Source organism: Oncorhynchus mykiss, chromosome 2 (assembly GCF_057628025.1).
Source record: "Oncorhynchus mykiss isolate SJ-2025 chromosome 2, ASM5762802v1, whole genome shotgun sequence".
NCBI classification, from domain to species: domain Eukaryota; kingdom Metazoa; phylum Chordata; class Actinopteri; order Salmoniformes; family Salmonidae; genus Oncorhynchus; species Oncorhynchus mykiss.
Genome location: NC_143023.1, coordinates 55,189,122 through 55,311,017, shown reverse-complemented (window position 1 = coordinate 55,311,017; position 121,896 = coordinate 55,189,122). Strand labels below are relative to the sequence as shown.

Genomic DNA, 121,896 nt, shown 5'->3' with positions numbered 1-121,896 from the left:
TCGAGCCAGCAGTCTCTGTGAATGAGCAACTTCCCTCCTCCTTGAAGTCATGCAATACTGTAGTTGAGATGAACTTATCTTGCCCTTCGGACACTTCTGCAGCACTGCGGCCGTTTCAGCAATGCGCAGAGTGTACTCTGCTTCCAATGATACATCTTCCTCTTTGTGGGGGACTGTCACCCCTTACAATGACACTAAGGGTGTCAGTCCCACAACTGACCCGATGACTCCCACTGGTGAAACACTTTGCGATATCACAGACAGATATCCTCGTCTCAGTTCGCAGGTACTGAAGAGGTTGCCACACGCAGAGCGGACACTGTGGTGACTGACAGGCCTCGACAGCCACTGAGCATTTTGAAGCACCAACACCAGGAGATTTGGTTAAAAGGTTGCAGCCATTCTCATAATGCGGTGGCTAACAACTCGTACATAGGGTCCGACCTTTTTGTTTGTGCCTCGGATACCAACATCAACCGCTGGTGGGGGGGTCCCGAGCCACAAAAGGGGGGAATAGTAGCCCAGACCCATGATGAGCCTCATCGAGGCCGGTGGGGGGGTCGAGACTACATGCAACACCGTACGAGGCCGCCAGAACAGAAAACAAATCTAGTAGCAAACTCCCCTATGAGAACAGAGTGAGGAGCAGACAGGCCCCTAGACGGGGATAATCTTAGAACACATCGAAGACATTACTGAGGTGTACCACACTGGTCGTAAAGGAAGTCCAGTGGACTTGTCCACCTCCAAAACAAATGGCAAAAATAGTCATGCCTTGCCATGTGTAGTTTTAACTACAATACAACTAGTAAAGTGCTCTAGTCATGTGTTCCGGTGTGTATGTATATATATATATAATATTTCAGAATAAATAGGTAGGACAACTGGTCCCCTTGAGTACCAGTACCAATGCCAGCACAGTCAGTCCAGCAACAGTCAGTAGGCGGATTCGAGACCTCACAAGTCAAATCGCTATTGATAATAGAGACAGAGGAGTTAGTAGTCACTCAGATTTCAACACGTGTAGGGGAATCTCCAGAACACTCTTCTGATGGTCAACACACATGCCACTAATAAATAGAACCCTCCATTCAGGGGGAAAGTTATTAGAAGTCATGAACCATAATCCCCCGCATACGACTGGTTCAGTGCTTAGAGAGTACTTCCGTCGTGAGGTTAGCTCCTCTGTGGATAACATAGCTATGAAATATACTCCTTCATACCTATAAACGCTACAATGGTGTAAGACACAGTGACGTGTAGTCAAACTACTGCAGGTCCCCTTAATACGTCTTGAGGTCGACATCAAGTCTTACTGACCTCCAGTCATCGACCTCAGACTCATTCTAAACAAGTTGTAACCTACCAGGATACTTGGTTCTTTCCCTTGGCCGGTGCGCTTATGTAAGCATAAGCACACACGTACAATGGAACATTTATGAGGATTTATGCTGGGATCACTTAGGGGTCCGAACAAAATACCAGCCTTAGTAAAGTGGAACATTTACTCTTAGGCCTTTTTGACTCTACAGGTACAGTACTCACCAGTTTCTCCACAGAGGTCCATAGGTCATCCCTGTAGACTTCCCGAAGCTGGTGCCTTGCAGCTGTAGACTTATCATGTAGTTATCAACTTAGCCCGAAGCAACACACTGCAAAATTCAACTGCCTGCTACTCATCCCCAGAAGATAATATTAGCATATTATTCGTATATTTGGATAGAAAACACTCTGAAGTTTCTAAAACTGTTTGAAACATATCTGTGAGTATAACATAACTTATTTAGCAGGCGAAACCCCGTAGGACAAACCATTCAGATTTTTTTTTTGAGGTCACTCTCTTTTCAATGGGATTTCATTGAGAATCCAGATTTCTAAGGGACCTTCTTGCAGTTCCTACCGCTTCCACTGGATGTCACCAGTCTTTAGAAATTGGTTGAGGTTTTTCCTTTGTGTGATGAAGTACGGCCATCTTGAACGAGGGTCACTTGGAGTGTACTGTTAGATAGAGGCGCGTAACCAGAAAGCTAGCTAGTTTCTTTTCCTCCAGAATTGAACACAGATCATCCCGTCTTCAATTTTATCGATTATTTACGTTAAAATACCTAAAGTTGTATTACAAAAGTAGTTTGAAGTGTTTTGGCAAAGTTTACAGGTAATTTTTGAGATATTTTGTAGTCACGTTGCGCAAGTTGGAACCGGTGTTATTTCTGGATCAAACGCGCCAAATAAATGGGCATTTTGGATATATAGCGACGGAATTAATCGAACAAAAGGACCATTTGTGATGTTTATGGGACATATTGGAGTGCCAACAAAATAAGCTTGTCAAAGGTAAGGCATTAATTATATTTTTATTTCTGCGTTTTGTGTCGCGCCTGCAAGGTTGAAATATGCTTTCTCTCTTTGTTTATGGAGGTGCTACCCTCAGATAATAGCATCGTTTGATTTAGCCGAAAATCCTTTTTGAAATCTGTTGGCTGGATTCACAACAATAGCTTTAATTTGGTGTCTTACATGTGTGATTTCATGAAAGTTGGATTTTTTTTGTAATTTATTTGAATTTGGCGCTCTGTATTTTCACTGGCTTTTGGCCAGGTGCGTCCCACATATCCCAGAGAGGTTTAAGAGTGGATTCGGGAGATAGCCGCTCTATATAAACTAATGCTTCTGTGATGCCCCAGGTTATTAATGGTTTAATTGTTGCATGGTTTAATTAAATCATGTAATCAATTAAACATTAGGTAATCAATTTGAAAATAGAATGTCATCTCATTTAACCATAGCAGAGACAAAACATCCTTCACAAAGGGTCAAATTCCTGCAGGATAACTGTAGGATTTTTTTTGTAAGGGTATAGAAAACACTATATAAAGCTACTACATGTAAATGAATAAGGGAGTTCCAGATCGTTTTTTTATAAGCCCTAATAAAATGTATAAAATTAACAAAGAAATATCTGCTACGTGTTGGAGGCAGTGTGGACAAATAGGTATACCCCCTTTTTCTCCCCAATTTTCGATCTTGTCTCATCACTGCAACTCCCCATCGGGCTCATGAGAGGCAAAGGTGGAATCATGCATCCTCCGAAACATGACCGCCTAACCGCCCTCCAGCATAACCCAAAAGCCAGTTTCACCAATGTGTCGGAGGAAACACCGTTCAACTGGAGAACGGGGTCAGCCCGCAGGCACCCAGCCCGCCACAAGGAGTGGCTAGAGCACGATGAGCCAAGTAAAGCCCCACCGGCCAAACTCTCCCCTAACCCGGATGACACTGGGCCAATTGTGCACCGTCCTATGGGACTCCCAGCCACGGCTGGTTGTGGCACAGCCCGGGAATGAACCCGGGTCTGTAGTAATGCCTCTAACACTGCAATGCAGTGCCTTAGACTGCTGTGACACTTTTTGGTCTGAAATTCTACATGTTATACATGACATCATAGGTATTATTATTCAACCAGAACCATGTCATCTCCTTATAAGTATTGTTCTTGTGGATACACTCCAATCCTCGCCACTGAAATGAATAGGTTATCTTTCAGCAGCAGCAAGGAAATGTGTAACAAATTGCCTGAAAAATGAACATACACCCTCAAAAGATATATGGTTAGGTCTATGCGGGGAGTTTGTTGACGTGGAGAGAATTACATCAATCTTGCAACATAGACGGCATAGGTATGAATATGTCTGGTCAGAGTTCCTGACATATCATACTATAGTCTTATTCTGTAACTTCTGGGTTTTGGTTTTCTGTTATTTTTTTTATGTGGCCTTATCCATAGTATGTTTGCTCTATACCGTCAAAATATGCCCTTATCATGAGAATTGGGCAGGTGCAGATTATTATTTTTGACCCGTGCTACAGCTATATTGGTCCACAAATACAGGACTAGTAAAGGCCTAGTGCATTACTCTAGTGAAGAAAACTCTTATGTTTTACCCTCAGCATCCCTACTTCAGCTATGTCTGCAACAGGGTCCTGGACTTCCTGACGGGACGCCTCCAGGTGGTGAGGGTAGGCAACAACACATTCACCACGCTGACCCTCAACATGGGGCCCCCTCAAGGGTGTGTGCTTAATCCCCTCCTGTACTCCCTATTCACCGACGACTGCGTGGCCGTGCATGACTCCAACATCATCATTAAGTTTGCCGACGACATGGTGGGAGGCCTGATTACCGACGACGATTAGACAGCCTATAGGGAGGAAGTCAGTTACCTGGCAGTGTGGTGCCAGGACAACAATCTCCCCTTCAATGTCAGCAAGACAAAGGAGCTGATCGTGGACTACAGGAAATGGAGGGCCGAGCACACCCCCAATCACATAGCCAGCGGTGTAGTGAAGTATCCACATCAGTTAGGATCTATCATGGTCCAAATATACCAACACAGTTGTTAAGAGAGCAAGACAACGCCGCTTTCCCTTCAGGGGGCTGAAATGATTTGGCATGGGCCCTCAATCAGTTGCTCAAATATGGCAACTGCTTGGCATCCGACCGCAAGCCACTACAGAGGGAAGTGCAGACATCCCAGTACATCACTGTCAAAGACTCCAGCCACCCAAGTCATAGACTGTTCTTTCTGCTGCTGCACGGCAAGCGGTACCGATGCACCAAATCTGGAACCAACAGGACCCTGAACAGCTTCTACCCCCAAGCCATTAGAGTGCTAAATGGCTAGTTAAATAGTTCACCAAATTGCTACCCGAACTATCTGCATTGACCCTTTTTGACTCATTACATACGTTGCTGCTACTGTTTACTACCTGTCACATTAATCCTTGTTATATATGTACATATACCTAATATATATATATATACTATATATAATATATAATATATATACCTAAATTCCCTCGTACCCCTGCACATTGGCTCGGTACTGGTACCCCTTGTATGTAGCCAACTTATTGTTACTAATTGTGTATCTATTATCACTTACTACGTGTTTAACTTTTCTAATATTTCTCTATTTTCTTTCTCTTTGCATTGTTGGGAAGGGCCCATAAGAAAGCAGACCACACCTGTTGTTTACGAAGCATGTGACTAACACAGTTTGAAACAAACACAGTGGTTACGGTGTTGGTCATTAGTGCTGGTGGCCTGGGTTCAACACAGGCTAAGGGAGTTACCCTACTCTCACACAGTGGATCAGTGGTTATCCAATCAGGGCCTTGGTTGGGTCGGCAAGAGTTGTAATGAATTTTTCTTTTGACACAAATGTTCTTGCAGCGTTCCCATGAAAACGTGTCTAGAAAATGTATACCTTATATTTTGAGAACATGGCTACCATGTTCTGTGTATGTTTGGTGGGACGTTGATGGAATATTCTCCTAAACCCACAGAAAACTGGACACATGGATGTTCTTGCAACGTTCTTATTTATAGTGCCTAGAACATTAATATCTTATATTCTGAGAACATGGTAACCACATTCTGGGTAAATACTATTTGACATTAAGGGAATGGTCTCTTGGAAACATTACTTGCACATCATAGGAACATTCTTTTAGAAACGCTAGTTAATGACCTAATGAGACTCTTAAGTCTCTTAAGATTTGTCCCCTTTCAATTTTTGCCTAAAATGACATACCCAAATCTAACTTCCTGTAGCTCAGGCCCTGAAGCAAGGATATGCATATTCTTGGTACAATTTGAAAGGAAACACTTTGAAGTTTGTGGAAATGTTAAATGAATGTAGGAGAATATAACACATTAGATATGGTGAAAAATAATACGAAGAAAAAAAATAAATATATTTTTATATTGTTTTTGTACCATAATCTTTGAAAGGCCACAATGTATTATGCCAGCCCAGGTGCAATTTAGATTCTGGCCAATAGATGGCAGCAGTATGTGTGCAAAGTGTTTGACTGTTCCAATGAACCATTGCATTTCTGTTCAAAATGTTGTGTCAAGACTGCCCAAATGTGCCTAATTTGTTTATTAATAACTTTCCATGTTCAAAATTGTGCACTCTCCTCAAACAATAGCATGGCCTTCTTTCACTGTAATAGCTACTGTAAATTGGACAGTGCAGTTAGATTAACAATAATTAAATCTTTCTGACAATATCAGATATGTCTATGTCCTGGGAAATTTTCTTGTTACTTACAACCTCATAATAACCGCATTAGCCTACATTAGCTCAACCGTCCCACAGGGAACCCACCAATCCTGAAGAAGTTTTAAGGGAACATTCTCTAAACGTTTGTAGTTAGCTGGGAAATCTCTCCTGATATGAAATTAAGCCATGTCTCATGTTCCCGCTCATCCCCTGGCACATTGAATGTTTCCTCTTCAAGCACTGTGAGTAGGCCTGTTAAATTTCTTTCATTACTGTATGTAGAGTCCATAGAATTATGAATTAGAATACTAGATGGGACATTAACCTTTTATAATAGAATAAAGGTCAGCCATTTTGGTCAGGGAGTTGGTCGACCATGGTTTGCCAGTGCTGTGATAAGATCAAATCAAATAATGAATTTGAAGAATTTATCTGCACTAATTTAATAGGATCTCTATGGCAGAGTCAATTTGGACTAACTCATTCTCAGCTCTTTTGTGTAACTGTGTACTTGTTTTTGTCTTCCCAGTCAAATCCTGTCCTGCCATCAGTGGAAGAGTTGAGCTCTTCTCCAACACATCCACCATGATGATTCTGTCCTGCACTGAAGCCTCTGAACACCTCAACCTCTTTACTGCACTGAAGTCAAGCCTCTGAACACCTCAACTCATGCCTCATACCCTCATTCAATCGCTGCTGTGATCCCTTCTCAACACCATCAGCCTTCCCCATAATATTTTACTATAAATGTCTTTATTAAATGTTTTAGGTTAAAATGATTTGTCTCTGATGATTTCTGAAAGGCTTTGTCATCTCTGTGCGGTCCGCACCTATAACGTAGGGTCGCCCAGTCACCAGCCTCCACGTGTCTGTGTTTGTGTGTGTGTGTGTGTGTGTGTGTGTGTGTGTGTGTGTGTGTGTGTGTGCAGCCGCGGATTGGCTATCTGGCAATTTTGGCAAATGCCAGATGGGCTGGACCATTTTTTTAGTTGGGTGGGTTGGTCGAAATTGACACACACATAATAATCCTCTAACCTTCATTTTTACAGTTGACATAGCCGCTGAAGTGAGGGCAGATCTTGCCAGTTTTAATGCCAGCAGAAAAGCCTTATTAATGAGCAGGCTGTCCAAGGTCTACCCATGCCTCAGCGATAGTGTTAGTGCTCACTCAGTGTGTGTTAGAGGCTAATGGCGGGGGCAGCACACTGTTATTAGAGAGACACCAACCAACAGCGGCAGGAAAGGGAGAACCAGTGCATATTACAGCAAACGTGTCATGCTATTTGTCACACAGCAGCGCAGAGATAACCTCTCATGTTTACTCTCCTTCTGTAAGGTGGGAGGAAAAGCAGGAAGGAGGAGGGATGATACTCGCTCTTCCCACTCCACAGAGGCATTCTGAGCTGGTTATCCGGGCAACAAGGATATGATCATGTTGCCTTTAACATGACAGAGGGAATCATCTTGTCGGCTCTGCGAGGCAGTCAGCACAGGGAGGCCAGGGGTAACTGAATTAATGGGATCATTTTCACATAGTGAGGCCTGCAGTCAGGGTCGACACTCCATTTTCTCATGGCCTCTTCCGCTCTGTGCACACTGCACTCACACTGGGTTACGATTCGTCCACACACAGGAACAGCTTCCATTTTGAAGCAGGCAGGACTCATTTTTTTTCTTTCTCTCTCGTTCTGCCTTTCTGTCTGCTCTCTTCAAATGCTAAGCTATATCTGTTTGCTCTCTCTCTCTCTCTCTCTCTCTCGCTCTCTCTCTCTCCTCTCTCTCGCTCTCTCTCTCTCCTCTCTCTCGCTCTCTCTCGCTCTCTCTCTCTCGCGCTCTCTTGAGCGAGAGCTCTCTCGGTCTCTCCCCATGTCTCCTCTCCCTGGTTTGAGTGGTAAACAGCAGACGGCCCAGCGAGGGAACAGAGCACTGTTGATTTGCTCTCAGAGCCACGCTGTCTGTCATGCAAACATGGCTGCAGTCCTAAATTAACAGGCTGTATCAGGAACACACATTTCCCTTGCTTACAGTTGTAAATCAGTCATTAGGATGACAAATCTATGAGCTTGATTCAAGACCACAACGGCTCAGATGCTTGAATGTATGTCACGACTTCCGCCGAAGTCGGCTCCTCTCCTTGTTCTGGCGGCGTTCGGCGGTCGACGTCACCGGCCTTCTAGCCATCGCCGCTCCGCTTTTCATTGTTCCATGTGTTTTGTCTTGTTTCCCCGCACACCTGGTTTACATTCCCTAATCACACTACATACATATTCCCTCTGTTCCCCCCAAGTCTTTGTGTGGAATTGTTTGTGTTACGTATTTTGTGTGACGAGCCAGGCTGTTTTTTTCTCCGGGTACCATGTTCAACCAGTAGTATGTTTAATTGTTAAACATTTTGCATCTTTGTGACTTTGTTGCGCTTTTCACTTTTGCCTTTGGCTGGAGGTTTGTTGGACACTGTTGCGTCCGTCTGTTGTTTGCTTCTGCCAAATAAAGTGTGCGCCTGATCACAACTCTCTGCTCTCCTGCACCTGACTTCTACACCAGTGGCGCACAACCTGACAATGTGACACATAATGCCTAGTGGGGAGAACGGGATCAGATAAATCAACATGCTTAAAGAAGAAGCCTCTCGGATCACCTGTGTGGGAGAATGTGTGTGTGTGTGTGTGTGTGTGTGTGTGTGTGTGTGTGTGTGTGTGTGTGTGTGTGTGTGCGTGCTGTGTGCGTTTATGCATGTGTGTACAGTGGGATCCGATATTGTTGGCACCCTTGATGAAGATTAGCAAAAATGACTGTATAAAATAAATTATTAAAATGCTAAGCTATATTGTATGCTCCAAAAAATTGGGAAATTATATTATTTAATATTAATACAATTGCTCAAATAAACATTTTGTTTAACAAGTAATATATATATATTTGTTAAGGTAGGTTTACAAAATGATTGACACCCCTGTTTTCAATACCTTTCAATAACTCACCTTTTGAGGAGAACGGCACTGAGGCTTTTTTTCTAAAACATTTTATGAGTTGTAGAAAACAACTCATAAAATTGACAGAATCCTTCCAGATCCTTGAAATCCTTATTGTGCGCTTTTGGAATGCCATCTTCAATTCAAACCACAGATTTTCAATGGGTTTCAAGTCTGGAGACTGAGATGGCCATTGCAAATAGTTTCTTTGTGGACTTTGATGGGTGATTGGGGTAATTGTCTTGCTGGAAGATCCACTTTTGGCCAAGTTTCAACCTCCTGGCAGAGGCAAACAGGTTTTTGGCTATAATGTCCTGGTACTGAGTAAAGTTCATGATGTCATTGACATGTCACTGGTGTGACAAATCCCCCTTGATTACTATGCATGCTTCAGCCCATGAGCTTTAATTTAGCGCTTGTTTATTGCTTGAATTATTGAGTAACGTGATTGGCTTCTTGTTTTCCCTGTCCCTGTAACCTGTTTCCTTTGTTTGAGGTGTGGCACGCCCAGCGAAAGTGACGTTTGTTGGGAGACTGTGGCAGAGCTCCGTTGAAGCCTTTGTTTTAACATAGAGGAAAAGGTGAAGCGAGAGGGATAACGGAGGCCAAAATCTGTGTTCTCTAGCAGGTGTTTTTTTTATTTTCTTCGCTCACCAACATGGGAGTGTTTGTATGGAGGTCAATGAGAGAGTGTCGAATTTGGTTAAGAGCAAAGAGAATTTAAAGCTCTCAACCTGCTCCACTGCAGCCCGTCGATGAGAATGGGGGTGTGCTCAGTCCTCTTTTTCCTGTAGTCCACAATCATCTCCTTTGTCTTGATCACACCGAGGGAGAGGTTGTTGTCCTGGCACCACAAGGCCAGGTCTCTGACCTCTTTCCTATAGGCTGTTTCTTCATTGTAGGTGATCAGGCCTACCACTGTTGTGTCATCAGTCAGGAAGTCCAGGATCCAGTTGCAGAGGGAGAAGTTTAGTCCCAGGGTCCTTAGCTTATTGATGAGCTTTTAGAGCACTATAGTGTTGAACACTGAGTTGTAGTCAATGAATAGCATTCTCACATAGGTGTTCCTTTTGGGAAAATGCAGTGTGGAGCGTAATAGAGATTGCATCATCTGTGGATCTGTTGGGGGGGTATGCAAATTGGAGGGGGCCTAGGGTTTCTGGGATAATGGTGTTGATGTGAATCTATGTTATTCAATTATTGCACCCACACTGCATGCGCGTGCCAACGAGCGTCTGCGTTGCCAAGGGCTAAAATAGAAGTCATTCCTATTTCTGACGCAGATTGCGCTGCAAGTCCTGCCTCTCCGATCTCCTCATTGGTTTATAGAAGCAAGTACCCACGTGCCATCTCCTCATTGGTTATACCCACTTGGGTGATTGAAAGACTAAATGTTTTGCCGGTTGTCGTGGTAATAATATGAAAGTGTAGATGCCAATCACCATATAAGTTCAAAGATGAAAAAGCCTGGAAGGAGGAGAGATGACTAGAAACGATTCGGTTGACCGTTTTATGTGTGGATTAATTGTAGAGGACCTTGTGCATTTCAGGTAAAATAACAACTCAATGTTTATATCCCAGGACAAATTAGTTAGCAAGTGCAAGCTAACTAGCTATATTGCAATACATGTTTAATGCTTTTCGACCTGTCCCCAAGTTAATGTCATTGTTTCAGAGTTTGTTTTGATATTTTAACCTGCGTGGCGTGATCGCGTTTGGTGTAGGGGGACAAAATAAATTTATGCACGATAGCGCACAATGGCACACGTGCGCAGCCGGTTTGGGTTCTGTCTTAGAGTCCCGCTACTTGAAAGCGGCAGCTCTAGGTTTTTAAAACCTATCCAAACCGAAAACCGTGGATTAATGGCAGCATTCGCACAAAACTGAAAGCGCGAACCACCTCATTTAACTACGGCAAGGTGACTGGGAGTATGGTTTAATACAAATAGTGCAGTTATACCCTCCATAAGGCAATCAAACAGACAAAACATCAGCACAGAGACAAAGTCACAATTCAATGGCTCAGACACGAGACGTATGTGACAGGGACTGCAAGCAATCACAGATTACAAAGGGAAAACCAGCCACGTCTCAGACACCGATATTTTGCTCCCGGACAAGCTAAACACCTTCTTCGACTGCTTTGAGGTTAACACAGATGCAACCTGCTCCTGAGGACAGTGGGCTCTAGTTCTCAGGAGGCTGAAGAAATTACGCTTGGCCCTTCAGACCCTCACAAACTTCTGCGTCGTCTGCCCAATGCATCACCGGGGGCGCTCTGCCTGCCCTCCAGGACACCTACAGCACCCGATGTCACAGGAAGGCCAAAAAGATCATCAAGGACATCAACCACCCGAGCCACGGCCTGTTCACCCCGTTATCATCCAGAAGGCAAGGTCAGTACAGGTGATTCACAGCTGGGACCGAGAGACTGAAAAACAGCTTCTATCTCAAGGCCATCAGACTGTTAAATAGCCATCACTCGCCGGCCTCCACCCAGTACCCTGCCCTGAACTTAGTCACTGTCGCTAGCCGGCTACAACCCGGTTACTCAACCCTGGACCTTAGAGGCCGCGGCCCTATGTACACAGACATGGAAACACTGGTCACTTTAATAATGGAACACTGGTCACTTTAATAATGTTCACATACTGTTTTATTCATACAATATGTATATACTGTATTCTACTGTATTTTAATCATTGCCACAGAGACATTGCTCTTCCTAATATTTATATATTTCTTAATTCCATTCTTTTACTTTGAGATGTGTCTATTGTTGTGAATTGTTAGATATTACTGCACTGTTGGAGCTAGGAACACAAGCATTTCGCTACACAATAACATCTGCCAAATATGTGTATTTGACAAATAACATTTGATTTGAACAATGTAATGACTTATTTGCTACATGTGGCTTATTTGATTGAGTAGACGTTTCGTAATGTTTAGGTTGTTACGAGTGTACTGAAATAAGTAGACGTTTTGTTATGTTTAGGTTGTTACGAGTATACTGAAATATGTTGGACACGTGACATCCCGACAACTTTCCTGTCTAACGTTAGCTTGCTAGCATACAAATGGTGCTCAAATTCAAGTCAACTTTGCCTACCTTATTAAATTGAATAATAACATGTTTATTGGTAGGGTATTTGCAACCACGTACTCTTGCGTCTTCATGCTGGAATGGCAGTTGGTGCCTGGTGGACCTTTAGAATTTGAGAATTTGAATTGACCAAAAAGGCTTCTATCTAGCATTTATACTGAACAAAATATAAACGCAACAAGCAATCATTTCAAAGATATTAATGAGTTACAGTTCATATGAGAAAATCAGTCAATTCAAATAAATAAATTAGGCCCTAATCTATGGATTTCACATGACTGGGAATACAGATATGCATCTGTTGGTCACAGATACCTTACTAAAATAAATGGACCTCACAATGGGCCTCAGGAACTCGCCACAGTATTTTTGTACATTCGAATTGCCATCAATAAATTTAAATTGTGTTTGTTGTCCGCAGCATATGCCTGCCCATACCGTAACCCCACCGGCACCATGGGGCCAGGACTCTGTTCACAACATTGACATCAGCAAACCGCTCGCCCACACAATGCCATACACGTGGTCTGCGGTTGTGAGGCCAGTTGGACGTACTGACAAATTCTCTAAAACAACATTGGATGCGGCTTATGGTAGAGAAATTAACATAACATTCTCTGGCAACAACTCTGGAGGACATTCTTGCAGTCAGCATGCCAATTGCACTCTCCCTCAAAAGTTGAGACATCTATGGCATTGTGTTGTGTTACAAAACTGCACATTTTAGAGTGGCCTTTTATTGTCCCCAAGCACAAGGTGCACCTGTGTAATGATCATGCTGAATATTCAGCTTCTTGATATGCCACACCTGTCAGGTGGATGGATTATTTTGCTAACTCATTTTTGCACAGAATCTGGGAGATATAAGCTTTTTGTACATATGGAACATTTCTGTGATATTTTATTTCAACATGGGACTAACACACATTCTTGTTCAGTATAGTTTGCAACAACAGAGGTTTATATGAACATTGCTGTTTGTCCCTCCGACTTGGGCAACAATGTTGCAAAATACAAATTCAAAGAGACAGGTAGGCATTTTTTTGACCAGGCTAAATCATGCAGCAGCATAATTTATATGGATATAACTGTCAATGCAAAACAGCTAAAACAAATTAAAAGGCAGCTAATTGTCACGGCATTCAAGAGAAGAAGGTGAGGACCAAGGTGCAGTGTGGTACGTGTTCATAATTATACGAAAATGACAAAAAGAATAACCGAAACAGTTCTGTCTGGTACAGATACGATACGGAAAACAACTACCCACAAACACAGGTGGAAACAGGCTACCTAAGTATGGTTCTCAATCAGAGACAACAATTGACAGCTGCCTCTGTTTGGGAACCATACCAGGCCAAACACATAGAAGTACAAAACCTAGAAGAAAACATAGAATGCCCATCCCAACTCACTCCCTGACCAAAAAAATAGACATAAAAAGGAACTTAGGTCAGGACGTGAGAGTACCCCCCCCCCCAAAGGTGCGGACTCCGGCCGCAAAACCTGAACCTATATGGGAGGGTCTGGGTGGGCATTTCACCGCGGTGGTGGCTCTGGTGCGGGACGTAGACCCCACTCCACCTTAGTCTTGGCCCACTTATGTGGCGCCTCTGGAGTGGCGACCCTCACCGCCGACCCCGGACTGGGGACCCTTACAGCGGGCCCCGAATAGGAGGGAGACTCTGGTGGCGCCGGACAGGCGCAGGACTCTAGCGGCTCCGGACAGACGGGCTGCTCTGGCGCCTCCGGACAGACGGGCGGCTCTGGCGGCTCCAGACAGGAGGGCGGCTCTGGCGGCTCCGGACAGGAGGGCAGCTCTGGCGTCTCCGGACAGGAGGGAGACTTGGTTCTCGGAGCAGGCACAGGACTCACCAGGCTGGGGAGACATACAGGCGGCCTCTTCCTTGGCCGAGGCACAGGATGCACTGGGCCGTGGAGGCGCACTGGAGGTCTCGAGCAACGAGCCTGCACAAGCCGTCCTGGCTGGTAGCCCGGCAAGTGCGGAGAGTTGGAACAGGCCACACTGGGCTGTGCTGGCGAACAGGGGACACCGTGCGTAGGGCTGGTGCCATATAACCCGGGCCGAGGAGACGCCCTGGAGACCAGATGCGCTGAGCTGGCTTCATCCCTCCTGGCTCGATGTCCACTAGCCCGGCCGGTTCGAGGAGCTGCGATGTAGCGCACCGGACTATGCGTGCGCACTGGGGACACTGTGCGCTTCACCGCATAACACGGTGCCTGCCCGGTCACTCTCTCGCCACGGTAAGCACGGGGAGTTGGCTCAGGTCTCCTACCTGACTTCGCCAATCTCCCCGTGTACCCCCCCAAAACAATTCTGGGGCTGCCTCTTGTGCACAGTTCCTCGAGCAAACTCCTCGTAGCGTCGCCGCTCCACTTTGGCTGCATCCAGCTCCTCTTTAGGACGATGATACTCTCCCGGCTGTGCCCATGGTCCCTTGCCGTCCAAGATTTCCTCCCATGTCCAGGAGTCCATTCCTCCACGCTGCTTGGTCCTTTGGTGGTGGGTAGTTCTGTCACGGCATTCAAGAGAAGAAGGTGAGGACCAAGGTGCAGCGTTGTACGTGTTCATAATTAATTTATTAGCAACTGAACACTAAATTCGAAAATGACAAAAAGAATAACCGAAACAGTTCTGTCTGGTACAGATACAAAACGGAAAACAACTACCCACAAACACAGGTGGAAACAGGCTACCTAAGTATGGTTCTCAATCAGAGACAAGGATTGACAGCTGCTTCTGATTGGGAACCATACCAGGCCAAACACATAGAAGTACAAAACCTAGAACAAAACATGGAATGCCCACCCCAACTCACACCCTGACCAAACAAAATAGAGACATAAAAAAGGAACTTAGGTCAGGACGTGACACTAGTTAAGTTTCATTTAAGAGTTTGATGTGACTGTCAGCTTTATTTAGCTGTTGTTGGCTAAAATCCATTATACATTATACTCTGTGGTAGTGATAGAACCCACAAGGTTATTTGCCTTCATTAGATTAACATAGGGAACCCATCCAAAGTACAGAAAGGTTAAATATAGAACCCCAAATAACCCTTTTTTTAAGAGAGTAGGGTTGTGTAGTCAGATCTACAGTACTGAATTGTGTGTAGTCACAGCGACTATCGGCCAGAGTGTGACATTAGTATTAAATATGATTTCCCATTTTTTTGGCGCATACAATATAGCTCAGTATTTTGATTTTTTTTATATATATACAGTCATTTTTGCTAATCTTCATCAATGGTGTAAATAATTTCAGACCCCACCGTATGTGTGTACGTGTGTGTGCGAATACATGCATCCAAGGCCTTGTGTGTGTGTCTTACCCCTGATTACATGTTTAATCAATGCCCGTCTCATCGCGAGCTAGGGAAGTGAGGAGCGGAATTTACATTTTCATTTGATTCCCCTCTCTGGTCCGTCTGGCGCTCGCTATGCTAATTAATCAGTCATTCTAATGAGCTGTTAAAGGGAGATGGGGAAGAGTAATGAGGGGGGATAAAGGGAAAGCCATCCTCTTGGTTTTCTCCCTGCCTTTGTGTCATCTGTGCCGCATTGTCATGGTAAACCGACATTGCAGTGTACGGAGCTAGCGCTTCCTTAGCTTGCTTCACATTGCAGATGTTCCTTTTCTCTTATCTCTGTGGACAGCCTAATTTCACAGAGAAGGGCAACAAAGAACAGGATGCGAGAAATGGCGTGTGATTTGCAATGGGGAAAGACAAGAAGGGCTGCGTTCCAAATGGCACTCCATTCTCTTTATAGTGCACTACATTTGACCAGAGCCCTAAGGCATGAAGACAAGCATGAAGCCGTGCATCAAATGGGGGTCTCCGGCAGTGAGGGCTCTAGGCTTTGGTGTTGTTGTCATGCCTTTTGTCACGTATAAAAGAGCAACTGATGTCACAAACGAAAGAGGAGCTTCTCATACAACCTGTCTGCTGGAATAGATTGGCGCTACATACGCACCGTCATGCATAGTTTACACACCCACGTACTCTTCAGACATACGTAAGTACACACACACACACACACACACACACACTAGTATGACAAAAACATAAACACCTCCTGGCACACACTGCCATTTTCCGCCCTCTCATGCATGTTAAACACAGTATACCCCCCCCCCCCCCCTCCTCTCCTCTCCTCCACCCCACCCCCCTGTCACCATGATGATGCACTACCCCTAGCAGGTTACATTCAGGTCAGAGAGTGATGAGCGTAATGCGCCTGCAGCCGTTGTGGCAGAGGAGTGCTTACCATCCTGTTCCCTCGTTCATCATACTTGGAGTAAATCCCCTGTAATAAATGTCCACGGAAACGTGCAGGGAGCCCACTTAAGCGATTAGAAAGGTGGGTCTCCTACTTTATCTCTGCATGATACACCAGGGTAGTGTCCCAAATGGCACCCTATAACCTCTTTGGTGCACTACTTTTGAGCAAGGCCAATAGGGCTCAAGTGCACTATATAGGGCTCTGGTCAAAAGTGGGGAATAGGGTGCCATTTTGCGACGCAGCCCTGGTGTATCATGCTGAGCTAAAGTTGGAGACCCTCCTTGTGGACTTATCTGTGCCACCATGTAAAAAAATGAAGTTAAAATAAGTAACATACAGTATATATTTTTTAAACACACAATCACGCACACACACCCAGTGAACACACACAACTGATCTGTTCACTATTGAAAATTCAATTACTGGGATAATTCTAGAAAAAAATACTGAAATGAAATAATTCATTTGCACTTCATCACTGGGTTTGCTACATTATTTGTTATCATTTAAGGTTTTTGATGGCAGAGAATGGCAGTTACAGCTGTTCAAAAACACACAAATCTCTGAGTCCGAAGGGATGCACAGCCACACTCTTGGCCTTCCCCTCGACTGACTCATCAGCACCACCTTGCAAAACAATGTTTGTAGTGGGACCATGTGGTCTGTTTTAACACTGGAGAGGGAGAGGAAGAGGAGGATAGGGGGGAGATGAGGTGTATGAACACAGGCAGTGTTATTTTATTCCATTGATTTAATCACTTGACCTTTCTTATTCACTGTAAAGAGTGAGAGTCGTTTGGTCAAGGTAGTACGCCCGCAGCATGTAAACGTAGAGCGTTTGTTTTCCTTCTCCGGCTGTGGCAAGCAAGTCTAGCGTGAAGGGAAATGATTTTTGCCTGGTGCCTGCAGCCCCACAGTGTGGTGTCTCCTCCTTCCGGTGCAGTGTTTACAGTACCCTGGCCCACATGACCAATAGCAGCGCAGCGTTCTGCCCTGGAGTGATGACAGGCGGGCTCTCTGGTTTGACAAATAGCAGCTGCCCTTGACAGGCAGACCCGTCTACTCAACAGCTGGCGGCACTCAAAGCTAGCTCCACCGCCGAGGCCCTGAGTACAGGCTCACACTCACATACACACTATACACATGCGTGCGTGCGCACACACACACACACACACACACACACACACACACACACACACACACATTCAATAGTAAAACTTAGCAGAATGTCCCATACCCTGTCCCTGCTCTGAGAGAGCTGTCAACAGAGGTGTCCAAGTATGTCAACAGCACAGGTGTCTAATGGTCCTCTCTCTCCCACAACACACTCAGGCCATGGTCGGGAGTCCTAACAAGCATTAACATGTGAACTGACACACAAAGGAGTTTGTTGAATGTCTCTTCACCATAACATATGGATGGGGTGGCAGAGAGCGAAAGAGAGAGAGCGAGAGAGAGAGAGACTGTGTGATATCCACACTAAAGCCACCAGCCTGGAGGAACGGGACATTCAAAAGTTCATGCACTTTCAGCTTCCCATCAGAGAGCCGCCAACCTACCAACAGTCATCCACTAGCACAATAACAGCAAGACCAACCCAGGCGGTGAGGGTGGACACTCCCCTGTGGCAAGGGTCAGGCACGGTTGATAAACCCATGCTGTTGATTTGGTTGTTCCATACATTGGGAAGATAGGCTTGGGAAGTGGGAACAGCAGTTTGTGAAAAGTGAATGTTGTGTCATTCAATAAAAGCAAGGTCACAGGGATATGTTTCTGCCGCAAAGTCTTTGTTTCAATTAGATTACGCTATTATGTTATTACACTACTGCATCTGAACACATTATCAGTGTTTGTCTGTTGAGAGTATGACATTGGCATACCATATTTATTCTGAATACAAATGAGGAATTTGTGGAATTGTGGAATGAGGAACAGCACGTGAAAACATTTTAATCTGCGTCCCAAATGAAACCCTATTCCCTTTATAGAGCACTACTTTTGACCCAAATATAGGGAATAGGGTGCCATTTGGGATGTAGAATATATATCAACGTGACAGTCATACAGGAGACTGAGAAGAAAAAGGAATCCTGAAAATGTGCCACATACAGTACTCAAACAGTGGGGAATCGAAAACAGATCAGCCAGTGTCTGTGTTTCCACGAGCCTCCCTGGACCTCCTCAGAGGCGGAAAATATTGGACATATGAGGAAGAGAGGAGAGCAACTTCATATCCTTTGAAGGATCCGATATTAACACATCAAACAGCTTCTCTCTTCTTCAAGCTCTCTTTTAGTAGCCTGGCAGCAAATGTTACGCAAGCCGTAAAACTATTTCCAATAGCAAATTCTGCTCACTCTTTTCTTCCCCCACCAAGCTAACTCAATTTCCACATGTTTAATGCTCGCAGTAGGAGCTGAAAATACCTTTTTGGATTTCTTCTCTCCCACTTCTTCCAAACCTAATCCCAGTGTATTGGAGACATTTCCTGTTGTACAACTCGGGTTGACATTTTGACCGCATACTTCAGGCCTCACTCTTTCTCTCTCCCTCTGTCCCTCCCTCTTTCTTTCACAATCTGGCTATAGCAGCACGGGGGGTAGGGGATGGGCAGGAGAGCGGGGAGTGGAGCGGAGGGGGGTTGTCAGAGGCAGACTCGGTATGACTGAAGTAGAGTAGGGTTTCTTTTACCCCATCACTCGACAGAAGGTTATTTGAAAGTTGCAGGAGTGAGAGTAGACTGTGGCAGTGGAGCGGTGGTTGTTACCACAGATTGTCTGTTTCACTCGCTTGATGGATGGTCCCTGTTTGATCAATAATGTTCACCGGCCTCCAACATTTCTCCTCCTCACACACACACACTGTGGTGAGAGAGAGGGGGGTTCTCGTTCAAATGCTTATTTCGATGTATCACATGTGGGGTTTGCTAAGACCGCCTACTCTCTCGGAAGTACCTATCAAAAGCACATGTTGGAGAAAGACAGGTAGAGTGGAGAATGTGGTGAGACCCTCACTTCCATAAAAGGAGCCACTCTCCCGCCCTCTGGTTATTCTCGTTTCTCTTCCTCACAAAGAGTGTCACTCCTCTAGCTCTATATCGACTGGAAAGCTGTTTGCCTGCTTAATCTGCTCACAAGCAAACTTTGAAGGATATCGCTGCCGAGCGTAGGTCTTCAGACCCTGTTGAGAGGTTGAGTACTAATCGGAAGATTCGAGTAAAAATGTATTTTTACTTCTCAGGCTCCGTGTGTAGGTAGTTTCACTGCTAGCTATTGGAACTCAGTTAGCCCACGCTGCAAGGCTTAGGCTAACTTAGCTAGCTTGCTGAGAGGCTATCCTCACTAGCATACCCTACCTGCAACACGGTAGCATTGCTAGCTCCCTTCTCTAGTCTAGTAAACCAACATTTACCCATTGGGTTAACTAGACCGACCCTCTCAGTGTTCACGGCACCGTCTGTCACGGCAGCACTCTTTCTGAAGGCTAACTCAGCCACTCGGGTTTCCTTCAGCCAGCACTGAGCTAGCCATGGCACACATTAACCACAAGTTAGCTTCTTGTTAGCTAAAGCCCAAGGCAATGTAATCAAACCAGCATTAGGACCTGCAACACAGTAATATTGCTATTTCCTCTCTAGTCTCGTTTAACCTACGATACCAGTCAAAAGTTGACACACCTACTCATTCAAGGGTTTTTCTTAATGTTTTACTATTTTATACATTGTAGAATAGTAGTGAAGACATCAACATCAGAACTATGAAATAACACATATGGAAGTAGTAACCAAAAAAGTGTAAAACATAACATATATTTTAGAGTTTAGATTCTTCAAAGTAGCCACTTTGCCTTGATGACAGCTTTGCACACTCTTGGCATTCTCTCAACTAGCTTCATAAGGAATGCTTTTCCAACAGTGTTGAAGGAGTTCCCACATATGCTGAGCACTTGTTGGCTGCTTTTCCTTCACTCTGCGGTTCAACTCATCCCCAACCATCTCAATTGGGTTGAGGTCGGGAGAATGTGGAGGCCAGGTCATCTACAAGCATTTCGCTACACTCGCATTAACATCTGCTAACCATGTGTATGTGACAAATAAAAATTTGATTTGATCTGTTGCAACACTCCACCACTCTCCTTCTTGGTCATATAGCCCTTACACAGCCTGGAAGTGTGTTTTGGGTCTTTGTCCTCTTAAAAAAATGTTTAGTCCCACTGAGCGCAAACCAGATGGGATGGCGTATCGCTGCAGAATGCTGTGGTAGCCATCCTGGTTAAGAGTGTTGTGAATTCTAAATAAATCCCTGACACTGTCACCAGCAAAGCACACCCACACCATCACACCTCGTTCTCCATTCCTCACGGTGGGAACAACACATGCGGAGATCATCCATTCACCTACTCTGCGTCTTACAAAGACACGGCGGGTTGGAACCAAGAATCTCAAATTTGGACTCAAAGGACAGATTCCAACAGTCTAATGTCCATTGCTCATCTTCTTTTTCCTTTTAGTAGTGGTTTCTTTGCAACAATTTGACCACGAAGGCCTGATTCACGCAGTCTCCTCTGAACAGTTGATGTTGAGATGTGTCTGTTACTTGAACTCTGTGAAGCATTTATTTTGGCAGGTGCAGTTATCTCTAATGAACTTGTCCTCTGCAGCAAAGGTAACTCTGGGTCTTCCTTTCCTGTGGCGGTCCTCATGAGAGCCAGTTTCATCATAGCACTTGATGGTTTTTGCGACTGCACTTGGAAAAATGTTCAAAGTCCTTGAAATGTTCCTAATTGACTGACCTTCATGTCTTAAAGTTTGGATGGACTGTCGTTTCTCTTTGCTTATTTGAGCTGTTCCATAATATGGACTTGGTCTTTTACCAAATAGGGCTATCTTCTGTGTACCACCCCTAACTTGCCACAACACAACTGACTGACTCAATCGCATTAAGAAGGAAAGAAATTCCACAAATTAACTTTTTACAAGGCACACCTGTTAATTGAAATGCATGAAACACATAGTAAAAACAAAGAAAAACCCTGGAATGAGTATGTGTGTCCAAACCTTTGACTGGTACTGTACGTTTATTCATTTCACGGCTCTGCAGTCCTGGGAGAATACCTACCCGAAGTCGAAATACCCCCACGCGATTCCCTTCAGCTAGCACTATGCTAGCTACAGCATTCCTTAGCTATGAGCTAGTTGTTAGTGTAACCAACTCCATATAGCAACCCAGAAGAACGGCACACGGACACCAACATTTAAGGTTGACTTTGTTTTTATCTGCACTAAAAGGTATCAAACAGTGATGAGAGGCATTGACAGGACGGCCACAGCCACACCTTTCACTGCTCTCAGAATGTCTCTCTCAAACTCAGTGCACAAACTGATAATATCTTAGAAATGCGTTGCGTGAAGAAAAGAACAAAAATACAGTAAAACACACCTGCAGTAAAAGACATCAGACAGTGATGACAGGCATTGACAGGAACGTCACAGCCACACGTTCACTGGTTAGACACAAGACACAGGACACAAGATATATTTTATGCAGGCGCTATGGTAATAATACATGCCCTCAATATGAAGCGACATCAATCCATAAATGCAGAGCACAAGTAGAAACCTTTTTATATTAACCTTTTAAGGTAGTGATACAATAACCATTCACTTATTAATATTTAATTAAAGAACCCTTGGATTAGCAATTACCTGCTAACAATATCTAGAGTGATATTGCAGGGTACTGACTGATGGTGCTAGTTAGCTCGTTATTGACATGGCTAGCTAAGTCATGAAACACTCGGTTAACTCGCTAATGACTTTGGGATACAGTATATGAACAGGTTTTCAAAAGACGCCATTGTGCTAAACATTTTTAAACAGTTTTTATGTACAGAGGAAGGAGACACGGACCTGCTTTCAGTATGTCTCTCTCAGACTGAAAAGCAGGCAGACCAACTTTCCAAATAGGGGAGACACTCAAAACCCACTAGTTGTTCTTTCAAGGAAAATAATATAAAAAAGGCAAGTCAGAAGACACATCTAGTAAATGGTTTCACCCACTATTCTACCTACTACTCTGCCTGCAAACAGAGGTGTTCTTTGATTTTACATTGTTCCTGGCGCAAGTGAGGAGGGTGGAAACTCAACATTTTCACAAGCAAGGAAAGAGACAGGCTCGCGACTCTTGGGAAAGAGTGCCAGCCCCTTATCCACGCTCTCTGTTTTCACAGTCTTATGCACGCTCTCTGTTTTCACAGTCTTATGCACGCTCTCTGTTTTCACAGTCTTATGCACGCTCTCTGTTTTCAGTCTTATGCACGCTCTCTGTTTTCACATTTGTGATTAAAATTATTTCACAGATGCTATCTTCCTCCTTCTTTTGCTTCACTACTGCCCTTGGCGTCCCTAAGCATATAGATGGGCAGTGCTCTACCAGCTACTGTTCGCAGCTACTGTTGCACCCACAGTCTGCCCAGCGTTTTTTAATGTACCTGGCCCGGGTCGACTTTTTCCCCTTACAGGCTGACTACACTGCTCAATGCTCGTGCGCACCAACGAGCGTCTTCGTTGCCAAGGGTTAAAATAGAAGTCAGTTCTATTTGTGACGCAGAGCGCGCTGCAAGTCCTGCCTCTCACTATCTCCTCATTGGTTTATAGAAGCAGGTACCCACATGCCGTCTCCTCATTGGGTTATACCCCAGTGGGTGACTGAAAGCGGAAATAGGTTGATGGTTGGTAATGCACCTAATTTATGAATGTTGCCAATCGCAATATAAAGTTGAGAGAAGAAAAGCCTGGAAGGAGGAAAGATGACTATAAACAATTCAGTTGACCATTTTATGTGTGTATTAATTTTCGGAGTAGAGGACCTTGTGCATTTCAGGCAAAATAACAACTCAATGTTTATATCCCAGGACAAATTAGCTAGCAACAGCAAGCTAGCTACAGTGCCTTGCGAAAGTATTCGGCCCCCTTGAACTTTGCGACCTTTTGCCACATTTCAGGCTTCAAACATAAAGATATAAAACTGTATTTTTTTGTGAAGAATCAACAACAAGTGGGACACAATCATGAAGTGGAACAACATTTATTGGATATTTCAAACTTTTTTAACAAATCAAAAACTGAAAAATTGGGCGTGCAAAATTATTCAGCCCCTTTACTTTCAGTGCAGCAAACTCTCTCCAGAAGTTCAGTGAGGATCTCTGAATGATCCAATGTTGACCTAAATGACTAATGATGATAAATACAATCCACCTATGTGTAATCAAGTCTCCATATAAATGCACCTGCACTGTGATAGTCTCAGAGGTCCGTTAAAAGAGCAGAGAACATCATGATGAACAAGGAACACACCAGGCAGGTCCGAGATACTGTTGTGAAGAAGTTTAAAGTTTAAAGATTTGGATACAAAAAGATTTCCCAAGCTTTAAACATCCCAAGGAGCACTGTGCAAGCGATAATATTGAAATGGAAGGAGTATCAGACCACTGCAAATTTACCAAGACCTGGCCGTCCCTCTAAACTTTCAGCTCATACAAGGAGAAGACTGATCAGAGATGCAGCCAAGAGGCCCATGATCACTCTGGATGAACTGCAAAGATCTACAGCTGAGGCGGGAGACTCTGTCCATAGGACAACAATCAGTCGTATATTGCACAAATCTGGCCTTTATGGAAGAGTGGCAAGAAGAAAGCCATTTCTTGAAGATATCCATAAAAAGTGTTGTTTAAAGTTTGCCACAAGCCACCTGGGAGACACACCAAACATGTGGAAGAAGGTGCTCTGGTCAGATGAAACCAAAATTGAACTTTTTGGCAACAATGCAAAACATTATGTTTGGCGTAAAAGCAACACAGCTGAACACACCATCCCCACTGTCAAACATGGTGGTGGCAGCATCATGGTTTGGGCCTGCTTTTCTTCAGCAGGGACAGGGAAGATGGTTAAAATTGATGGGAAGATGGATGGAGCCAAATACAGGACCATTCTGGAAGAAAACCTGATGGAGTCTGCAAAAGTCCTGAGACTGGGACGGAGATTTGTCTTCCAACAAGACAATGATCCAAAACATAAAGCAAAATCTACAATGGAATGGTTCAAAAATAAACATATCCAGGTGTTAGCATGGCCAAGTCAAAGTCCAGACCTGAATCCAATCGAGAATCTGTGGAAAGAACTGAAAACTGCTGTTCACAAATGCTCTCCATCCAACCTCACTGAGCTTGAGCTGTTTTGCAAGGAGGAATGGGAAAAAATGTCAGTCTCTCGATGTGCAAAACTGATAGAGACATACCCCAAGCGACTTACAGCTGTAATCGCAGCAAAAGGTGGCGCTACAAAGTATTAACTTAAGGGGGCTGAATAATTTTGCACGCCCAATTTTTCAGTTTTTGATTTGTTAAAAAAGTTTGAAATATCCAATAAATGTTGTTCCACTTCATGATTGTGTCCCACTTGTTGATTCTTCACAAAAAAATACAGTTTTATATCTTTATGTTTGAAGCCTGAAATGTGGCAAAAGGTCGCAAAGTTCAAGGGGGCCGAATACTTTCGCAAGGCACTGTAAATAGGACAAATTAGCTAGCAAGTGCAAGCCAGCTAGCTATCTTGCCATAAATGTTTAATGCTTTTCGACCTGTGCGCCATGCATTGTGCTTCCCTTCACTTTGTTATGTTTTTACCAATGGGTTGTCTCCGCACTTCCTCTCTGCATACTCCCTTAGTTTTGGAACCTCTGAGGGTTGCTGATGTTCAAACTACCTTGGCTTCAGAGAGCGTGTTCTTCAATTCGGGAGTTAGACAAATCCTTAGTGATACATCGAAACAAGTATTTGAAAGAGAACTGAAGGTTGCTTGCGTAACCCCCGGTTCTCTGATAATATGAGTGAGATGTATCACTGCATTCCCCTGCTCGCAAGAGCGTGAGGAAGAGAAGCATGCTTGAGAATAACCAGGGGGCAGGAGAGTGGTTCCTTTTATGGAAGTGAGGGTCTCACCTTATTTGCCACTCTTCATGTTTGTCTCCAACAGGCACTTTTGATAGGTACTTCCGAGAGAGTAGGCAACCTAGTGAACCCCACATGTGATATATCTAACTCATATTATCAGAGAACTGGGGTTACACAAGTAACCTTAAGTTCCCCCCCCCCCCCCCAAGTCATCTCTTTCTGAAGAAGAACTGCAACAAAAAAAAAGTCTGCAAACCTCACCTCCTCAGCCAGCCAGGAACGAGGCACCGCTGTGATGGAACATTCGCTCAGCCTCACTCTGCCATTCATTTTTTATTCTGGAACATTATCTCAGCGTTGGAACATTCTCTCAGCCTCTCTCTGCCTTTCATGATTTTTTGCATTCTGTATCAGTGGTTTTTGTGTTTTAGCGATTGATGATTCCCTGTGTTGCATATTCATAAATTCATAGTCTTTGAAGAAGGGGGGGATTATTTAGTGTCTGACCGAAATGTGTGATTTAGATGTATTTTTTATATTTCTTTGCTGTTGATCTGTACTGGCAGGTAAGTGAGAGTAGCCGTTGACAGAGTATGAAAAGGTTTCATGACGAGGACGCAGAGGACGATAGAAGTGTAAAGCAGAAGGTGTGTAAAGCTGATGTAGCCTATACATAGGCTACTATTACATACTTGTGGGGCAGTTTGAGAATCGATTTGCTGACTTCAGACCAATGGCTTGGGTGTTCTCTGTGCTCAATGGTTGCTAAGCGCTTTGAGTGCTCTGGTGCAGAAAATAATATGCTTGATCTTGCAAGTTTCTACTCAGAAGACATTTACAAGCCTGAGGAAGTTTCTCTTTCCGCACAATGTATTTCCGAGTTAGCCATGGATCTCAACACTGACGCAGTCCTACCATTCATTCTTTATTGCCAACGACATGTACCGAGTATATCCAAATATGACCCTTCTTCATAGAGTCTACAAAACCATTCTAATCATTGTATTGGTCACATACACATATTTAGCAGATGTTATGGCTGGTGTCACAAAATGCTTGTGAAAGTGCATTGGGAAATGCATTCCTATCAGCAGTGCCAGTGCCGAGCAAAGTTTCAGCCACCTGAAGCTCATCACGAGCTACTTGCGTGCATGCATGAAAGAGGCCAGACTATCCAACTTCAAATGGCTTTGTACTGAACGGGACATAGACATTGACAAAGTGGTTGGCAAGCTTGCCGACATGAAGGAGAGGAGGATGACGTTCTAAAAATATAACCTTGATTTGTACATAGTTCTTTCTCCTGTTGGGATTATTATTTTGTGCTATGGAATGGATGATGGAATTAACAAATGAACTAGACTACATCAAACTACAACATGGCTATATCGGCTTTAGTCTTTGGTTAAGACTTTGGTTAAGAATGTTATTACAGGCCCTCTTGCTCATCACTTCTCGTCACCTATCGGCAGGCAGTGTGTGTGTATGTGAGACACAGCTTGCCTGCCTTATGGGTTGTTTAAGCACACAGCCAAGACAACGCAGGTGTGGCTTCGGGATAAGTCTACGACTGGTATGTATCCATAATGTGATTTAATGGAAAATGAATACAAAATACAAAAGAACAAGAGAATCAGAATGAAAACCGAAACAGCCCTGAATGGTGCAAACACTGAAACTGAAAAATAATCACCCACAACTCAAAGGTGAAACCAGGCTACCTAAGTATGGTTCTCAATCAGGGACAACGATTGACAGCTGCCTCTGATTGAGAACCAAACCAGGCCAAACACAGAAATCCCAAATTATAGAAAAAAGAACATAGACTGCCCACCCCAACTCACGCCCTGACCATACTAAAACAAAGACAAAACAAAGGAACCAAGGTCAGAACGTGACATGTGCCAAGCTTCTAGAGTCATTCTGATGTAGACATGAGGCTGTAATCGCTGCCAAAGGTGCTTCAAGAAAGTATTGAGTGAAGGGTCTGAATACTTATGTAAATGTGATATTTCAGTTACATTTTTTAAATAAATGTATAAAAATTCTAAAAACCTGTTTTTGCTCTGTCGTTATGGGGTATTGTGCATAGATTGATGAGAAAAAAACAATGTAATCCATTTTAGAATAAGGCTGTAATGTAACAAGATGTGGAAATGTTTTTATTAACATAATTGGTGAAGCAAAGGGAAATTCTAAATTGTTTTGGGAGAATCTAAAAAAGTTAACAGGGAAAGACCACAGTAACACTGCAAAAAGACTAGAAATCATGGTGAATAACAATCTAACACAGGATGCAGTCGAAATAGCAATAGCCTTCAATTCCTACTTTATTGACTCTGTCAGGGTACTGACACAGAACCCCTCCACTGGTTTCTTGGGCTCAGTGCTAGTGAATGACGCTCAACCTTTCTTCATCATAAGGGAGGTTTCTGAGTCAAAGGTAAACACGGTGATTAGCTCACTAAAGAACTCTAAAGCCAAAGATGTGTTTGGGCTGGACTCTACCTTTCTTAAAATCTACAAAGAGTCACTCATTGGCCCCATTACTAAGGTCACCAACACATCTATTGGTCTCGGGGTGTTTCCAAGGGTATGGAAGTCGGCCATAACAACAGCCATCTTTAAATCGGGTGACCCTGCTGACGTGAGTACAGGCCCATTGGTATACTACCTGTGGTGTCAAAGGTTGTTGAAAAGTGTGTAGCAGAACAACTTATTGCCCACCTCAACAACAGACCCTTCACATTACACTCCATGCAGTTTGGCTTCAGAGCGAAACACTCCACAGAAACGGCCAACTGCTTTCTTCTGGAGAATGTGATGTCCAAGATGGACAAAGGGGGCGTTGTTGGGGCTGTGTTTCTGGACCTAAGGAATGCTTTTGATAATGTTAACCATGAGATTCTCATCACAGAATTGTCCAAGTTCAACCTTTCCCCCGATGCCTTGAGGTGGATGAAATCATACCTTGAAAGCAAAACTCAGTGTGTCAGAGTAAGCAATGAGCTGTCGCCCACTCTTAGCTAGGATGTGGGCGTGCCCCAAGGGTCAATACTGGGGCCCCTCCTGTTCAGCCTGTACATTAATGATCTGCCTTCTGTCTGTACTGGGTCCGAAGTTCAAATGTATGCAGATGATACAGTGATATATGTGCATGCAAAGAGCAAACAACAAGCTGCACAAGAACTCACTACTGTAATGGTCCAGGTTACAAAGTGGCTCAGTGACTCGTGTTTGCATCTCAATGTGAAAAAAACTGTTTGCATGTTCTTCACAAAGAGGGCAACAGATGCTACTGAACCAGATGTCTATGTGTCAGGGGAGAAGCTCCAGGTGGTATCTGATTTTAAGTACCTTGGCATCATACTTGATTCCAACCTCTCTTTTAAAAAGAATGTGAAAAAGGTCATTCAGATAACCAAATTCAACCGAGCTAATTTCCGATTTATACAAAATTGTTTGACTACAGAGGTAGCAAAACTGTACTTCAAATCTATGATACTCCCCCACTTAACATACTTCTTGACTAGTTGGGCCCAATCTTGCTGTACAACATTAAAACCTATTCAGCCTGTCTACAAACAGGCTCTCAAAGTGCTTGATAGGAAGCCCAATAGCCATCATCACTGTTACATCCTCAGAAAGCATGAGCTCCTGAGTTGGGAAAATCTTGTGAAATACACAGACGCATGTCTTGTATTCAAGATCCTAAATGGCCTGGCTCCCCCTCCACTCAGTATTTTTGTTAAACAGAAAACCCAAACATATGGCTGCAGATCCACAAGGTCTGCCATGAGAGGTGACTGTATGGTTCCCTTAAGGAAAAGCACCTTTAGTAAATCCGCTTTCTCTGTGAGAGCTTCCCATGTCTGGAATACACTGCCATCAGACGCACATAACTGCACCACCTATCACACTTTCACAAAATGTATGATGACATGGCTAAAGGTCAATCAGATTTGTGATCATAATCCCTAGCTGTGTATTGCCGCTTTCCATGTTGTCTGTTGTCTGTAGCTTGTGAGGTGTGGAAACACTTTGTTGCTTTTATGAATTTTGTCTTGCTGCTTTTTGTTCTATGTTGCTCTGTCTGTATGCTACGTCTTGCTTGTCCTATGTTGCTCTGTCTGTATGCTATGTCTTGCTTGTCCTATGTTGCTCTGCGTGTGCTAACTGCTCAAGGTTTGTCTGTATTGTAATTGTTTTTAATGACCTGCCCAGGGACTGCGGTTGAAAATTAGCCGGTTGGCTAAAACCGGCACTTTTACTGAAACATTGATGAATGTGCACTGTCCCTGTAAAAATAAAATAAACTCAAACTCAAAAAGTCAAGGGGTCTGAATACTTTCCGAAGGCACTGTATACTGTATATAAATAGTGAAGAGGGCAGGTCCCAAAATTGATCCCTGTGGTACACCTTAATGTACTTCAAGAAATTCAGACTTAACCCAATCCATCACGATGGCCTGAGTTCGGTCACTAAGATAATCATGAAAAATAACAGGTGTCGGAGCTCAGGACTATCGAGGACAACTTATTCAATAAAATAGCATGGTCAACAGTATCAAAAGCTTTTGACAGGTCCACAAACAAAGCAGCACATTTCATTTGAGTGTCTAAAGCATTGACAAGATCATTAACAACTAAAGTGGTTGCTATAATATTACTATGCCCAGGCCTAAACTCTGATTTACATTCAAAATACATTTCTCAGATAAAAAAAGAGCAAAGTTGTACATTTACCAAGGATTTGAGAATCTCAGCTAGACAAGGAATCCTTTGAAATGGGACTATAATTATTAAGATCACTACTATCCTTGCCCCTGAGGAGTGGCAGCACTATAGCTATTTCCTGATAACAATGTGGGTTATTATACCAACAATGATGTGCGCTGCACACTTAAGCAGACCAGGATAAAATTTGTCGGCCTCTGTGGATTTCTTGTCTATTGCTAATAAAGCATCCAGGATGAATTTTTCTATAAATAGCATAAAATAACGTTACTTAAATTGATCCATCAAGTCAACGGGAGGGGCGAAAACCTGCAGACACTCGGCCCTCTGTGGAATGATTTTGACACGTGTGGTTTTGATGAATCTCTGCTTTGGTGCTGCTGTCCATGGTTCTGACTTCCTGCGGAGCTCTCCTGCCCGCTGTGCTTTGTAGAGCGACGTGCGCTGTCCTTGGTGCTGAAACGTTGTATTGATATTCGCGGCCGACTGGCAACCTGTTTTCTTTTTTTGTGTCTTTCAAAACACGTGTCTGGCAAAGTGGTACACCATATCTATCTGTATCAGTGGAGGCTGCTGAGTGAAGGTCGGCTCATAATAACAGCTGGAACAAAGCTAATGGATTGGCTTCAAATGCATAGAAACCATGTGTTTGATACCATTCCACTGATTCCGCTCCAGCCGTTACCACGAGCCAGTCCTCCCCAATTAAGATGCCACCAAACTTCTGTGCCCTGTATGCTTTATTGGAAAAAGGCTTCCATGGCTCAATATATGATGATGCCTAATCAGCTATCCTTTTAAAAATGATTTGTGATGATACCCTGGCAAATGAATCTGAACCATTTGGCAATGTTCAACTTCAATGCACAGGCGCTATATAAAATAGCTTTGCCGTACTCATTGGTAGGCTAATCAATACCTGAATATACTTTTTGTTGAATTTACTAGGCATTGCAAGACAAGACATTGCGATAGGCTATAGACTACCAAGATATAGCCTATGTGCATGGTACCAAATGTCTATCTGCCTGCCCCTCCTTTCTCTCCCTTGCTGGTTCGCCTGCTCTTTCTCTTCTCTAAGAAAGATGTGAGTTTGTTCAGTCTACGATCTGTTGTTGTCGAATAGCTAAGCCTACTGGTATTCATTGCAAGGCAATACATTGTGAGATACAGCATTGTGGTATAGGCCTACAACTTTTGATTACCAATGGAAGGTTCTGACTCTGTCTGACTGGTGGGTGACCAGCCTACCTATACCTGGCTGTGCCCCTCCCTCGCTAGCCCGCTCTTTTTGTTGCTGTGAAAGTTGCAAGAGTTTGTGTTCTCTGAAGTAGACTACGGCAATTACTCAGTCTCCTCCAATGCAAAAATACTGGGGAGACAATTCCTAGTGGAATCTAAGTTTGACACCCAGAAATGGGTGTCCACAGCGGGAGTCGATAGGGGAAGGAGTTTAGGAATTAATTATTTTGGAGTCGACTCCCCACCACTAATTGTCTCAAGTGTTTTATCTGCGTCCCAAAGGGCACCCTCTTTTGACAAAAGTAGTGCACTATGTAGTGAATAGGATGCCCTTTGGGACGCAGACCTGGATGACATGACTCATCTGTGGATTAATCAGAATGTAGGCAGCTTAATTAATAAGAAAGTATGATATACAGTCAAAATCGATCCCATTTTACATGCAGTCTTAAGAACCAAGAAGGAAAAAAGAAAACTTCCAATCTTTGGTTATTTTAGATTTCAATCATACTTAATTCCTCACACTTATAGGCATAATGCATTTTGTGAGCTAGCTTCGAGCACACATTGGGAGGTTGGAGGGAGAGTGCTGGGAGGCAAAGGGAGTGTGTTTTTTTTTACGGTTCTTCTACTCCTAAGCCTCTTGGTATGAAGGGGGTGTTGGGTGGAAGGGGCGGGAATGGTTCCCATGCCAGACTCATTCTGAACACAATCCTATTACAGACGACAATGCACACGAAAAATAAAAAAAACTCACTCTAGCATTAGCTCCTTCAGCTTCCTCTCTGTGACTAAAGAACATGTCAAACTAACATCCGGGGTTCAATCGCCTCTTTCACCTTCAACTAGAACCTTTCAATTCCATTTTGACATAATTTCACCATCTCCCGTTTCTCATTGAAGTGGAAAAATGACCTTAATAAAAAGCAGACATATTGAGATGGTGATGTGGCTCCCGCAGGCTGGAAGCAGGAGGCCATGAAAGGATTTGAGAAGCAGAGTGCCTCTCGCTGGGTATTCACTCTGTCACACACACACACACACACACACACACACACACACACACACACACACACACACACACACACACACACACACACACACACACACACACACACACACACACACACACAGGGGGCTACCCACCCCGTTACACAGGGGGCTACCCACTCCGTTACACAGGGGCTGGGCTGACATAAATCTTGGTGCCAGCTGCATTTGGCATCTCTCCTTGTGGCTCCAGATAATGGAGAGTGAAGAGAGTTAGATAATGGAGAGTGAAGAGAGTTACGGCCCTTTTGATCAGCAGATCTCACTGAACTGAGAGAATGCTCTGCGTCCTAAATGGCGCCCTATTCCCTATATAGAACACTACTTTTGACCAGGGCGCTGGTCAAAAAGTAGTGCACTGTGTAGGGAATAGGGTGCCATTTGGGACTCGGCCTGTGAGAGTGGAGAAATTCCACACTTACATGGGCCCGACCAACTGCGGGATTCAATCTGGAACTGCTCTCAGATCAGTGTTATTTATAACCGGTTCTAGCTTTTTGAGCTGGTTGAAATACAGGACAATCTTTTATATTCAGGATGGGAAGAAAAGTATGAATACAATATAATAGATTAGAAGACATTTTGTTCCCCATGAGAAAAATAAAGCTATAATTTGAATTATTCTGTTCAGTTCGTTGGGTTCTGTTCTGTTCTATTTTATTCGGATGGCTTGAGTCACAAATTTCCATTCTAGAGCCTTGATCAGACCACCGAGACTGTCGGCTGCGGTACTACTCTGCACCTATGTCCAGAATGTTCGCAGTCAATCTTTTTTTGCGGACACATTGGAGACGTAGCACATAGAGCATAGACAGGCCAGAAGTTGGTAGTAGCGTTGCTTTCTTAAGCTTTGCTTCCATTGGCAATCCCATGCTAGATAGCCAAAGCTTGCTAGCTGCGCTAATGTTGCAAGCTCGCCACAACTAGATAACTAGCTAGCAAGATGAAGAAATAGTTTAATTCACACTCTTTTATACCACAGAGATATCTGTTATACCATACTGCTAGTTTGCTTGCTAGGTAAACATTTAGCATCGTCATTCGCTATGACAGCCTTTCATTTGTGACTAGGTACTGCACTGACTTTCGGCAGAATAGTCAGCTTGCTTCATGAAATTCAATGTGATTTAATCATGTTACTAACAAAAGTGGCTAGATAGCTATAAGAGGAAGCATTTAGTATCCCATTCATTTCATATTTGGTGTGATGCTGAGCTAGCAAGCTAGCCAGCTAATAGACAATTTTCATTCACATTGTCACACTTGAGAAATATTGCTCCTTCAAGCACAAAACTCATTTGCTAGAAAAGAGGCAACTAAGACTTGCTCTATAAAAAAAGTCTAAATTAGTTGCATGTATTTTGATGTTGTTAAAGTCCTACCCTAGTCTCCTTTTCAGATAATTTAATTTATTTTACAAAAGGCAGTTTATTTTACAAAAGGAAGTCGAATGAATGGGCTGTCACTATGGGGAGCTTTTTATAGAGCGCCCGGTTCAATTGTGCATAAGAGCATTTTTAAAATCTCTAAATGGTTAAACCATACGTGATTATACCATACCATACGTGATTATTGAAAACAATCAGTGAGTTTGCTTAATTTACTATCCTAAATGAATATATTTAATTATTTTGCCATATCTAATTCATGTATATTACTCTACTTTCCAGGATGTGGGCAGAATGTGTTATACTACGTTACACAAACTGACGTTTTGACCACATCGGATTGGAGGAAATTACACATCCTTTTTTTTTTTACCTCAGATTGGTGATGTTAGTAAAACAGTTTATAGTCAACACGATGACACAAGATCAATTGCTTAAAATGGGGGTCGCAGGACTTGAATGCAGTTATCATTTTTCTTTTCAAATGGCACGGATCATTCCAGGCGGTGGTCTCTCTATAAAAGTCGCTGGCCACACACCAACACACTGATTTTAAGGTCAAATGATCACTTAAATAGCAGCCAGCCGTTATCACTGTCGGTATCCTGTGTGTGGGCCGTGATACGTTGAAGTTAACTAACAGGAAAAGTGGTTTGTTCCCTTTTCCTGTGATGGCAGCCTCCCAAAAAATCAACATCCACCATTCCAAAATATAGATATACGCCCTCTACAGCTAACCAACCATGTGTAGGTTATTCAAGTTTCCATGTGCCCTTTGAATAGTGTTAGTTACTACACCTCAAAAGTTTCCCCCTGTTCTATTGATTTCACTCTCATATCGATGGAAGTGATTAACAAAAAAAAGTGTTGCATTACATTTACTGCGTTGACGACCCACTTAATGAAAATGCAACAACTCAAAGTGTAGCTAGATGTCTTCTACAAATAGTCCTCTAACCAGTTATGTACACATTATTCCCAGATTCAGTGTGGTTTTTGAGCTGTGTTAGTTTTAACAGGATGTGCAACCTCCTCTACCGCCTCTCGCGCAATTGATTTCAACGTGATAATCGATGAGTGATTGACAAAAAAGCTTTGCATTTCTCCCTCTGTTTTGGGGACCCCCATGTCAAAATGCAAAATTCCAAAATGTAGCTGACTGTGGTCTGCAGGTTGTCCTCTAACCAGTGATGTAAAAAGATATCCAGTTTCCACGTGGTTTTTGAGTTGAGTGATTTATTGGCACTTGTCAAAACAACAGGGTTTTTGGGGAGTGTGCAATTTGTAAGGTTCTCATAAAAAAATATACAAGTAATATGATTACTATTGTTGCACATGTATGTGTAGACAGTATATTTTAAGTTAAGGTTTTCAATATATCACAAACTGTTTATACATATTAGTTTGGCTATTTATCAATATGTCTTGTCACCAGGAAGCAGCAACAGCATCATTTTCAACTTCAGTGTCACGACTTCCGCCGAAGTCGGTCCCTCTCCTTGTTCGGGCGGCGTTCGGCAGTCGACGTCACAGGCCTTCAAGCCATCGCTGATCCACTTTTCATTTTCCATTTGTTTTGTCTTTGTCTTACACACCTGGTTTCAATCCCCCAATTACCTGTTAATTATTTAACCCTCTGTTCTCCCATGTTTGTTTGTGAGTGATTGTTTCTATGTAGGAAGGTCCGTTACTGTGGGCTCTGTTTTTATTATATGTTGAGTAAAATATGTTTATTTACTCATATCTGCTGTCCTGCGCCTGACTCCTATACACCAGCTACACACAGACTTCCTTACATTCAGTTTTAGGAATATAAATGGATATTCTCTATTGGTATTGTACAGATGAAAGATCTTAATTTGAGCCAGTTTGCTACCGCAGGAAAATAATCCTGCAGCAACAAGACATGTGAATTATTATGTGTATTATAACGAATGGACATTTTTGTAGGGGTGATACATTTTTGCAAGAAAACTCAAGTCTGAAATTTCAAACTTCAGAAGCCTTTTAAATCCTAAAATACACTACAAATGTTTACTTGCAACAGGGTAACTGTACTTAATCAGGTAAAAACTACCGAGTGAGTCAAAAAATGTGCAAAAACATGCTGTGATTGATTTATTTTGATGATACACATTTTTGGGGGGATATACCAGATTTTTAAAAAAGAACCACTTTGAATGGACACGGTGACCTCATCATGGCTTGGGGTCAAGTGAGGGACGATGGGGGATGTCAGAAGATACGAGTCAGGCGGGAAAACGCCTGGAGGTGTGTGTGTGTGTGTGCGCGCTTCTGTAAGTGTGTTTACATGGTGGACTAGGTCTTTAATAAGGTGCTATACTCAGGGTAAAACATGACCTTCAGCTCACCACAAGCCTGCACAGACAAAGACTCTAATCTGGGTTTTCTCTCTTCACCCAGGGGGATATCATATTGGCTCCTTAAAGGGAGAGGGGGAGGATTGTCTACACACACACACACCACCAGGCTTCATGTCCACCACCGGCCGAGATGAGAAATAGAAGATTTAATGAAAGCCTTCACTGTGGTTCTGACACCGCTGGGCACATTCAATTCAAGATCTGTCCAATAGCTCCTGCTTCTTGAAATATTTTGCACATGTGCCTGATTGCTCTGTGTGTGTGCGTGTGTGCATGTGTGTGTGTGTGTACATTCCTGAGTGTGTACACACACTCTTCTCCTCCCCTGATCCACTTACCAGTATTTTCTGGAGAGGAGGATTTGTCAATGTGGCTAAATGAGATGGCTCATTGACTCAGACATAGGGGAGCGATCCCTCCAAGCTCTGCCTGCACTGAGCCATTTGTTCTTGTTCCACTGTAATGCTAAACAAATACACACTCTCTCCTATGGGATAACACCCTGTAAAAGATAGCACCACTAGCTAGCTACCTGTGACAGCATGTTGTGCTAAACCTTTCTTGTGTAAATATGCTTTATCACAATTTTATTTTACTAGGCAAGTCAGTTAAGAACAAATTCTTATTTTCAATGTAGGCCTAGGAACAGTGCGTTAATTGCCTTTTTCAGGGGCAGAACGACCTTGTCAGCTCGGGGATTCGATTTTGCAATCTTTCGGTTGCTAGTAACACTCTAACCACTAGGCTACGCTGCCACCCCAATGGTTTGGGGTGAGTGGAAACTTGTAAAGTATGCACAAAGAGAGGTACTTGTAGTCTTTTTTCACTGTCTTTTATGACATAGCCAATTCCTGTGCCACTCCAAATACAATTAAATGTTAGAATTCCGAGTAGCCAATCTCTAGAGATTAATATTAAAGCATGGACACAGCGAGAATATGACTGCTGATGGGTAGTGTCATGACGTTGGCCTGTGGGTAAGGTTTATGACCCCTACCATAAATACCTTTCTCCCTTCCCTCTCTCTTGACTCTACAGTGGGACTCTTGAATAGCCTTTGTTAAACAGAGAGTCTGGGAACATCAAACAAGTGGAGGGAAAGGAAGCATATTTTGGTAATAGAACCAGTTGAAAATATGCGTTGGTACTTAATGAATATGATGTCAGTTCGGATGTCATCTGAGACATTATGACTGATGACAGGACGACCTAAACTGTATCTGGGAAAGTCTACACATTACAGTTATCAGATTCACATGGAATTGTTGTGCAATTCAAATGTTTAAATATAAAATTATTGGTGAAAAGATTAAATGTAATTTTAGCTTCCAAATTAGAGATTTGGGTTTTCATAAGGATAGGGCTCTGCTCAATCAGTGGCCCACCCCTGTGAAGAGACTTGGGCTATAAACTATGAAACACACCCTTCTCCCTCCACTATAAAAAAACCCTTGACGAAAATGTAACATCCTGTTCCGAGGACGATAGGACGACGGTCCATACTTTGAAAAGGACTAACATGTCAACTACAGAACTAAGCCAACCTCAGTGTGAGCTTTGGTTGCGAATGGTATGAACTTTGAACTCTTATTCACTACAGAAGTGATACCTCCTAGCCGTTGAGTTAACAGCGGCCGCTGTAAACGTGGCTAGGAGAGGACAGACAGAGTATTCCGTCTACCACACAACGACGACACTACAACGTATCCCGTTCACCACCAGAGACACTCTTCAAAGGACAAAGGACTCTGTTGGGCAACACGGCCTTCCATCTACCACCAACCTATTGAAGCGCAGCTCAGAGTAAATATTTATTGCATTTTCCTTTTCCAAATGGGCGGTAATTTAGAATGCATAAGATTCTGTATTTACGATAGAGTAGCTGCCTACGGCTCGATAGAGACATCGCTTCTCCCTTTGTTCTTCAGTCTTCTCGCTCTTTCACTCAAACCCAACCCCTGTTCTTTGTGTAACCAGCTGTCATATCTGTTCCGTCCACTAGGGACGTTTTCCTTTATTTGTAATCAATGTTTGATTCATTCTGTGTATATGTAATTCTGTGTGATTAGTTAGGTATCGAGTAAATAAATTATTAAACCCAATTTTGTATTGCTGATTCAACTTGTTAGCCAGGGTTCGTGAAGATAACCAATAATTTACAACTTTCAGATGAGACTGAAATGATGAGACTGAAATAACGATTCATATTCACTGCTATTAATGTAAAATATTAGTAGATCTTTAAGAGTTTATTCTGAAGATATTCTATAAATATTATTTCGTGGTGCCCCGACTTTCTAGTTAATTACATTAACATGATTAGCTCAATCAGGTAATACTAATTACAGAGGAAGGATTTTATAGAATAGCATGATATCATCATATCACTTAATCCAGCATAGCCAAATACACAACAGTAGTTATCACACTAGGAGGCTGTTCCTTCTCTTGCTTGTTTTACCTTTATTTAACTAGACAAGTCAGTTAAGAACAAACTCTTATTTTCAATGATGGCCTAGGAACAGTGGGTTAACTGCCTGTTCAGGGGCAGAACGACAGATTTGTACCTTGTCAGCTCGGGGATTTGAATTTACAACCTTGCGGTTACTAATCCAACGCTCTAATCGCTAGGCTACCCTGCTGCCCCAAACAAAAGACGTACCGACCTGGCACCGATGAAACCTGACGTTTTTACTTGTAGAATCGCAATGCTCGGCAGTGGCCGACAACTTGACTTTGAGCCAATTGAGAGAACAAACCTCCACGTGGGGAAATAGCCGTGGGAAATAGGGGTGTTGAAGGTGCTGCAGCACCCCCCTGATAAAAATGTATGTATGAAAAATCAAATAATAATGTGAATACAAATTATCACAAAATGAATGAACTAGGCCTTTATTGCTCCTGTATGAGCAGACAAAATTACTCCTCAGCAAGAGGCATTAGAAGAAGACAAAATTTGGTGTGTCATCAAAGTGGTCTCTGACTTGTGTCAGGCTCGTTCAGGTGTAACAAAATAAATAGTATTTGCTCGTTATTTCAACGCAGAATTTAATGTCATTTCTTACTGGTAACGTAACTGATTACAGTTAGTTATTTTGTAATCAGATTACACATTCTTCAACCCTGTGTGTGTGTGTGTGTGTGTGTGTCAGTGAGTGCAGTTGTGTGTGTGTTTGTGTTACCTGCTCAGGTTGGTGTGAATTGTGACACCTTGTGTACGCTGCAGGGCAACACTGTGATGGGAACCCGCCTCGAATCTGATTGGTTGGCGTAAAGATCGTTCCGTCTGAGTGGCTGTGAGAGGCAGTGTGTAATCTCTGTGTGTGAGAGAAGGAGATAGAGTGGTGTGTGTGTGTGTGTGTGTGTGTGTGTGTGTGTGTGTGTGTGTGTGTGTGTGTGTGTGTGTGTGTGTGTGTGTGTTTCAGGGAGGTTGGAATGTGTGTGAAGGAGAGGGGAGAGAGAGTGAGAGAGAGCAGAGGGCCTGGCAAGCGTGTGAACTGTCAGTTAACACCCACGTTATTTGTCTAAGGGATGGGAATTGTACTAGGCAAGGGAGATACAAGGCTCTTTATGGTTCACAGTCACAGCCCTCAGCTTATTTTAAGAGTAACTACGATGCAAGCTGGAACAGATATTTCCACCCAACAGTGGTTGCATCCCAAATGGCATCGTATTCCTTATGTAGAACCAAAAGTACTGCAGTATAGGGAAGTTAGTATCTGAGGAAAAACAGTCTTTGAATGTATGTTTTGTCTAAGATGTTATTATTTTTCACAGATCCTCACTATAGCGCTTTCAGTGTGTACATACACCACATGACCAAAGGTATGTGGACACCTGCTCATCGAACATCTAATTTTAAAATCATGGGCATTAGTATGGAGTTGGTCCTCCCTTTGCTGCTATAACAGCATCCACTCTTCTGGGAAGGCTTTCCACTAAATGTTGGAACATTGCTGCGGGGACTTGCTTCCATTCAGCCACAAGAGTGAAGAGTGAAGTTGGGCACTGATGTTGGCCAATTTAGGCCTGGCTCGTAGTCGGTGTTCCAATTCATCCCAAAGATGTTCAATGGGGTTGAGGTCAGGGCTTTGTGCAGGCCAGTCAAGTTCTTACACACCGATCTCAACAAACCATTTCTGTATGGACCTTGTTTTTGAACGGGTGTATTGTCATGCTGAAACAGGAAAGGGCCTTCCCCAAACCGTTGCCATAAAGTTGGAAGCACAGAATCGACAGAATCGACAGATGATTTTTACGCACTTCAGCACTTGGTAGTCCCGTTCTGTGAGCTTGTGTGGCCTACCACTTCACGGCTGAGCCATTGTTGCTCATAGACATTTCCACTTTGCAATAGCAGCCCTTACAGTTGACCGGGGCAGCTCTAGCAAGGCAGAAATTTGACAAACTGGCTTGATGAAAAGGTGGTATTCTATAACGGGGCCATGTTGAAAGTTACTGAGCTCTTCAGTAAGGCAATTCTACTGCCAATGTTTGTCTATGGAGATTGCATGGCGGTGTGCTCAATTTTATACATCTGTCAGCCACAGGTGTGTTCAGGTGTGGCTGAAATAGCTGAATCCACTCATTTGAAGGGGTGTCCACATACTTTTGTATATATAGTGTAGATGATTTTGTCCTTGGGTGATTACATGTTGAACATTTGGAAAGCAGATAACAAAAAATGTGCAAGGAGGTTGGTACACAGAGCCCCTGCCAGGCATCTCATGGTGCTTTACCATTTATGTTAATGTAAGCTCTAGTGTTATTTTCTTCCATCAGTAGTGTGACACTTAAGATGTGGGGGGGGGGGCAGTATCAACAACCTCAGCTTCCTTCAAGACTGTTGCTTTGTGAGAAGGTGTTAAAGTTCACAGTTAGCCATTGTTATGTAAATGAAAGCTGACAAGCACTCAGGGCCTTCCCTTGGCTCCAAGTCAGAGCAGGTCCACCGGAGCCCTGGCCCAGTGAGACATGGGTTCTGGCCTGCGTAGATGGAAGCAGAGAAGTCTGAACCTTTTGTGTGAAACACAGCAGTAAATCCTCATTGGAAATACTGCACCAGAGCCCAGAGAGAGAGAGAAAAAACGGGCTAATCTGGGCTGAAGCTGGGTTCAGGAGTCCTCAGGATGATTGTAGCTCCTGCACTGAGCCCTCCTGGGCCCAGCTAGTCTCTGCCTCTTTTTGGATCTCTCTCTCTCTCTCTCTCTGTCTTGTTTCTCTCTCTCTCGCTCTCTCTCTCTCTTTCCCTCCTTCTGTCTGTCTCCCACCCCTCTCCTACTCTCTTTTCCCCCCTCTCTCCCTGATGCTTTTTATATCTCGGGCAGCGCTGCAGTACTGTGGGCCTTGCTGCCATGCCTACGTGGTCAGTGGTTAGGGGAGATTGAATCATTAACAAGGGAGATGGGCCCCGCTCGTTCTCTCATTAGTATTCTACTGTTGGCACGGCTCCACTGCTGCTGTGCTGCACGGAGAGGAGAGGCAAATAGGGTCATGTGGTTATTTTCGGCTGTTTGAACACAGTACATTTTTTTTCTTGAGGCAATCTGAAGTTCAGTAGCCAAAGTCTACACCCCTTCCTAGGTGATTGGTCAACCGTAGGGATTCTTCAATGAAGTGGTTGTTGTCGTTCAACAAGAGACGACAAGTTTTTATGCAAATTGTCACTTGAGAAATACTACACCGAACATCTTAGTTAGATGTAAAATTGAGCGACTAAGACCTCCTCGGCAAAAACGTCAAGATTACTGATATCTTGATGTATCTTTTTGAGGAGGTGTTATGGCTATGTTTTGTATGGCGTCGTAAGAGGGACAAACAGTAAAATTGATACTTTGTTTTCGTCTTTCAAGGAAATGCTTTTTAAGGGAGTATGCGAGGCACAGACGTTCGCTTCGCCGAGCCAAGTTCTGCTAGGAGTAATGTGGACCACTTTATACATTCATAAACACACATGATACAGTGAGCTCCAAAAGGATTGAGACAGTGACACATTTGTTGTCGGTTTGGCTCTGTACTCCAGCACTTTGTGTCATGTATTGTCATGTTGTGTCTTGTTTCTGTCCTTTTCTCTTCACCCTGTCTCCCCCTGCTGGTCGTTTTAGGTTACCTTTTCTCCCCCTCTTTTCCCCCAGCTGTTCCTTGTCTCCTCCTAACTACCTCGCACCCCTTTTCCCACCTGTTCCTTTTTTCCCTCTGATTAGGTCCCTATATCTCTCTCTGTTTCTGCTCCTGTCTTTGTCGGATTCTTGTTTGTTGTGTTTCATGCCTGAACCAGACTGTCGTCATGTTTGCTGTAACCTTGTCCTGTCCTGTCGGAATCTGCCGGTCCATCTGAGCCTACCTATGTTTGGTTATTAAAGAAGCTCTGTTTAAGTTAATTCGCTTTTGGGTCCTCATTCACGCCCCGTAACACTTTGGATTTGAAATGACACAATGACTATGAGGTTAGAGTGCAGACCGATCCATATCGGGTGAACCGTTTAGAAATTATAGCACTTTTTGTACAAAGTCCCTTCATTTTAGGCGACCAAAAGTATTGGGACAAATTCACATGTGTATTAAAGTAGTCAAAGGTTTGGTGTTTTGTCCCATATTCGTAGCACGCAATGATTACCTCAAGCTTGTATCTCTATGTTCGATGCATTTGCCGTTTATTTGGGTTGTGTTTCAGATTATTTTGTGCCCAATAGAATTGTGTATTTTATCATTTTGGAGTCACTTTTATTGTAAATAAGAATAGAATAGAATATGTTTCTAAACATTTCTACATTAATGTGGATGCTACCATGATTATGGATAGTCCTAAATTAATTGTGAATAATGATGAGTGACAAAGTTACAGACAAATATCATATCCCAAGACATGTTAACCTCTCACCATTACAATAACAGGAGAGGTTAGCATGTCTTGGGGGGGGGGGGGGGGGGGTTATTTATGCCTAAAGTTATGTCTAACTTTCTCACTCATCATTATTCACGATTCATTCAGGATAATCTATACATTACTATACATACTGTAATTTACCATTCATATCAATTGGGCAAACATTTTTTGAAACACAATCAAAACAGCAAATGCATCCAACAAGTTTGTAGGAATATCGGACCAAATACTAAGCTTTTGACTACTTTAATACACGTATATGTGAATTTGTCCCAATAATTTTGATCTCCTAAAATTGGGGGACTATGTACAAAAAGTATTGTGATTTCTAAACTGTTCACCTGATGTGGATGAAAATAGCCTCAAATGAAAGCTGACAGCCAAATTTAAACTCATAGCCATTACATCATTTCAAATCCAAAGTGCTGGAGTACGAAGCCAAAACGTGTGTCACTGTCCCAATACCTTTGGAGCTCACTGTATATAACAGAAACACTCACATGTGCAGAAACAGACAAGCATACACACTCTCCCTCTCGCCATCTCCTCCCTCACTCTATTACCCCTCTCTCTCTTCTCCCCTCTCTATCTCTCTGCCCCCCCCCCCCTCTCTCTCTCTCACTCTCACTCTCTTTCAGGGCAGGAAATAGATAATGTAAGTCCCAGGTTGTAGCGCTTGTCGGCTGTGTTTGCTATCTGTCTTATCACATTAAGACGCTGGAAGTATAAGCAGCACTCTCCCAGGCCCCTAGTTCTGAGCCCCTCCAGTCCTGCTAGACACACAAACATGCACATACGTGCGCACCCACATGTAGTTGTTATTTCACCTTAATTTTAACAGGGAGTCATATTGAGACCCGAGTCTCTTTTACAAATGAGCCCTGCAGTACATGTGCTCATGGGTGTGGTGTCACGACGCGCTCTTATTGGGTGAGGATCACAGCCTTCTCTCTCACTCTCTCTCCCACCACAGGTTTATGATGGTCATAAATACCTAAAACTCTTTACCCCACCTGGCCACTCTCCCAAAATGAAGGTAATCCCTTTGTTACCACAGAGAAAGACTTTGCAGTACGGTAACCTCAAAAGGTTGAATAATGTAACAATATTTTTTAATAAAAATAAAAAAAAATGTTTTGTTTGAATTTCTACCCCTTTTTCTCCCCAATTTCGTAGTATCCAATTGTTGTAGTAGCTACTATCTTGTCTCATTGCTACAACTCCCGTACGGGCTCGGGAGAGACGAAGGTTGAAAGTCATGCGTCCTCCGATACACAACCAACCAAGCCGCTGCTTCTTTAACACAGCGCACATCCAACCCGGAAGCCAGCCGCACCAATGCGCCGGAGGAAACACCGTGCACCTGGCCACCTTGGTTAGCGCACACTGCGCCCAGCCCGCCACAGGAGTCGCTGGTGCGCGATGAGACAAGGACACCCCTACCGACCAAGCCCTCCCTAACCCGGGCGACGCTAGGCCAATTGTGCATCGCCCCACGGACCTCCCGGTCGCGGCCGGTTACGACAGAGCCTGGGCGCGAACCCAGGGACTCTGATGGCACAGCTGGCGCTGCTGTACAGCGCCCTTAACCACTGCGCCACCCGGGAGGCCCCATGTAACAATATTTCTGTATTCCAACCAGTCGAAATTGTCCGTGGGTACTCAAAGAACAATCATGTCAAACTCCTTACTAATTTGTAATGCAACTACCTCAGCAGAACAACATAACTGTTTCTCTGAATGTTTATATTTCCCAGGTTCACGTCTGAATGTTGTATAAAATGAATGATTGAGCATGTGACTACTTTTGAAAAGGTGAAATGTGATGCTAGCCCTCTAAATGAGAGTAGGGTTTTTCATGTAAAGTTTCAACTAGTCAGTGACCACAACCCGTGTGCACAGACATTTACATCAACGTCATGGAACTCCCCCTTTTCTACTCCAGAATAAAAGGACTCATGAAAAAAAATGTACATTTTGTCAAGATAACGCCGGGACGGGGTCCCCACATTGAAATGGCAACTCCTCTCTAGAGACGCTGGTGTGTGAAGTGGTTTAATAAACTACAACTATACAAAAGGACAAGACCAGAGAAAGTGGAGATCATAACCCACGCTGAAATGGTGAAGAAATCGACAAACTAAAGACCAATTATTCAAGCTGCAGCCGTTTAAATCCTTTAGTCTGGTAAACGCATCCGATCTAAGAACATTTCCGAATGGTACTCTGACGTATCCATAATAACAACCTCCAACTACGGGAAGACTTTGATCTCTGGTGGATGCAACCAGAGTCTCTAACTATTATCCAGCAGGCGGACCGGCGATCAACGAGAGGGACAACAAAGGCCTACACTCGTAGATACGTAAATTGCTATTTATTTTCTAATGAGTGGCTGTTCATGTTCAAAGTATTAGCATTGACATGAGGGTAATTGTGAACTATACTACAGTGGGTCCTCTCTGAGTTTCCCCGCTCTTGAGCTGTCCCCACCCTGTCACGACTTCCGCCGAAGTTGGTCCCTCTCCTTGTTCGGGCGGTGTTTGGCGGTCAACGTCGCCGACCTTCTAGCCATCGCTGATCCATTTTTAATTTTCCATTGGTTTCCCAGCATTCCCAGCATAAGGCGCTCGTTGCTTCAGGCGCGGCTGGGAATTTCATTAATATGAGCGGTAGCGGATAACTATACCTCACAGTGATCTGATTAAGACCCCTGGCTGTCAAAACATGGGCGCAGACCTCCCTCCTTCTTCTTCTAAAAAAATAAACTTGAGGAGGCTGGTGAAGTGGAGGACCGAATGTACCCCTGACGCAGGGATTCGGAGACATTGGCTTGAGGGGGCTAGAGACCGTTTTCTCATCTGGACTGACCACCGCAATCTGAAGTACATCCGGGCGGAGAGGAGACTGAACCCTCGCCAGGCAAGGTGGGCCATGTTTTTCACACGTTTTGTGTTCACCCTTTCTTACAGACCAGGCTCCCAGAACGTTAAGGCAGACGCATTGTCCCGGCTGTATGACACAGAGGAGCGGCCCATGGATCCCACTCCCATACTCCCCGCCTCTTGCCTGGTGGCGCCGGTAGTGTGGGACATTGAGCGGGCGTCACGTGCAGAGTCCGCTCCCCTCCAGTGTCCAGCTGGGCGTCTGTACGTTCCGTCTGCTGTCCACGACCGGCTGATCTATTGGGCCCACACGTCACCCTCCTCTGGTCATCCTGGCATCGGTCGGACGGTGCGCTGTCTTAGTGGGAAGTACTGGTGGTCCACTTTGGCTAAGGATGTGAGGGTTTACGTTTCCTCCTGCTCAGTGTGCGCCCAGTGTAAGGCTCCTAGGCACCTTTCCTAGAGGTAAGTTACAACGGCCGTGGTCGCACCTGTCGGTAGATTTCCTGACCGATCTTCCTCCTTCACAGGTGAACACCACGATCCTGGTCGTTGTGGATCATTTTCTAAGTCCTGTCGTCTCCTTCCTTTGCCCGGGTCTCCCTACGGCCTTACAAACTGCGGAGGCCCTGTTTACACACGTCTTCCGGAACTACGGGCTGCCTGAGGATATACTGTCTGATCGGGGTCCCCAGTTCACTTCGAGGGTCTGGAGGGTGTTCATGGAACGTCTGGGGGTCTCGGTCAGCCTTACCTCAGGTTTTCACCCCGAGAGTAATGGGCAGGTGGAGAGCGTTAACCAGGATGTGGTTAGGTTTCTGAGGTCATATTGCCAGGACCGGCCGGGGGAGTAGGCAGCGTTCGTGCCCTGGGCAGTGATGGCCCAGAACTCGCTCCGCCACTCCTCCCCCGGCCTCTCTCCCTTCCAGTGTGTATTGGGGTATCAGCCGGTTCTGGCTCCTTGGCATCAGAGTCAGACCGAGGCTCCTGCAGTGGATGACTAGTTCCGGCGCGTGGAGGAAACATGGGACGTCCACCTTCAGTGCGCCATATCCACCTTCAGCATGCCGTGCAGCACCAGAAAGTTGGCGCAGACCGTCACCGCAGTGAGGCCCTGGTGTTCGCACCGGGGGACCGGGTCTGACTCTCGACCGAAACCTGCCCCTACGCCTGCCCTGTTGGAAGCTGGGTCCGCGGTTTGTGGGGCCATTGAAAGTCCTGAGGAGAGTGAACGAGGTTTGTTACAGGTTACCAGGTCCCCTCGATTACCGCATTAACCTCTCGTTCCATGTGTCTCTCCTCAGGCCGGTGGTGGCTGGTCCGCTCCAGAAGGCTCAGGTGCGGGAGGTTCCTCCGCCCACCCTCTGAACATCGAGGGGGCCCCGGCGCACTCCGTTTGTTCCATACTGGATTCGAGACGTCGGGCGAGGGGACTTCAGTACCTCGTGGACTAGGAGGGGTATGGTCCGGAGGAAAGATGCTATGTTCCGGTGGAGGACGTGTTGGATCCTTCTATGCTGCGAGAGTTCCACCGTCTCCATCCGGATCGCCCTGCGCCTCGCCCTCCGGGTCGTCCCCGAGGTTGGTGTCGATGCGCAGCTAGAGCCGTGCGTGTCTAGGGGGGAGAGGTACTGTCATGACTTCCCCGGAAGTTGGTCCCTCTCCTTGTTCGGGCGGTGTTCGGCAGTCGACGTCACCGACCTTCTAGTCATCGCTGATCTATTTTTCATTTTCCATTGGTTTTGTTTTGTCTTCCATCACACCTGGTTTCAATCCCATCAATTACATGTTGTGTATTTAACCCTCAGTTTCCCCTCATGTCTTTGTCGGTGATTGTTTGTTATATGTTTTGTGCTAGTCATGTTCTGGTGTGCGACGTTTTCTTTACCCTTTTATATTGTTGGTTTTTAGAGTTTGTTTTAGCATTTATTAAACTGCTCCGTTAATTCCAAGTTCACTCTCCTGCGCCTGACTTCCCTGCCACCAGCACGCATCCATTACACACCCATTTCCTTTGTCTACCAATCCGTCATATCAGTTTCGTCCACTAGGGACTTTTCCTCGTATGACACGTACCCAATGTATAACTAATTGTATGTGTGTTTATGCAATACTGTGACTGATTAGTTAGTTAGTAAATAAATAATTAAGCCAATTCTAGGGTTCGTGCAGATATCCAAGGGTTTGCGACATTCAGGAATGAGATTGATGAGGTAATAATACTTTAATTGAAAACTGCAATCGGTAAGATAGTAAAATATTAAAAGAGTTATATTCGGGAAATTGCAACTCTATAAACAACATTTTCCTGTTGTTCCCCGACTTCCTAGTTAATTACTATTCCGTGATTCGTTTTAATCACGGAATAATTACACATAGAGAATTGACTTGATAAACATAAGTCTTCACATTTACTGATAGTCAACGCTACGACAGTGGACACACACCCTTAGCTAGCAGGAGTTCTCTCAGCCCCATAATGTCAGCCCAAGACAGCACAGAACAACATTGCATTTAATAATAATGACTGTGTTTCCTGGAGCCAGTGTTCAAACATGACTATGCCAACAGTTGGAAAATAAACGTGCCTCGTTGCCTAAAAGAACAAGGCAACACCCACAGATTGCTCATTAATGGGTATATTGAAAGAGCGAAATGGATCGTCAGGAGAGCAAAAACATGTGTTTGTGGCCACAGCAACAAGCTGGCTTTATTAGTTCCATCACAGTGGGCTCTGATGAATAATGGGGGGAGCGGGTTGCCTGTGACCTAAAATGGCCACCAATTTGTCACTGCTGCTTACTGCCCTGGAACTCTTCACTCGGCAACTGTCTTTGTGCCCTTGTGTGAGGTTCTGCGGGACCCGACAGCAGGACAACATGGTCTAAAGAGGAAAAGGTCATACGTTATCCATGAGAGACGCAGGAAAAACAGCTGAAGATAAAAATACTGAAAAGACTGAAAAATACATACATTTACATGATTTTATAAGGTGACACTATCCCACTACATTTGATTTTGAATAAACAATGGAAACACTGGATAAACAACACAATACAATTACTGACACTATCATAACATCTACAGAGCCGTCAGAAAGTATTCATACCCCTTCACTTATTCCACATTTTGTTGTGTTACAGCCTGAATTCAAAATTGATCAAATTGATTTTTTTTTCACCCATCTACAGTACTCACAATACCCCATAATGACAAAGTGATTTTTGGGCTGTTGACATCTTTGCTAATTTATTGAAAATGAGATACAGAAATATCTCATTTACATATGTATTCACACCCCTGAGTCAATACATATTAGAATCACCTTTGGCAGCGATTACAGCTGTGAGTCTTTCTGGGTAAGTCTCTAAGACCTGTTCTTAGCTCTATTTCGGTTATTTTTATCCTAAAAAACTACCTAGTCCTTACCGATGACCAGCATACCCATAACATGATGCATGCTTGAAAATATAAGGAGTGATACTCAGTGATGTGTTGGATTTACCCCAAACATAAAGCTTTGTATTCAACAATTTGCCATATTTTTTGCAGTTTTACTTTTACTTACCTTCTGCAAACAGGATGCATGTTTTGGAATATTTATATTCTGTACAGGCTTCCTTCTTTTTACTCTGTCATTTAAGTTAGAGTTGAGGAGTAAGTACAATGTTGTTGATCCGTCCGCAGTTCTCTCCTATCACAGCCATTCAACTCTGTAACTGTTTTAAAGTCACCATTGGACTGAGTGGTTTTCTTCCTCTCCAGAAACTGAGATTTGAAGGACGCCTGTATCATTGTAGTGACTGGGTGTAATTAATAACTTCATCATGCTCAAAGGGGTATTCAATGTCTGCTTTTTTTTTTTACCCATCTACCAATAGGTTCCCTTCTTTGCAAAACATTGGAAAACCTCCCTGGTCTTTGTTGTTGAATCTGTCTTTGAAATTCAATGCTCGACTAAAGGACCTTACGATAATTGTATGTATGGGATACAGAGACGAGGTAGTCATTCAAAAATAATGTTAAACACTGTTATTGCACACGGACGGAGTGAGTCCACGCAACTTGTAAAGCACATTTTTTCTCCTGAACTTATTTAGGTTTGCCATAACAAAGGGGTTGAATACTTATTGACTGAAGACATTTCAACTTTTCATTTTTTATTAATTTGTAAAAATGTCTAAAAACATAATTCCACATTGACCTGATGGGGTATTGTGTGTAGGCCAGTGACACAAAATCTAAATATTATCAATTTTAAATTTAGGCTGTAACACAACAACATGTGAAAAAAGTGAAGGCGTGTGAATAGTTTCTGAAGGCAGTTATATATGAGATTTAAAGGGAACAATCTCTATTAGTGACTCAACAATCGTTTTACTGTCCATTCACTGGCTTACACTGTGTTTTCACTTCTTCCCCAGAGAGGTTACGTTTACTTTCTCCTCTGACTGACCTTGAGTAAGTGGCTGCTCCACTTCTTGATAGCCTTGATGTCTTGAAAAATACCAGGGGCTACCGTGACCCTTGAGCCCAGCCACACAGAGGTGTACATGATGGACAGCTGCCTCACCCCGAGAGGAGGTAGAAAAATAACTAATGTGGATTCACTCTAAACATTCCACCCCAGCAGGGTAGTGCCGCCGTGAACCCGACTCTGACCTGAAAGCAACCTCACCATATGCTGAGCAGATTCAGAGAACAGAGAGAGAGGGAGAGAGATGGTTGTTGACATACTGTATATATTATTATTGTTGCTCAAACATGTTTTTAATTTATATAATACTTCATACACATTGATTTGGCAACTGTGGCAAGCATCCATTTATGCCAATGAAGCATTTGTTGAATTTTATTGAGAGAAAGAGAGGGGGAGTAATGGGGTCTGTGCACTGAGAGTTTCTTCAACTCTGTATGTTCAACAAGGCAAGGGGTTTCAGCATGTTGCATTGGGGGCTGGGGGAAGTGATATCCCCGAACTGCAAAGTGATTAATGCATAGGAATAATACCAAAGTGTTGTTGGGGAACGTTTTGTGGGGGACTCACCCTTACTAAAAAAAACCACATGATTTCACATGTGGAAAATCGCGTGATTTCACGTGACATTTTCACATGTTTTGCACATGTCGAAATCATGTGTAACCATGTGTTTTTGGAACACTTCACGTGATGATATTTCACATGAAGTATCACATGTGGATTTACATTTTTACATGTGGATTCACATGACCTTTCACATGTGGATTCAAATTTTTACGAGGCGATGCCCTGCAAACAAAAATCAGTCATTATGCTACACGCTCAATGCTTTTAACATGGTGTTTTCAACTCACACATTTACACAGTAATTATTATTCAACATGTCCTTACATGGTATTTGAACTCCACAACCTCTTGGTTCAGCATTCCGATCTTCCTGCTAGGCCACCACGTCTGTGTCAGTAATTGATTTCCCCTGTACTCCTTCCTACCCTTTGGACTTCAAAGTAGAGTTACCTTCAGAGGTACACATAAGAACTCACATGGTAATGGCCGGTACCTATTAGGGTACATGTGCGGATAACCTATCACAATGGTACATTTTTCTACGCAACATATTAAATTTTTCTACGCAACATATTAAATATAAAGCTGTGTTCATAATCATGTGGGAGGTGGGAATTTGCCTGCTGTGAAGTCGTAAATACCAATTGGATGCATTCACATGCTTTGAAATCGTTGAGAAACACCAAACGTCTAATGGCCAAAAAGCTCATCAACCAACCATAAAACTAAAAATACAGCTATCATGCTTGTAAACGAGTTCAAAAATGTGCAGGTGGGGGCAATGTGCAGGTGGGGGCTCATTAGCATATTTGGGGGCATGGTCTAAAATATGTTGTATTTGGGCCTAATTGTCAGTGGAAATGTTGTACCAGTTTATGTGGTTTTATCATTTGGTTGATGAAAACTTGACACCTATTTTGACATTGTCAGTAGCGATGGGAAACTGAGGCGTTCTGAAGGCTTCTGCCAAATTGTGCCGGAATTTCTTTTGATACTCTGCGCTTCATTATGTGTCTAAAATGCACATTAGTGACATTTGCTGGTCTGCAATAAATATCCGTGTGTGATTATCAGATAGGCATTTTTCATCAAAACTCTGTGACGGAGAGTTAAGTTGGTAGCCTATAATCAGTTGGAATACCAGGTACATCATGCTACCCTTTTTTGCCTTAAAGTTGGCTACTTTTCAAAAACTGTAAGCAGGAATCAGGAGGATAGAATTATGGTCAGATTTGCAAAATGGAGGGTGAGGGAGAGCTTTGTATGTGTCTCTGTGTGCGGAGTAAAGGTGGTCTAGGTTTTTTTCCCTCTGGTTGCACATGTGACATGCAAACCTTTGGTCATGTAGTGTGTGTATATACAGTATATATATACACTTATACTCCGACTCCGATATTACTCATATGAATATTTCAATATTTCTTAATTCCATTTTTTACTGTTAGATGTGTGTGTATAGTTATGTATTGTTAGATATTACTGAACTGTTGGAGCTTGGTCCACAAGCATTTCGCTACACCCGCAATAAAATCTGCTAAATGTGTGTATGTGTCCAATAGAATTGTCACGAGATACTAGGAGTGGTGGGTGGAATCAGGCGCAGAGAACAGGGTTCAGTCGAGTGGTAGGCGTGCTACTAACCTACTTATCTTTTAGGATGATGCCCAATGAATGATGATGCCCGATGATGCCCAATGAAAAGGTAGATATCTCGCCACTCACTGTGAATAAAATGAGGATGAAAATGTGGGAAACATGGATGATAATGCCCGTAGCTAGTAACCTCGTCCCCAGTCTCGAATTGCTGGCGCATAGAGAGTGGGACTTTAAAAAAGGGTTCAAATCTAGACGGGAGAGAGAGCAAGCCTGTTTGAGCTGCATTAGATGGGACTTTGAAAAATTGTGAAACTAGCCAGATTGACCGTATTATTTTTGGAGAGCCAAATTGATTCGGGCATGTAAACTATTTATTAGATGCATGCTTTTCCGAACTCACTTCCATGTTCAGCTCATTAACTGCGACGCTTGCACAAAAAGTGGGAGGTGCTAGATGGTGAGATCAGCCAATTAAAACCGCCGGCTATTTTTTGCCGCTCCTGCCATTCAAGTGTAACAGTTTTCTTTTGGTGAAGGAGAGGCAGACCAAAATGCAGCGTGGTGGTTATTCATGATTCTTTAATCAAGAAAACTATACATGAATAAACTAACAAAACAATAAACATGTGAAAACCTAAACAGCCTATCTGGTGACAACAAACACAAAGACAGGAACAATCACCCACGAAACACTCAAAGAATATGGCTGCCTAAACATGGTTCCCAATCAGAGACAACGATAAACACCTGCCTCTGATTGAGAACCACTCCAGACAGCCATAGACTATGCTAGAAACCCCTACTATAATACAAACCCAATACCTAACAAAAACCCCAAGACAAAACACACCACATACAAAACCCATGGCACACCCTGGCCTGACCAAATTAATAAAGAAAACACAAAATACTAAGACCAGGGCGTGACATCAAGTCCCATTCTGAGGCACTCTGAAAGCAAAACGTCTCAACAGAGAGAGGGCCGGCTGGCGGGTGAGATTACGTAGCTAGTCACGAGATATAGCCAGATGTAGCGTGTTCATTGAGCCAACCAACAACGAATGCGTGGATTACATCACATCACGACAAAACCTTAGTAGCTGTATTATTCTTTTTTAATTCAAAGGTTTGAGTTGAGGTTAACTGCTATGCAAGCTACTCTGCTTTTTTCACTGATGCACACACTGCACACCAATGAAGAGCATTCATATGCGCTGCTGCATATAAGTGTTGAGAGATTCTGCAAAATATTCTAGTTATTTAGGTGAAATAATCTATTAAGCTAGCTTGTGTTGTTCGGCCAGCTTTACAACATTATGCTTTAGTTCAATAATTGCAATGCTAGCAACTGTGCTTTTTCAATGCTGCACACATTGCATAGTACACCATTATATGAAGAGCTTGCCTATGCACAGCATTGACAGACTCTGCAAATTCTATAATTTTATTGGTCACATACACATGGTTAGCAGATGTTAAAGCGAGTGTAGCGAAATGCTTGCGCTTCTAGTTCTGACCGTGCAGTAATATCTAACAAGTACAACAATTCCACAACAACTACCTTATGCACACACAAGTGTAATGGAATGAATAAGAATATGTACATATAAATATATGGATGAGCGATGGCCGTGCGGCATAGGCAAGATGCAGTAGATGGTACAGAGTACAGTATATACATATGAGATGAGTAATGTAGGGTATGTAAACATTACATAAAGTGACATTGTTTAAAGTGACAAGTGATACATTTATTACATCCATTTTTTTTATAATTAAAATGGCTAGAGATTTTAAGTTGGCAGCAGCCACTCAATGTTAGTGATGGCTGTTTAACAGTCTGATGGCAACAGGAAGCTGTTTTTCAGTCTCTCGGCCCAGCTTTGATGCACCTGTACTGACCTCGCCTTCTGGATGACAGCGGGGTGAACAGGTAGTGGCCCGGGTCGTTGTTGTCCTTGGTTGTTGATCTTTTTGGCCTTCCTGTGACATCGGGTGGTGTAGGTGTCCTGGAGGGCAGGTAGCTTGCCCCCTGGGATGCGTTGTGCAGACCTTACAACCCTCTGGAGAGCCTTACGGTTGTGGGTGGAGCAGTGTTTTCGGTGGCAAGCCAAATTTCTTCAGCCCCCTGAGGTTGAAGAGGCGCTGCTGCACCTTCTTCACCACGCTGTCTGTGTGGGTGGACCACTACAGTTTGTCCGTGATGTGTACGCCGAGGAACTTAGAACATTCCACCTTCTCCACTACTGTCCCATCGATGTAGATAAGGGGGTGCTCCCTCTGCTGTTTCCTGAAGTCCACAATCATCTCCTTTGATTTGTGAGGTTATTTTCCTAACACCACACCCCGAGGGCCCTCACCTCCTCCCTGTAGGCTGTCTCATTGTTGTTGGTAATCAAGCCTACCACTGTAGTGTCGTCTGCAAACTTGATGATTGAGTTGGAGGCGTGCATGGCCATGCAGTCATTGGTGAACAGGGAGTAAAGGAGGTGGCTGAGAACGCACCCTTGTGGGGAACCCAGTGTTGAGGATCAGCGGGTTGGAGATGTTGTTTTCTACCCTCACCACCTAGGGGCGGCCTGTCAGAAAGTCCAGGACACAGTTGCCCAGGGCGGGGTCAAGACCTAGGGTTTCGAGCTTAATGACGAGTTTGGAGGGTACTATGGTGTTAAATGCTGAGCTGTAATCAACAAACAGCATTCTTACATACAGTGCCTTGCGAAAGTATTCGGCCCCCTTGAACTTTGCAACCTTTTGCCACATTTCAGGCTTCAAACATAAAGATATAAAACTGTATTTTTTTGTGAAGAATCAACAACAAGTGGGACACAATCATGAAGTGGAACGACATTTATTGGATATTTCAAACTTTTTTAACAAATCAAAAACTGAAAAATTGGGCGTGCAAAATTATTCAGCCCCCGTAAGTTAATACTTTGTAGCGCCACCTTTTGCTGCGATTACAGCTGTAAGTCGCTTGGGGTATGTCTCTATCAGTTTTGCACATCGAGAGACTGAAATTTATTCCCATTCCTCCTTGCAAAACAGCTCGAGCTCAGTGAGGTTGGATGGAGAGCATTTGTGAACAGCAGTTTTCAGTTCTTTCCACAGATTCTCGATTGGATTCAGGTCTGGACTTTGACTTGGCCATTCTAACACCTGGATATGGTTGTTTTTGAACCATTCCATTGTAGATTTTGCTTTATGTTTTGGATCATTGTCTTGTTGGAAGACAAATCTCCGTCCCAGTCTCAGGTCTTTTGCAGACTCCATCAGGTTTTCTTCCAGAATGGTCCTGTATTTGGCTCCATCCATCTTCCCATCAATTTTAACCATCTTCCCTGTCCCTGCTGAAGAAAAGCAGGCTCAAACCATGATGCTGCCACCACCATGTTTGACAGTGGGGATGGTGTGTTCAGGGTGATGAGCTGTGTTGCTTTTACGCCAAACATAACGTTTTGCATTGTTGCCAAAAAGTTCAATTTTGGTTTCATCTGACCAGAGCACCTTCTTCCACATGTTTGGTGTGTCTCCCAGGTGGCTTGTGGCAAACTTTAAACAACACTTTTTATGGATATCTTTAAGAAATGGCTTTCTTCTTGCCACTCTTCCATAAAGGCCAGATTTGTGCAATATATGACTGATTGTTGTCCTATGGACAGAGTCTCCCACCTCAGCTGTAGATCTCTGCAGTTCATCCAGAGTGATCATGGGCCTCTTGGCTGCATCTCTGATCAGTCTTCTCCTTGTATGAGCTGAAAGTTTAGAGGGACGGCCAGGTCTTGGTAGATTTGCAGTGGTCTGATACTCCTTCCATTTCAATATTATCGCTTGCACAGTGCTCCTTGGGATGTTTAAAGCTTGGGAAATCTTTTTGTATCCAGATCCGGCTTTAAACTTCTTCCCAACAACTTCTTCATGATGCTCTCTGCGCTTTTAACGGACCTCTGAGACTATCACAGTGCAGGTGCATTTATACGGAGACTTGATTACACACAGGTGGATTGTATTTATCATCATTAGTCATTTAGGTCAACATTGGATCATTCAGAGATCCTCACTGAACTTCTGGAGAGAGTTTGCTGCACTGAAAGTAAAGGGGCTGAATAATTTTGCACGCCCAATTTTTCAGTTTTTGATTTGTTAAAAAAGTTTGAAATATCCAATAAATGTCGTTCCACTTCATGATTGTGTCCCACTTGTTGTTGATTCTTCACAAAAAAATACAGTTTTATATCTTTATGTTTGAAGCCTGAAATGTGGCAAAAGGTTGCAAAGTTAAAGGGGGCCGAATACTTTCGCAAGGCACTGTAGGTATTTGTTACGGTGCGTGAATGAGGACCCAAAAGCGAATCAACTTAAACAGAGCTTCTTTAATTACCAAACATAGGTAGGCTCAGATGGACCGGCAGATTCCGACAGGACAGGACAAGGTTACAGCAAACATGACGACAGTCTGGTTCAGGCATGAATGACACAAACAAACAAGAATCCGACAAGGACAGGAGCAGAAACAGAGAGAGATATAGGGACCTAATCAGAGGGAAAAAAGGGAACAGGTGGGGAACGGGGTGAATGGGTAGTTAGAGGAGACAAGGGACAGCTGGGGGAAAGCGGGGGAGAAAAGGTAACCTAACACGACCAGCAGAGGGAGACAGGGTGAAGGGAAAGGACAGAGACAAGACAACATGACAGTACCCCCCCACTCACCGAGCGCCTCCTGGCGCACTCGAGGAGGAAACCTGGCGGCAACGGAGGAAATCATCAATCAGCGCACGGTCCAGCACGTCCCGAGAGGGAACCCAACTCCTCTCCTCAGGACCGTACCCCTCCCAGTCAACTAGGTACTGATGACCACGGCCCCGAGGACGCATGTCCAAGATCTTACGGACCCTGTAGATAGGTGCGCCCTCGACAAGGATGGGGGGGGGAGGGGGAAGACGAGCGGGGGCGCGAAGAACGGGCTTAACACAGGAGACATGGAAGACCGGGTGGACGCGACGAAGATATCGCGGAAGAAGAAGTCGCACTGCGACAGGATTAATGACCTGAGAGATACGGAATGGACCAATGAACCGCGGGGTCAACTTGCGAGAAGCCGTCTTAAGGGGAAGGTTCTGAGTGGAGAGCCAAACTCTCTGACCGCGACAATACCTAGGGCTCTTAGTTCTACGCTTATTAGCAGCTCTCACAGTCTGCGCCCTATAACGGCAAAGTGCAGACCTGACCCTCTTCCAGGTGCGCTCGCAACGTTGGACAAAAGCCTGAGCGGAGGGGACGCTGGACTCGGCGAACTGAGATGAGAACAACGGAGGCTGGTACCCGAGGCTACTCTGAAAAGGAGATAGCCCGGTCGCAGACGAAGGAAGCGAGTTGTGGGCGTATTCTGCCCAGGGGAGCTGTTCTGACCAAGACGCAGGGTTGCGAAAAGAAAGACTGCGTAAGATGCGACCAATAGTCTGATTGGCCCGTTCTGCTTGACCGTTAGACTGGGGGTGAAAGCCGGAAGAGAGACTGACGGAAGCCCCAATCAAACGGCAAAACTCCCTCCAAAATTGAGACGTGAATTGCGGACCTCTGTCCGAAACGACGTCTGACGGAAGGCCATGAATTCTGAAAACATTCTCGATGATGATTTGTGCCGTCTCTTTAGCAGAAGGAAGCTTAGCAAGGGGAATGAAATGAGCCGCCTTAGAGAACCTATCGACAACCGTAAGAATAACAGTCTTCCCCGCTGACGAAGGCAGTCCGGTGACAAAATCTAAGGCGATGTGAGACCACGGTCGAGAGGGAATAGGAAGCGGCCTGAGACGGCCGGCAGGAGGAGAGTTACCGGACTTAGTCTGCGCGCAGACCGAACAAGCAGCCACGAAACGACGCGTGTCATGCTCCCGGGTGGGCCACCAGAAACGCTGGCGAATGGAAGCAAGCGTACCCCGAACGCCAGGGTGGCCGGCTAACTTGGCAGAGTGAGCCCACTGAAGAACGGCCAGACGAGTAGGAACGGGAACGAAAAGAAGGTTCCTAGGACAAGCGCGCGGCGACGGAGTTTGAGTGAGTGCTTGCTTTACCTGCCTCTCAATTCCCCAGACAGTCAACCCGACAACACGTCCCTCAGGGAGAATCCCCTCGGGGTCAGTGGAGGCTACTGAAGAACTGAAGAGACGAGACAAAGCATCAGGCTTGGTGTTCTTAGAGCCCGGACGATAAGAAATCACGAACTCGAAACGAGCGAAAAACAGCGCCCAACGCGCCTGACGCGCATTAAGTCGTTTGGCAGAACGGATGTACTCAAGGTTCCTATGGTCAGTCCAAACGACAAAAGGAACGGTCGCCCCCTCCAACCACTGTCGCCATTCGCCTAGGGCTAACCGGATGGCGAGCAGTTCGCGGTTACCCACATCATAGTTACGTTCCGACGGCGACAGGCGATGAGAAAAATACGCGCATGGGTGGACCTTGTCGTCAGAGAGGGAGCGCTGAGAGAGGATGGCTCCCACTCCCACCTCTGACGCGTCAACCTCGACAACGAACTGTCTAGAGACGTCAGGTGTAACAAGGATAGGAGCGGATGTAAAACGATTCTTGAGGAGATCAAAAGCTCCCTGGGCGGAAACGGACCACTTAAAGCACGTCTTGACAGAAGTAAGGGCTGTGAGAGGAGCTGCCACCTGACCGAAATTACGGATGAAACGACGATAGAAGTTCGCGAAGCCGAGAAAGCGCTGCAGCTCGACGCGTGACTTAGGGACGGGCCAATCAATGACAGCTTGGACCTTAGCGGGATCCATCTTAATGCCTTCAGCGGAAATAACAGAACCGAGAAATGTGACGGAGGAGGCATGAAAAGTGCACTTCTCAGCCTTCACAAAAAGACAATTCTCTAAAAGGCGCTGGAGGACACGTCGAACGTGCTGAACATGAATCTGGAGTGACGGTGAAAAAATCAGGATATCGTCAAGGTAAACGAAAACAAAGATGTTCAGCATGTCTCTCAGGACATCATTGACTAATGCCTGAAAGACAGCTGGAGCGTTAGCGAGGCCGAAAGGAAGAACCCGGTATTCAAAGTGCCCTAACGGAGTGTTAAACGCCGTCTTCCACTCGTCCCCCTCCCTGATGCGCACGAGATGGTAAGCGTTACGAAGGTCCAACTTAGTGAAAAACCTGGCTCCCTGCAGGATCTCGAAGGCTGAAGACATAAGAGGAAGCGGATAACGATTCTTCACTGTTATGTCATTCAGCCCTCGATAATCTATGCAGGGGCGCAGAGACCCGTCCTTCTTCTTGACAAAAAAAAACCCCGCTCCGGCGGGAGAGGAGGAGGGGACTATGGTACCGGCGTCAAGAGCTACAGACAAATAATCTTCGAGAGCCTTACGTTCGGGAGCCGACAGAGAGTATAGTCTACCCCGGGGGGGGGGTGGTTCCCGGAAGGAGATCAATACTACAATCATACGACCGGTGTGGAGGAAGAGAGGTGGCCCTGGACCGACTGAACACCGTGCGCAGATCGTGATATTCCTCCGGCACCCCTGTCAAATCACCAGGCTCCTCCTGTGAAGAAGAGACAGAGGAAACAGGAGGGATAGCAGACATTAAACATTTCACATGACAAGAGACGTTCCAGGAGAGGATAGAATTACTAGACCAATTAATGGAAGGATTATGACAAACTAGCCAGGGATGGCCCAAAACAACAGGTGTAAAAGGTGAACGAAAAATTAAAAAAGAAATGGTTTCACTATGATTACCAGAAACAGTGAGGGTTAAAGGTAGCGTCTCACGCTGAATCCTGGGGAGAGGACTACCATCCAGGGCGAACAAGGCCGTGGGCTCCTTTAACTGTCTGAGAGGAATGTCATGTTCCCGAGCCCAGGTCTCGTCCATAAAACAGCCCTCCGCCCCAGAGTCTATTAAGGCACTGCAGGAAGCTGACGAACCGGTCCAGCGTAGATGGACCGACAAGGTAGTGCAGGATCTTGAAGGAGAGACAGGAGTAGTAGCGCTCACCAGTAGCCCTCCGCTTACTGACGAGCTCTGGCCTTTTACTGGACATGAAGTGACAAAATGACCAGCGGAACCGCAATAGAGACAGAGGCGGTTGGTGATTCTCCGTTCCCTCTCCTCAGTCGAGATGCGGATACCTCCCAGCTGCATGGGCTCAGCACCCGAGCCGGCAGAGGAAGATGGTAGTGATGCGGAGAGGGAGGCGACGGAGAGCGCGAGCTCCTTTCCACGAGCTCGGTGACGAAGATCAACCCGTCGCTCAATGCGAATAGCGAGTTCAATCAAGGAATCCACGCTGGAAGGAACCTCCCGGGAGAGAATCTCATCCTTTACCTCTGCGCGGAAACCCTCCAGAAGACGAGCGAGCAAGGCCGGCTCGTTCCAGCCACTGGAGACAGCAAGAGTGCGAAACTCAATAGAGTAGTCTGTTATGGATCGATTGCCTTGACATAGGGAAGACAGGGCCCTGGAAGCCTCCTCCCCAAAAACAGATCGATCAAAAACCCGTATCATCTCCTCCTTAAAGTCTTGATACTGGTTAGTACACTCAGCCCTTGCCTCCCAGATTGCCGTGCCCCACTCACGAGCCCGTCCAATAAGGAGAGATATGACGTAGGCGACACGAGCAGTGCTCCTGGAGTAAGTGTTGGGCTGGAGAGAAAACACAATATCACACTGGGTGAGGAACGAGCGGCATTCAGTGGGCTCCCCAGAGTAACACGGCGGGTTATTGATTCTGGGCTCCGGAGATTCGAAAGCCCTGGAAGTGGCCGGTGGATCGAGGCGGAGATGGTGAACCTGTTCTGTGAGGTTGGAGACTTGGGTGGCCAGGGTCTCAACGGCATGTCGAGCAGCAGACAATTCCTGCTTGTGTCTGCCTAGCATCGCTCCCTGGATCTCGACGGCTGAGTGGAGAGGATCCGAAGTCGCTGGGTCCATTCTTGGTCGGATTCTTCTGTTACGGTGCGTGAATGAGGACCCAAAAGCGAATCAACTTAAACAGAGCTTCTTTAATTACCAAACATAGGTAGGCTCAGATGGACCGGCAGATTCCGACAGGACAGGACAAGGTTACAGCAAACATGACGACAGTCTGGTTCAGGCATGAATGACACAAACAAACAAGAATCCGACAAGGACAGGAGCAGAAACAGAGAGAGATATAGGGACCTAATCAGAGGGAAAAAAGGGAACAGGTGGGGAACGGGGTGAATGGGTAGTTAGAGGAGACAAGGGACAGCTGGGGGAAAGCGGGGGAGAAAAGGTAACCTAACACGACCAGCAGAGGGAGACAGGGTGAAGGGAAAGGACAGAGACAAGACAACATGACAGTATTCCTCTTGTCCAGATGGATTAGGACAGTGTGGAGTGTGATTGCGATTGCGTCGTCTGTGGACCTATTGGGGCGGTAAGAAAAGTGGAAGTTGTCAGGTAGGGTGGAGGTGATATGATCCTTGACTAGTGTCTCAAAGCACTTCATGATGACGGAAGTGAGAGCTATGGGGCGATAGTCGTTTAGCTCAGTTACTTTAGCTTTCTTGGTAATAGGAACAATGGTGGTCCTCTTGAAGCATGTGGGAACAGCAGACTGGGATGGGAATTTATTGAATATATCCGTAAACACACCAGCCAGCTGGTCTGCGCATACTCTGAGGGATGTCGTCTGGCTATCCTAGTTATCTTGGTGACATAATATACTTCAAAGCTGCAATATTTAACTTTTTGTATTTTTTATGTTTAAAACCTCCAATAAGTCGCTAGTGGTCATCCAATGTGATGCTACAGTAACAATATTGCACCTCTAGCCTGCCTGAGAAACGCTGTATTAAACGGTTTTCATTTCCTTGTCAGGTTGGATTTTTCCCACCAGATTTTGCGGGGCGTACAATAAGTGGTGTGTTTGCCATCAGTGAGGAGGCAGTGTGATAGTTGGCTAGCTGAGCCCATAGCCACCACTTGGCTAGCGGAGATAGCTAGCTTACAAACATGTCATAAGGGGCAAACAACCTGACCCAGCAGCAACTACTCCATCTAAGCCAAAGAAACAGAGAAATTTGGAGAGCAGACAGGCAAAAAGGGAAAGCGATAGAGCCCTGGCCAAGATGAGAGTTAACCTCAGATTTGTGTTTACACAGTGGAGAGAACTAAGGGAGTTGGATTCATAACCGTCCCAGAGTTAGACATTTTTTCTGCTGAAAAGGTAAGACATAGCTTGCTAGATATTACACTAAGTATACCAAACATTATGAACACCTTCCTAATATCGAGCTGCACCCCCTCTTTTGCCCTCATAACAGCCTCAATTTCACCGGGCATGAACTCTACAAGGTGTTGAAAGCATTCCACAGGGATTCTGGACCATGTTGACTCCATTGCTTCCCACAGTTGTGTCAATTTGGCTGGATGTCCTTTGGGTGGTGGACCATTGCAATTACTCCACAATACCAACCTAATTGACAGAGTGAAAAGAAGGAAGCCTGTACTGTTTGCAATAAGGCACTAAAGTAAAACTGCAAAAGAATGTGGCAAAGAAATTAACTTCATATCCTGAATGTCATCGGCAAGGACTAGGGTGTTTTTTAGGATAAAACATTACGGAATATAGCTAAACACAGGCAAAATCCTAGGGGAAACCTGGTTCAGTCTGCTTTGCAACAGACACTGGGAGACAAATTAACCTGTCAGCAGGACAATAACCTAAAACTCAAGACCAAATATACTCTGGAGTTGCTTACCAAGATGACATTAAATGTTCATGAGTGGTCTAGTTACAGCTTTGACTTAAATCGTCTTGAAAATGACTGTCTAGCAATGCTCAACAACCAACTTGATGGAGCTTGAAGAATTTTTAAAAGAATATTGTACAAATATTGTACAATTCCATGGTTTGGGAATGAGATGTCCTACGAGCAGGTGTCCACATACCTTTGGTAATTTAGTGTACATAGTTTAGGCTATAAAACATGACATTACTGAATTTCATCTATACTATTGCGCTCAAAACAAATTCATTTTACCTGGGGTCTCTAGAATTCTGGTCTGTTGCATTGTCCATGTCTTGTCGGGTCATTCAGTTTTTCACTTTTTTTAGGGTTACCTTTTTTGGTCCAGTAGCAATACACACCCTGAGGAAGAGGTCACAGTGTCTTTCAATTATACTCAAATAAACAATATATACAGCATCAGTCAAACGTTTGGACACACCTACTCATTCAAGGGTTTTTCTTTATTTTTACTATTTTCTACATAATAGAATAATAGTGAAGACATCAAAACTATGAAATAACACATTTGGAATCATGTAGTAACCAAAAAAGTATTTAACAAAACAAAATATGTTGTTGAAGTAGCCAACATTTGCCTTCAAGACAGCTTTGCACAATCTTGGCATTTTCTTAACCAGCTTCATGAGGTAGTCACCTGGAATGCATTTCAATTAACAGGTGTGCCTTCATAAATGTTAATTTGTGGAATTCCTTTCCTTCTTATGCGTTTGAGCCAATCACTTGTGTTGTGACAAGGTAGGGGTGGTATACAGAACATAGCCCTATTTCCAATATATCCCTGATGTTCGCAAGTTCCTTAAGTGCATGAGGTTGATGGTTTGTACTGTGATTTCCTTTACGGTCCATTGAGGTATTTAAAACTGTTTTATAATCTTCCCATTAGAATCTCCTACCAGCTAAGCCCTGTTAGTTATTTTGTTAATTTTTGTCCAATCACAGTTGTTGTTGCGTTGTCTGTGTAAAGTGTTTTTATTGTTTTCCAGGATAAAAAAACACGATATGACCTGATTAGAAAAACAATCTGGTCCCATCATAACCCATATGGCGAGGGTCATGCGTGCACTGCCTTCAGAGGTAGCTGTCAAGACCTGGCAAGTACTGAAGTGTACATTTGATTAATATATGTTGCCGACGGTATTTTTATGAAAAGTGTAGTAAGTGTGAAGAGGCTCTAATACCAGTACTCTTCAGTTCAGCAGCACACTCTACTCCCACTCCATTGGCCTCAGTGAGGAGGAATGGGGGAGGGTTGTATATCTGGGAGCTATACAGAGAGGCTGATGAATATTCTCAGAAGGGGAATGCAAAGTTGATTTGATTGAAAACGATAGAGGCCCCATGACCAAATGAAATGACTAATAAGGCTGTGAGATGGAAACAGGAGCGGCTAGCTAGAAATACTCTTAAAGAGCTAAGCTATGGTTTCGAGATGTTTTCGTCGTTATTTTTTGCAACCATGACAATAATGATGTGGGGTGCGATCCCTCTGGGCTTTCTGTGTTATTTAGACACTGACTTGATGAGTAAACAAGAGATTATTGTGGTGGAATTGATTATCATGTGCAAAGCAGTGGTTCATTCAAATGAAAGGATTCAGATGGTAATACTTCTCTCAGCTGGTGGACAAGTGGGGTGGTGCTGGGTCTCTATGGGAGACTCGTCATGGACGACACAGCTAGCCCGCGTTGCGAATTGCACAATGATTCTCCAGAATATTTTTTTTTACATAAACTGTAATCGGTTGGACATTTCGCAAGAGACCACACACAAAAACAGGCGAGATGGCACATACAGACAAAGAGTGCGACAACCCAGGTCTGCAGAGACCTCATATACTCCCCCACGGGACACAAACTGGTTAACTACATCAGCGTCATTTCCACGTCATTTCAACAAATTTTTGTTTTGTTTTTCCTTCTGGCACCGTTGAATGAATGTGGACAATTTATTGGATTTGAAAGAAGTCATCAACATGAAGGAATTTCAGGACTTTGAACCTAAATCTAATGACATGGTTAAAAAAAAAGAAAGTCATGTTAGTTGACAACTCAATCAACTGTAAATCAAAACTAAATGTTGTAAATGTACTGTAAACACAGGTTAATCTCTTATAAACACTGTGCTACCAGGAACCTGGGATTACCATATCAGTGCAGTGTGGCTGGATGGGTGGAAAAGCGTCCGAACTGACAGCAAGCGTGTGTGTGTGTGTGTGTGTGTGTGTGTGTGTGTGTGTGTGTGTGTGTGTGTGTGTGACCATGCGTGCGAGAGCGAGAGAGAAAGAGAGAGAAATGGGGGAAAGTGTAAAACTGACAGTCAGTGTTAATGGTGCTCTGTTCCTTCCTCTGCACGCCTCCACACAGAGCAGGTTTGAGGTCAGGCAATGTGAGCCTTTGTTGCCTGGAGGCACAGAGAGCCAGGGAGAAAGGAAGTGAGAGCTTGCTTAATGATCAGCCTAAATACAATGCTGCTCTCTGGGGAACAACAGAAGCCATGAGGCCCCTCTGCTGCAAAGACATGAGGAGATGTCTGCCCTTTGTGTGTGGAAAGGTGTGCATGTCTGTGTGTTTGTGTGTGAGTGTGTGTGTGTGTGGAGGGGGGGTTGTGCACGTGTGTGTGTGTGGACCTTTTTATTTCAGCTTATGAAACATGGGACCAACACTTTACATGTCATTTATATTTTTTTCAGTGTCTTTTTCATATAGGTACCTAAAGTGAAGAGTATCAAAATGCTAAGACGTTTGTAAATCTGTTTTTATAGGGGTGTGCAATCGCTGATAGAACCCAGAACCTTATGGCTCTGACCATTTCAAAGGTAAGTTTAAACCCTGATTGAGTTCCGACCTGGCGTACCCCACAGTTTAGGAACCACTGCCTTAGAGCATGTTTAAGGCCCTTGGGAGAGGTGTTGCTGTTTTTGTTTTGTTCTATATCAGTATGAAAACCTTCATGGAAGGGGTGTTTCACAAAAATTACAAACTTACCACATTTTATTGATAGTTTACTGCCTTTGGGTGTCAGAGACCAGAAAAATATATCACTCTACTCATTCAGAGGTAAGCTTTATCCATAGGATATAGTGTATTAAGGTTCTATCTGCAAACTGAAGCTACTCTGATGGCTAAAGGGGGGCGCAACTCAACATTAGGAAGGTGTCCCTACTCTTTTGTACACGCAGTGTATATAGGTGTAACAGATGTGAAACGACTAGCTAGTCAGCGGTGGTGCACGCTAAATAGCGTTTCAATCGGTGACGTCACTTGCTCTGAGACCTTGAAGTAGTGGTTCCCCTTGCTCTGCAAGGGCCGCGGCTTTTTGGAGCGATGGGTAACGATGCTTCGAGGGTGACTGTTGACGTGTGCAGAGCGTCCCTGGTTCGCGCCCAGGTCGGGGGCGAGGGGACGGGCATAAAGTCTATACTGTTACATAGGCCTAATTAAAATGTGAACAACATATGCCAAATAAATCTTCTTAAGTTAACCATGGATATTTTGTGTCATTTTATGGATTATTATTATTATTGCTAAACATCATTCATGATAAGGGTTCAAAAATTAACCCATACTTCCAAAAAAAGGTTGCTCGAAGAACCTTTTCAAAATGGTTCCCCCACAGTGGCAACTCAAAAAGGTCCCTTGAATATGGAAGAGGTCAGAGAACTGGCAGTGTGGTGCCAGGACAACAACCTCTCCATCAATGTGAGCAAGACAATGGAGCTGATCGTGGACTACAGGAAAAGGCGGGCTGATCAGGCCCCCATTAACATCGACGGGGCTGTAGTGGAGCGGGTCAAGAGTTTTAAGTTCCTTGGTGTCCACATCACCAATGAACTATCATGGTCCAAACACACCAAGACAGTCGTGAAGAGGGCACAACAAAACTTTTTCCCCCTCAGGAGAATGAAAAGATTTGGCATGGGTCCCCAGATCCTCAAAAAGTTCTACAACTGCACCATTGAGAGCATCCTGACTGTAGAAAGGGTTCTCCATGGAACCCAAAAGGGTTTTGAAACATGCAACCAAAATGGGTTCTCCAAAGGGTTCTCCTATGCGAACAGCTTAAGAACCCTTTATGGTTCTCAATAGTACCTTCTTTTCTAAGAGTATATTCCTTACACAGTGCACTACTTTTGACCAGAGCCCTATGAGCCCTGGTGAAAAGCAGTGCACTATGTAAGGAACAGGGTGCGATTTGGGATAATACCTAAATCACAGTATTACCTGTCCATATTTAGACACTTCAGTGCCCCTGAGATCCATCCTGCTGAATCCATTTAGCCCTTGCTGGCTGCATGAGTGTGTGTGTGTTTGTGTGTGTGTTTGTGTGTGCATCCGCATGTTTCTTTGTGTGTGTTGTGTGTGTGCATGTGCATTTGTTTGTGTGTGTGTGTGTTAGGAATCTGTCTGATTTTACTTTCTCTGTCAGTGAGATCCCACTGGGCACAAACTGGTTGAATCAACGTTGTTTCAATGTAATTAGTCAACATATTGTGACATACAATCTATGTGGAAAATACATTAAATATGAAATAACTTATTTTACTGCAAAACTGTTGTTTTGAGGGTGACATTTTAACCACAGGCTTATGTCATCATGGTAACCAATTTTCAACACAGACAAACCTTGAATGAAATATGTTGAATTTGTACCTTTGAAACAACATCAGATCTTCAACGTTATATCCACGATCAGAAGAAGAAAAAACAGTAGGCTGGACAGCACCTCATTCTGGAGAGTTAATCGATCTACAGCTATCCATTTGGTTTCCCATTCAGAGCTCTAACCATACCCAGCAATAACTTAGCTTTGATATTTGTCACTGATTACCACCAATGTGCTATCGTGAGAATGATTATTGAGAGATCTGCACTTATTAACTAAATAGATTCACTGTTGCTATTGAAGTCATTCCAAAGGGTAGATTTAACAGAGCAAATGAAATGTAACCATACTTTATCAATCATATATCATCAATGATACTATTTAGGCCTATACAGCATTTGCAAAGTCATCAACAGCTATTGTTTCAATTCAACCCAGGGTTCAACAAAAAATACACAATACACACACTTCCAGTCAAAAGTTTGGACACACCAACTCATTCAAATGTTTTTCTTTATTTTGACTATTTTCTACATTGTAGAATAATATTGAAGACATCAACACTATGGAATAACACATATGGAGTTATGCAGTAACCAAAATAGTGTTAAGGAAATCAAAATATATTTTATACTTGAGATTTTTCAAATAGCCACCTTTTGCCTTGATGACAACTTTGCACTCTCTTGGCATTCTCTCAACCAGCTTCATGAGGTAGTCACCGGGAATGCATTTCAATTAACAAGTGTACCTTGTTAAATGTTCATTTATGGAATTTCAGTTGTGTTGTGACAAGGTAGGGGGGTATAGCCCTTTTCGGTAAAATACCATGTCCATATTATGGCAAGAACAGCATAAATAAGCAAAGAGAAACGACAGTCCATCGTTACTTTAAGACATGAAGGTCAGTCAAAACTGACTATTTTAAGAACTTTTAAAGTTTCTTCAAGTGCAGTCGCAAAAACAATCAAGCGCTTTGATGAAGGTCTCATGAGGACCGTCACAGGAATGGAAGACCCAGAGTTACCTCTGCTGCAGAGGACAAGTTCATTAGAGTTACCAGCCTCAGAAATTGCAGACCAAATAAATGCTTCACAGATTTCAAGTAAGAGACACATCTCAACATCAACTGTTCAGAGGAGACTGTGTGAATCAGGCCTTCGTGGTCAAATTGCTGCAAAGAAACCACTACTAAAGGACACCAATTAGAAGAAGAGACTTGCTTGGGCCAAAAAACACGAGCAATGGTCAGTAGACCGGTGGAAATTTGTCCTTTGGTCTGGAGTCCAAATCTGAGATTTTTGGTTCCAATCCAATTCCGATCATTATGACAGATGTGACAGAAGAACCCACCAAAAATGGACCAAGCAGCGTGTTCAGGAGGAATGGACCTGGGAGGAGATTCTGGATGGAGCAGGACCCTGGACGCAGGCTGGGGAGTATCGCCGTCCTAAGGAGGAAATAGAGGCAGCGAAAGCGGAACGGCGATATTACGAGGAGTTGTACCAACGAGACAAGCACGAGAGGTACCCCCATAAAAATAATTGGGGGGGGGGGGGGGGAGAGAAAACACGGGGAGATTGGCTGAGTCAGGTTGGAGACCTGAGCCAACTCCTCGTGCTTACCGTGGGGAACGTGTGACTGGTCAGACACCGTGTTATGCAGTGATGCGCACAGTGTATCCAGTTCGCATTCATAGCCCGGTGCGCTCTATTCCACTTCCTCGAATGGGCATCCATCCAGGACGGATGGTGCCGGCTCAGCGCTCCTGGTCTCCAGTACACCTCCTTGGACCAGGATATCCTGTGCCGGCTCTGCGTACTGTGTCTCCGGTGCGTCTGCACAGCCCAGTGCGTCCTGTGCTAGCGCCCCGCACTCCACAATCTCCCGACCTCAACCCAATTGAGATGGTTTGGGATGGAAACCAGCCAACAAGTACTCGGCATATGTGGGTACTCCTTCAAGACAGTTGGAAAAGCATTCCAGGTTAAGCTGGTTGAGAGAATGCCGAGCGTGTGCAAAGCTGTCATCAAGGCAAAGGGTGGTATTTTGAAGAATCTCAAATATGAAATATATTTTGATTTGTTTAACACTTGTTTACTACCTGATTCCATATGTGTTATTTCATAGTTTTTATGTCTTCGCCATTATTCTACAACATAGAAAATAGTAAAAATAATAGTAAAATAAATAAAAACCCTTAGGCCTAGTGTTTCAAGCCTTGGTTGATTTCAAATTGAATCTACATGGTAATAATAAATATGTTGGATTCATGTCTACATAACAACCAAAAGTAAATGATAAAGAGTATGACCAAATTGAACTAAATTTAATTTAAAGTGCAATTAAAGTTTGATTTGATTTAGTCCTATTCTATAACTTAGATTTTTGGTTGCTCTTTTATCACATCAATTTGTTTTAACTCCATGCATTTATGGCTGAGCTGCTTTTAAATGATCCCCAGTCGCTACAGTGCCTTCAGAAAGTATTCATACCCTGTGACTTAATCCACATTTCGATGTGTTACAGCCTGAATTCAAAATGTATTAAATAAATCTCACCAATCTACACACAATACCCCATAATGACAAAGTGAAAACATGTTTTCAGAAATGTTGGCAAATTGATTGAAAATTAAATAAAGATATATAAGTATACCGTACATAAGAATACATAAGTATTCACACCCATGAGTCAATACTTTGTACTTTTAGCAGTGATCACAGCTGTGAGTCTTTCTGTGTAAGTCTCTAAGAGCTTTGCATACCTGGACTGTACAATATCTGCACGTGATTATTTTTACAATTCTTTAAGCTCTGCCAAATTGGTTGTTGATCATTGTTAGACAGGCATTTTCAAGTGTTTCCATAGATGTTCAAGCCGATTTAAGTTTAAACTATCTAGGCCACCCAGGAACATTCATTGTCATCTTGGTAAGCAACTCCAGAGTATATTTGGCCTCATGTTTTAGGTTATTGTCCTGCTGCAAGGTGCCCTTTTCTCCCAGTTTCTGTTGGAAAGCAGACTAAACCAGGTTTTCCTCTTAGCTCTATTCCATTTCTTCATATCTTAAAAAACTCCCTAGTCCCTAGGCACTCAGTGAGTGTTGTATTGGATTTTCCCATAACAAAGCTTTGTATTCAGGACATAACTGTCACGCCCTGGCCTTAGTTATCTTTGTTTTCTTTATTATTTTGGTTTAGGCCAGGGTGTGACATGGGTGATTTATTGTGTTCATTTTGTCTAGGGGTTTATTAGAATAATGGGGTTGTGTTCAGTTTAGTTGTCTAGGTAAGTCTATGGTTGCCTAGAGTGGTTCTCAATCAGAGGTAGGTGTTTATCGTTGTCTCTGATTGGGAACCATATTTAGGCACCATATTCTTTGGGTATTTTGTGGGTGATTGTTTCCTGTCTTTGTGTTTACTGCACCAGATAGGGCTGTTTCGGTTTTCACGTTTCTTGTTTTGTAGTTGTGTTCATGTTTGAGTTTTCCTATTAAAACCATGGACATTTACCATGCCGCATATTGGTCCTCCGATCCTTCTCGCCTCTCTTCTTCAGACGAAGAGGAGGAAAACCGTGACAATAACGTTTTACTTTAGTGCCTTATTGCAAACAGGATGCATGTTTTGTAATATTTTTATTCTGTATAGGCTTCCTCCTTTTCACTCTGTCATTTAGGTTAATATTGTGGAGTAACTAAAATGTTGTTGATCCATCCTCAGTTTTCTCCTATGATAGCCATTAAACTCTGTAACTGTTTTAAAGTCACCTTTAGCCTAATGGTGAAATCCCTGAGTGGTTCCCTTCCTCTCTGGCAACTAAGTTAGGAAGGACGACTGTATATTTGTAGTGACTGGGTTTATTAAGACACCATCCAAAGCGTAATTAATAATGTGACCTTTATATTTAATGTCAGATTTACCTATCTAAAAATAGGTGCATTTCTTTGAGTGTCACACCCTAATCGGTTTCACCTGTCTTTGTGCTTGTCTCCACCTCCCTCCAGGTGTCACCTGTCTTCCCCATTATCCCCTTAGCATTTTTACCTGTGTTCTCTGTTTGTCTGTTGCCAGTTCGTCTGGTCTTATCAGGACTTACCAGCGTACTTTCCAGTTTTCCTGTTTCTCAAGTGCTTGTTTCCTAGTTTTCCCGGTTCTGACAATTCTGCCTGCCCAGACCCCGAGCCTGCTTGCCATCCTGTACCTGCCTGACTCAGACCTGATTACGAACCTCTGCCTGCCCTGACCCCGAGCCTGCTTGCTGTCCTGCACCTGGCTGACTCTGACCTGATTACGAACCTCTGCCTGCCCTGACCCCGAGCCTGCTTGCTGTCCTGCGCCTGCCTGACTCTGACCTGATTACAAACCTCTGCCTGTCCAAGACCTGCCTTTTTCCCCGCGCTATAATAAATGATTGAGAACTGTACTATCCACCTCCTGTGTCTGCATCACATCCTGAGTCGTGATAGCGTGGCATTGGAAAACCTCACTGGTCTTTGTAGTTGAGCCTGTCTTTGAAATTCACTGCTCGACTGAGGGACCTTACAGATAATTGTTTGTGTGTGGTACAGAGATGAGGTAGTCATTCAAAAATAACGCTAAACACCATTATTGCACACAGAGTGATTCCATGCAACTTAGTATTTTACTTGTTATGCAAGTTGTTGCTCCTGGACTTTAGGCTCGCCATAACAAAGCGGTTGAATACTTATTGATTCAAGACATTTGAGCTTTTCATTTTTCATTCATTTGTAAACACTTATAACAACATAATTCCACTTTGACATTATGGGGTATTGTGGGGAGGCCAGTGACATAAAATCTCAATTTAATCAATTTTAAATTCAGGCTGTAACACAACAAAATGTGGGAAAAGTCAAGGGGTTTGAATACTTCACTGAATGTGCTTTTAAGTCACTGAATGTGCTTATGGATTGAGAGCCGATAGCCAGCTGAATGAACAATATCTTCGTATCTTAGACTAGCCTTTGAAACAGCCACTCTGCAATCTTTAATCAAAGGGTAAAACAGACCTCAATTACGCCCAGCTCTTGACCTCTGACTCTTCGCCCTGATTGGCCCACGTCTCTGCCATCGATTCCCCGGGGCTTCTGAATCATCCATTGAAATGAAGATCTTCTTCTGTCATGCGACTTCATGAAATGCTAATTGATTGGCCCCTCCAGATTGTGTTGTCTCTCTTCAAACAAGCCACAATGCCCACCGATCAATAGGAATCATCCGTCCGCTTCGACAATCTACTTTTTTTCCTATCATCCAAGGCTGTCTGCTAAATTGCTTCACGGATTAGTATGCCAACGAGGAGCCACTTAATTGCTCCATCTCTCGTTCTGTGTCGTGTCTATTGACATTACTCATAAATGAGGTCTTTAACGGAAATCCAATGGCTGGTGGGATTCACCGCAGTGAGTGATTTTGTTTACCTATGCAGCTCGGCGGGTAGTAGCAAATTGTGTTAATATCTCCTGGAGACTACTCAAGAATATATTGGAAATTAGATGCCAAGTTGGTTGCATGATGTTACCTTTTTGGTAGTAGGTAGTGTCAAGAACAGCATTTTTTTACTCTCAACAGTTTCCCGTTGGTCCACCACCCAAAAGGGAGGGGGGTGGGTGCTATTTGATTGTAGGAAGGTGTTCTTCATTTTTTGTACACTCAGTGTATGATATGATCTCGGCTTCCTCTAACAACCTATATAATCTTCTCCACTTGAGTATGAATTCCCGACTTATCAAGGGAATGCAAACAGAGACAGTGGGGGTGTTGGAGGGAAACGATGACAGTGTGTAGTTGGCCGGGAATGAGAGTGAGTGTGCCGCTGATCCATTAAACACCAGTGACGAGAACACCCCCCGACTGAGAGGAGCTGGTTGGCATGCCGACGCCGTAGGCAGAGTGACATTGATCTGTCTGCCCACCTCCATCTGTCGCTCTGACAGAGGGAGCTCGATTGTTCATAAAACATTTAATTGAGCAGCAGCTCGTTTCTCTGACTCGCGACATGAAACCAGAGCAAAACAGGGCTATCAGAATTCAGTTACGTTTATCTAACACAACCCTGGCTGCAGGATAAAGAGATAAAAAAACACCCTTAACCTTAGACATATAATTACTTATGTAGTAGGCCTACTTCGTAATTATACACAGTTCAAGTTGGAGGTTTACATACACCTTCGCCAAATACATTTAAACTCAGTTTCTCACAATTCCTGACATTTAATCCTAGTAAAAATTCCCTGTCTTAGGTCAGTTAGGATCACCACTTTTTTATAAGAATGTGAAATGTCAGAATAATAAAAGAGAATCATTTATTTCAGCTTTTATTTCCTTCATCACATTCCCAGTGGGACAGAAGTTTGCATACACTCAATTTGTATTTTGTAGCATTGCCTTTAAATTCTTTGGGTCAAACGTTTTGGGTAGCCTTCCACAAGCTTTTCACAAGCTGGGTGAATTTTGGCCCATTCCTCCTGACAGAGCTGGTGTAACTGAGTCAGGTTTTGTAGGGCTCCTTGCTCGCACACACTTTTTTCAGTTCTGCCCAAACATTTTCTATAGGATTGAGGTCAGGGCTTTGTGATGGCCATTCCAATACCTTGACTTTGTTGTCCTTAAGCCATTTTGCCACAGCTTTGGAAGTACAGTATGCTTGGGGTCATTGTCTGTTTGGAAGACCCATTTGTGACCAAGCTTTAACATCCTGACTGATGTCTTGAGATGTTGCTTCAGTACATCCACATCATTATCCTGCCTTATGATGCCATCTATTTTGTGAAGTGCACCAGTCCCTCCTGCAGCGAAGCTGGGGAGGCAGGTAGCCTAGTGGTTAAAGCATTGGGCTTGTCACCAAAAGGTTACAAGATCAAATCCCCAAGCTGACAAGATAAAAATCTGTCATTCTGCCCCTGAACAAGGCAGTTAACCCACTGTTCCTAGAATGTCATTGAAAATAAAAATGTGTTCTTAACTGACTTGCCTAGGTAAAAAAAACAGCATGATGCAGCCACCCCCGTGCTTCACAGTTGGGATAGTGTTCTTTGGCTTGCAAGCCTCCCCCCTTTTCCTCCAAACATAACGATGGTCATTACAGCCAAACAGTTTTAAATTAGTTTCATCAGACCTGAGGACATTTCTCAAAAAGGTAGGATCTTTGTCCCCATGTGCAGTTGCAAACCGTAGTCTGGCGTTTTTATGGCGGACTTGGAGCAGTGGCTTCTTCCTTGCTGAGCAGCCTTTCAGGTTATGTCGATATAGGACTCGTTTTACTGTGGATATAGATAATTTTGTACCTGTCTCCTCCAGCATCTTCACAAGGTCCTTTGCTGTTGTTCTGGGATTGATTTGCACTTTTCGCACCAAAGTACATTCATCTCTAGGAGAAAGAACGCATCTCTTTCCTGAGTGGTATGACGGCTGCGTGATCCCATGGTGTTTATACTTGGATACTATTGTTTGTACAGATGAACGTGGTACCTTCAGGCATTTGGAAATTGCTCCCAAATATGAACCAGACTTGTGGAGGTCTACAATTGGCTGATTTCTTTGGATTTTCCCATGATGTCAAGCAAAGAGGCACTGAGTTTGAAGGTAGGCCTTGAAATACATCCACAGGTACACCTCCAATTGACTCAAATGATGTCAATTAGCCTATCAGAAGCTTCTAAAGCCATGAAATCCTTCTCTGGAATTTTCCAAGCTGTTTAAAGGCACAGTCAACTTAGTGTACAGTATATAAACTTCTGACCCACTGGAATTGTGATACACTGAATTATAAGAGAAATAATCTGTCTGTTCCCCAAAGTAGATGTCCTAACCAACTTGCCAAAACTATAGTTTGTTAACAAGTGGAGTGGTTGAAAAACGAGTTTTAATGACTCCAAACTAAGTGTACGTAAACTTCCGATTTCAACTGTATCTATGTCGTCAACAACCACTTCAAAATTGCGTAGCACAATTTACTTTGACTACACATCCATAACACATTTATTACACATCTATAAGAATTTCATGAACGTGTTATAACAGGTCGCAACCTCATTATTAAAGGTTAATGAAATAATGTATATCCATAGCATATCTATGGCGCATTCATGTCATGCTCATATTGAACTCAGGTATCTTAATAGATGCATCGTTATGGTTGTTCTCAAAAGTGTGCTTCTGCCATACCAGTGTCAGTGAATATGCCAAAAGCCCAAACCACATTTTAAAAGGAGGCTGATATACGGTGCATTCGGAAAGTTCAGACCCCTTGACTTTTTCCACATTTTGTTACATTATAGCCTTTTTCTAAAATGTTTTAAATAAAAAAAATCCTGCTCAATCTACACACAGTACCCCATAATGACAAAGTGAAAACAGGTTTTTAGAATGCAAATGTATAAAAACTTGGAGTCCACCTGTGGTATATTCAACTGATTAGACGTGATTTGGAAAGGCACACACCTGTCAATATAAGGTCCCACAGTTGACAATCCATGTCAGAGCAAAAACCAAGCCATGAGGTCGAAGGAATTGTCCGTAGTGCTCCAAGACAGGATTGTGTCGAGGCACAGATCTGGGGAAGGGCACCAAAACATTTCTGCAGCATTGAAGGTCCCAAAGAACACAGTGGCCTCCATCATTCTTACATGAAAGAAGTTTGGAATCACCAAGACTCTTCCTACAGCTGGCCGCCCGGCCAAACTGAGCATTTAGTGGAGGTGGGCCTTGGTCAGGGAGGTGACCAAGAACTCGATGGTCACTCTGACAGAGCTCCAAAGTTCCTTTGTGGAGATGGGAGAAGCTTCCAGAAGGACAACCATCTCTGCAGTACTCCACCAATCAGGCCTTTATTGTAGAGTGGCAAGACAGAAGCCACTTCTTCGGTAAAAGGCACATGAAAGCCCACTTGGAGGGCTAAAGGTACCTAAAGGAATGTCACATGTTTATAAACAAGATTCTCTGGTCTGATGAAACCAAGATGGAAGCTTTTGTCCTGAATGCCAAACATCACGTATGGAGGAAACCTGGCACCATTCGTACAGTAAAGCATGATCGAGGGACTTGGAGAATAGTCAGGCTAGAGGGAAAGATGAACGGAGCAAAGTACAGAGAGACCCTTGATGAAAACGCTCAGGACCTCAGACTGGGGCGAAGGTTCACCTTCCAACAGGACAACGATCCTAAGCACACAGCCAAGACAATGCAGGTGTCATGTATTGTCATGTTGTGTGTTTCTGTCCTTTCCCTTCACCCTGTCTCCCTCTGCTGGTCGTTGTTAGGTTACCTTTTCTCCCCCTCTTTCCCCCAGCTGTGCCTTGTCTCCTCCTAACTACCCATTCACCCCGTTTCCCACCTGTTCCCTTTTTCCCTCTGATTAGGTCCCTATATCTCTCTCTGTTTTTGTTCCTGTCCTTGTCGGATTCTTGTTTGTTGTGTTTCATGCCTGAACCAGACTATCGTCATGTTTGCTGTAACCTTGTCCTGTCCTGTCGGAATCTGCCGGTCTATCTGAGCCTACCTATGTTTGGTTATTAAAGAAGCTCTGTTTAAGTTAATTCGCTTTTGGGTCCTCATTCACTCACCGTAACAGAAGAATCCGACCAAGAATGGACCCAGCGACTTCGGATCCTCTCCACTCAGCCGTCGAGATCCAGGGAGCGATGCTAGGCAGACACGAGCAGGAATTGTCTGCTGCTCGACATGCCGTTGAGACCCTGGCCACCCAAGTCTCCAACCTCACAGAACAGGTTCACCATCTCCGCCTCGATCCACCGGCCACTTCCAGGGCTTTCGAATCTCCGGAGCCCAGAATCAATAACCCGCCGTGTTACTCTGGGGAGCCCACTGAATGCCGCTCGTTCCTCACCCAGTGTAATATTGTGTTTTCTCTCCAGCCCAACACTTACTCCAGGAGCACTGCTCGTGTCGCCTACGTCATATCTCTCCTTATTGGACGGGCTCGTGAGTGGGGCACGGCAATCTGGGAGGCAAGGGCTGAGTGTACTAACCAGTATCAGGACTTTAAGGAGGAGATGATACGGGTTTTTGATCGATCTGTTTTTGGGGAGGAGGCTTCCAGGGCCCTGTCTTCCCTATGTCAAGGCAATCGATCCATAACAGACTACTCTATTGAGTTTCGCACTCTTGCTGCCTCCAGTGGCTGGAACGAGCCGGCTTTGCTCGCTCGTCTTCTGGAGGGTCTCCGCGCAGAGGTAAAGGATGAGATTCTCTCCCGGGAGGTTCCTTCCAGCGTGGATTCCTTGATTGAACTCGCTATTCGCATTGAGCGACGGGTTGATCTTCGTCACCGAGCTCGTGGAAAGGAGCTCGCGTTCTCCGTTGCCCCCCTCTCCGCATCACTACCATCTTCCTCTGCCGGCTCGGGAGCTGAGCCTATGCAGCTGGGAGGTATCCGCATCTCGACTAAGGAGAGGGAACGGAGAATCACCAACCGCCTCTGTCTCTATTGCGGTTCTGCTGGTCATTTTGTCACTTCATGTCCAGTAAAAGCCAGAGCTCATCAGTAAGCGGAGGGCTACTGGTGAGCGCTACTACTCCTGTCTCTCCTTCAAGATCCTGCACTACCTTGTCGGTCCATCTACGCTGGACCGGTTCGTCAGCTTCCTGCAGTGCCTTAATAGACTCTGGGGCGGAGGGCTGTTTTATGGACGAGACCTGGGCTCGGGAACATGACATTCCTCTCAGACAGTTAAGGGAGTCCACGGCCTTGTTCGCCCTGGATGGTAGTCCTCTCCCCAGGATTCAGCGTGAGACGCTACCTTTAACCCTCACTGTTTCTGGTAATCATAGCGAAACCATTTCTTTTTTGATTTTTCGTTCACCTTTTACACCTGTTGTTTTGGGCCATCCCTGGCTAGTTTGTCATAATCCTTCCATTAATTGGTCTAGTAATTCTATCCTCTCCTGGAACGTCTCTTGTCATGTGAAATGTTTAATGTCTGCCATCCCTCCTGTTTCCTCTGTCTCTTCTTCACAGGAGGAGCCTGGTGATTTGACAGGGGTGCCGGAGGAATATCACGATCTGCGCACGGTGTTCAGTCGGTCCAGGGCCACCTCTCTTCCTCCACACCGGTCGTATGATTGTAGTATTGATCTCCTTCCGGGAACCACTCCCCCCCGGGGTAGACTATACTCTCTGTCGGCTCCCGAACGTAAGGCTCTCGAGGATTATTTGTCTGTAGCTCTTGACGCCGGTACCATAGTCCCCTCCTCCTCTCCCGCCGGAGCGGGGTTTTTTTTTGTCAAGAAGAAGGACGGGTCTCTGCGCCCCTGCATAGATTATCGAGGGCTGAATGACATAACAGTTAAGAATCGTTATCCGCTTCCTCTTATGTCCTCAGCCTTCGAGATCCTGCAGGGAGCCAGGTTTTTCACTAAGTTGGACCTTCGTAACGCTTACCATCTCGTGCGCATCAGGGAGGGGGACGAGTGGAAGACGGCGTTTAACACTCCGTTAGGGCACTTTGAATACCGGGTTCTTCCTTTCGGCCTCGCTAACGCTCCAGCTGTCTTTCAGGCATTAGTCAATGATGTCCTGAGAGACATGCTGAACATCTTTGTTTTCGTTTACCTTGACGATATCCTGATTTTTTCACCGTCACTCCAGATTCATGTTCAGCACGTTCGACGTGTCCTCCAGCGCCTTTTAGAGAACTGTCTTTTTGTGAAGGCTGAGAAGTGCACTTTTCATGCCTCCTCCGTCACATTTCTCGGTTCTGTTATTTCCGCTGAAGGCATTAAGATGGATCCCGCTAAGGTCCAGGCTGTCATTGATTGGCCCGTCCCTAAGTCACGCGTCGAGCTGCAGCGCTTTCTCGGCTTCGCGAACTTCTATCGTCGTTTCATCCGTAATTTCGGTCAGGTGGCAGCTCCTCTCACAGCCCTTACTTCTGTCAAGACGTGCTTTAAGTGGTCCGTTTCCGCCCAGGGAGCTTTTGATCTCCTCAAGAATCGTTTTACATCCGCTCCTATCCTTGTTACACCTGACGTCTCTAGACAGTTCGTGGTCGAGGTTGACGCGTCAGAGGTGGGCGTGGGAGCCATTCTTTCTCAGCGCTCCCTCTCTGACGACAAGGTCCACCCTTGCGCGTATTTTTCTCATCGCCTGTCGCCGTCGGAACGTAATTATGATGTGGGAAACCGCGAACTGCTCGCCATCCGGTTAGCCCTAGGCGAATGGCGACAGTGGTTGGAGGGGGCGACCGTTCCTTTTGTCGTTTGGACTGACCATAGGAACCTTGAGTACATCCGTTCTGCCAAACGACTTAATGCGCGTCAGGCGCGTTGGGCGCTGTTTTTCGCTCGTTTCGAGTTCGTGATTTCTTATCGTCCGGGCTCTAAGAACACCAAGCCTGATGCTTTATCTCGTCTCTTCAGTTCTTCAGTAGCCTCCACTGACCCCGAGGGGATTCTCCCTGAGGGGCGTGTTGTCGGGTTGACTGTCTGGGGAATTGAGAGGCAGGTAAAGCAAGCGCTCACTCACACTCCGTCGCCGCGCGCTTGTCCTAGGAACCTTCTTTTCGTTCCCGTTCCTACTCGTCTGGCCGTTCTTCAGTGGGCTCACTCTGCCAAGTTAGCCGGCCACCCTGGCGTTCGGGGTACGCTTGCTTCCATTCGCCAGCGTTTTTGGTGGCCCACCCGGGAGCATGACACGCGTCGTTTCGTGGCTGCTTGTTCGGTCTGCGCGCAGACTAAGTCCGGTAACTCCCCTCCTGCCGGCCGTCTCAGGCCGCTTCCCATTCCCTCTCGACCGTGGTCTCACATCGCCTTAGATTTTGTCACCGGACTGCCTTCGTCAGCGGGGAAGACTGTTATTCTTACGGTTGTCGATAGGTTCTCTAAGGCGGCTCATTTCATTCCCCTTGCTAAGCTTCCTTCTGCTAAAGAGACGGCACAAATCATCATCGAGAATGTTTTCAGAATTCATGGCCTTCCGTCAGACGTCGTTTCGGACAGAGGTCCGCAATTCACGTCTCAATTTTGGAGGGAGTTTTGCCGTTTGATTGGGGCTTCCGTCAGTCTCTCTTCCGGCTTTCACCCCCAGTCTAACGGTCAAGCAGAACGGGCCAATCAGACTATTGGTCGCATCTTACGCAGTCTTTCTTTTCGCAACCCTGCGTCTTGGTCAGAACAGCTCCCCTGGGCAGAATACGCCCACAACTCGCTTCCTTCGTCTGCGACCGGGCTATCTCCTTTTCAGAGTAGCCTCGGGTACCAGCCTCCGCTGTTCTCATCTCAGTTCGCCGAGTCCAGCGTCCCCTCCGCTCAGGCTTTTGTCCAACGTTGCGAGCGCACCTGGAAGAGGGTCAGGTCTGCACTTTGCCGTTATAGGACGCAGACTGTGAGGGCTGCTAATAAGCGTAGAACTAAGAGTCCTAGATATTGTCGCGGTCAGAGAGTTTGGCTCTCCACTCAGAACCTTCCCCTTAAGACGGCTTCTCGCAAGTTGACCCCGCGGTTCATTGGTCCGTTCCGTATTTCTCGGGTCATTAATCCTGTCGCAGTTCGACTTCTTCTTCCGCGATACCTTCGTCGCGTCCACCCGGTCTTCCATGTCTCCTGTATTAAGCCCGTTCTTCGCGCCCCCGCTCGTCTTCCCCCCCCCCCCCCCCATCCTTGTCGAGGGCGCACCCATCTACAGGGTCCGCAGGATTTTGGACATGCGTCCTCGGGGCCGTGGTCACCAGTACCTCGTTGATTGGGAGGGGTACGGTCCTGAGGAGAGGAGTTGGGTTCCCTCTCGGGACGTGCTGGACCGTGCGCTGATCGAGGATTTCCTCCGTTGCCGCCAGGTTTCCTCCTCGAGTGCGCCAGGAGGCGCTCGGTGAGTGGGGGGGTACTGTCATGTATTGTCATGTTGTGTGTTTCTGTCCTTTCCCTTCACCCTGTCTCCCTCTGCTGGTCGTTGTTAGGTTACCTTTTCTCCCCCTCTTTCCCCCAGCTGTGCCTTGTCTCCTCCTAACTACCCATTCACCCCGTTTCCCACCTGTTCCCTTTTTCCCTCTGATTAGGTCCCTATATCTCTCTCTGTTTTTGTTCCTGTCCTTGTCGGATTCTATCGTCATGTTTGCTGTAACCTTGTCCTGTCCTGTCGGAATCTGCCGGTCTATCTGAGCCTACCTATGTTTGGTTATTAAAGAAGCTCTGTTTAAGTTAATTCGCTTTTGGGTCCTCATTCACTCACCGTAACAGCAGGAGTGGCTTCGGGACAAGTCTCTGAATGTCCTTGAGTGGAAGTTAAGTTACAGATGCACAGATATCATCCCCAAATATCAATGCTAACTTCCCCTGTTAATGTCATGTTGAGAGATTAGCATGTCTTGGAACTATGATATTTTTGTGTCTAACATTCTCACTCATCATTATTATCCTTAATCATAGTAGCATCCACATTCATGTAAAATACTCCAGAATTACGCAATACATTATTTACCATTTATTTCTTTTGGGCACAAAATAATATCAAACACAACCAAGAAAAACAGCAAATGCATCCAAGTTTGTAGTCACAGGCTTGATGTAATCATTGTGTGCTAGGAATATGGGGCAAAATACTAAACATTTGACTACTTGAATAGACAAATAAGTGAATTTGTCCCAATACTTTTGGTCACCTAAAATGGAGGGACTATGTACAAAAAGTGTTGTAAGTTATAAATGGCTCACCCAATATGTATGAAAATACCCTCAATTTAAGTGGACAGTCTGCACTTGAACCTCATAGTCATTGTATCATTTCAAATCCAAAGTGCTGGAGTACAGAGCCAAAACAACAATATTCACTAACACTGGTATGGCAGAAGCACACTTAGAGAACAGACATAATTATGACAATTTGCTTTCATTCTAATGATGCATCTATTCAGATACTTAAATATGAGCTCTTGCATCTGACATGAACGTGCTATAGATATGCTATGGATACATTTCATTAACCTTTAATCATGTGGTTGGGATCTGTTTCAACATGTTCTTGAAATGCTTATAGATGTGTAATAAATGCATTATGGATATGTGGTCCAAAAACAATGTTACCACACATTACTCTCCCCTCATCTTCAACAAAACAAACATATTCAGGATTAACATTGTGGTGGTGTTGTGTGTGCAAGGGCGTAACTTTGTGTTGGATATTGGGGGCGTCAGAGTCAATGGGTTCCAGTGTCAACACCCCTCTATGGTGGCTGTAAAATGGTTGTTTCTGGTGAATTTTGAAGGGAAAATGCATCCTTATGTGGCTTGATAATTTGGTCAATATACCCCAATCACAACTGAAACACCAATATCTTTTACTTTCAACTTCTAAACCAAGCAAAAAAAGAATCGTCCCTTTTTAGGACCCTGTCTTTCAAAGACAATTCATAAAAATCAAAATAACTTCACAGATCTTTATTGTAAAGGGTATAAACACAGTTTCCCATGCTTGTTCAATTAACCATAAACAATTAATGAACATGCACCTGTGGAACGTTAAGACACTAACAGCTTACAAACAGTAGGCAATTAAGGTCACAGTTATGAAAACTTAGGACGCTAAAGAGGCCTTTCTATTGACTCTAAAAAACACCAAAAGAAAGATGCCCAGGATCACTGCTCAACTGCGTGAACGTGCCTTAGGCATGCTGTAAGGAGGCATGAGGACTGCAGATGTGGCCATGGCAATAAATTGCCATGTCCATACTGTGAGACTCCTAAGACAGTGCTACAAGGAGACAGGACTAACAGCTGATCGTCCTCACAGTGGCAGACCACGTATAACAACACCTGCACAGGATCGGTACATCCGAACATCACACCTGCGGGACAGGTACAGGATGACAACAACAACTGCCCGAGTTACAACAGGAAAGCACAAATACTCCACCAGTGCTCAGACTGTCCACAATAGGCTGAGAGAGGCTGGACTGAGGGCTTGTAGGGGGCTGTTGTAAGGCAGGTCCTCACCAGACATCACCGGCAACAATGTCACCTATGGACACAAACCCACCATCGCTGGACGAGACACGATTGGCAAAAAGTGCTCTTCTGTGACGAGTTGTGGTTTTGTCTCTGCAGGGGTGATGGTTGGATTCTCGTTTATCGTCGAAGGAATGAGCGTTACACCGAGGCCTGTACTCTAGAGCGGGATCGATTTGGAGGTGGAGGGTCCGGCATGGTCTGGGGCAGTGTGTCACAGCATCATCGGACTGAGCTTGTTGTATTTGCAGGCAATCTCAACGCTGTGCGTTACAGCGAAGACATCCTCCTCCCTCCTGTGGTACCCTTCCTGCAGGCTCATCCTGACATGACCATCCAGCATGACAATGCCACCAGCCATACTACTCGTTCTGTGCGTGATTTCCTGCAAGACAGGAATGTCAGTGTTCTGCCATGGCCAGTGAAGAGCCCGGATCTCAATCCCATTGAGCACATCTGGGACCTGTTGAGCACGTCTGGGACCATCGGAGGGTGAAGGCTAGGGCCATTCCCCCCAGAAATGTCTGGGAACTTGCAGGTGCCTTGGTGGAAGAGTGGGATAACATCTCACAGCAAGAACTGGCACATCTGGTGCAGTCCATGAGGAGGAGATGCACTGCAGTACTTAATGCAGCTGGTGGCCACACCAGATACTGACGGTTACTTCTGATTTTGACCCCACCTTTTGTTTAGGGACACATTATTCAATTTCTGTTAGTCACATGTCTGGGGAACTTGTTCAGTTTATGTCTCAGTTGGTGAATCTTGTTATGTTCATACAAATACTTACACATGTTAAGTTGGCTGAAAATAAACGCAGTTGACTGTGAGAGGACATTTCTTTTTTATTTTATTTTATTTCACTGCCACACCCCTTCTTTAACTACATTTAAATGTCAAAACAGCAAATACAAAAATTAATTTGTTCTTGCAAACTTCCCGCAAGTTTGTGGCAAATTTGCAGCAAACTATATAGTGTGCCACAAAATGTTGCCAGAAGTTTGGCAACAATAATATATTCTGCCATTTCTGGCAGACAATTCTCTTGAGATTTAATTTGAATCTGTAGCAAACCTGTTCAAACCAGTGGCTGAACAACATCTGGTCGGCAAACCAGGTTGTGGAGTACATGAAGGAGATCATGATCCAGAGGGCTCAGTGGACCAGACAGATTGGGCCAAGATAGTCGAGGTAGTCTGCTGGATATTCCAGGCATGGTGGGTTAAATTTTTAACGAAAACATTAAACTCAAATTTGATTCTGTTTGCTGTGATTAATTTGCATGGCTGATGCGTACCACGAGACTCATAGTGCGGGGAGAGCTGTGACCACACTGTCCTTTGTTAATGCAATATTCACTAAAATAAATTGCGCAACAGGGTTTGATTTGTTCTCTCAGATATTTTTTTTTCCTCAGGGTTGAAACCCCCAACCATCATAATAGACGGGGGCGGCGCTCAGGTCTGTATCTGGCTGTGGGTGTTTGAGTGAGAAAGAAACAGACAAGAGCCAACCAGTAAAAGCACAGCCCCCTTCATTATCGACGCATTGTGCTGACAACATCAAAGAGCCATTGCAGACTCAGAAGTCAGGAGGACTTCATGACTTAGGTGTTAGACAGACTAGTGATTAGCTGCAATGGAAAAGTAATTGTTTGTCTAGCTATAACACAATTTGAAGCAATATGGGGTAGAGTCTCACAAGCATTAGAAACAGCATCGGGTGTGGATACGATGGGAACATGTGGATCTGAGCAAGTGGGATGTCATTCATGTGTAAATGTTAAGTTGACCTTTGTTTTTGGTTGTTTTTGGTTGTCAAAAAAACAATGTAAAATGTAATATTACAAAAAAGTAATTGTCTGCTTTACTACAGATTGCTCAGGACTGCTTGGGGAAACTCACTGATCACGGTCTTCAAGGACAAAAAACTTTGCTTCGCCAGCCAAGAGTTTCAAATGACCCTGCCGGTCGGTGGTGCCTCAGATGCTCATTTATTTTTGGCCTGAAACAATCAAGTTATTCACTAAACGTTCTTCTCTCCAGATACACAAGGTGACATCGCTTTAAGACTTCTGCCAGTGGTCCTCCCAACACCAGTCTACAAGATAGGCAGGAAGACATTCTGACCCAGCTTCGATGAGACCAGAGTCCTTCATTAAATAGTGGATAGGCATAGGGAGATTGTGTTACGCCCTGATCTGTTTCACCTGTTCCATTGATTGTCGCCACCCCCTCCAGGTTGCTTATTTTCCCCAGTGTATTTATCCCTGTGTTTCCTGTCTCTCTGTGCCAGATCGTATTGTAAGTTTAAGTCAAGTCAACCAGTGTGTTTTTCCCGTACTACTAAACTGACTTTTTGTGGATACGTAGTGCACATAACAAACTTTTGCCATTAAATTTCCATATACCGAATACAAAATAAAAGTGAAGAGCCTCCCAAGTGGCACAGTGGTCTAAGGCACTGTCACTACAGACCCAGGTTTGATCCCAGGCTGTGTCACAGCTGGCTGTGACCAGAGACCCACGAGGCAGTGCACAATTGGCCTAGTGTCATAAGAGGAGGGTTTAGCAGCCGGGATTTCCTTATCTCATCATGCTCTAGCAACTTATTGTGGTGGGCCGGGGGCCTGCAAACTGACTTTGGTCACCAACTGGACGGTGTATTCTTCCAACACATTGGTGTGGCTGGCTTCCGGGTTTTAAGCAAGCAATGTGGCTCAGCAGGGTTGTGTTTCGGAAGAAGCATGGCTCTCAACCTTTGCCTCTCCTGAGTCCGTAGGGGAGTTGCAGTGATTGGACAAGACTGTAATTACCAATTGGATATGACAAAAGGTGTAAAAGTACAACAATAACTAGTGTTAATGGGTTTCCATTGCATTTTCAACTCTACTGATGGTTTTGTCACAATCTGCTGCATTATCTAGCAAATGTGTCAAATTAATAAATTGCCGGTCGTGGCTTTTTCAATGCGTCAGGTTGTTCATCCGCATTAAAATGGTTGAATGGAAACGTAGTGTTGTGTTAGTGTTGTGTAAATGAACCTATGAGCCCCAGACCCAAATTAATAAAAGATGTAGGCATTAAAGCGGTGTTGATTGATGTAAATGGCTATAAAGTGATGGCATTGTCAGTGTGTGATGGCATCGTCACTGTGCCTCCATGCTTTGCACAAGTCCTCATATTCTAAAATCAAATGATTTCTCTAACATGTTGGGACCAACATGGTTGAGTACCTGCACCAGGCGGAGGTCATCACTCCTTACCCATTTGTGTTGGCTCTTGGGAACTGCTCACAGGTGTTTACAGTCATTTGTGGACTGGCATTGGAGCAAAGTACACTGCCCTGGGGCACTAGATGTGTGTATCAATTCCTATTATGTGTTTGATATCAACTTTCTCACCCCGCACCATCATGGAAATTTCTACAGACCACAGTTTGTCAGCTGCCGGAACAAAATCCCCCGCAGTAAGAATTTTGCAAGCATGGCTTTTTTCCACTGAACAATAGTGGATAAGTATCCCCCTTTTTCCTCCAAACATAACGATGGTCATTATGGCCAAACAGTTAAATTTTTGTTTCATCTGACCAGATGACATTTCTCCACAAGTACGATCTTTGTCCCCGTGTGCAGTTGCAAACCGTTGTCTGGCTTTTTTAATGTTGGTTTTCGAGCAGTGGCTTCTTCCTTGATGAGCAGCCTTTCAGGTTATGTCGATATAGGACTCGTTTTACTGTGGATATAGATACTTTTGTACCTGTCTCCTCCAGCATCTTCATAAGGTCCTTTGCTGTTGTTCTGGGATTGATTTGCCTTTTTGCACCAAAGTACGTTCATCTCCAGGAGACAGAACGCGTCTCCTTCCTGAGCTGTATGATGGCTGCTTGGTCTCATGGTGTTTATACTTGCGTACTATTTTTTGTACAGATGAACGTGGTACCTTCAGGCGTTTGGAAATTGCTCCCAAGGATTGGATGCGCAGACTTGTGGAGGTCTACAATTTATTTTCTGAGGTCTTGGCTGATTTCTTTTGATTTTCACATGGATGTCAAGCAAAGAGGCACTGAGTATGAAAGTAGGCCTTGAAATACATCCACAGTTACACCTCCAATTGACCTAAAATTGACTCAAATGATGTCATCAGAAGCTTCTAAAGCCATGACAACAATTTCTGGAATATTCTAAGCTGTTTAAAGGCACAGTCAAGTTTGTGTATATGAACTTCTTTTCTTTTTTTTTTTTGAATTTGACCCCTTTTTCTCCCCAATTTCGTGGTATCCAATTGTTAGTAGCTACTATCTTGTCTCATTGCTACAACTCCCGTACGGGCTCGGGAGAGACGAAGGCTGAATGTCATGCGTCCTCCGATACACAAACCAACCTACCATACTGCTTTTTTAACACAGCGCGCATCCAACCCGGAAGCCAGCCGCACCAATGTGCCCCTGGCAACCTTGGCTAGCGTGCACTGCGCCCGGCCCGCCACAGGAGTCCTCGACCTCCCGGTCGCGGCCGGTTACAACAGAGCCTGGGCGCGAACCCAGGACTTTGATGGCACAGCTGGCGCTGCAGTACAGCGCCCTTAACCACTGCGCCACCCGGGAGGCCGTGTATATAAACTTCTGACCCACTGGAATTGTGATAGTGAATTATAAGTGAAATAATCTGTCAGTAAACAATTGTTGGAAAAATGACCTGTGTAATGCACAAATTAGATGTCTGAACTGACTTGCCAAAACTATAGTTTGTTAAAAAGACATTTGTGGAGTGGTTGAAAAACAAGTTTTAATGACTCCAACCTAAAATGTTTGTAAACTTCTGACTTCAACTGTATGTGTGTGAATGGTGTGTATAGACTGTATGGACACTATATGAACAGGTGTTAACAACTGTAGTTATAAAGGTTGAGCCATGACTGGAAAACAGTATCTAATGCTTGGCTAGTTTCATCTGTGCCATTGGCTTAATCCTATTCTTTAATTTTGTATTTTTATTATTTGATTTAGTACTATTTTTTACTTTGGTTTTTGCTTGAGATGGAGATGTGAATCCAACATATGAATTATTAACATGATTATTAAATTAGGAATCCTCCAAAGCTTGAAACCCTAGGCCTATATGTATTGTAAAGCCCCACCGTATCTCAGCTCACTGGTCTCCATAGCAACACCCAACCGAAACACGCGCTCCAGCAGGTATATTTCACAGGTCATCCCCAGCCAACACTAACAGAAATGGAATAATGTGTCCCTAAACGAAGGGGAGTAAAAATCAAATTAACAGTCAGTATTTGGTGTGGCCACCAGCTGCATTAAGTACTGCAGTGCATCTCCTCCTCAAGGACTGCACCAGATTTTCCAGTTTTTGCTGTGAGATGTTACCCCACTCTTCCACCAAGGCACCTGCAAGTTCCTGGACATTTCTGGGGGGAATGGCCCTGGCACTCACCCTCCGATCCAACAGGTCCCAGACGTGCTCAATGGCATTGAGATCCGGGCTCTTTGCTGGCCATGGCAGAACACAGACATTCCTGTCTTGCAGGAAATCACGCACAGAATGAGTAGTATGGCTGGTGGCATTGTCATGCTGGAGGGTCATGTCAGGATGAGCCTGCAGGAAGGGTACCACATGAGGGAGGAGGATGTCTTCCCTGTAATGCACAGCATTGAGATTGCCTGCAAATACAACAAGCTCAGTCCGATGATGCTGTGACACACCGCCCCAGACCATGACGGACCCTCCACCTCCAAATCGATCCTGCTCCAGAGTATGGGCCTCGGTGTAATCCTTATTCCTCCGACAATAAACGCGAATCAGACCATCACCCCAGGTGAGACAAAACCACGATTCGTCAGAGAAGAGCAATTTTTTGCCAGTCCTGTCTCGTCCAGCGATGGTGGGTTTGTGCCCATAGGCAACATTGTTGCCTGTGATGTCTGGTGAGGACCTACCTTAGAACAGGCCTACAAGCCCTCAATACAGCCTCTCTCAGCCTATTGCGGACAGTCTGAGCACTGATGGAGGGATTGTGCGTTCCTGGTGTAACTCAGGCAGTTGTTGTTGCCATCCTGTACCTGTCCTGCAGGTGTGATGTTCGGATGTACTGATCCTGTACAGTTGTTGTTACACGTGGTCTGCCACTGCGAGGATGATCAGCTGTCCGTCCTGTTTCCCTGTAGCTCTGTCTTAGGCATCTCACAGTATGGACACATCTGCAGTCCTCACGCCTCCTTGCAGCATGCCTAAGGCACGTCCACGCAATTGAGCAGGGACCCTGGTCATCTTTCATGGGTGTTTTTCAGAGTCAGTAGAAAAGCCTCTTTAGTGTCCTAAGTTTTCATAACTGTGACCTTAATTGCCTACCGTTTGTAAGCTGTTAGTGTCTTCACGACCGTTCCACAGGTGTATGTTAATTAATTGTTTATTGTTCATTGAACAAGCATGGGAAACAGTGTTTAAAAACATAGGGCTGCAATCCCGTTAACGGGATCAATATGACAACAGCCAGTGAAAGTTCAGGGCGCCAAATTCAAAACAACAGAAATCTCATAATTAAAATTCCTCAAACATACATGTATTTTATACCGTTTTAAAGTTAATCTGGTTGATAATCCCACTACAGTGTCCGATTTCAAATAGGCTTTACAGCTAAAGCACACAAACGATTATGTTAGGTGACCACCAACTCACAGAAAAACCCAGACATTTTTCCAGCCAAAGAGAGGAGTCACAAAAAGCACAAATAGAGATAAAAATGAATCACTAACCTTTGATGATCTTCATAAGATGACACTCATAGGTCATCATGTTACACAATACATGTGTTTTGTTCGATAAAGTGCATATTTATACAAAAAACCCACGTTACGTTCACTAGTTCCAAAAACATCCAGTGATATTGCAGAGAGCCACATCATTTTACAGAAATACTCATTATAAATGTCGATGAAAATACAATTCTTAGACATGGAAATATAGATATACCTCTCCTTAATGCAACTGCTGTGTCAGATTTCAAAAAAACTTTACGGAAACAGCAAACCAGATTATTGCATGAGGCGGCACTCAGAAAAAAATAAAATGATCTGCCATGTTGGAGTCAACAGAAATCAGAAATCATATTATAAATATTCCCTTACCTTTGATGATCTTCATCAGAATGCACTCCCAGGAATCGCAGTTCCACAATAAATGCTTGATTTGTTTGATAATGTCCAGTATTTTTATGTCCAAGTAGCTACTTTTGTTAGCACGTTTAGTACACAAATCCAAACGCTGTGCAGGTCCAGCCGAACGTCAGACGAAAACTTAAAAAAGTTATATTACAGGTCGAAGAAACTTGTCGAACTAAGTATAAAATCAATCTTTAGGATGTTGTTATCATAAATCTTCATTAACGTTCCAACGGGAGAATTTCATTGTCTGTAGGAAAGCCATGGAGCGCAGGTCGCTATCATGTGAAATGCTCTTGACTAGGACCTGGCTCTCTGCCAGACCACTGACTCAAAGAGCTCCCATCCGGCTCCACAACACAGTAGAAGCCTCATTCAAGTTTCTAAAGACGGTTGACATCTAGTGGAAGCCCTAGGAAGTACAACTTGATCCATATCCCACTGTGTATTCAATAGGGGCTGGGTTGAAAATCGACCATCCTCAGATTTCCCACTTCTTGTTTGGATTTCTTCTCAGGTTTTTGCCTGCCATATGAGTTCTGTTATACTCACAGACATCATTCAAACAGTTTTAGAAACGTCAGAGTGTTTTCTACCCAATACTAATAATAATATGCACATATTAGCAACTGGGACTGAGGAGCAGGCCGTTTACTCTGGGCACCTTTGGGCACCTTTCATCCAAGCTACTCAATACTGCCCCTGCAGCCATAAGAAGTTAAACCCTTTACAATGAAGATCTGTGGATTTTTACGAATTCTCTTTGAAAGGCAGGGTCCTGAAAAGGGGACAATTCTTTTTTTGCTGAGTTTATATGACTTATAAAGTATAGCTACAATTTATTCGCTCTTTTAAGCCTACACTTTGGAATGACTTCGATAGTAACAGGGAATCTATTCAGTTATTTAGATATCTCTCAAAAATGATTCTCACGATAGCACATTGGTAGTAGTCAGAGACAAATATCAAGGCTAAGAAGGGTTTGGCTTTAACCCTAGATGGGAAAGGAAATGGATAGGTGTTGATAGATTAGGAGTAGGAGGAGGTTTTTCCTATAATGGATATAACATTGAAGATCTAACGTAAGGTAAAAATTCAACAGATACTGTACAAGGTTTATCTCTGCTGAAAATTGGTTACCGTGATGACATAATCCTGTGGTTTCCGTTGATGACTTTTGTCAAATCCATTGTATTTTCTACGTAGATTTCACAGTACATTGACAAATTACGTGTAAACAAATTTGATTCAACCAGTTTGTGCCCAGTGGGGTGCATGCATGCCGAGGAACGTGAAGCTTTTGACCCTCCTCTCCACTGCGGCCTCGTAGATGTGGATGGGTGTGTGCCCTCTTTGCTGTCTCATGTTGTCCACGATCAGCTCCCTTTTGTTGACGTTGAGGGAGAGGTTATTTTCCTGGCACTCACCTCCTCCCTGTAGGCTGTCTCGTCATTGTTGGTAATCAGGCCAATCACTGTTGTGTTGTCAGGAAACTAGATGATTTAGTTGGAGACGTTGTGGCCACGCAGTCATGAGTGAACAGGGAGTACAGGGAGTATATACCTGTTATTTTATAGCCTGTACTGTGTTTGTGACCTGTTCTCTGCAGCATGTGCTCTCTGTAATGAACTGCTACTCCACAGCCACCGTCAAAGGTGAGAATGGCAGAGGTAAGCAGTTTGACTCCCACAAGCCATTCTTCCAGAAAGCCGCTCGATACTTAATCAATTATCCCCACCCGGCTGTCTATCTCTCAATCCCTGGCAACAAAGGAGACCAATGAGCCATCAGACCCCATTGATTACCCCACTTTCCTCACACACACACACACACACACACACACAATGTTCCTATCGTTGTCGGCATGGATATTAATGTAGAGAGCTGTGTCATCATGGAGAAATTCACGAGAGATTCTCTCTGTCCTGCATTATTTCTGAACTGGCACTCTTTCCCCCCCCCCCTACTTAGAGATGGACTCAGGCAAAGCCCACAGGCTTCTAAGTGATGGAGCTCAAGGATGGAACGTAGATTGTTTTCTTCAGTTAAAGAGCTACAGTAAATGGGTTAGTTGATTCAGTGCATTGCAAAGTGAAATAGCTTAGTTTACTCTTGTGTTTAACATTGCTATGGCCCTCAGCAAATGAAAGCAGTGTCTAATACACAATGACGCATTCACACAGATGTTGATCATGTAATTGGCAGTCGCTAACAAAACTGGACCCATCGCTCTTTGTGCAAAGCCAGAAAACATCTGTAAAAACCGAGCAGATATTGTTCTGCAGTTATTACTCACGTGTTATAGGTAGCAGCATCAGTTTTACAACACAGCAGCTTTTGAAGACTCACTGTACATCCCCAAAAATGTCAATTAAATGAAATCCTCCTTAGATGCCCTAACCTGTCAACGGAGCAGAGAGAAAAGACCTCATGAAAGACGCTTAAGGGAATACGTGGGTGAATATTCTCTTGTTCTAATCTCTTAGTGCTTAGCAGGCCAGCCTTCAACCACCCCCCCCCCCCCCCAAACACACATGCTTACCTCCCCTATCTCCATCCCAAAATTATTCACCAGAGTAGGATGAGGTTGCTCCTAGACACTGACCTATGATCAGTTTTGAATAGCCTCCCAAAATGAATATGGTTAGGTTTGGAGGAGGGCATGTTGGTCCTGTATCATATGCAAGACAACATCTAACCAGAGCCTATCTTCCAAAGTATGTCCACCACCCACTACCTGTCTCTACTCGTCCTTCCATCCAGCCATGGGGGATGAGCCCTGAGCAGGGCCCGGGTGGGGGAGGCCAGACTTGGGGGGGATTATCCTGCCCAGGGCCCTGATCCACACAGACCCAACACACAGCCCAAACAACACCACTGTTTATCACAGCACAGCCTGAGGGTCTGCCATAGCCTTGATAGTGGAATGGATTTAGAGAATACACACGAGTTTGTGCACACAGACACACTTGCACGCAGGCATGCACACACACACACACACACAGTTTTTCTGTGAACTCCCAGGTCCTCTGATAATACTACTCTCTTAAGGGTTCCAAAAGGGTTGTGCAGTAGTCCCCATAGGATAAACTTTTTTTGTTCTAGATAGCACCTTTTATTCTACGAGTGTAGTCCTGTGCAAATCGAAATCCCTGTGTTTTGAGGGGAATTACCAAATACGACAGGTATTACACGCAATTTGAGCAAGAAACAGGAACGAATTGATGCATAAACCAAGGTGCTGTGATTGTGTTCTTACATGAATGACACATTTATCAACTTTTCCAGTTCCTCTGACGAGGAATATGAAATGTCGGACCAATGCGCAGCGTGGCATGTGTTCATGATGTTTATTTTACTGAACACTGAAAATACAAAATAACAACGTGAAATAAACGAAAACCGAAACAGTCCTGAAAGGTGCAGGAAACACTAAACAGAAAATAATCACCCACAAATCACAGGTGGGAAAAGGCTACCCAAGTATGATTCTCAATCAGAGACAACGAACGACACCTGCCTCTGATTGAGAACCATACCAGGCCAAACACATAAACACAACATAGAAAAAATAACATAGACTACCCACCCCAACTCACGCCCTGACCAAACTAAAACAAAGACATAACAAAGGAACTAAGGTCAGAAAGTGACAGTACCCCCCCCCCCCCCCCCCAAAAGGTGCGGACTCCGACCGCAAAACCTGAACCTATAGTGGAGGGTCTGGGTGGGCGTCTCTCTGCGGTGGCGGCTCTGGCGCGGGACGTGGACCCCACTCCACCATAGTCTTTGCCTGCTTTTTTACCTGCCTCCGTGGCAACTTTAGAGCGGCGACCCTCGCCGCCAACCTCGGACTGGGGACCCTAGCAACGGGCCCCGAATGGACGGGAGATTCCAGCAGCACCGGACGGAAGATTCCGGCAGCCCCGGACAGGCGGGAGACTCCAGCAGCGCCGGCGTGAAGGGAGACTCCGATAGCGCCGGAGTGACGGACGGTTCTGGCAGCTCCTGACTGACGGGCGGCTCTGGCAGCTCCTGACTGACGGGCGGCTCTGGCAGCTCCTGACTGACGGGCGGCTCTGGCAGCTCCTGACTGACGGGCGGCTTTGGCAGCTTCTGACTGATGGGCGGCTCTGGTAGCTCAGGACAGACAGACGGGCGGCTCTGGCAGCTCAGGACAGACAGATGGGCGGCTCTGGCAGCTCAGGACAGAGACGGGCGGCTCTGGCAGCTCAGGACAGACTGACGGGCGGCTCTGGCAGCTCAGGACAGACTGACGGGCGGCTCTGGCAGCTCCTGACTGACAGGCGGACCTGGAGGGAGGAGACGGAGAGACAGCCTGGTACGTGGGGCTGCCACAGAACCCACCAGGCTGGGGAGACCTACAGGAGGCCTGGTGCTTGGAGGAGGCACCGGATGGACCGGGCTGTGGGGGAGCACTGGAGCCCTGGTGCACAGCCTTGGCACCACTTCTCCAGGCTGGATGACCCCTTTAGCCCGGACCCTCCAGAGTGCAGGCACAGGTTGAAGTGGGCTGTGGGTGAGCACTGGAGATCTGGTGCATACCACTCACACCTCTCCCTTAGGTTCAATACCCACATTCGCCGGTTACGTGCGGAGCGCTGGCATAGGACGCACTGCACACTCCCAGCGCCCCGGAGACACAGCACACAGCTCCGGCGCAGGATACCCTGGACCGAAACGGCGTTCTGGAGACTAAACACGCTGGGCTGGCACAACACGCCCTGGCTGGATGCCCACTCTCGCTTGGCACTTGCGGGGGGCTGGCCTATAGCCCACCGGGCTGTGAGCGCGTACTGGCGACACCGTGCGCTTGACCGCATAACACGGTGCCTGACCACTCCCCGTGTGCACCCTCCCAAAAATTGGGGGGCTGCCTCTCGTGCCTGTCGCGCTGCCTCCTCAAATTGCCGCCGCTCAGCTTTCGCTGCCTCCAGCTCTGCCTTGGGGCGGCGATATTCCCCAGCCTGTGCCCAGGGTCCATTTCCGTCAAAAATCTCCTCCCACGTCCATGAGTCCAGAGATGGCTGCTGCCCGATACCACGCTGCTTGGTCCTTGGTTGGTGGGTGATTCTGTAACGGAATTCTTCGTCCTCCTCTGACGAGGAATATGACATGTCGGACCAATGCGCAGCGTGGTATGTGTTCATAATGTTTATTTTACTGAACACTGAAAATACAAAATAACAATGTTAACTAAACTAAAACCAAAACAGTCCTAAAAGGTGCAGAAAACACCAAACAGAAAATAATCACCCACAAAACACAGGTGGGAAAAGGCTGGTCAAAACAGTCACATTGTCAAAATTCTTCACACAGTCAGCAAAACAGAAGTGTATGTGGACCAAACTGTGAATAATTTTTCATTAATTTCACACAAAATGCATTCAATGACCACATTCTCCGAAATCCAACTCTTTTCTCATTCATACTCCACCACCTGCAAAACTATATATTTGCAGTACATGTTTTCAAATGCTAACACACTGTTTCCAAAACTGTTAAATACCCATTCCATGGTTACTGCCTTTCTGCAGTAACCAGATTGAAACATATAGAAAATCCCAGCAGAATATTTAAATCATTCCAAACACAGCTGATTGCAATTTCAGTTGAAAGCCTACCCAAGTGTCCTGTTTTTAGTCTCGTTACCGAACAGACAAAAGAGGACTGCTTCGGAATGATTTAGTTTGGAAACATGAATCAAGGAAGACAGGTTGGGGGAAAGAAGAGTGGCAAGGAGAGGGAGAATGCGTGGAGGACGAAGGAGAGGAAGACCAAGAGCAGTGGTCTCTGATGAGATAAGGGCCCCAATTATTGCCCATGTTGTAAACCATGGTCTCTCTGAGAGAGGCTGGTTTAAGGGTGTAACCAAATCTGCAGTGTTCAACAGTTGCATCAATAGTACGACTTTTCCAGTAAAACAACAGGTGAGCTGTGCATTCTTCAATGATAATTGAACTACTTATTACAGTACAATACAGTATGTTCACATTTTTACACGTACTGACATTTTGAAATATATTGATTGTTTTGTGTTTTTCAGTAGGATCCAAAGGTTGCCTCCAACAGGAGGGAGGGGCAGAATATTATCAGATGCGTAGGAGATTGCCATTGTTGACATGGTAGTTGGCAACAATGCAATAAAACTGCGGGAAATTCAGGACAGAGTGCTGGCAGACAATATCACTTTTGGGAATGTGAATCCGGTCAGCACAACAACAATTGCCAGAGTCCCAGAGAAACATAACATAAGGAGGAAGCAGTTGTACCCTTTGAGAGAAACGGTGAACGTGTGAAAGAACTCCGGTATCAATATGTCCAGGTAAGATGTCTGTTCAATAACCCAACAGGGTACATACACAGCTATGCATAATGTAAAGTACTGTATAACTGTGGATCTACTGTATTTTACAGAGTAATGGAGATGGAAGCCAGTCAAACAGCTCATACATTCATCTTTGTGGATGAAGCTGGATTCAACCTGGCAAAAACACGCCGCAGGGGAAGAAATGTGATTGGACAGAGAGCAACTGTGTATGTCCCAGGCCAGAGAGGAGCTAACATCACAATGTGTGCAGCACTGTCCAATGATGGTTTTCTGTTCCACAAACCATTCATTGGCCCCTACAAAACAGAGAGGCTCATTTATTTTCTAGATGACCTGCATAATGGACTTGTGTCAGCGGAGGAGAGAGGGGCAATAAACTCCCCTACCTTCATTGTTGTGTGGGATAATATGGCCTTCCACCACTCTGCTGCTGTCACAGACTGGTTTGCTGCACATCCCAGGATGTCAGTACTATTCCTGCCTCCATACTCCCCCTTCCTAAACCCCATAGAGCAGTTTTTCTCTGCGTGGAGGTGGAAGGTTTATGACCAACATCCACATGACCAGATGTCCTTAATGGATGCCGTGAATGCGGGGCGTGGAGACACTTCTCCTGAAGACTGCCAGGGTTGGATTAGACATTCCAGAAGGTACTTTCCAAGATGCATCACCAGAGAAGACATAAGATGTGATGTTGATGAGAACTTGTGGCCAAATGCAGAAGAGAGCGAGAACTAGAACCCTCACAGTACTGTACAGTATGAGTGATTATATTACACATGTTGATTTTTGATTTATTTATTTATTATTATTGCAGCCCTGGAATTTTAGGAATTCGTTTTTTGTTTGAACTTTCTATTTTTCACAAGTAAATTACTATATGCAAAGATATAGAAAAAAATAAAGGCTATTGAAGCAAATTGCTGCATTTCTGATTAATTCTTGCTACATATACTTTAGTACAGTCAATAAAGTGAAAAGGTGTTATTCTTATTCTATAATGAAATACTGATTTATGTGAAAAATCACTCAAACTTCAAAGAGAAGTTCATCATTTATGTAACGCTCCCTGTTAGTGTATTTTTTATGTCAGTGTGTTATGAGTGACAATGTATGTATGTTGCCAGTGTTCTGGTCGAACGAGCTAATTTTGAGACATGTATGAAGTGTTGGTGTTTTGAGTGAGTTTTGGAGAGGAGATTAACTGTTTAGCCAAGATGCACGTTGGTAATGAAGACTGTGTGAAGCGTTTTGAAAAAGTGGCTTCACTATTGACCGACGCTTGTTAGCAATTGAAAAAAAAACTGCAAATGTCTGCGTACATTTCATGCTGCTTTTGTGGAAGCGCATTATTATTTAGACTTTCTCTGAACTAAAGGCCAATTGGGCTATCCCTAGACAAGCTATCCCTAGACAACCTATCCCTAGACAACCTATCCCTAGACAAGCTATCCCTAGACAAGCTATCCCTAGACAAGCTATCCCTAGACAGGCTATCCCTAGACAGGCTATCCCTAGACAGGCTATCCCTAGACAGGCTATCCCTAGACAGGCTATCCCTAGACAGGCTATCCCTAGACAGGCTATCCCTAGACAGGCTATCCCTAGACAGGCTATCCCTAGACAAGCTATCCCTAGACAGGCTATCCCTAGACAGGCTATCCCTAGACAGGCTATCCCTAGACAGGCTATCCCTAGACAGGCTATCCCTAGACAGGCTATCCCTAGACAAGCTATCCCTAGACAAGCTATCCCTAGACAAGCTATCCCTAGACAAGCTATCCCTAGACAAGCTATCCCTAGACAAGCTATCCCTAAACAAGCTATCCCTAAACAAGCTATCCCTAAACAAGTTGAACTATTTTCATGCCTTGAATCCTCCAGGCTTTTGTCATTGCAGTAAATTCTGCAATAATTACAGGGGGCAGTTTGGTCAAACTAATCCCGTCCGAATGGTCTTCTGGAATAACGGACATGCTGGGGTAATAATGACATAACCAACGTCCTCTAGTAATACTAGTCCCATGCAAATAGTGCTATAGTGTCATAGTAGTCATGCAAATATTGACAAGTGGAAGGCATTTACTTCCAATGGTGAATGTGCACACAGCTGCTGGGGTGTGGTGCCTATGCTTGTGTGTAATTATAGAGTTTAATGACAGCCCCACACATTTCAGGGGCTTAGCAGATGTGCTAATGTCACCATGTTTATCGTCTCCCAGCACTTAACGTTGAATAAATTGTGATCTGGAGTATGATTTCAATAAGTGGGAAAAAACCCACACTTTTTGGCAGATACATAAAATCAGCTTATAGCAAACAGGAGAATAGCCTATCAGTGAACAGAAGCCCCCCCCCCCCAAAAAAAAAATCTAAATGTATTTGAATAAAAACAAAACCGACATCAATGGTACAAAGTAGGGCTGCTTTTAATTACGGAGAAGTCCTGGAGCTTGAAACAATATCAGGCTGCTTGTGATAAACTGTTTATTGTACAAAAATGTGAGGCCCTCGCCATCAAGCTTAAGTAACAAAAAAAAGTACATCAATGTGTCACAAATGGCACCCTATTCCCTATATAGTGCACTACTTTTGACACTTCCTGGTCAAAAGTAGTGTACTATATAGGGAATAGCATGCCATTTGGAACCCATTCATTGTAGTGGAGGGCAGTGAGCTACAACACAACCGTAGAGCTCTTTGGCTCAGCTTGAAGTGTGGGCCAAGAGTGACACTGTATTAGGATCTGTGAGAAGGTCTAGGATTCATGAGAGAGAGAACCAGTCTCACAGTGCCAGTAGGCCTGGGGCATAGGGGTAGTGTGTGTGTGTGTGTGTGTGTGTGTGTGTGTGTGTGTGTGTGTGTAGTGGTGGAAGAGGACTCGAGACATGCATGTCAACCCAGACCGAGTTGTTCAGGTCAACAGCAGGGGTCCTGGCTGCTCTCCAGGCCTGCTATCACAGTGGAGGTGCCCAGTCGAAGGTGTGAGTGAGTGTGTGTGTGTGTGAGCGCGCATGAATGCGTGTACGTGTGTACATCAATGCATGCGCCTGTGTGTGTGTGTGTGACATAGCAAAGAGCATGGGAGCCCCTCAGCAATAACCCCCACACAAGCAGAATCCCCCACCCCCTTCACTGTGCTGTGGATTTAGGGGGTTTAGAATGGTGTCCAATTATCCTCCCTACCACAGTGGTGGTGGTGATTGAATGGACCTGTGTGCTCCTGGGGAGTTTAATTGTATTGATATCAGAGAGTTAGAACAGAGCAGCTGGACCCACTCCAAATTATGCCCAGGGGTCTCGGTATGGGGGCTGGGGAGGGAAGTTGTAACGAGAGTGAGGAGGACGCGAGTGGAGTTAGCATCTTTGACTATCTAGAACCCCATTTAGTTACAGTTCTACTCTATTATATTATATTCCTATTTCACTGTATTTCACTGACGAGTGAATGCCGGGAACGTGGTTGGACAAGTGAAATCAAGGATTCCAACTGTCAAGTCGAGGAAGGATGGGAGTACAGTGAGTCAGGACATTGTGAATAACTGTACTTTCTGTTCTCCCACATTAGCCCTATTTGCACGGGACTTGTGGTACTACAGAACTTCGGTTATGTAATTATTACCCCAGCACGTCCGTTTTTCCAGTGGACGATTCGGGACGAGATATACTGAAAAGGACCCCTCTAAATAATGTTTTGACAGAAGCCTGGAAGTTGGTCTAGGCATGAATATATTTCAAGTTGTCTTAGAAAAGACGGTGCTATCTAGAACCTAAAATATTTCTTCGGCTGTCCCCATAGGATAACACTTTATTGAACCCTTTTTGGTTCCAGTTAGAACACTGTTGGGTTCCATGTAGAACCCTTTCCCCAAAAGCTTCCACATAGAACCCAAAAGAGTTCTACCTGGAACCAAAAAAATATTCTACTTGCAACCAAAAAGGGTTCTCCTACTCGGACAGCCGAAGAACCCTTTTGGAACCCTTTTTTTCTGAGAGCGTTGGCAAGCTTAATAGTGGTTTTCAGTCCAGAGAAAGTCAAAATAATATCAATAAGAACCATACACTGTAGGCAATACAAACTGTGCAGTAACCGCATCAATGTCCATACATATACTCTGTACATGCTCAACAGTCTAATACATGGTATATGACACGTTCTGAACGAGGGTGCTAACTGTAAATGGATGAACATGTAATGAACTCGATTACATTTTGTTTTCCTATCCTAGTTGAATAATGGTCATTTATGTAAGTGTAAAAACACCACCTCAAGCCAGATATTTCTCGTCATATTTCAGAAGGAGCAACTTATATCAGTCTGTATCCAAACCCACTTGCTGTGTTTGTCTTTGAAATTCAATTTGCTACCAGCAAGACACAGTTGGTCTCTGTATCAATTTTCTACGAACACAATTTTCTCTGCACAGTTTAGGGCTGATATTGGCTGTGAAGGGCACAAATACTGTAGAATGAACAACGAAATGGCTTGCCTCAAACTGTATCACTCGCCTGATACCTTTCCTTCTCTCTCAATTCAATTCACATAATGTGGAGCGTCTGTGTAGAATGCAGCAATGGTCCTAGTGTATTAGAGTCCTCTCACAGGAAACAAGACTTTCAATAAATACACTGTCTCACAAGAGATAAGGCTTGGCGGGACAGTCTCTTAGCCAGCCAATATTGGGTGAAGGGCTTCTTTCCTTTAAATTCACACTCTCTCTCACTATCTCTCTCACACACACGCCATCTCTGTCTTATGCTGCATCTTTCTCTGAGTGTTCCTCCATCCTCCCATCCTATGCCCCACCTCGCTTTGTCTCATCACCTTTCCTCAGTTCTCTCCTTTTCTTTTCACCCTTCCCCCCCCCCCCCCCCCCCCCACACACACACACACACACACACACACACACACCTCCCCCTCACATTTCTCCCCATCTCCCCCTCTGGAGGCACTCTGGCGTGTTTAATCACGCCTCTCTGGTGGTCTCCCACCAGGGTCCTGATGAGAAGTGGCTGGGTCACGGTACGCCACGGTCCAGTGGAGACCATGACCATCAACGGACCACGTTCCCAGACCCACCCCCCAGCTCTGCCACGCGTGGCTTACACTGGCTGCCCTATTCCCTACGTAGGGCTCTGGTCCAAAATAGTGCACTATGGACCCTGGTCAAAAGTAGTGCACTACATAGGGAATAGGATGCCATGAGAGATACACATGCTGCTTATTCATCTGTTTCCTGTGTGTAGACTTGGAGCTGTTAGGACCAGCTGTGGTTGCACTGTGAAAAACACGGTCCTGGTTTAAGTCAGTCATCTCTGTTAATGACAAACAAAACATTCCAGTGTCTTTGATTTTTGCGATGTGGGGTTGATGAGTGTGTGTGTGTATTCAGCCAGACCAAGAGAAGGGCTGGATGTGTATACTCTCTTCAGACATGGTCACTGCACTTTGAGTAAACTGTGCTGTGCGGCAGGAGGGAGGTAAATGGGGAGTAAAAGAAACACGGAGAAACACAGAGTCACGTGATGACGTTGACCTGAGAGGGCGATTGGCAACCAGTCTCCCGCACCCGTCACTATGAAACTTGTTTTTTTACCACTTCGAACTGAGCAAACTTCACTTATATTGGCACTAAGTATCTCCTTAAATACAGTGCCTTGCGAAAGTATTCGGCCCCCTTGAACTTTGCGACCTTTTGCCACATTTCAGGCTTCAAACATAAAGATATAAAACTGTATTTTTTTGTGAAGAATCAACAACAAGTGGGACACAATCATGAAGTGGATCGACATTTATTGGAAATTTCAAACTTTTTTAACAAATCAAAAACTGAAAAATTGGGCGTGCAAAATTATTCAGCCCCTTTACTTTCAGTGCAGCAAACTCTCTCCAGAAGTTCAGTGAGGATCTCTGAATGATCCAATGTTGACCTAAATGACTAATGATGATAAATACAATCCACCTGTGTGTAATCAAGTCTCCGTATAAATGCACCTGCACTGTGATAGTCTCAGAGGTCCGTTAAAAGCGCAGAGAGCATCATGAAGAACAAGGAACACACCAGTCAGGTCCGAGATACTGTTGTGAAGAAGTTTAAAGCCGGATTTGGATACAAAAAGATTTCCCAAGCTTTAAACATCCCAAGGAGCACTGTGCAAGCGATAATATTGAAATGGAATGAGTATCAGACCACTGCAAATCTACCAAGACCTGGCCGTCCCTCTAAACTTTCAGCTCATTCAAGGAGAAGACTGATCAGAGATGCAGCCAAGAGGCCCATGATCACTCTGGATGAACTGCATAGATCTACAGCTGAGGTGGGAGACTCTGTCCATAGGACAACAATCAGTCGTATATTGCACAAATCTGGCCTTTATGGAACAGTGGCAAGAAGAAAGCCATTTCTTAAAGATATCCATAAAAAGTGTCGTTAAAGTTTGCCACAAGCCACCTGGGAGACACACCAAACATGTGGAAGAAGGTGCTCTGGTCAGATGAAACCAAAATTGAACTTGGTGGTGGCAGCATCATGGTTTGGGCCTGTTTTTCTTCAGCAGGGACAGGGAAGATGGTTAAAATTGATGGGAAGATGGATGGAGCCAAATACAAGACCATTCTGGAAGAAAACCTGATGGAGTCTGCAAAAGACCTGAGACTGGGACAGAGATTTGTCTTCCAACAAGACAATGATCCAAAACATAAAGCAAAATCTACAATGGAATGGTTCAAAAATAAACATATTCAGGTGTTAGAATGGCCAAGTCAAAGTCCAGACCTGAATCCAATCGAGAATCTGTGGAAAGAACTGAAAACTACTGTTCACAAATGCTCTCCATCCAACCTCACTGAGCTCGAGCTGTTTTGCAAGGAGGAAAGGCAAAACTGATACAGACATACCCCAAGCGACTTACAGCTGTAATCGCAGCAAAAGGTGGCGCTACAAAGTATTAACTTAAGGGGGCTGAATCATTTTGCACGCCCAATTTTTCAGTTTTTGATTTGTTAAAAAAGTTTGAAATATCCAATAAATGTCGTTCCACTTCATGATTGTGTCCCACTTGTTGTTGATTCTTCACAAAAAAATACAGTTTTATATCTTTATGTTTGAAGCCTGAAATGTGGCAAAAGGTTGCAAAGTTCAAGTGGGCCGAATACTTTCGCAAGGCACTGTATGTCTGACAAAGAACAGCCCATTGATTTCACTGAAGAGGCGAGAACTCGGAGTGAGAAATGACGACTACAGATGGCAGGCATGGCTAGCGAGACTAGCATACAAGATGGCGATGCTGTTTTAACAGCAGAGAACACATCTACTCTCGGGCACAAAATAACCAGAAACGATGCCTCTGTGTTCAAAGAAAAGCTGACTGAACTGGAATCTATTACTACGAGAACTGAGAACAACAACGCACATTGGTGAGGCTCGCATCACCTTCGTCAAGGACACAATCTCTGACCGGCAAACTAGCTTGTCAGATGCAGCGAAGAAACGCCATGATCTTACCGGAAGGACAACCCAACATGCATGGACGCAGGCGTAGAAACAATATCAAGATCTTCTGCTTAGAAGAAGGAGTGGAGGGAAGGCAAGCTACCCAGTTTTTATAATCCTGGCTGCCGTCCATTTTGGGACTGGAGACCAAGAAGGGCACCATTAAACTTGACAGAGCGCATCAGGCTTACGGCCGACAGAGAGCGGACATTTCTCATGAAGTGCTTCACCCACGGAAACAAGGACCTTGTCGTCTCATTCAGCAGAGGACGCCTGCCAGCTAAGTGAGTTGAGTGGCCTACTGTCAAGTGTATAGTGATGTGAGTGAGAACCTCAGAATTGGGACAATGCCAAATACAAGTTGAAGTTGACATAGAATTGCTTACCATATCTATTACTTTGACTAGCTGATTATAATCTATTTTTCATGATGTGACAGTACAGGATAGCTGATTACTACCTCCCTTTCATTAGTTTTATATGATAAATGTTTAACGGTAGTCTGATTTACATAGGCTCTCTTATTTTATAAAGCTCATAATTTGCAGGCTGTTATATTTGGATAACCAGCATGTAATAACCACGCAGATATTTTTTTTAGTGTGGGGGGGGGGGGTATTTTTGCATTCTGCTAAGGACTTCTCTCTTTGTTATGCTTTCAGCAATGCATGCCTTTTCTCAACCCAAAGGGTGATTGTGTTTTCTCTTTTAGGAGTTACATGTTTCTGCTCTAAGGAGACAGAGATGTTTACTTTGTTTTCAAGATTGTTTTTCCTTTTCTTCTTCTTTTCCTCATGTGGTTTTGTTTACTGACGGCTGATGAAAGCCCAGACACAGCCCAGATGTATTACACACTGTCACGCCTGTTCCTGTCCCCCCCCCCCCCCCCCCCCGGCACTCGAGGGTGCCAGGCTCCCCAGCATTACGCACTCCTGCCACCATCACTACGCACACCTGCCTTCCCTCCGTCACACGCATCAGCGATTATTGGACTCACCTGGACTCAATCACCTGTGTCATTACCTCCCCTATATCTGTCTGTTCCCCCGCTCTGTTCCCGGCTTCAGCATTGATTGTCATATGTCCTTGTATACCCGTGTGCTGACGCTGTTCCTGTCTTGTTCCGAATAAATGTTTGACACCCCGTACCTGATTCTCTACTCCAGCGTCAGTCCTTACAGAATGCTGAAGCCACCGTCGGGTCTGGGGACCGCCACCAATGGAACCGGGGGTGCCTTAGCCAACTTGTTATTTTTCACTCTTTTTGGCTGTTGTTTTAATTTCTTTACTTATCTATTGTTCACCTAATTCCTTTTTTTTTAAATTTGAAATTGCACTGTTGGTTAAAGCCTGTAAGTAAGCATTTCATTGTAAGGTCTACACACCTGTTGTATTCGGCACACGTGACAAATAAACTTTGATTTGATTTGAATCAGCGGGTGTTCTAAAACATTTGACCGGTAGTGTATCTTTTTTTAATCAAACTGAAACTGAATAAAAACTAGAAAATCAAGTCTGAAACCTAACTGAAACTAAACAGAATTTCAAATCAAATCTATTTTTTTTAAAATCACAAAACTACAATAACCTTGTTGTGTTCTGACTTGTTTGATGCCTGGAGCATACTTCACCCTAAAGATAGAGATTTTTCATTTTCCTCCCACCCCACAGGAGTTTCTCGTGCATGGATTATTTATTTACCTCTAGGGGAAATTTTGGATTAGCCTCATACGAACCATCCTGATCCCGCAAGGTTACATTCTGTTTTACTACATGGATACAGTCTGGACACAACCATATTCAAACCATTTGAGCCCCTACCTCTTCTACCACCGTGTGGCCGGACCAATCAGTATCTTCTGATAATCTGTGAGGTGGTTAAATCGATGACGATAATGAGAAGCGCCTTTACTGGGCGCTGAAATAAAAAATCCTAACAACAATGGATGCTCTTGGTTGGCAGCAGTTATATCAGAACTGGAAGGCATAACTTCACTGAAAGCACAGCAAATAACTGCATTGAAACTTTTTCCTCGGTGGAGAAGATTTTTTCGCTCTTCTCGCTACTGGATTCGGCAAAAGCTGGTTTTAACAGCTAGCTAGGATTTAACAGCTAATATAACAATGCGTGATTTGGCATTAGGGCTCTGCTCCTTCAGGGTAGCTCGCTGCCAGAGCGAAGAGCCATAAGAAGATGATAATATACTGTAACTACAGTGAATGAGCAACACATGCTATGTCAAATCCCTTAAAACAGCAGAACCACAGCCAGGCGATTAACTATGTGTACAGCAGAAAGCACAGTATAAGAGCTCTCAATAGACCTGTGAAGGTCATTCTACTACACTTGACTGACGACTACACCTGTCAGTAAATACTAACTATGTGTAGCATGAGCTATGGCAGCCATATGACTATTTCACATGATGCACCGACGGGTACCCTTGATAAGGCAAGATGAGCGTTCATAAATATACTACTTATCCAACTTGGCAACCGTAAGTAGTATGAACCCGCCTGCCATCGTGACACCTTGCCAGGTGCCCTCGATGAGTCAAGATGAGCGTTCAGAAATATACTACTTATCCAACTTGGCAACCGTAAGTAGTATGAACCCGCCTGCCATCGTGACACCTTGCCAGGTGCCCTCGATGAGGCAAGATGAGCAGTCATCTTTGATCATGAGGATATTCTACCTATAAGCCCGACCAACCACCTGCAAAATAGATGCACCGCCGGGTGCTAGCCACCCACCTGAGCTAAAAGTGTTATATACTGTATCAGATGCGATGCAGTACAAAAGCAACATAGTTACTGGACCATAGAGCCAACGCAATGATGATCATATTAGCAATTACTGCCGGAACTCATGTAGGCTCCACACTCTGAGCGAAACGTTGTAGGCAGTAGAGGATTAGTTGAGATGAACGGAATCCCTGCTTGCTATCAGACCATGGCGAGAAAGGCTACTTTTGCCTACCTGAAATTTGGAATAGAAAATGCATGCATGGTTATGAAACAGAAGACATCATAGAGAGAGAGAGGAACAGACAATGATTGCTGCAGAGCGTACAGCTCAGCCATGACATACCACCACATAGCATAACAACAGTGTACTAACAACCCCCCAAAACTGCATCTAAAACCCTAGCTACATGTAACCACTTGCACTTTCCAAAGCCTAATGCCACTACTGATACTGCTCAGTTGTTGCTGAACTTCTGCAGCATGCACAGCGTACACGTTGAGAGGGACACGATCAACTAAAACCTAGACCTACATTATAGTCTACTTGAACTGAAGCTTATGTCTAACAGTCTATGTCAGTAAGCCATGAGAGAAGATCGATGACCTGATAACAAAATAAATAGACCCCATAGATTACTAGAATAAGCCTAGCATATGAGTGTGTCTGAAATAAGGCCTCTAATTTTCCCATCCGCCATGTGGGTGTTTAGCAAGTTCACGCATGCTAGGCAAAGCTAGCATCACCAGCCAGTCCAATGCAACTGGAAGATATATCGAGCCTTGATTGGTCATCGCACCGCAATACAATGTCAGCTCATCCACTAAGGTCCAAGGTGATAACTTGAAATCAGAGGGATAAAAAGGTTAGATATGGTTAGGGTTAGCAGTAGCAATGAAATAAAATGAGCTGAACTTCTGTGACTATATGCTTAATGAGGGAGAGACCCAGTTATGTTAAGCAAGTGACAGACTGACGCCATCCCTGTTGCACAAGATATTTCGATGCTCAACTGCTGGACAACGCATGTAGCGCCCCACAGCATATGGGCCAGCACAATGGTGGAAGATATGAGTCACGCTGCATCAGGGTATTAGTGCATCTGCAGGCAACTATGTTCAAGCATGCATGATAACACAAGTAGACTTGCTTACTACTATCCTAATATGGTATACTCCTAAAATATGCCTAACCTGATGTTTCATGATCACAACAGCAAACAAATGAATATCTGTAAGAATGCATGTTTGTCCTGTAAGGGGGCAATCTGCTGAGACGATAATCCCACCACTATTAGATACCAGCTGGGGAGAAGCTGGAGAAGTGACCACTTAGTGTAAAAGACAGCTATGGATGACAGTACCCGATAAGCATGTATAATATTAGATAGTACTATAAATCCCCCAGTGGAAATTGATTGCACTAGCTGAGAAATCATCACAATAAATAATACCCACCAACACTAAAGCAGCACATCGTCATGAAAGTAAACTCGGTGTCATGTAAAGCCTCATTGCGAAACACCCTGTTTGCACCTGGGTAAAATAATCTGTCTGCCATCATACTGCAATGCTGTGGCAGATGCTGTGGAAGAAGTGGCAAGTGTTGGCCTCTATGTCACCACGACCTCAACGTTGTCTTGTGCAAGCGTTTCGCTACACTCGCATTAGCATCTGCTAACCATGTGTACGTGGCAAATAAAATTGGATTTGATTTTGATTTGCAGCTGACACAGGACATAACAGCCAATGCATGAATTAGCACAAGCATTGCCCCATCAAGGTGACGAATACAGAGCCTAAACATGCACATGCTCCAATAGAAGCAATACCGGTAGACATGACATAATGCAATACTGTGTGCAGATAATGAAGCTAAGATGTCAGATAACACCTGCATGTGTGAGCATTCACTACAGCATTAAAGGTTGCAACCTGAAACATATGAAGAACTAGTATGTAAGACAAGATAAAAAAAAATATGCAACTAGAATAATAATTAATAATTAATAACAGCTAAAACATGACTAGAATGAAAAGATAGCTATAATAGCATTCAGCAAGATAGGTAGTCTCTCCTTGTTGGTCTATGCAGTTAAATAAAGGTTAAATACAAATAAATATAATTAAAAGTGGTGGAAAAAGTACCCAAATGTCATACCTGAGTAAAAGTAGATACCATAATAAAAAATGACTCAAGTAAAAGTGAAAGTCACCCAGTAAAATACTACTTCAGTAAAATTCTAAAAGTATTTGTTTTTAAATATAGTTAAGTATCAAAAGTAAATGTAATTTCTAAAATGTTCCTCTACAGGATCGGTGTGTGATTAGCATGAGGTTGTAAGTAACAAGAATAGGATATAGGATATAAGGATATAGACATATCTGATCTGAGCAGAAAGCTTAACTTCTTGTTAATCTAACTGTACTGTTCAATTTACAGTAGCTGTTACAGTGAAAGAATACCATGCTATTGTTTGAGGAGAGTGCACAGTTATGTACTTGAAAATGTATCAATAAACCAATTAGGCACATTTGGGCAGACTTGAGACAACATTTTGAACAGTAATGCAATGGTTCATTGGATCAGTCTAACACGGTGCACATTACACTGCTGCCATCTCGTGGCCAAAATCGAAATTTCGCCTAAATTGGAATAATACATTGTGGCCTTTCTCTTGCATTTCAAAGATGATGGAACCAAAACAAATTGAAAACAAGCAGTTTTTTTTCTTTGTATTATATTTTACCAGATCTAATGTGTTATATTCTCCTACATTCCTTTCACATTTCATATGCATATCCTTGCTTCAGGTCCTGAGCTACAGGCAGTTAGATTTGAGTATGTTATTTTAGGCGAAAATTGTGATGATCCTAAAAAGTTTTAATAATTTCTAATTCCTTATGTTAAGCAAACCAAACGGCACAATTTTTTTTTGTATGTACCTATAGCCAGGGGCACACTCCAATACTCAGACATAATTTACAAACTAAGCATCTGTGTTTTATGAGTTCACCAGATCAAAGGCAGTAGGGATGACCAGCAATGCTCTCTTGATAAGTGCGTGAATTGGACCATTTTCCTGTCCTGCTAAGCATTCAAAATGTAACGAGTACTTTTGTGTGCCATGGAAAATGTATATTAGTAGAAAGTATATAATTAACTTCAGGAATGTAGTGAAGTAAAAGTGAAAGTAGTCAAAAAATATAAATAGTAAAGTAGAGTACACATACCCCCAAAAACTAATTAAGTAGTACTTTGAAGTATTTGTACTTAAGTACTTTACACCACTGAACCTATGTCAAATACATGACGCATGATCGAAAAATGGCTAATAATCAGCCTAACCTACTGCGGCAGATAATGATGAAGTAAATATAACAACCGTAATGTAATGGTTGTAATGTATGTAAATAGGGTGACTCATTACAACAGTAAGCTTGCAATACTCTAGTAGCTCACAGCAGAAGGAGTAGCTATACAAGCACACTAATCCAGACCAGTCAGCACATAAGTGAATGCATTTATAGCTTACACTGTGTAAGAATAGGGTTCCAGACAATGACCAGTCAGATGATTTGTACAAAATGTTAAGTGTGACTGCCGACACAATGTGACTGAGATGACACCATAAAACGTATTGCTGATAGTGTGCCTTGCCTGTCTTGTGAACTGTGTGACAAGCAGTAATAACAGCTATTGATAGATTGCTGCACTAACAAATAACCAGATGCATTTAGATCGAAATCGTACAGAATCACCGTGATGAGCACCATCCCCTTGCTCATGTAACCAAGAAAACATTGCTTCTCAATGTATGTTGACGTATAGCCTGTATCACTAGCCTAGCATTGGCTACTTCTTCCTAGTATGACTAGGGATGATTCTCTGTGATGGGGTGTAGGTTGACCGAGTGCACAGACTCTGCTGAAAGCTTGCTGTTGGGATCAGCAATATGATAGGCTACTCTTGAGACTAATTCTACTTAGCCAGCTAGCTAGCCATTTGTAGCCAGCTATTGACTGACAACAGTAGCCAGTAGATTAGCAACATGGTTGATCTTCGTAATTAATGACATCCCTGCAGCAGCCAACATTGCAACATAAGCATATTGAATGAGGCAAGCGAGGTTCAACAGAGCTGGTGAACATTCGCAAAGAAAGTTCATAGCAGAAACAGCCAGCATAGAGTGTAACAGCTATTTACAGCAGCACTGCAGCAGAGACACCATTGCATGCGAGCATGTGACATCCGATATTGGGGAAGCATGTGTAGAACTGGTCAACTAAATAGACCGCATGTAATTACAGTGTGAATCCAATATCAGCTGATGCAACCACAATCATGTTTCCCTTCTTAACTGGCTATACTTAATATGGTAAAGTAGTTAAAGAACTGCTTGACACAATCCAGGTTTCCATTCATTGGCAAAAGATTGGCATGCAAATATTCTAAAATCCGTATTAGAAACAATGTGTTTTCCATAAAATTGACTTGTTGCAGATAAAAGGCTGTGCGTAATGACATAGTGCACATAAAAATACTTTGAGGTTTGAGGTTAAATTCCCATGTACCGAATAAAAAATACAAGTTAAATGGGTTTCCATCGCATTTTGCCTCCCTTTCTATCTGTCTTGACTTGATATATTACTAGTGAAGTGCAACATTGGCTGCGTTTCAAATTCGTAAAAGACAAACCCTCCTCCACTTACCCTCACCTTATGCCCTTGGGGGAATCCCCGCGGCCATCTTTGTCATCGGTCCAAATGATTAGCCAAGCAAGGGAAGTTGGCAACGTAAGCCCCTCAGCCTTTGCGCAGGATGTGGCTCATGTTCATTATGTGCCCAAACTAAATCTCCCCCTGCACGCTCCAGCAGGGAGACTCCTTCCTGTGCCTGGTCACGTGTCCATTGATTTGGTCACCAATCTACTCCCTCTGACGGTTTCACCTCCATTCTGGTGGTTGTGGACAGATTCTCAAAATAATGCCAGTTTATTCCTCTCTCTGGTATCCAGCAGGTCTTCCTGCACTATGGCCTTCAGGAGGACATCATCTCCGACCGTGGCCCCCAATTCATGTCACGAGTTTGGAGTGCTTCATGGAGAAACTGGGGGTCATGGTTAGCCTCATTTCCGGCTGCAAGCCTCAGTCCAACGGAGGATGAACCAGGAGCTGGGGAGGTTCCTGAGGAGTCACTGCCAGGACTGGTAGGGAGTGGGCCCGATTCCTTCCCTGGGCGGAAAACTCCTCCACCGGGCTGACTCTCTTCCATGTGCCATGGGTAAATCAGCCAGCCCTGGCTCAGGGGACTCCGAGCCAAACCGATGCCCCTGAGGTGGACGAATGGTTCTGGCTTGTAGAGGAAATTTGGAATGATGCTTACATGAGGCTACAGAGCACCGTCCATCGCCAGAAGGAGCAGGCGGATTTCCACCACAGTGAGGTGCCCGTGTTCGATACTGGTGATCGAGTCTGGCTCTCCAACAGAAACGTCCCACACCTGCCCTGCAAGAAGCTGAGCCCCCAGTTTGTCAGCCATTCAAGGTTCTCCGGAGGGTCAACAAGGTGACTTATAGGTTACAGCTTTCCACTAACTACCGGCTCTCACCTTTCATGTTTCTCTCCTCAGGCCGGTGGTTTCTGGTCCCCTGGATGAGGCAGTCCCCCACGACACCCCTCCGCCTCCTCTGGACATCAAAGGAGGTCCCGCCTATGCTGTCAGATCCCTTTTGGACTCGTCATGGGGGTCAGTTCCAGTACCTGGTGGACTGGGAGTGGTACTGACACGAAGGATATAATGAGTCTGACGCGATGGATATAATGTTGCTCCCATACAAGGTCCAAATCCATGTCATTGGCATGAAGAAAAGAAGGAAATACAGAGGGCGTAGATCAGAGTGCCTTGTGATAATTCGTCGGCTAGTGGGTAACCTGCCATTACCATTTTTCTCAATTGGCTCAATGTTTAATCACTAGAGAATAAACTGGATGAGCTCTCTTCGAGACTATCCTACCAACGGGACATTAAAAACTGTAATATCTTATGTTTCACAGATTCGGGGCAGAACGACGACACAGATAATATACAATTGGCTGGGTTTTCTGTGCATCAGCCGGACAGAATAGCTACGTCCGGTAAGACAAGGGGTGGGGTTGTGTGTCTATTTGTCAATAAAAGCTGGTGGGTCTCGTGGTATTGCTCGCCTGAGGTAGAGTACCTCATGATAAACTGTAGACCACAGTATCTACCAAGAGGGTTTTCATCTATATTTTTCGTAGCCGTCTATTTACCACCACAAACCAACACTGGCACTAAGGCCACACTCAACGAGCTGTATAAGTCCAAAAGCAAGAAAATGCTCATCCAAACAAGAAAGTGCTCATCCAGAAGCGGCGCTCCTAGTGGCCGGGGACTTTGTTGGAGTGCCAACAAAATAAGCTCGTCATAGGTAAGGCATGAATTATATTTATATTTCTGCGTTTTGTGCCGCGCCTGCAGGGTTGAAATATGGTTTCTCTCTTTGTTTACGGAGGTGCTATCCTCAGATAATAGCATCGTTTGATTTCGCAGAAAAACCTTTTTGAAATCTGACATGTTGGCTGGATTCACACAAGTGTAGCTTTAATTTGCTATCTTGCATGAGTGAATTAATGAAAGTTAGATATTTATAGTAATTTATTTGAATTTGGCGCTCTGCGTTTACCCTGGCTTTTGGCCAGGTGGGACGCTAGCATCCCACATATCCCAGAGAGGTTAAGAGAAATGTCATCATCGAATTTTGTAAGAGATTTCATTGTCTGTTTACATGTCCCCTTTATTTATCCTACGGTTCTGACCTGGTGTACAGGGAGAACACTGTATGAACGGCCCATGTTCTGAATTCTGTTGCTGTACATTACAAAAGTGCTGAACAAATTGTTATATTGACTGTGTCCATCTTAGCGTAGGGACTCTTGGACGGCTGATTGGATTTCCCACTGTATGGGTCCCACAATGCAAGACAGAGGCAGGATGGGCTCAGGAGATGGGTTAGAGGAAGGGGAGTCAAATAGACGGGATAAGGAATCAGCTTACACATTTTTCTTGCCAGGCAGATAGCTGACAATGAAGTTGAAGCGGGGGAATTAACTTCTTGCGACTATCAAACCCGGATCCGGGAGCGTAATCATAGCCTCAAACTAATTAGCATAACGCAGCGGACATAAATCTTCCAACAAAATCTTCCTATTCATGAAAATCACAAATTAAATATATTGAGACACAGCTTAGCCTTTTGTTAATCACACTGTCATCTCAGATTTTCAAAATATGCTTTACAGCCAACGCTAGACAAGCATTTGTGTAAGTTTATCATGGCATAATGCTATGCTAGGCTCTGCTAGCAGCAGGCAACATTTTCACGAAAATAAGAAAAGCAATTAAATTAAATCATTTACCTTTGAAGAACTTCGGATGTTTTCACTCAGGAGACTCCCAGTTAGATAGCAAATGTTCCTTTTTTCCAAAAATATTATTTTTGTAGGCGAAATAGCTCCCGTTTGTTTGTCACGTTTGGCTGAGAAATCGACCGGAAAATGCGGTCACTACAATGGCAAACTTTTTTCCAAATTAGCTCCATAATATCGACAGAAACATGGCAAACGTTGTTTAGAATCAATCCTCAAGGTGTTTTTCACATAACAATTCGATAATATATCCGTCGGGACAATTGGTTTCTCATAAGAAGCGATTGGAAAAATGGCTACTTGTGTACTTTACGCAAGATTTTCTGCGGGAGCCATCATGTGACCATTTGCTAAATGTGGTCCCTTACGGCTATTCTTCAACATAAATGCGTAAAAAGACGTCACAATGCTGTAGACACCTTGGGGAATACGTAGAAAATGTAAGCTCATTCGTAGCTCATTCACAGCCATATAAGGAGTCATTGGCATGAGGCGGTTTCAAAAAATGCGGCACTTCCTGATTGGATTTTTATCTGGGTTTCGCCTGTAACATCAGTTCTGTTGCACTCACAGACAATATCTTTGCAGTTTTGGAAATGCCAGTGTTTTCTATTGAAGGTTGTCAATTGTATGCATGGTCGAGCATCTTTTCGTGACAAAATATCTTGTTTAAAATGGGAACGTTTTTTATCCAAAAATGAAAATACTGCCCCCTAGTTACAAAAGGTTAACAAAGCAAATTTGATAACAAGGCTACCTAAATTCTATCAGCATATTGATTGTAGCACTCGTGCTGGCAAAACTCTGGATCACTGCTACTCTGACTTCAGCGATGCATAGAAGGCCTTCCCCTGCCCTCCCTTCGGCAAATCTGACCACGACTCCATTTTGCTCCTCCCTTCCTATAGGCAGAAAGTCAAACAGGATGTACCCGTGACAAGGGCTATTCAAGGAATCCACGCTTCAAGATTGTTTTGATCATGCGGACTGGGACATGAGTGAGTTTATAAGGAAGTGCATAGAAGATGGTGTGCACACTGTGACTATTAAAACCTACCCTAACCAGAAACCGTGGAGAGATGGTGGCATTCGCGCAAAACTGAAAGCGCGAACCACTGCATTTAACCATGGAAAGTTGACAGTGAATATGGCCGAATAAAAACAGTGTAGTTATTTTCTCCGCAAGGCTATCAAACAAGCGAAATGTCAGTATAGAGACAAAGTGGAGTCGCAATTCAACGGCTCAGACACGAGATGTATGTGACAGGGTCTACAGACAATCACGGACTACCAAAAGAAAACCAGCCACGTCACGGACACCAATGTCTTGCTTCCAGACAAACTAAACACCTTCTTTGCCCGCTTTGACAATAATACAATGCCACCGACGCGGCCCTCTACCATGGACTGTTGGCTCTCCGTCGCCGACGTGAGTAAGACATCTAAACGTGTTAACCCTCGCATGGCTGCTGGCCTAGATGGCATCCCTAGCCGTGTCCTCAGAGCACTCGCAGACCAGCTGGCTAGTGTGTGTACGGACATATTTAATCTCTCCCTATCCCAGTCTGCTATCTCACATGCTTCAAGATGGCCACCATTGTTCCTGTACCCAAGAAGGTAAAGGTAACTGAACTAATTGACTATCGCTCCATAGCACTTACTTCTGTCATCATGAAGTGCTTTGAGAGACAAGTCAAGGATCATATCACCTCCACCTTACCTGTCACCCAAAACCCACTTCAATTTGCCTACCGCCCCAATAGGCCAACAGATGATGCAATCACGATCACACTGTAAACTGCCCTATCTCAACTGTACAAGAGGAATACATATGTTGGAATGCTGTTCATACAGCTCAGCATTCAACACCATAGTACCCTCCAAGCTCATCATTAAGCTTGAGGCCCAGAGTCTCAACCACGTTCTGTGCAATTGGGTCCTAGACTTCCTGCCGGGCCGCCCCAGGTCGTGAAGATAGGAAACAACATCTACACTTCACTGATCCTCAACACTGGAGCCCCACAAGGGTGCATGCTCAGCCCCCTCCTGTACTCCCTGTTCACCCATGACTGCGTGGTCATGCACGCCTCCAACTCAATCATCAAGTTTGCAGACGACACAACAGTAGTAGGCCTGATTACCAACAAGGACGAGAGCCTAAAGGGAGGAGCTGAGGGCACTCGTAGTGTTGTGTCAGGAAAACAACCTCTCACTCAACATCAACAAAACTAAGGAGATGATTGTGGACTTCAGGTAACAGCAGAGGGAACACCCTATCCACATCGATGGGACAGCAGTGGAGAAGGTGGAACGTTTTAAGTTCCCCGGCATACACATCACGGATAAACTGAAATGGTCCATCCACACAGACAGTGTGGTGCAGAAGGCGCAGCAGCACCTCTTCAACCTCAGGAAGCTGGAGAAACTTGGCTTGTCAACTTAAAAACCCTCGCAAACTTTTACAGATAAACAATTGAGATCATCCTGTCATGCTGCATCACCGCCTGGTACGACAACTGCACCGCCCATAACCACAGGGCTCTCCAGAGGATGGTGGGGTCTGCACAACGCATCACCAGGGGCAACCTTCCTACCCTCCAGGACACCTACAGCACCCGATGCCACAGGAATGCCAAAAAGATCATCAAGGACATCAACCACCTGAGCCACTGCCTATTCACCCCGCTACCATCCAGAAGGCGAGGTCAGTACAGGTGTATCAAAGCTGAGACTGATAAATAGCTTCTATCTCTAGGCCATCAGACTGTTAAACAGCCATCACTAACAAGGTGAGGCTGCTGCCTACATACAGACATGAAATCATTGGCCACTTTAACAAATGGATCACTAGTCACTTTAATAATGCCACTTCAATAATGTTTACATATCTTGCATTACTCATCTCATATGTATATACTGTATTTATTTCATCTATTGCATCTTGCCTATGCCACTCTGTCATTGCTCGTCCATATATTTATATGTGCTACCTGTCCCAGACCTGCTGTTTTCAACTCTCTAGAGACAGCAGGAGTGGTAGAGATACTCTTAATGATCGGTTATGAAAAGCCAACTGACATTTACTCCTGAGGTGCTGACTTGCTGCACCCTCGACAGCTACTGTGATTATTATTATTTGACCATGCTGGTCATTTATGAACATTTGAACATCTTGGCCATGTTCTGTTATAATCTCCACCCGGCACCGCCAGAAGAGGACTGGCCACCCTTCATAGCCTGGTTCCTCTCTAGGTTTCTTCCTAGGTTTTGGCCTTTCTAGGGAGTTTTTCCCAGCCACCGTGCTTCTACACCTGCATTGCTTGCTGTTTGGGATTTTAGGCTGGGTTTCTGTACAGCACTTTGAGATATCAGCTGATGTACGAAGGGCTATATAAATACATTTAATTTGATATGTATATATTCTTATTCCATTCCTTAACTTTACTTAGATTGTGTGTATTAGGTATTTATTGTGGAATTGTTAGATTACTTGTTAGATATTGCTGCACTGTTGGAACTAGAAGCACAAGCATTTCACTACACTAGCAGTAACATCTGCTAACCATGTGTATGTTACCAATAAAATTGTGTTTTACTCAATTATTTTGTTCAATGTTGAGCTCACCCGTGATGTGATGAATTATAAATAGTAATTGCTATTAGCTAATTCATATTATGGTTTCTGTCAGCCAAGAGTTCTCTAAATATGACCGCTTGTGTTACATCAATCATTCCTCAGTTAGCACAAGGACTAATGTAGACTACATTTTCTGGTTTGGATGATTGTGTATGCTGTTGCTACTGTCTGAACATTAAAAATTAAAAATAAACTGGTCACATTCAGGACATCACTTTGTAAGGACAGTGTTTTGCAAAATGTTTATGTGAAAAACCAGTGTGGCTAGCTCAAATGTTGACTGTTGAGTCAATCGAAACTGGACGTTTTAAATAAGCGATCTAATCACACCGGTGTGAGCATAAGCTGCAGGGACCACTGTAGAATGACCACACCCGTTTGTTGGTTTGTGTGAACAGGTTAAGCATTGTTGTGGACTTAGATCATATATTTTTGTTGTTTTTCTCTACAATTAATATCTTGCAATAAAACTGTAAATACGACTTTAATCCCAAGAAAAGACATGTTACATTTTCAATGTTCTCTTACTTAGAAAAATGACATAGACATAGACAATATTCAAAACAACTAACAATACAATGAATTCATACATTTTCAGTCATTTTAAATTGTAAAGTCATGTATTTTCTACAAAATACCAATACCAATCACGGAGGTAAAAAAAAATGTAGTACCTAGGGGGCCAAACACCATTGGACCCCCCGGCCCAGGGGCAACTGGTTGCCTACTTTTTCTATTTAGCTGTCTACTCTATATACTTGTGGAAAACACTGAAGCCCCCACCATATATGCCCCGACAGACCAGAGAACCAGCGCCACCGCTACCAGGAAGCAAAAGGCTACATTTCAGTACATCCCACCAAGTAATGACTGTTAGGACAACCCTTCACAACGTAAGCCAACTCCTTATTCTTGATCATTGTATTTGAGAAAGGTATTCTAATTATAAAAACAATTGGCATGGTGTCAAATATTTTATCGCAGAGAATCATCTTGGTCTCTCACATGTCTTAACCCTGGTGCATAATGACTTAAGGTCTCCTTCTGCATTCTTATTTAAGGGATCCCCCTCAGCAAATCGCTGCAGAAGATCAGACCCTTTTCCTGTGACAGACGCAACTATGAAACGCCAGAAAACCTGTGCCAGTGCCACTACGAAGCAAATGGCTAAAATGCCCTGCAAGCCATCAGGTATTTATTGGTGGTGAGGGGAAATGGCAAACTATGCTGGAAGCAAGTATGACATTTCTTTTAAAGCATTTTTAATGATATTGAAATTAGGCTGTTTATATTTGGAAATTTACAAATTTAAAACTACTTTTTTTTCAGAATTTCACAAAAGAGTTCTATATCTCCTTTTGTGAGATCCTGTCACATCTGCTCCTGCTCCTCCCCTCTGGCATACAACGTCGCCAGAGTACTAACCACCGGTCCTGGGATTCATCATTATGCACGTCTGGCACTCATCATTACTCACACCTGTGAATCATTATGATTCATTATGATCATTATGATTCACACCTGGACTCCATTACCTTCATAATTTCCTTCCCTTTATATGTCACTCTTCCATGTTCACTCACCAGTTGGTATTGTTCTTGTGTATCAGCGTACTGCCTGATGTTAGTGGCGTGTTCTTGGTTTTTTTGTTTTATTAAAACGTTTCACCTGCTTCCGACTCCCCGCCCCATCATTATAGAATATCAACTCAAAATATGGAAGCAGCAGGACAACCTGACATCTCCCAGATGTTCAATGAACAAGGTGACGTTTTTCGTCAACACCATGATCAGCTGACTCAACTGGAGACGGCCATGGAAGATGTTCTCCGCAGTCTACAATGTCTCAACAGTGGAGGATATTCTAGAGCCAGTCTACACACTAAGTCAGCACACCAGCACATTCAGCAACCCGCTCAGGTCAGCGATGCCAGTCTATCCCTCCTGGAGAAATCTGATGGGACGCCATCCAAACGGTTATTTCTCTGCTGACAGTGCAGCTTCCAGTGGATGGAGCACGAGGAGGTCCAGACGGAACTGGCCTGCCGAGATGGCAGTCTCACCCTGGACGCACTCATTGCGATGGCCATCCGTCTGGATAACCTCCTCCGGGAGCGTCGGCATCTCCATCACTTCTCTCCCTCCTTCGGGCGAGTGTTTGGGATTAGAGCCTGGACTCATGGAGGTAGGGGTCACACGCCTTCCCGTGGCGGAACGGCGCAGATGGATACAGCTGGGGCTCTGTCTGTACTGTGGCCAGGGAGGGCACAAGTGCCATCGGTGTCCATTACTTCAGAATCCGGGATCCATTAGAACAGTGGGGCGGTCACGTGATGTTACATCCCCTGGACCAGGAGAGAGTTCCAGATTTAGACTTTCCTTCTATACTCTTTTTAGTACCCATCACTGTGGCCGACTGTCCCTCTTGCCCTGTCTACAGCTTTAGTGGATTCCGGCGCTGCAGGGAACTTTATGGATCAGACCCTTGCCTCCTCACAATATTAGTACCTACACGCTCTCCTCTCCTTTTCAAGGTCTCGACTGTCAGCCTCTAGGATCCGGAACCATCACACACTCACCCTCACCGTGGAGCCCAATCATCAGGAAAACATGCCCTTCATCACCAGTTCACAATTTCATCCTCGGCCTACCTTGGCTTCAGTGCCATAACTCTATCATCTCATGATCGAGGATGAGAATCACTGACTGGTCACCTGAATTACGGAAGACCTGCTTCCCTGTTCCTTGTGGTTCCACGTTGGTTGAGAATCCTATAGATGCCCTCCAGCACAATATCCCAGTATCCCAATATCAGGATCTAAGGGAGGTATTCTCCAAGACCCGCGCTACCTGTCTCTCTCCTCATCACCCCTGTGACTATGCCATTGACCTGTTTTCCGGTGCTACACCTCTGCACAGACATATTTACACTCTGTTGGTGGCTGAGACCCAGGCCATGGAGGACTACATTCAAGAGGCGCTCCAACAGGGTTTAATCCGCAGGTCCACATCCCCTGCATCGGCTGGTTTCTTCTTTGTGGCCAAGAAGGAGGGG

The 121,896-nt window shown here is 44.3% G+C and overlaps 1 pseudogene; it reads right to left on the bottom strand.

The window, feature by feature from the left end:
• Positions 1 to 657: 657 nt before the first annotated feature.
• Positions 658 to 96,704, bottom strand: LOC149985152 (uncharacterized; annotated as a pseudogene).
• Between the last annotated feature and the right edge of the window lie 25,192 nt (positions 96,705 to 121,896).